The sequence below is a fragment of the Panthera tigris genome, chromosome A1, assembly GCF_018350195.1.
Source record: "Panthera tigris isolate Pti1 chromosome A1, P.tigris_Pti1_mat1.1, whole genome shotgun sequence".
NCBI classification, from domain to species: Eukaryota; Metazoa; Chordata; class Mammalia; order Carnivora; family Felidae; genus Panthera; species Panthera tigris.
Window position 1 is genome coordinate 225,098,390 of NC_056660.1, and position 144,179 is coordinate 225,242,568.

General features: G+C 42.4%; 1 protein-coding gene across 1 annotated transcript; it reads left to right on the top strand.

Annotated features, from left to right (window-relative positions):
• Positions 1–16,045: 16,045 nt before the first annotated feature.
• On the top strand, positions 16,046–118,352 carry MARCHF11 (membrane associated ring-CH-type finger 11). Its single transcript, XM_015542376.2, has 4 exons — positions 16,046–16,727; positions 17,972–18,127; positions 94,448–94,640; positions 117,865–118,352. The coding sequence occupies exons 1-4, from the start codon at positions 16,179–16,181 to the stop codon at positions 118,185–118,187; spliced, it is 1,221 nt and encodes a 406-aa protein (XP_015397862.2). The 5' UTR covers positions 16,046–16,178; the 3' UTR covers positions 118,188–118,352.
• The last annotated feature ends 25,827 nt before the right edge of the window (positions 118,353–144,179 follow it).

Sequence of the window (144,179 nt, forward strand, 5' to 3'; positions counted from 1 at the left end):
GTAGAGATTACTAAAAAAAATGAATAAAAACTAAAAAAAAATCTTAAAAAATAAAAATAAATTTAAAAATATTCACAAGATATAAATATGTTATTCACAGAAAAGGGGATAATGAACAATAAACCGATAGAAAATAATGCAACCTCACTGGGCATCAGGAATATGCAAATTAAAACCAGAAGACTACTTCTGTGCTCTTTCTCACCACATTATAATTTAAAACGTTCAAATGATGGCTCATATCCTGTTCTTTTGGACGTGAAGGGAAACATATAGGTGGAAGATAAATTGATAAACCAGTTTGCAATGTATGTGGGCAGCATCTATCAAAATTCAAACTCCGCCATCTATCTTTTATTGTAGATTTCTACTTCTAGAGACTTCCTGTTTGGAAATATTCAAACAAAATGTATTAGTAGAAACATCCTATAAGAAACAATGGACAACTTACGTTGTTACACAGAGTAAAGCACATTCAAAAATATGAACAGCCCTACAGCTTTAAAAAGAATGATATGCAAAGTATTATGGAAAGAGATATTTAACGTCATTCTATTTATTTATTTATTGTTTTATGAAAAAAAACATTTAATGCAATTTTAAATCTCTTTTTAAAGCTCCATTTGGCAATGGTATCAAAAGTCTCTAAAACTTTCATCTTCTTCCTGCTGTCATCTTGGATCTCCCAACGTGCCCTGTTAAGCCACAGACACCGTTCCTGCCACGCAGCCGCAGTTGCACAGTCCTAGGCTGGGACAGGGTCGGAACAGAACCTGATAGTTGTGAATCCATTTAGGAGCTGCAGGAACAGGATTCCACACAGGCAAGCCCCACTGGCAACAATGCCTGAAATAGATGGTCCAGTCAGTAAAAGCAAAGCAAAGGAAGTCTTGGGAGGCCATGTCCACACCAAGTCCTCAACAGGCTACAGAAGTTACTGGAGTAGCCTCCCAAATTCTTAGAGTTCTTAGAATGTGCCCTTTGTCATCACAAGGCCACATGTCTATAAAAGCCCAGCCTCAGACACCTACATAATTTTAGGGGAAGAAGCCAAGGTCAAGGGTCTGTCTCAGCAAGCATAGCTAGCAGCTGCTGAGAAATTCAAAATTCAAGTGAGGCTGTTTAGAACCTTCCAGAAAAAGAGAGACTCCAAGTGCCTAAGAGGAGAGTGAATGGAAGGAAGTTAATGAAACAGATGTGAACATTCAGGCCCTGGAACTGATCGTGTCATAAGCAAATGTGTCGAGCGCAAAGGCAGTTGGCGCCCCGCAGAACAGCAGTAATGACACTGTGAGTGTTATTATGGAATTAACAATGAGGCCATCCAAATAGAAGGGCTCTTCCTTCTTTCGGTGTTTCAAAAGAGCGACTTAGCTTGGTTTTACATCTGTGCCGTTTTCCACCATTGATACAAGTACAGTTTCTGTTCCAAACTGTTTGGCCTATTCCTTCTAATGCTGTGAATCTTCTTTAGGAAATGATCATAAAACACAAAGAAAAAAAATTCTATACTTATGCTTATACACATATTATTAAAATATAAAAAAAAAACAAAACAAACAACCAAGCAAAAACAAACAGTGACAAACACAGAAAAAAAGAAAAGCGAGCAATACTGTAACTGTCCCAGGAGAAAATAAACAGGATCTCCATAGAATGCGGTGTGACCTCGATGTGAGGTCTTCGAGTGCAATGGTCGAGAAAGAATTCTTCAGACGGTTGACAGTGCAAAGAAGTGCTTTTGTTATAGCGTGGGGACAGGACCCCTGGGCAGAAATGGCTGCACTGGGGTTGTGGGGAGTGACTGCTCATATAGGGTTTTTTATCCTGTGGAGGAGAAAGTGATGTTAGGGCTCCAGGACATTGACTGTACAGGTTCCTGGAGGTCTGTTACTCAGATTGTGCTTTTCTTGTAAAGCGTTAAGACCATGACAAACTCTGATCGAGTTTCTGTCCTGCATGACCGCAAATCTTTATCAGTTGACCATTTGTTGCTCCCCTGCCTTTGTTCCTGGGCAGACCTGAGGGACGTCACAGGTAGCCCACCTTTGGTGTGTGTGGGGGGGGGTGGTATGTGGGTGTCAGTTTGCCTTTTGCCCTTTCTTCAATCTCACCATTAAAAAGTCTATTTTAGGAGCTCCTGGGTGGCTCAGTCAGTTGAGCATTCGACTTTGGCTCAGGTCATGATCTCACGGTTTGTGAGTTTGAGCCCCGCGTCGGGCTCTGTGCTGTCAGCTCGGAGGCTGGAGCCTGCTTCAGATACTGTGTCTCCTTCTGTCTCTACCCGTCCCCTGCTTGTGCTCTGTCTCTCTCTGTCTCTCAAAAATAAAATGTCAAAAAAATTTTTTTTAAGTCCGTTTTAGAAGGATATGAGAAAATGATCAAAATATAGTGTCTGTAGAGTAGACTTCCATTAGCTGAGCCATATCTTTGGGAGGACTGCAGGGCTTAGTTAATTCACTAAATTAGGAAAACTTTCTGTTAAGTCTGCATTCCTAAAGACTAGCCTGTGGAGATTTCTTACTACGTTAAGGGTGTTCTTATTATGATAAAGGTGTTCTTAGTCCTGTGTCCCCTCCTCTAGGCTTCAGTTAATCTCTGGCTCACTCCCCAACTCTGTACTCTCACCTAAACCCCTCTTCTTTGTCTTTCTGAAGAGGATTGGGGGAAGGGCTCAGATGCTTCTGGCCCTTCAGGGAGAAGCATTTATGACAGAAAGAGAAAGCATTTATTTGTCTACCCTAACTTCTGGCTCAGTAGCAGAGACACCCCTTTGGCTCCTTGTCTGTCACATTGTTATTCCAATGGAGACTGTGGCTCTTTTCCTGCTCTTTCCAAAGATCCCTCCTAGGAAGGCATTTCTGGAGTGGAGAGAAAAGCTCCTATCCTACGTACTTATGTTTGGGTAATAGAATCGGTAGTCACTGTTTTATTTTTTTCATTTGTTTTCTGTATTTTTCAACATTTCAACAGATAACATATGTAGGGAAGGAAAGGTAATTTTTTCCTCTACTCTTCTAGGTTCTTGGTGGAGAAGGCCCCTGGATAGAAGATTAACAAGAGAAAAACAAACAGAAGTTTATTCTGGTATACATGGAGGGACCCAGGAAAACATCATCTTAAGGCTTAAGACAGAAGGATGCTGGGGGGAGGTGACCAGGAAAAGCTCAGGAAACAAGGTGAGGCTTGTTACATAGATCTAAACTGAAGCCTTCCCCATTGCCAAGATTCTCAGGATTTAGAGTTGGCCTTGTGTTACCAGAGGGAAACATCCTTACACATGCAGATTTCCCTTGTAAATGTAAATGCCCCTTAAGAAAGGGTAGCCTCTTGGTTTTCAGGGCTTTTGCTGTGGCTGAAGTTTCTTCAAAAATAAAAGTTAAGGGGCACCTGGGTGAGCATCCGGGCTCAGGTCATGATCTCACGGCTCCTGAGTTCGAGCCCTGTGTGGGGCTCTGTGCTGACAGCTCAGAGCCTGGAGCCTGCTTCGGATTCTGTGTCTCCCTCTCTCTCTGCCCCTAACCCACTCGCATTCTGTCTCTGTCTCTCTCAAAAATAAATAAACAAAAAAAAAATTTTTTTTTGAATAAGAAAAGTTAAAAAATCAGTCCCAGATCATCTTTATGCCAAAGAGGCATATTTTGGGGTGGAATGTTTGGCTCCCCTTCTTATAAAAAAATCTGCAAAAAAAAAAAATCAGTCATTACAATTTTTTCTTTTTGTCTTAAGAGTTACTAACATGATATTGGATGATAAAGGATTTCTTCTGAGTGTTTTGTATTTATGTATTTATGTATTTATTTATGTACTTATTTATTTTTGAGACACCCCAACATATCTTTGTGATATCTCTCCTGATAGGATGAGGGCCCCCAAACGTGGGGTGACCCAACTGGGTGGAAGCTGGTGGGATGGGAGGTGAAAGGATTCACCCAGGGCAGAACAAAGGAAAGAGAAGTTTATTGAATGCACCACCACAGAGCTGCAGGCGAGACAGCAAAGCAGAGACTATCTGCCTCAAGGCAGTGAGTGAGGGTTGTATTTAAAGGGAGAAGGTGAGGCTGTATGGGGACTTATGGGATACTCCTTTTTTGGGCCTGTGCCTGGTTGTAAGTAGCCCATTGGTTAATTAGGGCCTGTGGATATTTTGGGTGGGTCACCTGATGGGCCTGTCTGTATTCAGCTGGAGAGGGGCTGGTTACTGTGGGCCCTTTTGCCTTGATCGGGTTTCCACTGCGCAAGCCTCTTGCCGAAAAGTGGCTTCTACCATCTCCAGACATGGACAAGTAGTCCTAGGGTTGGAAGATACAAGTGGGCAAAGTCGCTCCCTATTGAGAACCGCAGGATTAGGGCCAATTTTAGGTGTGTGTTGCCATTTTTCCATTATGATTTATAAAGGGATTACTCTCTGAAATATGAAAGTGAATACGCCTTTTACACCTGGATTTTTTTTTTTAAGAATACACAGATAAGAGCATAGGAAGTACCATACTCACTCGACTCGATGACCCTTCATTTCTGTTATTTTCTTTCCGCTAGTGGCATCCAAACACGATTTTGAAAGAGTGTGGCCATAATACTTGAAGCTATCAATCTCAAAGGGTCAGGCACGTCTCAGCCCCACCTCCCCAGTGCCCCATCCTAACACTCCCTGCTACTCAGGAGCAGAAGTGAAAATGAAGATGAAAGTCACGTTTACCTCTATTGAAAACAAGACATCAGGCCCCAAGTGGAGTCTCTTATGCTAAACCTCACATTGCCAATCCAAAACTTAATTATGGTTCCTGTTTTCCCAGAAATGGAGTCTTAAGCCTGTCAGTTAGGAATCTCCTGGTCAGCACCAGACGGGCTAACCCTGCTAGCCCCTAACAGAAAGTGACTTTGCAATAACCAGCCCACTTTTTGTTGCCCCGTATAACTTTCTTGCTCCTTCTACCCCTTCTGCCTGTCAGTCTTTCATTCTGCATAGCTTCTCAGAGCTCCTTTCTATCTGCTGGATTGGGTGCTACCAGATTGATTTTTGCTCACACTCAATATTTTTTACACGCCTCTGTTTATTTCCCATGCTCACTGCATCATTATTAACAATAGCCAAGAAATATAAATGGACACAGAAAGTGTATTCTATATATGCAACAGAATATCATTTGGCCTTAAAAAAGAAAGAAATTCTACCATTTGCAACAACATGGATAGACCTTGAGGATATTATGCTAAGTGAAATAAGTTAGGGAAAGACAAACCCTGTATGATCTTACTTGTATATGGAATCCAAAAATGTCCAGCTCACTTGTATATGGAATCCAAAAACGTCCACTCATAGAAGAGTGGTTACAAACTGAAGACTTTTGTTTTTTAAGTGGTGAAGCTACACTGATGATCTTAGCTGTCTCAAGCCACACAGGTTTCTTTTTGGTCTGCTATGAGTTAGATGACACGGGAGGCGTGTAGCAGAGTGGGTAAGGGGATGGGCTTGGGCATCACATTTCCCGGGGTGAAGAAGGCAGCCTCTGCTGCTTACTAGCTGCCCGGATGGGCACAACTCCTTTTCTCCGGTCCTACTTTCCCATCAGTAGAATGAGCATAATTGCACCTGCTTCATGGCACTGTGGCAAAGATTAAATAAATTAACGCATGTCCAGCGCTTGGAATGGTGCCTGACCCAGGAAATGGTCAATCCATTTCAGGTATCATTGGTTAAGTACAAGAGAATTGTTCATGTAGTTAAAGGTTCATTCATTTTTAACATAAATCTTCTTTCAAAGTGTTACAATCACGTCATTTCTCTGGTTCATGGGCTAAAACATTTTTGGCTCCCCATTACATACCAATGCATTTGTACTTAGCACTGGGAGCAAACCATAAATTTTGTATGTATATAAATGATCTGGCTTCAACCCCTTGTGATCTGCTGGCAGAGAAAGAAGCAGAGAGAGGAAGAGGAGGGAGCTTGTGTGATCCCCGCCCCACTTGGAGTTGGGGGAGGGGGAACTAAGGGGGCCTCCATGCCCAGCCTGGAGCCTGATACAAGTCTCCATCCTAGGACCCTGGGATCATGAGCTGAGTGGAAATCAAGAGTCTGTGCTCTCAACCAACTGAGCCACCCAGGCACTCCTCTGAGAAAAATTTTTTAATCTGGTTACATTAAGTGGTAAAAAGTTGTAATTTACCGTATTGGAAGGGAATCTTCTGAACATGTGCCTCATCAGTCTTTACAGGTTGCCCAGGCTGTTAACTTTTCTCAGGGACTCAAGCCCTTCATGGTGAATAACAGTGATTGCGCAAGACTACAAGACAAACATCCCCCCTGCCCCTCCGTGGCTTCATAAACTGTGTGCAAAGCTGTTTGCTCTTAAATGAACCCTTCCTGCTAAGATTTTTATTTTTATTTATTATTTTTTATAATACTCTATTTTTTTAAGTCATTTATTTATTATTTTTAGTAATCTGTACATGCAACCTGGGGCTGGAACTCATGGCTCTGAAATTAAGCATAGCATGCTCTTTCTAATGAGCCAGCCAGGTGCCCTACCGCCAAGGTTTTTCAATTATTGGGTTATATTCCTAGATTGGTTATTTGTAATTTGCTGTGGATAGGGAGATCAAGCATAGTAATTAGGATTATATTTAAAATCAAATACAACTTCTAGCGGCTTCACATGATAATGTGACTCTGTGGGGTGGGCTGTGGTGCTTTTCTGGAGGCTGATTTATTTCCTGGTTCTCAGGTGGTTCCAGGTCACGTTTGATGCAAGAGTGATTTCTTAGGAATTACATGGTCCAAACCCTTCTACAGTGATGTTTTTTCCAACAGAAGGAGTGCTCCTCTTCTAGCATTTCAGGAGCTAATAAGTTATCCTGCTTATCACTGTCTTCATTTTTTATGAACTTGAATCATTTCCTCAATCACCCTCCCTCGTCTCTCTGGTCTTCGTGCTTGAGTCTGATGCCGACAGCAGGTTCTGTGTCCTCTTGATTTTGTTAGTTGCTGAGATGGGCGTGTACCTGGCACACTCCTACCTAGCCTTCAAAGCCCAGTCCAAATGACCCACCCTGAGAAACTTTTTCTCAGGATAACCATCTTTCTCCCGCAGAACTGTTGCTATCTGTACCTCCTGCATGCTTTTAATCTCCCTGCTATAACTCTTAATCTGTGTAACATGTTTATGTCTATGTGCCTATCTTTTTAGTTGGACTATGGCTGTTTTGTGGTGAGGTCCATCCATCTCTCAAAGTCCTTTACCCAAAAAGTTGTCCCTTGGCAATTGCTGATTTTACAAAAAGATGGCGTTTTATGGTCTGTCCTCAATCCCTTTCTGACAATGCCCATGATTGTGGGAATCTCCCACCCACCCACCCACTTATCCCCCCCCGTCCCGCCCCGCCCCGCCCAGTATATTGAGCTCATGCTTGTAGCATCAAAGATTATTATTTATTTTTTTAATGTTTATTTTTCAGAGAGCGTGTAAGCTGGAGGAGGGGGGGAGGGGGATGGGGATCAGCGCCGATAACAGGAGACTGACATGGGCTCAACCTCACCAACTTTGAGATCATGACCTGTGCTGAAGTTGAACTCTGATGTATAACCGACTGAGCCACCCAGGTGCCCCAAAATAACACTTTTTACCTGTATTAACTTATGCCCCGTTATTCAAATTTTCCTGCATTTAAGAAGCCTTGTGCGTAGCTGCGGTTTATAACTCTTGGTTTTGCATTTCAGTATCTTGCAGAGTACAATTTCATATTGTTGGCCTAGCTGGGAAGGGCTACGTTTGGGAGTTCCAATGGACAGGAGGAAGGGGCTGACAAGTACTGCAAATCTAATGGGCTAAAAGTCAAATTCCAAGATGCAGGGAGGGTTGTATCTGTTCATGTCTGTCAGTCATGTTCAGTCATTTCCCTGGAAACGACATTTCTCTTCCTTTGAGGAGTTGCTGTTGGACCGTCACAGCCGCGTCGTTGCGTTGAAGGTTAACTTCAGTGGTTGATCAGCAGCTCCTGGTGCAGACTGCGTCTATCATGGTCATTTCATGAAATTGTTAAAGTCTGGAGAAGGGGCGGGTTGGGGTAGAATTGGAAGTGGGATGTGGAATTTGTGATCTGGTGTAAACATGCAACTGTCTCCACCTCTTGTCTGAACGGGGACCCTCTGAAGGGAATGGGAGCAGACTAGTACCCCTCATGGAGGCGGGGGCCCTGGAGAAGAAAGAGGGAGCCTAGGATTTTATGGGAAAGCAACCAGGGTTCAGGTCAGTACCTGGTTGAAGCCAAGCTCCAGCAGGGCATCCTTGTAGGTTTCTGGCTTCATAGCTCCACTTTGCTCAAAACAGTGGGGCAACTGCCCAGCTGCCCAGGTGGTAAGAGAAATATCCTGAGGGGGGGTGGGCAGGGATAGGGAGAAGAAAAAAGAAACGTGGGTGTTTCACTGTACTTTAATTTTTAAGAAGATTTTATTTGTAAGTAATCTCTACACCCAGTGTGGGGCTTGAACGTACAACCTCGAGATAAAGAGTTGTATGCTCTACAGACAGAGCCAGCCAGCTGTCCTTCACTGTACTTATTAATCTTGGATTGTTCCTTAGGGACTCTAATAAAGGGACGTGTGAAGAGTTTGTCTGTCTAGCAAACTAATTTTCTGCTCTCCGTCTAAACATCATGGAAGCATGGCTATCTTTAAGTCATTTATGGAACTCTATCAAAAACTTTAAAAGTGTAAATAATAGTTCTTTTGAAATAAGATTTCAGTTAATATTTACTTATTTAATCCACATTTATTGAGTTCCATTAATATTAGCCATCATAGTGCATGCTTCAGAGAAAAGGTCCATTTAAACAGATCCACTTGAATTCCAAGTAGCTTACAATGTAGCACAAGGTGGGGAGGACACCCAGATAAATGCATACCTAACCACAATGCAAGACATAATGTGATAAAGGTCCTAAGAAAACCATCTAATTTAACGTGTGAGGTTATTATAAAAATAAATGATTTTCAGCTGAGGGAAATCAGTGCTGACTTTCTTCCAGGTCCTTCTAAAGCCTGGAGTCTCTATCAGGTCATGCTGATGTGATTGCATTCCAGATCTCAGTCAGGTTTAGGATATACAGTGTACACAATAAATCAACATATTTTTAAAATGTTTATTTATTTTGAGAGACTGAGAGCACGAGTAGAGGAGGGGCAGAGAGAGAGAGGGAGAGAGAGAATCCCAAGCAGGCTCTGTGCTGTCAACACAGAGCCCAACATGGGGCTCAGTCCCATCAACTGTGAGATTATGACCTGAGCCAAACTCAAGTCGGGTGCTCAACTGACTGAGCCACCCAGGAGCCTCTAATTCAACATATTTCTATATCTTCAGCTTCAGGTATAGGGGAGACAGTATTTCGCCTTCCTCCCTTCTAGGTTCTTTTGGCTGCTCTACTAATTAAAGTAACATGAGACAGATGAATAGGAGAAAAACAAATCATGGAGGTATGAGACCCAAAGGCAAGTGAGGCGGTTGTGGCTTACATGCCACCCTGAGCTTCGGAAGGGGATAGAGACCTGGGGCTTGAAGAAGGGAAGAGGGCGATTCACAGGATAAGGTGAAGAGCAGATTTCTGTAATTAGATGTTTGCTTTGCCATCTAACTTTTAGATAAAAGTTATCTCTGGTAATAGTTCTCTTTCTGGGCCATGCCCCCTATCTAATTCTTTATGTAGTTACAGGAGAGGTCAAAGTTTTTCTTGAATCTGCTGGGTCTTGAAAGCCTTCAATCTGAAATAAGGTACCTGCCAAAATGATATATTTTGGGCTCGTGTATTCTGCTGCTCATCAAAGGTCAATCAAGACTTTGATATTACTTCTCCATGGTAGCAAATGACTAGGCAGCAACTATAAATTGGTAAGAGAATAATTTTAGTTAATTTGGTTAAGCAATGGAAAAAAAAAAAAAACGTATTCACATGACACGGAGTGTGCCAAAATGCTGTAACTACATCCTTCATTGTCCTACAGATTGCGGTCTCACTTGGGAAGTATGGTTTAACCAAATGTACAATGCTTTAGAGACAGAGACTGATTGGTTATTACCTGCTTGACTGGACGGAGTTATTCATATACAGTAAAACCTTGGATTGCGAGTAACTTGTTCTGGGAGTGTTTTGCAACACAAGCAAACATTTCTTCTTTTTTCTTAATGTTTATTTATTTTTGACAGAGAGAGAGAGAGAGAGAGAGAGAGAGAGAGAGAGACAGATCCTGAGCGGGGAGGGGCAGAGAGAGGTGTAGACACAGAATCTGAAGCAGGCTCCAGGCTCTGAGCTGTCAGCACAGAGTCCCATGCAGGGCTCAAACTCCCAAGCTGTGAGATCATGAATTGAGCCCAAGTCGAACACTTAACCAAATGAGCCAATAGTTCTTGAAATTCACTTTGATATATGAGTGCTTTGGATTACAAGCTTTGATATATGAGTGCTTTGGAATGAACTTTGCTCGCAAACCAAAGTTTTACAGTATTTGTTCAATAAGTATTGGCTGAACACTACTCTGACCAGGCACAGCGGACAGAAGTCTCCAATGGAGCAAATGCTTCAATAGAAGATGTTAGATAAGAAGCAAACAGGGGTGCCTGGCTGGCTCAGTTGGCAGAGTGTGCGACTCTTGATCTTGGGGTTGTGTGTTTGAGCTCCACGTTGGGTACAGAGATTACTTAAAAATAAGATCTTAAAAAAAAAAGCCAACAGAATACACACAATATGTAAAGACAGGCATACCTCATAGATATGTGGCTTTGCTTCCAGATCACCATAATAAAGCAAATATCACAATACAGTGAGCCTACTGTGTTTTTGGTTTCCCAGTGCATATAATAGCTATGCCCACACTACACTGTGGTCTATTAAGCATACAATAGCATGATGTCTAAACAAAAAGTACATACCTTAATTAAAAAATTCTTTGCTGCTCAAAAATGGTAACCATCCTCCGAGCTTTCGGTGAATTGCAATCCCTGATCACCATAACAAATATAATGATGTAAAAAAATTCAAGGGGCGCCTGGGTGGCTCAGCCAGTTGAGAGTCCAACTTCAGCTCAGCTCACGATCTTGCGGTCTGTGAGTTTGATCGCCGCGTCGGGCTCTGTGCTGATGGCTCAGAGCCTGGAGCCTGCTTCGGATTCTGTGTGTGTGTGTGTGTGTGTGTGTGTGTGTCTGCCTCTCTTCCACTCACACTCTCTCTCTCTCTCTTTCAAAAATAAATAAACACTAAATTTTTTTTTTAATTCAAAATATCGTGAGGATTACCAAAACGTGACACAGAAATGCTAGTGCTGTTGGGCAAATGAGGCTGACGGACCTGCTCGAAGCAGAGCTACCGCAACCCTTCTATTGGTAAAAAACACAGTATCTGTGAAGCACAATGACGGGCGATGAAACGGTGTGCCTGCATGTAATACTGAGTAGTGACATGAGAAAGAATAAAACCGGGATAGGGTCAGAGTTAAAATGGGGCTGGAGGATTCTATTTCTGATAAGAAGGTTAAGGAAGGTCTTTTGGATGAGGCGCCTCAGAGCAGAGATCTGAGTGAAGTGAGGGAAAGAGTCATAAGGAGCCCAAAGAAGGTTGAAGAGGGAGTGTACTTGGCAAGGTCAATGTGGTAGGAGCGAACAACAGGGAAGAGGAATGGGGGCGGGGGGGAAAGCTATGGTCATGTCTTCAGAGAGGTAGCCAGAAGTTAGAAGGAAGACTTGAAGGGCATGCTCACATTTTTGATAGTGCACAACGTATGACGGGAAGCCATTGGTGGGTACTGAGCAGGAGCACGCGTGATTAGACTCACATTTGAATTGGATCGTCCTGGCCGCTACTGGGGATGGACTCAAGAGTAAGAAGCAGGGTGACAAGAGGCTATTTTTTTTAAATAACATTTATTTATTTTTGAGAGAGAGAGTGCAGTGGGGTAGGAGCAGAGAGAGGGAGGGGGAGAGAGAGAGAGAGAGAGAGACAGAGACAGAGACAGAGACAGAGATCCCAAGCAGGCTCCACGCTGTCAGTGCAGAGCCAGATGCGGGACTCAAACTCACTGACTGCGAGACCGTGACCTGAGCCAAAGTCAGACGCTTAACCAACTGAGCCGCTCAGGGGCCCCAACAAGAGGCTATATGATAGTCCTGGAGCACCGTGATGGTAGTTTGAATTGGGATGTCGGGGTGGTGAAAAGTAGTAGTAAATTTGGAGTATATTTTGAAAGTACACCTGAAAGAACTTTCTGATACACTGAACGTATGATGTGAAAACTCAGTCAAGGATGCCTCCAAGGATTTTGGCTTCAGTAACGGGATGAATGAACAACTAGCTTACTGGCATAACGAAGGTTGGGAAGCGAGCAGGTTTGGGATGTTGTTTGCTTTTGGACTAGGTTGGTTTGAAATGGCCCTTCGGCATCTAAGTAGGGCAGTCAAGGAGACACGGTGACACGTGAGACTGAAGTTCAGTGGACAGGTGAGAGTAGGAGATACACATTGTGGACGGGGCTGCACATAGCACTGTTCTATGATGCTGACACCGTTTTAGTTCTGACGTACAACAAAGCTATGCTCTGCATTGAATATTTACAACACGCAGATTGCACTTCACTATCCTCTCTAAACACTCACACCCCCACCCATACAACATAACCTAATTGCTCTATAGCACAGAGTTCTTTTCTCTTAGATATTTGAAGGCAACTGAGGATTCTGTGTATTGTCCTTAGCGACCACAGAGACAAATGAGTGCACCCCAGCCAAGTAAATGCTCTCCAAAACACTTTGCAAAAAGATGTAACCATTACCATGCGTCCCTGCTGGTTTATCCATCTTTTAATCACTAAATTATTCAATGTGTATAATGAATATTTGCTATGAATTCATATTTACAAATATGGTATAGGATATAGCTTAAAGAACATTTTTCATCGGTTTGGGAAAGAGAGAAAGGTCTCATTAAATAGTTTTGTGAAAATACAAGACTACCTTAAAACTAAATGTCTGGATTTGTGGTGTAAATAAGAAATACAGAAGGAATTTGAAGGAAAGAGAAGCTAAAACAGAAACAAAACAAATTAGTGCACTCCAAAGGTGCCAACTATACAATTTTGGAACATCTCTAAGAGTTTAACTCGAAAGAATCACAAAGCAATTCTGAAGAGCTCTCCAGGCTAATTTTCCTGTTGTTAACCCTCCTATTGAAGGGCATATCAAGGTCATCACACATAATCTAGCTTCAAGATCGTTTTGAAACCGTTCTGACCTAGTGTAGCCTGGATTGTTTTCTATTTAAAATCCCTAATGTGACCCCAGAGGATAGATTCAGGACAGGGCAACATGGGAAATTCAAGGAGGATTCCTAGAGATATCCACGAATATCACCAAGTAACTTTTTGGGACATACTTGCTTGGGCCCCTCCTAGCTCTCCTTCATTCTTGGATTCAGCTCAAGAAACTTCTGGTATCTTCATAGTGAAAGGACTGTTTTGGTGAAGGGTACATTTCACTCAGCCTGTGCGTGAAGGGAGGTGGGTGGGTGGGGGTTAAGATATGACAAGGGAGACTTTTCTGGCATTTGTTATATTATTTGTATCTTTCTTCTCCTTTACATAGGTTGAAGCAGATTGGATGTGCCTTTCAGCATTTTGGTAGATGCATGTTGGCTATTGGATGCCTGTCAGTGGCCTGCTGGTGCCCTGATATTCTTTATCAGATGTCTGTGTCTTAAATGAAGATCAGGAACACATGTCCCTTTTTCAGGGAAGGGTCAGCTTTGGAGGTCAGAGAAGCTGGGAAATAATGTTTTTATGTGGTTACTCACCGTATCGATGAAAGTTAATTTTCTCTTCCTAGCATCGTTTTTCAGAAACAACTAAGAGGACACATCCAGCACTGTGGCTCTTTCCTCTTTTATCCATGATACTCTGCTGTCTGAATCATTCCGCATCTTTTATACAGAAACCACGGCTTGTATGCTGTCCTTCAAATATTAATGTACTTTGTCTTGCCTGATAGAAATTTACTAGTTGTTAATTGAATTATTTAGGGGATTTTTAAGGACAATTTAGACAGCTTTTAACTCAATAACTGAGGATCAAGGCTTATGACTATCTTAAGCCTGTGGCGGTATACAAACGGTGTGCAATGTCATTTTGACAGGTGCAAACATATGAAAACAGATCTACAACCACATTTCTTCAGCGTGGTAAGTTCCGAGGGCATTCAGGGATTATTATTTTAAAAATATGCTTGCTGCCTGCCACTCTGCTACCAAAAATAAGCAAGTCTGAGGGGCGCTAAGTGTTAGAGGACATTCCCGGGAACTATTTCATTCAGGACCACGTGTGACAAAGCATTTCTGAACTTTTTTGTTCACGACCTTCTTTCCCCGCTTTGCAATCAAACCAATTTATGTCTAAAGACCTGGGACTTTTTTTTTTTTTTTTAACCACGTATACTTTTTACTTCCAAAACTTATAAGAGAAAAAATAATCTCAGCTGTTAGTTTATCTCAGTCCTTTCAGAGCATCTATTAGTAGGACGCGGTGCCACCAGACACACCATTTTAGGAGGCTTTATAAAGGTTTGGGGAAAAAAAAATCATTGGGTATTTGAGCTGGAAGATCTGGAGTCAGGGAACTCAAAAGTTTTGTCAGTAGTCCTATGACCTTGAAGAAGTTACTTAGCCTGTCTCATCCTGGGTCTTCGGCTATGAAATGCAGCCTAAAATGACTGCCCAGAGAGAGTCGACTGCGCCAAAGACGTTAAACTGTTAGAAGAGTGAACATCACCATTGACTCGGATAGGCACATTGCACTACGTAAATGCAATGCTTTATGAGTTTACACTGAACGGATTTGGAAACGACTGCATGTGCGGGCTTTTCCGTCCCGTTCCCTGCAGGTATGGTAGTTTATTTCCAGAAAAGAACTGAGGAGAAAGTTGCCCTGCCTATAGAAAAGTCCCAGAAAGGTTTCCCAGAGTGCAAGTGCAGAGAACTGGCCTTGGGCTGCTGGAAACAAGACCCGAGGACACAGCCACTTCTCAGGGAGGAGAGGTATCATTTGAGTCCTTTATAAAAGGGCGAGGATGAAAGTGACCACCCGCCACACAACGTGGCACCGGAGTTCAGCTGGGAGGAGCCGGTCCAGGAAATGACCCAAGATAGTTACAATGTCACCAAGATATTTACAAATAAACCAGGATACTCACTGCAGGAGGGAGGGGGCGAGGAGGACGCAGGGAAGATTCTGGGGCGAGACGGACAGAGGGAGGATATAGGTTCCAGAGGCTTCGGTTTTTAGGGCTCTGGTGGATCCCTGAGAGTGCCCTTGAGGGAGAAGGCTCTGAGAGGGCCCGGAGCAATCCCCGTGCAGCAGCGGTTACCGTCCCCCGGGCTCGCGCGCCCCTTCCCGGGCCCCTGCTCCGCCGGCTTCCGCGAGCCAGGACACCAGCCTCGCGCACCTCAACGCCCACGCGGGTCTCGGGTTCGACCACCCCGGCCCCACCCAGCCCAGGGCTGCCGCAGCCCACTTGCCTTCCCAGTAACGGTTTCTGGACCCGTGGCCTCCGACCCCTCCCCCTCTCCCGGCTCCCGGAGCCGCAGTGCCGCGCCGTTAGGAGAGGGGTAATCCGCCCCGGAACCGACGTGAGCGGCCCCGGGGCGGGGTCGGTGGAGGCGGCTCGGGGATCTCCCCTCCCTGAATTCCAGCCCGAGGTCTCCGCACCCCACACGGGGCTCGCACCCGCCTCCTCAGGCCCCCCTCCTCCGGAGCGCCCCCTCCGCTCCTCCACGTCGGCCCCGCGCCGGCTCCCTCCACCTCCTTCCCCCGCCCACCCCCCCCCCCCCCCGCGGGGCGGCTCCGATACCCCTCCCCCTCCCCCACCCCGGCGCGGCTCTCACGCGCAGCCGAATTCGGCGCCGCCTCCACCAGAGCCGAGCCGGCGGCTCCGCGGAGCAGCAGCCTGTGCCGCCGCCGCCGGGCCCTCCGCGTCCCCTCCCCGTCCCGCCCCCTAGCCCCTGGCGCCCGGGTCCCCCTCCCCACCCTCCTCCCTCCCTCCCTCCCTCCACTCCTCTCTCTCTCCTCCCACCCCCTCCGTTCTCCCCTCGGCTGCAGCCCGAGCCCGGCCCGCCAGCTGGGCTGGCAGGAGGGCGGCGGCGGCACCACCATGAGCTTTGAGGGTGGCCACAGCGGCAGTCGGCGCCGCGGGGCGGAAAGCGGGGACACCGAGCCGCCCCCGTCGCCTCCCCCGCCGCCGCCGCCGCCGCCGCCGGGAGAGCCGGCCTCGGTCCCCGCGCCCCCACGCTACCTGCCACCTCCGCCCGCGCCGCCCGCGTCCCCCGAGCGCGCCGCGGGACCAGACGAGCCGCCGACGGAGGTGGTCCCGCGGCGCCGGGGCGCGGACGAGCTGCCGCCGCCTCCCGCGCCCCTGCCGCCCGCCGGCCAGGAGGTGTCGGCGGCTGGCGACTCCGGGGAAGGTCCGAGGCTCCTTCCCGAGGCGGCGGTCCCCGAGGCGGCGGCGGGGAAGGGCGTCCCCGGGGAGCCTGAGGCCGGCGCGGGCGGGGAGGGCGAGCGGCGGGGCGCCAGCGACCAGCCCGAGACGCGCTCGGTGTGTAGCAGCCGCAGCAGCAGCAGCGGCGGTGGCGACCAGCGCGCCGGGCACCAGCACCAGCACCACCAGCCCATCTGCAAGATCTGCTTCCAGGGCGCCGAGCAGGTAAGGAAGGCCCTGCGGGACCCCGGAGGTGCCGGCGGTGGGCTCCGGTCCGAGCTGGACCGGCGCCTGCCCGGGACGGTCGACCTTTCAGCACCATGGACAGCGCTCGCCTCCCGGCTCTTCTCCTGCCCCGCTGGTCCAGTCCAGCCAACTCAGCGGCAGCTACCTGGGTTCCCTTTTCCCTTTCTGTCAAGGCAAATGAGAATGTCCCGGTGGCGAATGCAGGGTTTAATTGGGTCTGCACTTAATTTTTCTTACCTGGTTTTACAGTTACACATTCCTCAGGTGCTTTAATGATAAAGTCATAAGTATCTCCTTTGTGAATTGCTACATGGATTTTGGTTTATAGATAGAAACAAATCCTTTTTCCACAAATGCCTACGGAGGCAGAGAGTCTTAGAATACAAACTGGGGGTGAGTCACGTCAAAACCAAAAAGGGCAGGGGCTTTACATATTGCAAATTATGTTGACTCACTGATGTGAAAAGCATGTCACAGTGTTTACAAGAGAAATAGGAATGTACTTTGACCTTGCGAAAGAAAGAGTATTTAGCTAATAACTTATTTTTTATTTTGTTAGAAACATAATTCTAACATTATAAACTCCGTAGAGGTACATGCAAACTTCTGTGAGAGTGATCATGGAGGCAGCAGGATAATATACCTCTTACAAAATGTGTGGTCTGAGAAAACATTAGGTTTAGTATTTTTAAAAGTAAGGAAATTGCATAAGAATATGCAGGCTTTCAGGAATATAGTGCCCTAAGTCAATATTTATGATGCTACATTTAGAAAAAATAAAAGCATAACCCTACTGCAAGCTACTTTCAGGGATGCCATGCATTTCTTCTTTAGCAATGATTAAGAATAACTGCAGAGGAAATGCATCTGACCATCCACTTAAAAGTTATTAAAGAGGTTTAATAGTACAGCTTTCCCCCAAGGGTATTGGGAGCTATATCTTGCAGACATTTTGTGTGTTGGTAGAACATTTATGTCATAACATCAAGCAATATCTTTGAAATAGTTTTAAGATTGTAGTTTCATTCCCATCAGAAGTATAAAAATTTAATTTAATTTTCTCATGTAGATTGATGCTTGTATCCATCTGGGTAAATGACTTTGAAAGAAAAGAAAGCAAGTGTTAGGTTTTTTTTGTTTTTTTTTTTTTTTTGTTTTTTTTGTTTTGTTTTTTTAAGTAGAGGCACAAGTACAGATATTCACCTGAGGTGTTATCTTTACAGGGGGAGTTGTTAAATCCCTGCCGATGTGACGGATCCGTTCGGTACACACATCAGCTGTGCCTGCTGAAATGGATCAGTGAGAGGGGTTCCTGGACCTGTGAGCTCTGCTGTTACAGATACCATGTCATAGCCATTAAAATGAAACAGCCTTGCCAGGTAAACATCGGTGACATTTCTTTTTCCTGAAATGATCTTGCTAAACATGTGTGCACTTGAGTTTAGTTATTATGAAGGATGCCGACATAACGCTACTCAAAAACATTTTATGCAAATCCAAATAAAACCAAGATGAAGAATTTGTTGAGTTGTGCTTTGAAAAATCTGTGACACTTTTTAATCTGAGGAACTCAAGAGACATTTTATTCAAATGGTTTCCATTATTAATTTGTTGCTCTTCGATAAAATGATACCCATCTTTGCTTCTAAAAGGACAGGTTGGTAAACTGTGAAATACTTCAGTTAAATCGATTTTATTAATTGGACATGTTACACTATTTTTATAATATTTTGTTAATTGAAGCTTTGAAGCCATGAATGGGCTGCATTGATGGAAAACACATGCATGTAAAGTAAAACTTTACTAGTCTGGAAACTTTAGTTGAGTCTTTTAGTTTTAATCTGAAAACTAGGCTCTTCACTTAACTAGGCTCTTTTTCGTATGATGTTACATTTAGAAGCTTTGGCTACTTTGATTATTTGTTGTGTTCAAGTACATAGTGGATTCAGAGGTATTCCCAACTGTTACTCTCAATACCACTGAAATTGTGTATATTCTTAAACTTTTTGTGTATAATCACATAAAACACAATTGCCATAACCCTACAAATGCCCTTGGAAAAATAGGCTTTCATTTTTTTATGGTGGGGCTGATTCAGGTTCTTTGAATCGATTGGTGGGATGTAAAATTGAAAATATTAAAAATGATGTATTAAATTAATGCAGAATAGTGTGTGACTGATGAGATCTGGTAGTAACCTGGAGCTGAAGTTAGGCAGACATAAAAGTGGAGATTCAAAACAGGGACAAAGGAAGACAAATGGAAGGAAGAGGAAAAAGGAAAAGTTAGGAGGGGAAGAAAGTCATAAAATCTCTCTATTTCTGCTTACATCAACAAATGCAGCTTGCATTGAATAATATACAATAAGTGAGACTGTTAGTGATCGCAGGGGGACCTGGAAGCTGATACACTACTGCTTTCATAATTTAAATTTCATAGATTTTAATTTGTGCATCCTTCATATGGTTTGCAATTAATTTGCATCTCTGATAGTCACCATTTGTAGCATGATTAGCAGGCATGAAATGAAAATATGAATTTTTTCAAGTTGACCTAAGGCTTATAAATAATTTGGAAAGAAGAATAACTAATGTGGAGGAGTGATGTTATCGTGCTGAAGATAGGCACAAAGCTAACACAGTTTCCCAGGACCTCTAATTGATTGAACTACTTGGGTATCAATTTATGGATATATCGTAGCTGTCTTGAAAAACACATGGAACCGTGTCCAGATACAAGGATAAGAGTCGTATAATTGGATCTACAATAATTCTATGACTAGAAACATGGGGGAGATGGGAAAGGGGCAGCTTTGGACCTCCAGTGGAAAAGTCCCATGAGAAGTACCATGACCAGATGTTCAAGAGTTCAAACAGAATGCTAAGTATTTAAAGAACTTATGGCTACTATATCTTAATTCACGTGGGATGATTAATTTTGAAGTAAATAGAAATAGGTCCTTGATGTAATTTTAAAATGCAGAAGAGACAAAGGGCTAGGACAAAAAAATACTGCTTACTAATTCTATAGCAAAATGAAGTGATTGCTACTATGTTTTGTTTCATTCATAAAAGGAATCATTCAGTGTCATTTTAACAAAAGCAGTTCCTCAAAATGTGTATATGATATGAAATCAAAACAACAACAACCAAACCAACGAAAACCGCAAACCAAAATGAACCCAGTGTTACTAATACACTAGAACTAATTTTATTACGACACATGCAGATACTGCCCTGCTCTGCCACCTGACCTGTTTGGTAGAGTTGACGACCAAATAATATTTAGAAACAAAGTTGATATAAGTCTGATAATGATAGCACAGAACATGCCTGAGAAATAGCCCTCCAGGACTATGTCATATGCATATAAATCTCAGTGCTCTTAATGAGTGGAAATCAGTTATAAAGTTCCTAAAGTGTGGATTCTTCTACCTAGGAGCAGGTTATTCTCAGATAAAGTTTTATTAATCGTCTGACATTTCTGTTACGGATGACCTACAAACTGAGCATTTACTCTGATTTTTGGGTTTTCTCCCTTGCTGGTGTGAGGCCGATCAGATTTAGCGTTTATCACATTCATGCTTTTATGACCTGGCAGCAATCCATTTCTTCATGGTGTAGGATCAAACAGGCAGTATGCTGTGGCACTCCTCTTCTTTCCACATCCGTCTAAGTATGGAAGGTTACGTATGTCTTAAGTATAGAGCCCTCTGTAGCTGTGAGTGGGTGGTTCCTTGGATGTAGAACAGAAGAGAGGATAAATAATAATATTAATAGAGAACATTTGCTGAACACTTACTCTGTGCCAGGCACTGTTTAAGTGCTTTACATATGCTGATACTGATATTTAATCTTCCTACGAGGTAGGGAAAAGTATTATCTCTGTTTTACACAAATGGAAACTGAGACACGGAAAAGTTATATAACTTCTACTAGGTACATATCTAATCAAAGGCCAGGATTCAGATTTAGTCAGGCTGGCTCTAAGTCACCACGTGACTTATTGGCTGGCTCTTAGTCACCACGTCGCATATTGGAAAGTGTTCTCAATTCCATCATGGCCATTTCTGGGCCTATCGTGGCTTATCCTGTGTTATGCTGAGCCCATCAGGAGCTGGTTTTTAGCCTGGGTCTCTAACAGGGTGTAGAAAGGCTTTGACTACTTGTTGTTGCATAACAAAGCACCCCAAATACTTACCGGTTTAAACAACAATCACATTATCTCTTCAGAGTCTGGGTTGATCGAAGTCAGCTCGTAGGTTCTTCTCCCTATGTGGTGTCAGTGTGGAGCTGGAGTCATCCAGAGGTTTGACTAGAGTGGAACATCCAAGGTGGCTCACTTATGTGACTTGTTCTTGGTGCTGGCTGTTGGCTGGACGCTCATCAGGGGCTGTCACCTGGCACCCCGGTTCTCTTCCCACGTGACTTGGATTTTTCACAAGAGGTTGTTGAGTTCCAAGCGCATGAAAGCAGAAGTTACAGATCGCTTAAGTACAGTTGCATGCATGTTGTATTCTCTTGATTAAAGCAAGTCACAGGACCGGCCCACATTCAGAGGAGGGAAAATAGACTCCGCCTTTGGAGTCTGTCCTTCTTTTAAAGAGGGTGGCTATCTTTAATCCACAATAAAAGATAGTTTCTAAAATGGCTCTAACTATCCTGGTCTCTGTATTAAGTACTCACTAGGCCCAGATAGGTCCACAGGCACCATCATAACTCCCCTCCCAGGGCTCAGAAATAAAAAACAAGCTTGAAAAAATGTATAGGAGGTTGACTCATCAGTGGTGCTCGATGCAGACCCCCAAGCACTTCCAGAAGTGATTATTACCATGAGGTACCTCCTGGTGCTCAGAGGAATATGGGGACCGAGAAGGGAAAAGAATAGCTAACTAGAAGCAGGTGTACGTGCGAGGGAAACATGTGGCAGTGAGTCTAGAACTTTAGTTTTACTTGTTTTTCTCATTGAGATTAGAATTCTTTGAGAATTTGGGTCTAAAACTCTCCATTCCGTTGGGTTTTAGCGATTCTCAGCAACATGACCCAGTAGAAAACGGATGTATCCCCTAAACATATTTAAGCCTTAATTGCTGTATCATTAGCAGTGAGGTTAATTAAGACATTCCAAGTAATTAACATGCATTTACCCTCCTACCTACTTGCAGAATCTATTTTATTGATTAGCATATTCAAGATGACGCATTAATAATATTTTAAGAGTAAAAGCTAATTGTTTTGAATCTCATACTATGGTATAAAATTAGTGGAATCTAAGGACATAGAAGATCAATTTTATCTTGAGATGCTGGTGACATTAACTAATTAAGCTATATTCAAGGTTCTGAATTCTTTCAGTGCTTTTTGCAAGGAATATAGACGGTTGAAGAGAGAACATTTATTTGGTAACATATGGTAGGAGAATCTTAAGACTTGTTATAAAAGACCTCACTCCTTAAACATAGGAAAATACACTAGAAATGGAAGGTACCTTGGACAAATTACTTAACTCTTTGTGCCTCAGTTAACTCATTTTTTAAAAAGTCATCTCTATACCCAATGTGGGCTAGAACGCACAACCCTGAGATCAAGAGTCATAGGCTTTACGACTGAGCCAGCTAGGTGCCCTCAGTTAAGTCATCTTTAATAGATCATAATGGCATCTATTTTATCCATTATTTTGAAGACTAAATACATAAATATATGCAAAGTGCTAAGAATAGTGCCCAGTACATAATAGGTACCATTTTAATGTTAGCTTTGATTATTATTACTTGTTCATTCAGCTAACAGATGGGGACCTTCAGTCACTCACAGGTCCCTGTTGTTTCCTTCAATCTCTTGTCACCAAAGTGAAGTTAATGACTTCTCTTTCCATATCACTCTTTATCCCTGGATGTTTACACCCCACTTTTTCTTCGAGAGCACATCTCAGTGTCTGAACACATTTATTTTTGTACATAATGAATAAACAGCATTTTAAGAATCAGGTGTTATGCTATATAACAATCTCAGCACACAAGGGCGTATGTGCTCCAGAGATAATATCCCTCCCCATGGGTCCTTATTGGAGTCTACTCATAATCGGGAGTTATGAGATGCTTCCACAGGTGGCCAGGCACAGACCAGTGCGATTCATTTTCTCAGGAGTCATTTGTTTACACTTTGGAAATGCCCCTACTGAGTGGGGTGTGCCTGTGAGCAAGAGGAGGTTGGAGAAGCCCCAGAGATCCCTGGGGGGCAATCACAAAGAGGCACAGGCAGTTGGGCTGAGCCTCAGTCAGAGTGAATGGTGGTGCCCATCAGCTTTCCTTCTCCCCCCTTACTTCAAGTACCAAAGGAAAGGGCTAGGAAGGAACTTGCCTCGGACAGTGTTGAAAGTTGCATGGGGGCCATATACCTTTGTGAATATTAGGCCCCTGGACATTTTTACTAGCCTGTAACATTTTTTTATCAGCATTTCCCTTACTGCTTTGCCTTTCAACACTCAGTGTGCTGTCAGCAACAGGTCTTCTCATAGCAGTAAAAATGACTCAAAGTCTCCTAGGAGGGAGAACGACTTGAGAGCGGTTTTCATTTCTACCCATATTCTCAAAACCCCGGGGCTCATCATGACAGTTTTGAATTAGAGAGGAAGTTGGCACCAGGTGGGTCCCTCTTGGCTAATGTTCCAGACCTTATTTGTACAGCGTTTATAGAACCTTAACTTCTCGAGGACTCTGTGGTCGTTATTTTCCAGAGTGGGGCTGTGTCACGGGAGGGGTGGTCTACCTTCAGAAGTGATGCAGTCATTCTCGTGATGTAGCTGACACACAGCAGGAGAAGTTGACAAGTTATTATAGAAAATCAAGTGTGATTTTGAACATGTAGTAAGAAGACATCAGAGCATGAACTGTATCGCTTTTGCATGCTGTCATTTGAAATACTTCAAAATACTTCAAAATACTTCAAGGCATTTTCCTTTTATGGGTTAAAAATGTCTGCATACATACCACCTGGCTGACATGGTGAACCGCCCTTTCTCTGGTTTTCTCTAACCCCTGCTCTCTTACTAACATTCCCTGCGGGCTTAATAGCAAATGGCAAGCTGAGGAGAAGCTTTTCGTTGCCATGCCTGAACAACTGAGAAACAACATTAAAATGTAATATTTAAATGCATATGTTGGCATATTTTATAGGTAATTAAAAATGTCAAAATAAACAAAGAACACATCATGAGGCAATTTGCTCGCCTTTGAAATTATTTTTGTTCCATTTGCTTACTAATTCTCAAAACACATGAATCTTCATTTTACTCACTGGAACAGATTAATGATTCTCTGCTGAATAAAATATGTAAATTATACTTTGTGTACTACTTATAAGCCATCTTATTTATTGTGTAGGCCACGGGTACAGTGATGTTACAATTTGTCTCAAGGCCAGATGGTTCTGAGATGGCAGTCAAAACAGATGGAGTCCACTGAGGCATCTTGTGCTGGTGTTGACCTTTACCCTTTACCAAAAGAAGACTGGGATGATGTTGCCCGGATGGTGGTACTTTCCAGAACTGTCTTCTATACCCATTTGCTTTTCTACACTTCCTAGCTCTGGTTAAGTGTATTTCTATTTTGATACCCCTCTCTTCTTCACTTTCTTGGCCCCTCCCCAGTTGCCCTTGGAAGAGGAACCCCCCCTGCCCTCCACCGCCGCTGCCAACCTGGGGTGGAACTGGGAAGACTTTTTGGTTAAAGCAACTTACGGTGGCAAGAAAATTGGGTAGTGGTTGGGTAGAGGAACCTTGCAATGGCTCCAGAATGTCTTCACTTGATAACATTAATCTTGGTATGTAAACCAAAGGTCAGCAAATCTGTTCCGTAAAGGTCCAGACAGTAAACTTTAGGCTCTGAGGGCCTAAAATATTATGGTTACTGTCCTAGCATGAAAGCAGTCATAACCGTCGCGTAAAGGAATGGGCGTGTCTGTGTCCCAGTGAATCTTCACTTGTAGACCTTGGAAGTTGAATTTCATATACTCTTAACATGTCAGGAAATAAGATCCTTCTTTTGTCTCCCCCACCCCACCCCACACTGCAGCGATTTCAAACATAAACACTTGTGGGCACCAAAAAAAGAGGTGGATTACCAGCTGGATTGAGCCCACATGGGTTTGACAGTAGTTTGCCAACCCCCAGTTTAAACAAATTAAGTATCAACATGGACTTCGGTATTTTCTGACCTCTTAGAAAATGAGATGGGTGAAGTGTCCCCAAATTTTTATATGTTTCTTTGTAATTTTGAGTGAAATCATCATACACTTACATCGTTCAGAAAATGGTGGGACTGTATCTCCATAACAAAATGCTATCAACTTTACACTAAATATTAAAACCATTGTTTCTTCCGAACAGTTTCTTGGTTGTATTGAACTCAAAGCCTCCATTTCCAGGAGCTGCTTCAGTTAAGTTAGAAGCAGAAGGCGGAGACATCCCAGAAGAAGCCCTCAGTGTCCCTGGAGTAGGCCACCTTCTTGTCCCTTTGAGTTGTAGAATGCATTTTGGAGAGTGTTCGCAGATCCATCCCTAAAGCAGGTCCTCCCAGGCTATCTGCAGCCCAACAGGTATGCTTAGAACACCCACTTTTGAATGTTTCAAAATGTTGTTGAGTTTGGTTGGGGTTTCCAAGCCTGCCTTCTGGGAGGACAAGCTTATCAGTGAGTGGGAGGGGTTTGGGAACAAATTCTGTAACACAGCTCAACAGAGTTTGGGAAAGCTTCTCTTTCTTGGTCGCTTTGTGGTCATTCAGTGGCTATTTGTAGTACGAATGAGTGAATGAATGAATGAACGAGTGTCTTAGTAGGATGAACAGAACCAGGGGGCCATGTTCATATTTGTGCAGTGAGAATACATCTCAAGGAAAATGATCGAACGTGCGTTCGATGCTGGCACGTCAGCCATCTATTGGCTGTGAGTTTTCAGCTTGTTCTTAAGTTGCTTTTCTAATAATTCTCTTCTGAAGCTGTTCGGGCAAGTATGTTCAGTTCTTCAGACCACAGGAAAAAGCCTTAAGAGTAATACAGAGATCTATTTTTAAAAGCCTAAAATTGAAAGGAAAAAAAAAAAAAACCCACAAAAGGTTCCAGAGAGACATGTCTGCTCTTTTCACAAAACAAAATGTCATGAAAAAAGACTCTGTAAATGTGAAATTACCCATGTGTGACACACTTGCTTTCTTGAGGTTGTCACTGGTTGAAGGATTTCATCTAGTATTTGTTCAGAGAATCTGAATAATCTGCCGGAAATTTTGCTGTATGATCATGGGTATAGATGAGCTGCTAAGAACGTCTACGTGGTACAACTCTTTTGGCATGGAATCTGTCACCTGGCTAAAAACAAGGTGAATTTTTTTTTTTTTTTTTTGACAAACGGTTTGTACAGTTGTGATGTAACTCCAAAAGTGCTTTTCTACTGGTGATAACAATACTCCAACACAGAGAGACACGGAGGAAGAGAACAGACTCTTCTCCTTGCTCATTTCCTGCTTGGCACGTGGCTTTACTGCGATGTGACAAACTAGGTTCCCTTCTATTTTCGGACCCTGTAAGAGTAGAATGGTGCGACCGAGGAAGGGTGAGTGTGCTTCTGACCGTTCGTAGCAGCAGGGAGTGGACCGGCAGGAGATAATCGCCTATAATTACGAGTAAATGGATGGTAGTCCCTGGGGTCTCTCCAGGAAAGACTTCGCTATGGCTTGTGCTTTCTGTATCCTTGGATATTTGACCACATGGTCCCTGCCAGAGCGTAACTTACAATTCAACAGCTGTTCTACATGACTTAGCCCGATGAGGTCCCGTGTAAGTAGAGGTGGATGGCGCCCCAGCACGAAGCAGCGCACGTAGGAAGACGTGGCCCAAACCGGAAGCATTTCTATACAGGCAGAGCCCAGAAGAGAATTTACTGAGGATTTCTGTCCTTCCTCTTAGGCGTGGTATGCTCTGGGGACTAGCGTCTGAAAACCTGCTTTCTCTCCAGTGTTTATCTCTTATATCAGTTCTCTTGGCTAAAACTTGGGCAGTGTGTTCTTATCATAATAATAGAGTTTCATTGCCTTCATGTGCCCTTTGGTTTCCTTTCTCATTTTGGTATGCTAATTATGTGCAAGTGGCCAAAGCTTAACTTGGGCACAGGAGGCCCTCCCATAGGCATCTAGCTCTTATTACAGGAACCCTCTGGGCGCTCCTTTGTTATATATGGACTTGATCTTGTGCCATGATACTCATTTGTGTCCTGACTCTGAGTTACGATATAGTTCAAATAAACAAGGAACTATTTCTTCAAGAAATTTATACAGGCTCTCCTTGGTTGGTTCAGCCTGTTAAAAAAAAAGATTTTGTTTTTATTATTTTTTTAATATTTATTTATTTGGAGAGAGAGAGAGAGAGACAGAGTGCAAGTGGGGGAGGGGCAGAGAGAGAGGGGAGACAAAGAATCCGAAGCAGGCTCCAAGCTCTGAGCCATCAGCACAGAGCCCGACTCAAGGCTCGAATTCAGGAGTTGTGAGATCATGACCTGAGCCAAAGTCAGATGCTCAACAGACTGAACCACCCAGGCACCTCCAAAAAAGATTTTTAAGAATGATAACCTCTCTCACAAGTATCAGGGAATTTTAGTTATATTCTTGTTGAAAGAATATTCTAGAAGCCACAGGGGAGTACTTTTTCTTTTCTCTCCCCACCCCCAATCACTCCCCAGTATTAACTTCTTTTCTATGTTACATTTGCAATTTTTTTACATAAATATGTATGTAAGGAATCTCTTATTAATTTAAAGAAAAGATAAAGAACATAAAATATTTATAGTAGAATAGAAAAATAACACAGGATTTACTAGGAATACATGGAACATTCAGTAAATATTTGTTTCATGCTCATTCCATCTTTTTCTTATTTTCTTGACAACATTATCCCCTTACTTTTTTAGCAGAAGCTCCAGTCCTTTGGAGAGGAAGGGTTATCTATTCTTACCCACATTGTATCCCCTAGGATCAAGCATTCCCAAGCTCAAATCTGGAAGTTGAAAGAAAATCCTTTTTTTTAAATTTAATTTAATTTAATTTAATTTAATTTTATTTTATTTTATTTTATTTATTTTATTTTATTTTATTTAGAGAAAGAGCACATGACAGCAGGGGAGGGCAGAGGGAGAGAGAGAAAATCTTAATCAGGCTCCACGCTCAGCACGGAGCCCAACATGGGACTCAATCCCATGGCCCTGGGATCATGACCTGAGCCAAAATCAAGAGTCAGACACTCAACCGACTGAATCACACAGGCGCTTATGGAAGTTGAAAGGAAATCTTGGATGTAAAACCACCTTTTCATCCTTCTGAAACTGCTTTCTTGTACCCTTCATGAGGGCCTCTCAGTCCTGCTGCTAAGGCTTCTATTAAAGTCATTTTCAAATCTAGATAAGACTTCTCAGCAATTTAAGTAGTATAAAGAAATGAAAAAAAATGCTAAGCCAACAAGATTACAACTAATTGTGTCGAGATTTGTTGGGTACATTTGGATGACACGTGGTTCTTAGAATATGGTGGGAAAGATGCTTGGATACTGAAACTTGTTTGACTAATTTGGTGAAACACATAACAATGGGTGACTAATCTCCCTACCTCCTGCCCACCTCTTCTCTCTGACCTACACCCTACTGAGACTGAAGGTAGTATCTGTTACAGATAAGGACATTTGAGACAGAAATATGCTACTTTCATTTTGGACATGATTAAGCTCTACTATAGTAAACTTTAGGAGGAGAAAACTAACCATTTCTTGAGTTGCTTGTAGGGAAAATTTCAATGCTAAGTGATGATGAATGTGTGGAGATTATTGATATAACAGGGCATAGCAATGGATTAATATGTGTATTTTTGGTCTAGAAGATGACTTCACTTGTGTCAAGGGGTAGCCTCAAAATATTTCATCTTTGTTATTTCTTACTAAGAATTATATAATTAATACTTTTCTGTCGATTATTTTCTCATGCATTCAACATATTAACTTCTATCATATAGCAGGCACTGTTTTAGACCCAGGAGCTAGGTAAAACAGGCAAACCTCTGCTTCTTATTTTAAATCCTTGATGGTGAGGGACAGACCATAAACAAATAAGCAAATAAATTTTAAGAACTAGGTAATTATAGATTCTGTGAATACTTCTAATGGAAATAAAGTGAGTGACTAAAACAGGGCAAACTAGACTCAGCCATGTGGTGCTGGATTAGAGTTGGAGACATCAGTACAAATTCATGTTTTGCTTAAGATAGATACAACTATTTATAGCTACGTGCTTATGCATGGGTTAGTATACGCCTATCCATTGCCCAGCTCTGTCTGTCGAGAAGGCCTAACAGTAGTGACACTCCAGTAATAACAAACTCACCTAGCGCCAGATCTTAGCTTCCAGTACCATTTTCCAATAAAAGGAACGAGTCACATACAAAATGCTTATTCTTACGCAAGGTGGGTCTGGAGTGGCTTGTGCTGGAAAGTCAAGAAGTGCCCAGAAACCAAAGGGTGGAGGCACAGCAAAGGGACACAAGGGCCAACGTGAAAGAGCCCCCAGTGGCAAAATCTGGAACAATTTGAGGAATGAAATAAATGACGTAGTATAAGATTATAACTCAAACTACAATATGAACAGCCATGAATGCATACTGATATAAATAAGTGATAAATAAGTGAATGGGGGGAAAGAGCCAAATCTCCCTAACTGAAGAATGCCGAATAATTTATTTGCTTACTGTCCCCTCCGGGAGGGGAGGCGCATCTCTGTGCCCCCCCTTGAGTGTGGGCTGTATTTAGTGACTTGTTTCCCAAGAGTAGATTGGTTATAGGGTGGGAGGAGCCAATGGAGTAGCCTTCCAGTGGAGAAGCCTGGCAAATTCTGCCTTATCTAGGTTTATGTTAAACTTATGCATGATAAGTCATATTCATAACATATGCCCTTGTTATGTTGTGATGAGACTACTTGACCTCTATGGTTTTCCTCTTAAAAACCTCTAACCTCGTCTAATAATGACAAAACCATCAGCGCAAACCAAACCGGGGGATAGTCTACAAGTGCCCCTTCCACATTGCGAAGGAAAAACAAGGAAAGCCCGAGAAACTGTCACAGACCAGAGGGAGCTAAAGAGATGTAAGGACTGAATGTAATGCGGTGGTGTCCTGGATGGGATGCTGGAACAGAAAAAGGTGGACATCGGGGAAGAATTAGTGAAATCCTAGTGAAGTGTGGAGCTTAGTTAATAAGTGATGCACCACTGTTAGCATATTAATTGTGACCAATGTGTCAGGGTGATGTAAGATGTTAACAGTGAGGGAACCTGTGTGCAGGCTACAAAGGAACGCTTTACACTATCTTTGCAACTGTTCTGTAAATCGAAAACTGCTCCAAAATTCAGTTTATTAAAAAAAATTATGGGGAAGCCTAAGTCCATCTAGATAGAAGGGGGAGGGAAAGTCTTCCTGAGGAAATGACATCTGAGCTTAGACATAAAGGTTGATGATAATCCCACCTTTGAAAAACTCTAAAGAGCATGTTGAAAGGGAGAGCAGCTAAACCATAGACTGTGAGTAGGAAAGAGCTGGTATGTTCGAGGGAGTAAAAAGAGGACCATGACTGAGGAGGAGCAAATGATGTCTTCAGGGAAGCAGGGGTGCACTTCACCACTCAGGCCATTTGCATTTCATTCATGCATTTCCTCATTCATGAGGAATTTGCATTTCATTCTAAGGGCAGGCAGAAGGCTCTGGAAAGTCTCAGTCAGTGGAGTGATGTCTTTTGTTGCTTTGTGGAGACTGGGTTGGAGAGAGGCTGGGCTGAGGCAAGAATGCTGTTAGAAGGCTCCCTTGGTGAATGGGTGGAAGGACAGAACAGTAGGTCATGATGGCAGCAAACATGAAAAAAAGTGGATCCACTTGAAAAATGCTTGAAAGTAGAAGCAGCAGGTGTTTAAATTTTATTTTCATTTTTGTAATTCATTTGATGATAGAACATCTGAATTGACCTGAAGCTATTGATAGTTGTTATCGATCAGTTAAGGTCAATATCCATATGTTTTGCTGTAGAGATACTGTGATTAGAAAATAGGATGTTGACCTAGATAGACCCTGCTGAGGATGTGGAATGTTCCATTTATGTTGAAAATGTGCCGTATCCTATTTTAAAAATCTGGACAATTTAAAATTTGAAACATATATGGCCTAAGGTATTTTGGGTAAGGGATTTTGGCCTAACATATGGTTTGTCCCAGAGACTGTTGCATGCATTTCTGAGAAGCATGTGTATTCTGCTGCTGTGGAGTGGTGGGTTCTATAAATGTCTGCTTGGTGTAGTTGATTGTGTTGTTCAAGGCTTCTATTTTCTGTTGATATTCTCTCTAGTTCAAAGTGGGGTATTGAAATCTCCAACTATTATTGAACTGTCTGTTTCCCTCTTCAATTCTGTCAGTTTTTGCTTTTTGTATTTTGGGGCTCTGTTATTAGAAGCAAATATGTTTATGAGTGTTATACCTTCTTGAGAGATTGACCATTTTATCATGACAAAATGTCCTTCATCTGTAGTAGTAGTTTTCATCTTAAAGTCTGTTTTTGTTTGATATTGTGGTAACAATCACTGGCATAGCCACTCCAGCTCTCTTTTGATTACTGTTTGGATATATATATATATATATATATATATATATATATATATATATATAATTTTCATCCTTTTACTTTCAACCTATTTGGTCTTTGAATCCGAAGTGTATCGTTGCAGACAGCATAGGGTAGGATTGTTGGCTAAGGGAGCTTGAACCTGCATGTGGTTATTCCTGAAACAGAGCCTTATGAAAAATCAGTAAGAGTTGGTGAGCTAGCTTTCTTTGTGAAGTTATCAGCTTAGGACATTCTATGATTCTGCAATCATGGTGATTATGTACTGCATGAGATTAAGTGTTTCAGACCCCTAATCAAATAGTCTCTTAATCTGTGTGTTGGTGCAGTTGTCCTCTCCCATCATTCATGAAGGAACTATGTGACTTTTCATCATCTTCTTTTTCCCTGATCACCTGAGACTTGGTGTAATTGAGGAGTTTTGGGACTCTATGCTTTTCAAGTATCAAGGAGATACTTACTGCCATTCATACATATCCAACTGCTTCTTCCAGGTCTCCAGAGCGTCCTGGGTAAGAGTATGTTGACACAATTAGCCTTTGTAACTTAAACCCATCCTTTAAAATATTTGTTACACATCTTCTAGAGGGGTTGAGATTATATGAGGGTCAGTATAATACAATAGAAAAAGCATGGACTTTAGCAGTGTGCAGACCAGGGTCCAAATTTTAGCTCAACCTCTAACAAAAGCTGTGTGACCAGCAGTGACATTATATATATTAATTCCATCATATTGTTGGGGAAAGTTAAATCAAGTAGCATTCTCAAAGTTGTTGGCATTTGATTGTGCTTCGTTAATTCCTGACTTCTAACCTTATTAGAACAAGTGTTGTAACAAATACAATTCTGCCAGATTTTTGTGTTTGTTGTTTATTCATTCTTTAAATAATCCAACAAATACTTAATTACTAATTGATGGGCACTGTTCTAGGGGCAGGGGATGAACAAAAAAGTAAACGAAAGAAATAAAATCTCTGCCTTCAGAGGGCATACAACCCAGAGAGGGAGACAGTTGCTATACAGGTATAAATTGCAAATCAAATAATCAGCAAACTAATTAGGAGCAAGTGCTAAGGAAAAAAATATCGGGCAAAGAAGGAGACCTATAAAATCTTGGGAAGAGGTGGTTAAGTTTTTATGTACATTGGTCAGGGAAGGCTACCAGTCCCCGATCTTTGACTTTGATTGACAGAATTTTCAAATTTATGGCTTTCTAGAAATAGGGTATGCTAGTGAATGATTACTTTTCCTACTGAAACACATTTCATTCTGGGTTTCAGTTTTCTAGGAACCGGAAAGGTCAATACTTATAGCTTATAGTTTTATAATTTGCATCAATATGTTAAAAGCCTTTATAGTGGCCAATTCCCTCAATCCGCTGTACTATCCAGGATATTATGGTGAAGATTCAATACATTGGTTTTAGGAGCAAGGACAAAGAGTGCAATCGGATGGATGTAAAGAGAAGAAGAGTAGTAAAGAGGTATTTTAGAATCACAAATGATCAATTTGCTCTTCCTGAGTCATTCACTGTTTGATCTACAGAATTTTCAAGGGGTAGGATTTTAAATAAATGCCATGATATATGAGAAATTCAGCCTACTTTGGATTCTTATAATTTTTAAAGTAATCTCTATGCCCAACATGGGGCTCAAACTCATGACCCTGAGATCAAGAGTAGGACACTCCACCAACTGAGCCAGCCAGGTTCCCTTGGATCATCATCATAATTATTCTTTTTAATGTTTACTCATTTTTGAGAAAGAGAGCACGAATGGGGAAGGGGAAGAGAGAGAGGGGGACAGAGGATCTGAAGCAGGCTCCGCACTGACAGCAGAGAGCCGGATGTGGAGCTCGAACTCACAAACCGTGAGATCATGACCTGAGCCAAAGTTGGACGCTTAACCGACTGAGTCACCCAGGTGCCCCATGGATTATAATTATTTTTAATAATGATTTTTATAAATATAGTGATAATAAAACAAGTAAAAAACTAATATTGGGCTTATTTTATCCTGATGTTGAAAAACATACAATTTCTGAGGTGGATTGTTTTGAAGAGAAGCTCCATCATCTAACTGATTGTCATCTAGGAAACTTGGCTATTTGGAGAATGGATGTTTGAGGCTGTAATTTTCAAGATAATATAATTAAGAGATACTGAACATGACTTGGCCACTATGAAAATCATGCATTGACCAAAAGAGGGTAAATGACTTTTTATGTTGCTTTTGGAGCTACAGAAACTGACATCTGGGCTTCCAAAATCCATTTGGAATAAATGGCTTCCATTAATCAGTGAACTGGATGCTGGGCAGCCCATCTATTTGAATCTCTGCCATTGACAGAGAATATGAATATAAAGGAGTTTTGAAGGGTAAACACTCCTTCCTTCTCTTCAGAAAACTTTTAATAATATGGAGACACTCTGTTTGAGCTTATGGTACTTAGTCAACCAAAATGGAATAATCAGTTCCCTAAATTTGATGGGAAATGTCATCCATAACTCACAACCCATGGCTTTCAAAGGCCATAAGCAAAGTGGGTTATTAAGAATCTTTTATTCAGAAGAAAAGTGATGGTCATTTCATGGAGAGTAAGATTCATATTTATAAACATATGCAGGAGGGAAGACAGATCATTCTGAGAGTAAGCATTCTCCACGGAGCCCTTATCTGGGTTTTCTGTATTTGCTTGATTGCCTTTGTAATAGATAAGTTTAGGTCATCAATTAAAAGTTCAGTGCTTTTCAAAACAAGTCAGAAGTGGCAGGTCTTGAGGATTTATAGGAGCAAGCCTCTGACTATTGGTATCCGTTTCCCCAATTAGATGTCAGAAGAGCTTCACTATGCAACTACGCCCTCTAGTGTTTCCTGTTAACTCCACTTGTGTTCTTGAAACGGATCTCATAGTGCACAGACCTTAGACATGTTTCTCTACCTTTTCATCTTGTTTGAAAATAAATTTGGGCCAGTTTCCATTTACTTAAAAGGCTTTGGCACCTGGTGTTGTTCGCCCAACTTGTTTCGAAAAAGGGGCTCCTTTCTCTGTTCGATCTTGATCAAATAACCATTTCTACATTTCTGTTTTCTTTCTTTCTTTCTTTCTTTTTTTTTTTTTCCTTGACACTTTTCAATTTGGGGGAGTTAATCTTTACTCTGTTCAGAGATTTTGGAATAGCTACTTCTTGAACAGTGGAAGAGTGTGAAGTATGTGAACCCAAGCAGAATGTGAAATCCATTTAAAGTTATTTTAGGGGGTGCCTCACATTTTGATTGCCCATTGACTATCTGGGCACAACAACTTGAAATGGAAGATAATTATAGCGCCTAGTGGTCCCTGCCAGAATATTTGCACTATATCCACAATCAAGTATTTTCGATATTTTTGTCAATAAGACAAAAAAACCTCTTTTTTGGATTCATCCGTATTTGGAGCAGTTTTGTTATTTGAAACCCAGTCATTGCATTTTGGCTTGTTGTTGCTGCTGTTGTTTGGCTTTAGTTTTTGCTTGTTTGTTTGTTTGTTTGTTTGTTTCAAGGGCCTTTTACTTTTCTCTGGGCAGCATTTTAAAAGAGAATTAGACAAGAAGCAATTTTCTTGATGTAAAACTTATGAACTATATTTGAAAATGAGGTTTTTAATTACTACTGATTGTTTTACTAATGGCAAGCAATCTTGCTTGAGGGAGAAAATTTTTCCAAGCAGCTTGAGTTCTTAGTTAACAACCAGCGGAACTGTAATTAAGCAGTAACTAGGCACCAGGCATCTCCTGAGGTTCGTCATGGTGGGGAGGGGATGTGGAGGATGATTCTCTCTGGCTGGTTGTGAATCCCCAGGAAAGGCTCTGTTACCCTGGAAATAACAAAGAAATAGAGCAAGGAAAAAGGAGAGATAAGTAGAATTTTTCTCTTTCTAAATGGGAAATATAATTTCGCTTTAGAGGTACGGGCGTTTCAAGCACACTAATAGTGTGCATTAGAACAAATAGTATTTGTCTGAACTCACAGGCATACCCTTTCCAGATCAAGGAGGCCACAGTTACTCTTGTCTCGATGCAGAGAAAATATGACCTATTTGTTACTGAAAATAAACAGTATATAAATACTCAAAGAACTTGGTTTGTAACACTTCCCCTGCCTTCTGTATTGAGTAACTCATTTATCAAATAGTACATGAGAATATGGCAAGAGGTACAAAGAATGTTATGTTCTGTCAGAGAAAACCATTTAAACTGTGGTTTCCAAGAGCCGTAGGTGGGGCCGGGGCCTGTAGGAATATGAAGCTTCTGTTAGATGATGATGGGGGCCATAACAGTCATTAAATATATTTTACATAGGGTTACAGTGTGTGTGTGTGGGGGGGGGTTAAGTGAAGAAAAAAAACATAAATAAAAACAATATCTTTTACATAAAAATGTACAGGTAGTACCTCTGCCTTACCAAAACCTGAAATGTATTTCTAGGCCGAAATAAGTTTCAGAGAATATTTAAAAAGCTAAGCACGATAATAATTGCATACATTAGCATGGTTAATTCATAGCCGGATATCTTGGTAGCTAGTGTGTATTTTAGTTTGGCCACCTAGAAAAATATTCTTCATCAGATTTTGGGACAGTAAGAAAAATGATTTATATTATTTATTAAGTGCCTTTTTTTTTCTCTCAGCTGCAAGCGATAGGGTACTAAATGACAAACACAGTAAATTAAAATTGTCTTGCGTGGTCGATGACATGTTTTCAGCAGCTAAACCTTGAGCAAATGCTGAGCATATTAATTTTTATGGCAAAGGGTTGGTACAAAACTGGGACAGTTTTCAATAACATAGCATAAAGTTTCACTGCGAGTAAGGAGAGAAACATTTACACTGATAATGTATCTGCATTGCATGTTCTGTATTAAAACCACTGCCTAGCAGCTCACATAAGATTGCTATTCCCATAAAGGACTGAGAGAATACTAGCCATTGTTGAAGGCGGTTTTCGTTTGTAATTTGAAGGCAAGACCCCTACTACAGATAAGGTGCTAACTATACATGGGTAACAGTGGTATGACATGAAAAGTAATACAAAGCTCCTTGTCAAGTATGGGTCTGAATTTGTCTAGCACTTTAGATGTGAGAGAGCTCACTTCTCAGATGCTATCAGAGTCTGATAATGGAATTTCTTCTAGATGTCCGATCAGAACCGAACAGTGCCTGCAAAGTGACGATGCCATCATCAAATTATACAATTATTATCTTTTAACTGTATATATACAGCGAATCCATTCAGAGCTCAGCACAACAGAGAGATGGCTTTATTCACTTCCAGATACTTATGGATTAAAGCTAACTTGATTGCAAAGCAAACAGCTATGGAAAGTGATGTGGATTAGACAAGTGTTTACTTAAGCGGATCCCAACATGTCATTTCCAGGACTGAAAATATCTTAAGTATGGTTGTTGACAGCGATCTGGAGTAGGAGGTTAAGAGTATGTTTGGGCACCTCCCTGTGTACACACTTTCTCAGGCTGACCATGGCTGATGAGAAAACATGGTTTGGGAAACAAGCATTTGTTGTCGCACTACAATCCCTATTTCTAGAGACCCTTCCTGATAATAGCCACCATTTATGGAGCACTTGTGCAGCAAGCAGTTTGCAAAGTGCTTAAGAGGCATTGCCCCGTTTCATTCTCAAGCTGCTGTACCAACGAGTAGTCTAGAAAAATGTGTCTTACTCCGAGGTGCTTCAGTTTAAGTTGTGCCAAGATTTACAGGATTAAATTTGAATCAGTTTGGGAAAATGGAAAGAACGCTTCCTGATAGGGAGCCTGATCCTAGTTCATGAGCCACCACAAATCACTATGGGATTTGGGTTAAGTCTAATAATTTACTAAACTGTTTTGAACTACACAAGTAATTCAGGAAAATGTAATGTAGTTAAAATGTATGTTAAAATTTAAATGATTCAGGTAGTATAGAAACCAGTGGAATAAAAATGGATAATCTCTCCTTTTGTTTACCTCCCAAGCCCCACCCCCATTACCCCAATCCAAGTGTTCCCTGATAAGACTGTCACCTTCTAAGACTTTCTGAATAATGTATTATTTTCATATGTACAAATTCTGTGTATTTATAGTATTTCTCTTTCCTGCTACCTGACTTGTTCTGCAGTTTCTTTCATTTGACAGTGTTTTGACCCTGTATTATTTTTTTAACTGATGTATATATTCTTCAGAATGAATCTAACAATTTATTTAACAGTTTTCCTGTTGTAAAATGGCGGCAGTGAACTCTATACACTCATGTTGGGTGTATTACTGTAAGGTTGTGTCAGATGTAGAAATGTTGGATTATAGAGTGTCCACCATTAAATTTTTGATAGATATTTCCAAATTGCCCACAATCAGCACTGAATGAATATGATTCTCCATTAGCATTGTAGGACAGCGGTCATTTCCCCTATTCTGACCAACATAGGAAATTACCAATTATTAATTATGAATAAATTAAGTATTAATGTTGCAGGAAAGTGATACTTTGTTATTTTGATTTGCATGTCCCTGATTACTAGTGAGATGGAACATCGCTTTCTATGTTTACTGATCGTTGGTATTTCTCTGTGCTTGTGAATTATATGTTCATATCCTTTGTTTTTATTGACGTTAAGCTTATTAATTTAAAAAAATGTATTTACATCACTACATTTTTTTCCTTTTTTTTTTTTTTTTTTGGCCAGCTCAATCCGTCAGTTTCTGTAACATAGCTTACAATCTAACTGGCAGATAGACATTAACAAATCATCATGCAATTAATTTTTCAACTTTTTATGAGGATTACCTTTGTGTTTCTGATTTCTTGCTTAATTGCCTTGTGATTAGAAAACATAGTGGGGAAGAATTCATTCTTTCAGTGTTTGCTGAGACTTGAATTTTGGCCAAGTATGTGTCCCGTGTGCTGGAAAAGAATGCGTTTTGTCCATTTGTTGGATGCAGTTCCTCGGGTTTAATTGGATTGTCCAGCAGGGCTTTGCTCCACCCTGTCCAGAATTCTTGGAGTTCTTACCTAGGGCGAAACCCACAGACTTTTTGGACAAGGAGCTACAGAAAGCCCCTTGCATTACTTCCTAACCATGTCAGATAAGATCTGCTGTAGGTGCCCATTGGTGGCTGTGATGCCAGTGGTGGCTATCTAAAAAATCCGCAACTCAGAAGAGACAGGCATTTCTTTTTTCATAGAAGTATCAGGTAAGATGCTCCTGGGCTGTGAAGGTCATGCGTCAGAGTCCAGGTTCTTCCCCTCTCATTGTCCTGACATATGCGACCTCCATTTCCAAGTTCATCTTCTTGCCCAGAACGGCTGTTTCACCTCCAGACGTTGCTGGATTGTGCCAACTGGGAGCCAGGAAAAAGAAAGCTAAGCACATCCCTCTAGAAATGTCTTAAAGTGTCTAGAAGCCATCTCCCAGAAGTCGTGCACAGCACATCAGACTATGCTCCGTGCCTACGGGACAGATGGCCATATGACTAAATATGATCACATTTAACTTCAAGACGAGCTAGGAAATGTGTGGCGTTCGTTCTGGCCAGCCTGTGACCAACTGAATTTTGGGAATTCTTAAACAAGAAAGGAATGCATGGGTACTGAGCAACAGTTACCAGTCTCTGACATAACCAGTTCTTTCAACTATATATCCGTCCATTAATAGCCCATATATTGAATACAAGCGTCTTGAAGTGTAAAGAATATCACACTTAATGTTGGGTGCAGTCTTTGCTCAAACACTTAGACTTTCCCCTTTCCGCGTCCTAAAACACAACTCTGAGCGTGCTTCTTGGGAGCCCTTCCAGGAGCTCCTGGTTGCCTACAGAGTGCCGTGCATGCTCCCAGCATGGTGGTCAGGTCTTATTCAAGCTAGCGACATCTAAGCTACCAAATGTACGCCTCCTTCAGTGCTTCCGATAACCCGTGATCCTGCCAAAGAGTTATCCTTGTTTTTCTAGCACAACCCACAAGTCCTGTCTTAGTTCCTGAGCTGAAAGCACTCCTTTCCCATCTAGAAATGCCCTTTCTCTCTTTTCTACATGGAGAAGGTCCCTCTGGCTTTCCAAGTCTAATCTAAAAGCCACTTGTCGACCAAGACATCTTTGAACACTGCAGCACGTGTGTGATCTTCTCCTTGCAACTGCCATGGTACTTTATCTTTTCTGCGCTTCTGTCATTGCGCACACATTTTTATCTTGGCGCTCAAGGGCAGGACTGGTCCCTGACTTAGTATTCCACCCGCCACAGTGCCCAGCCATGTGTATAACATTGGACAATGCATCGAGAAAGGAAATTAAGTGGATGATCGACTGCTTGTAAAATGTGTGCATTTAGTGTCATAGTATTTATTTTATACGACCTGAATGATCGTGCTACGTTAACGTAACTTATGCTCTGTGTGGTCCAAATGACACGGTTGCTGCGTTATCATTGTAATAAACTGAGAGATGCATTTAGTGTGAATATAGCATAACCAGCTGCAGGTGGCGAGAGAAAACACGATACCACTTACTGGCCTATCTTAATATTTTAACAGACCCGTTCTTAGCCAAATAGAGGAAGCAGAATTTAGAAACGGTGCCAATTCCTGCAATTGGATCCATCAGGGGACACTTTATTTCATCAACTTTGGGAGGGTGTGGTGAAACTTCCTGGGCTCCGTTTGTGTCTCTGATTGAGGGGAAGAAATTGATCTCTGATTTTGCTGTGAGAGCTGTTTGTAGGCAGTCTCTTCTCTTGTGGCTTTATACCTGTCTCTTCTCGATCGGGATCTCTTTGTATTGGACTGGGTCCTGCCAGAATTTGGCTTAGTTTCTTTAAGATGAATTAACAAACGGGGCTTGATACGGTTTGTGACACGGCCCTTGATAACACTTACTGTTCTTGTGTCATAGATCTACTTGGAAGGTGCGTTTGACCTATATCTCTCCACGCTGGGCCAGAAGCTTGGAACAGATCTCATGTTTGGACAAAAACTGAAAAATTTCTTCGTGATACAGAAGGAGGGGGGCAGGTAGACACTGTGTGGTTTGCATCACAGCCATTACAAGCCTATTTATCTCCGTGTATTCATCTTAATAGATGCACAAAAAACGCACTTGGTGAAAGTCATTTATTTAGAACCGTAAGCAAAATATAAACAAAAATATAAAGCTCAACTAAAACCCTTTTCATGCTTAATGAGTGAGATACTGGAAATACAGCTGTCCCGCGTTATCTGAGGTTGTTCTGGAAGTACTTAACTAACGCAGTTACCTTTTCCTCCCACTGAACATCAGCAAAACAACTACACTTTGCCTTCACCCAAAAATGATGACACTGAAAAAATCCCCCAAAAGCCATTATTATTTTGTTTACATTCCTTTGGCTAATGGGGAGATTAGGTATCTCTTCATGTGTTTTATTGGCAATGTTCGGAGCGAGATATGAAGTGTTTACTTGTGGCAGTAACTGGAGACATGGAAGAAAGGATTCTATTGGCTTTCTCTTAGCGATATTGGCTTTCGCTAGCTCCCATCTCTCTTCCCCCCTCCCCGACGCATAGGCTCCCAAGGTGGAGATGCAAGAATGTCGGCTGCCAGGCTTTTGTCCTTCTAGGAAACAAAATAATGAGTCAGTCTCAAAGAGTGGGATATGGTGGGGGAGTGGTTCTGGGAAAAGGATTTGGGGCCTATAAACTGATACTCTGTTTCTGGAGAGTGGTCTAGACATGTTTCTCTGAATATAAAATAAAATGTGTTCAACTCTTTGCCTTGGCAATCCTACCTTAAGAGGTTTACCGTAAGGATATAATTATAGGAGTCTGAGATGATGGACGTATGAGGATATTGGTTTCAGCCTGGTTTGTGATAGAGAAGTATTGAAAAAGACCTAAATGCTGATCCACAAGGACTGATGCACGGTTATGTAAATGATGCCTCCCCAATGCAGTGGAGTGCTAGGAAGCCAACGAAATGTGTTGACTTGGAAAAATTTTCCACAACCTGTTACTGAGGACAAAGGGCCGGTTACAGAACATGCGTGTGTTCTAATTCCACTTAGTAGCTGAATAGGTAGATAGACCTCTATCTATATATCTGAACATATCTGTGAATGTATAATTATACCTAGAAAAAAATTACTAGAATATGGACACTGGTCATTAAAATCCAGCTGGGAAGACACATGTAAAAGAGAAGCTCTTGGGGACTAACTTGGGGGAGATGCTTACAATGACTGAAGGTCACAGGGTTTCAGAGAAGGGAAAGGTCAGCGGCGCAAGAGAGACCAAAGAGGGTCTTACACGGTGGGAAGCAGTTGGGTTGGTTCGTTCGCCAGAGTCAGGGGTTGATTGGGTGGAGAGGCAGGAGCAGGATTACGGGCAAGAGGGACGGCCTTCACCCTACACTATTTGCGCACAGCAGCGAGGCGGACCCTAGGAATCACATGCAAGTTATAGCTCCCAGACTAGAGGGGCGTACAGCCCACTGGGGGCTAAAAACACATAAATTACAACCCAGTGTGGATTGTCCTGTCTGCACTGTGATAGTACTAAAAAATGGTACCTGCTTAAGCCTTGAATGTGGTGAACAGGGGTCGACGATGAGGGGACTGCCTGAGGGAAGTTTCTAGAAGAGGTGAAGGTGAGTTGAAAGTCAGCAGGCATTAACTCTGGGGAGAGTAAATACTGGAGGCAAACGTGAATGCTTACCTCCAATACAAATGCTTACCTCAGACTTGACCGTTACGCTGTACAAAAGGCCATCCGCAGCTCAGTAACAGGTAATGTGTTGAACCTGTTTGGGAACAGCGCTCCTTTTTCACTCACAGAGCCCGTGTGGGTTTCTCTGGCTTGTCCACTGAGGCCATTTTGCCTGGATGCTGAGCACCGCATATGGAGCTGCTTAGGTGGACTGATTTCTGGGTCCGGGGAGGGGAGGAACATCTGTCTCCCCATTTCATCTCCACTCCAGCTCTGTGACAGGCACGGGCACAGGGCAGGGTGAAGAATTTGGGCCACATGCGGCAGGAGGCCCTGGGTCATGGGGCACGTGTCTATATAGCTTTCGTGGAGACTACCGAAAAGCTTCCGAGGACTTGTGCCAACTGATCCTCCCACCAGGAGTATAAGAGAGTGCTTCCGTATCTTCACCGGGAAGCATAAGGGCAGAGGACCGTTTCCTCTTCTCAGCTTTCCATCGCCTTTTGTCTTCATTTCATTTGGACCCTAGGTCTTTAAAACGAGAGGTACTAGTGACTTTCTGGAAAAACTCCCCTTAAATTTCAAAAGAAAGCCTTGGACATTGAGGTCAGCCGGGGCTTGGGGGAGGAGTGGAGCTGGGTGGGCAGCACAGAGCAGTGCTGGGGGGCGGGTGGGAGACTGGGAGGGTGCCGGGTGGTGGCGGCGGTGGTAAGGAGGGCTCTGGGTGAAGAGATGGGAGGGGCTGCTAGCAGGGTGCCTGGGTGATGGCTGGGGAAGAATCGGTAGGTGGAGGTGGGGAACAGGTCCTGGAAGGATGGGGTGCTTATTCCCCCTTCCCCAGACTCACCATTGCTCACATGCTTTTGGACAAGGGTCAGTACTGATTAGAGTTGGACGTTGGTGCCAGGGGTAGAGAAAGAGTGTCAAATATTAGTGAGTATGTATACCAGTGAGGAATAAAGGAAAGAGAGGGAAATCCCACGTAGACACTGAATTTGGTGAATTTCTGGGTAGCCATTCTTTTGTAAGGGGAATGGAATCATCTATCTATCTATCTATCTATCTATCTATCTATCTATGTGTGTGTGTGTGTATATATATATATATATAAATTTAACATGTATGTGTGTGTATATATATAAATTTAATACCACAACGACACAAAAACTAAATTCATGTCCTCTGTTTCCTAACAGTGCTCTTACTTCATACTCTGATTATTAGATCTGCTGTTGATTGCACTTCTCCTCCAATTTTTCCTCAATATTCCCTAAAGTGTACAATATAAACCAGGAGCAGAAGATGAAGAAAAACTCACTTTATAGACATTTCCTCATGGGCGAGGGTGTACTACGTGGCCTTGCAGGTGGTATAGACATTTCCTGGAATATACAGTTGTATAAACCATATAACCTGGGCCCTGCAGCTTATTCAGTGTATTCCTGGGTGCTCGTTGAATGCGTATCGTGTTCCAGACACAGACAACGAGCCCACATACCTGCAAACCAGTGTGCAGAGTGATCGGAATGGCTATGTGTGCCACACCATGTTTACTTAGCAAAGACGGGTCCAGTAGACTCTATGTTCTCCTCTGAGATAATTGGGGACTGATTCATGGTCGTTCAACGTACACATTAAAGACCTTCTAGATCAGCCCTCTTTTCTAAAAGGAGAGAGGGGGTAGCCAAGCTCCTCGAGACAATTAGTGACTGAGCCCTGTCTAGAACCAGGGCCCCCTCCTTCTGCCAAGAAGCTTTGTGGGCAGGAGCATGGTTTACTAAGCCCATAGGTCAGGTTTTGAGTCTCCGCATTTACTGGCCTTGTAATGTCGGGCCTGCTTTTTAACCTCTCAGTGCCCCAGTTTTCTCAACTGTCAAAAGGGGATAATAATAGTAGTAACTGTGTCACAGGGTTTCGGAGGATCAAATGAGAACATGCACGCGATACACTTGGCCGAATGACACATGGGGTAAACGCTCCATAAATATCAGCTGTCATTAGCGGTGTTTTTAAATGCAGGGTTTTATAGTTGAAGGCAGAGAAAGACTAAGTACCGATTCAAGGTGTTCTTGAAAGTCCCCATAGACTGACCAGTGAAAACCTGTTCTTTTGTGACTGCCCTACTTTAAATGCAGGCCCCCCAAACAAGGCATCTACCTTGACATCAAATGAAAGGGAGTTCTTTGAAACATTACTTGCTTTGGGAAAACCGATCAAAGGACTACTGAGATACTTCAGGATTTCCACTTAGGTACACTTGAACACAGTGAGCAGATTCTGCCTTTGTTTCAGTGTCTGTCTGCCTCTCTCTCAATGTTTTTCAGATTTTTAGCACAGAATAGCTAAGCTAGAATTTCCAGTTATCCGGTCTCCTACAGAGTACTATAATGGAAGGCGAGAGCGGTACTGCTTAGAAAATGTGGCAGCGACAGCCTGTATTTCTGCACTGGCTGGCTTGTTTTAAAATTGTTACAGCAGAGGGGCGCCTGGGTGGTTCCGTTGGTTGAGTATCTGACTTCGGCTCAGGTCATGATCTCACGGTTCTTCATGGGGTCGGGCCCCGCATCAGGCTTGCTGTTGTCAGCACAGAGCCCATTTCTGATCCTTTGTCCCCCAAATCTCTCTCCACCCCCCTTTTCAAATATAAATTTAAAAAAAAATTTTGTTATAGCAGAAAGCTACATTGAAATTATTGATGATCCTCCTGTTTAGCTCTTGTGCCATCAACTTAAAACCTTGGAAACAGCCAACCCCAAAGAATTTCTCCTGCTTCTCACAATCCTTCAAATCAGAACTTTGGATTCCTTTTAGATTTTTAGCTGTTTAAGCTGTAGGTACCCTAGTCATCACATACCTCAAACCCCCACGACCATAAAGCTGGCGGAGTGAGCCTCAAAATCCTGGTTCCTGGGGTCCAGGGGTCACTTTACCCTTCTCCAAGTGGTGGTAAACCAGAGAGAGTTCTCTAGTTCTGAGCTGACTTCTTTCTGTCTCAACAAGAATACTCTTTTTGAAACTTTCAACCATCAAAGCTAAAGAGACAAAATAGAATGCTGTTAGCAAATGAAAGGTTTTGCTTAACTATACCTTGTTTTTTTCTTATTTGTGATCTTAACTGATGAATAGCAGGCCTCAACTTCCAGGAGTTGGAATGATTTGGTAAATATGAAGAAAGCCACTGTGAGAGGTCCCCGGGAACACTGCCTAGCCCTTTGTTTTGAAAAGATAGAAATAAAGTGAGTCTTGACATTTTGACAGTGAGATTAACAACATCATCACCTGCTTATGATTAGGGAGGTTGACCTTATGTTCCAATTCTTTTGGTTATTTACAAACTGAAGAAATTTTCTGCTGTTCTTAAAAGAGAGTCCCATTTATGAAATTGGGGGGAATGTTAATTGAATTTAGATATAAGAGATTTGAAATGCTTCCACACAGAACCCTCTTAAAATCCCAGGGCAGGGGCGCCTGGGTGGCTCAGTCGGTTAAGCGTCCGGCTTCGGCTCAGGTCATGATCTCACAGTCCGTGAGTTAGAGCCCCGCGTCGGGCTCTGTGCTGACGGCTCAGAGCCTGGAGCCTGTTTCGGATTCTGTGTCTCCCTCTCTCTCTGACCCTCCCCCGTTCATGCTCTGTCTCTCTCTGTCTCAAAAATAAATAAACATTAAAAAAAAATCCCAGGGCATAATAAAGGTAAAATTGTATATATACTATTATTTCCCTTGGACAAATATGGATAAATCTTATCTAGAAACGGAAGGGCATTCATTACTAGGTCACGCATCCGGGGGTCATGTACTGCATGAATATTAAAATCTGGAGATAGTGATTTGGTGAAAAGCAGCACCAGTGACATTCATGAGGAAGAAAAAAAACATCTTTCTGCATTTATTTGGTTGACAGCTTGTTCTGGAATGGGGAAAAATGGATATGGTTATATTTTTTCCCAAATGCATTTCTCCCAGTATTGACAAACTGGTCTTTTCAACACATGAATCATTTTATATAGCATAATAGTGTTTGGTTCTGTATTCTAAAAGTACTTTTTCTTTCACAAAGACCTGTATTGGTCAGTTTGAGCTGCTGTAATCAAACACACAGATCAGGTGGCTTAAGGAACAGAAATTTGTATCTTACAGCTCTAGAGGCTGGGAAGTGCAGCTCAAGGTGCCGACTGATTCAGTTCCTGGTGGGGCTCTCTTCCTGGCTTGCAGAGGTCCGCCTTCTTTCTGTGTTCTCCACTGAAGACTGCCTTCTTATAAGGCCACGTTCCTCTCGGATTAGGGCCCTGTCCTTATGACCTTTAATCTTAATGCCTCGTAAAGATCTTATTTCCAAGTACAAGTCTCACTGGCGATTAGGGCTTGAACCGTGAATTTTGTGTGGGACACAATTCAGTCCACGGCAAGAACTTTCTGCTGGATTGAAATGGACACCTACAAAACAAAAGCATTTTAGTTGGCAATTTCGTTGAAAGCCTGGCAAGGGTACTAGGATTCAGTTTATATGTTCCATCCAGGTGTCTTGGTGAAGAGTGAGCTAACATTCCTTGGGCATGATGAAAAAAAATCCAGGAAATTTTGCTTTGCCCTTGATTTATGGGCCTTTCCCAACTGAGTTCACTTCTTTGTCCTTAAACATTATTCCAGGTAGCGTTGTAGGTTACTTCAGCACTGTTGATACATCAACATCATTGGATGGGTAGGTCAGCTCTTCCCAGAAAAGAGAGAGTGGAGGTCGAGGGTGGGAGTCAGGAAAGAGACCTCGTTTAGGGTCCTGTGAGGCAGAGCTGGCCAGATAGTGATGGAGTCCTGTCCTTGGCTGTCTGGTGGCAGCAAAAACAGATACCACCAGGGCACAAAGGAGGGCAAGAAGAAGATGAAAGTGAGGCCCGATCTGGAATTTAAGGATATAGAAACAAAAACCACACCACCACATAACTTACCAGTTATTTATTCCAGCCCTACAAAATGCTTGCAATGAAAGCAATTAGTTTTGTTTTGGGGGTGCATGCCTGGGTAGAGCATGTGACTCTCATTCTTGGGGTTGTAAGTTCGAGCTTCACGTTGGGTGTAGAGGTTGCTTAAAAATAAAATCTTCGACAAAGAGAAAGCAGTTAGTTCAGGTTTTCCAGTTCTGAGTGCTCTTTGACATTTTGATAAACTTTTAATTTTAGAACGGATTTTTTTAAGTTTATTTAGTTGTTTTGAGAGAGAGAGCACAAGTGGGAGAGGGGCAGAGAGAGAGAGAGAGAGAGAAGAGAGAATGAGAGAGAGAATCTCCAGCAAGCTCCACGCTGTCAGCACAGAGCCCGACACGAGACTCGAACTCACGCACCATGAGATCATGACCTGAGCTGAAATCGAGAGTTGGAAGCTTAACCAACTGAACCACCCAGGCGCTCCTAATTTTAGAATAGTTTTATGTTTACTGAAGAGACACAGAGTTAGTACAGAGAGTTCTTGCACACCCCACACCCAGCTTTCCTTGTTAAACATCTTATATGGCTCTGGTACACCTGTCACAACTAAGAAAGAAACGCTGGCACGTTATTATTGACGAAGCTTCACATTTTACCAAAATCCCAATAGTTTTCTCTTAACAGTCTTTTTCTGTTCCAAGGTCCTCTCTGGGACACCAAATTGTGTCTAGTTGCTGTCTCCCCTCAGGATCCTCTCGGCTGTGACCGTTTCCAGACTTTGCCTATTTCTGATGACCTTGACAAATTATGGATTCTTTATCAGGTGACTCCTCGTATGCCTCTTCACTTAAGTTTGCCTGATTTTCTTCTCTTAGGTAGACCAAGATTGTGGGTTGTTTTTGTTTTTGTTTTTTGTGGGGAAGACCCCATAGGCGAAGTGGCATGGTCATTGCCTCGTATGAGGGTGCGTGTGTCAGCACGACTTATCACGGTTGATGGTGACCTCGCTTGCTTGGCTCGAGGTCACGTTTGTCACGTTTCTCCACGGTAAAGTTACTCTCTCCTCTCTCCCCACTCCATGATAAACTGTTCGAAAACAAGTCAGTAGGTACAGCCCACACTCAAAGAGTGGAAGATCTTGAACTTTTTAAACTGAACGTATTTAACTTTCTTCTGTCGACCTGCAACTCTTAAGTGCATCTCAGTTCTAACACTTAACTCTAACGGGAAGGTTTTGTCTAGGCATTTTCTCACAAGCTCCACGGACCGTCTTTTTTTCTTTTTTCCCTCATTTCTGTCAGCTGTCACTCTTAATTGTGCAGGTTTTCTGCTGTGCGCACATGACATTTAAAATCTAGATTAAGGGCTGAAAAAGTTAGTCAGCTATCCCCACGTTCTCACTTAATGTAAATGTTTCCCTAATAGGCTAAAAATTCAAATAACGAACTAAAAAGCATTTCTTAATTACACTGCTTGGCATTGCTAAGTGATATACTTACTCTGGCACCATGAATGCCTCACTATGCTCTTAAGCAAGGATGTAATTTCACTGGCTGTGGAGCCATGTGACCCATTTGAGCATTCCTCTGTGTGCTCGATAAACAGATTGCAATATGTTGCTTTGATTAAGAATCAAAACTCGCGCTTTAACTAAAAGCTAAAACCCCCAAGTCAATCAAGCAGGCCGATGGAAAAACAAGAGGTAGGATTATGGGATAAAGAGGAGAGAGGGTCAGTGAGCATACATTTAACAGTCAGTAGAGGAGAACGAAGGCAGAAGACAAGGAGTGTGTGGGTGATGCTGTTGGAAAGCATCCTGTGATGGGGAGACGGTAAGCACCCACTGGTGGTTGTCCATTGAGGTGGATGGGACGCTGGGAGAGGTTATATGATCTGGGCGTCATGCAGCAAGTTGATAAAATTCCATTTTAAAGAGCACGGATGGTCACTTTAACGAATATCCAGAGAGAATTCGAGAACATATTCTCAACTTCTGCATTTACCAACCTCATTGGTTGAAAAATAATAACGAGAAATAATAATGAACATCTGCGTCTCGCTTTTCCATGTATAAAGTGCTTTCGCACGCATTAGTTCATTAATCCCTTATGAAGAATCCGAGGTGTTAATTTTGTCATCATCCCATTTTGCACATGGGTCCGTTGAGACTTGAGGAGGTCTCACTTGTTCAGGGATAAAGAACCAGGAATTCCACTTTCTTCCAGTTCAAGTTTCAGTTACAAGAGAGGGAGCCCCCTTCCCTGCTGAGCCTGGGGGAGTCATGCAAATGTGAATCAACCACCGTCCATTTAAATAAAGCTGCCTCTGGAAGCCTGTCAGTATTTTGAAGAGATTTTGCTATCAGGATGTCTAAGGAGTGTCTCTTATTTTGGCGGAGGGGGTGCTAACTTAAACCAAGGCCTGAGGATTATGACCGCACCTTGAACTCATTGCCCTGGGTCTGGACAAAACTCCCAAATGCTTGCCTCTCTCTTTGGCCTTGCTCTATTTTGTAATCAACCTCTCTGGTTTAGGTAAAAAGACTACATTATAGTTGAGGAGAAATGCCGCGTTCCTTGGAACGCTAACCGGGGCCTGGCTCTTGGGTGGGACAGTTTTCTTCCACGGGCACATTCTTTTAGATTAGCTGCTTGAGAGGTCAACCGAACCTTCAAAGGAATAGGGCAGAGCAAGTTCATTTCAGAGGGGCGATCGTCAACATTCAGTGGCACGGTGAGCCAGCTCCTGGAAGGTGACGAGGTGGCCCAGAGCAGCCGAATTGCCATAATCTAGGGTGTTGTTGGAGAGACGGGGAATGCCTGGGAAATAGAAGCAGAGGGCAGGGCAAGACGTGTCTTCCCATCAGCTGTCCTCTGCCACCCAGGTCCCGCCTCCTTGCCTGATTCCATGTCCATGGTGTCCTGTCACCCTTCTCTTCCCTCTACTGTCTTAGGAGTCCGAAACAGAGAAAGAACAAAGGGGCAAGCTAGATGAGCTTTGAATAGGATGAAGGTCCAAGGACAGAGAGGGCAACTACGCAACACAGAAAGGAGAAAGGAGGACAGAGGGGCATAGGGTGTTTAGCCCCTGTTAAGGTCTGACGCTATTTGCCTGTACACGTTAGCAGGTAACCTGCACAAAGTGCTTCCTTTTGAATGGCGTTACCAGTGGAGAGGAAGTCAGGGTCATGGGAGCAGTGATGGCTGTAGGCAGTGTGAATCCTCAGGGCCCGACCAGGCTGCACTCTTGGACGCTACAGTGTATTTTGTCATGTGGTCACCTTTTGAGCCATCTACTTGGCTTAACGCACCGTTGAGGCCAGAAGAGGGATTTTTGAAATCTGTCCCGAAGGTCCTAGAGTGGAATTACTTTTAATGTCCTTAAAAGTGACAAGTCAAGTGAGCTCGAGAGGAGGAGATGACGACGTAGATACGAACTTAGGTTGAGCAGGAAACCATGCTAGGATTTGTATGTTCTTGGATGCCTTTGACTCTTAAAATCTCACCTTAGAAATGGCTTGTCTTTGTAAAATACAGTCCAATTTAATAATTTCCCCCCAATTTTAGCCACTTGTTGATAACTATTTTGGTTTTGGAAATAGTGATGCCAACTCCTTCCAGCGAGGTTTTTGGTCATTTTGGCCTGAGTTGATACTGTGTGACTAAGATAGAATCTGCTGTTTTTCCTCTTAAAAAAGATCATAAGGCTGTCTTCTAACTTTTTGGCAGGGACTCGTGTGGAAAACGCAGGGTGGCTCTGTTTTGCCTTTTAAAATCTTTGTATTAAAGTGATTTTCCAGGAAGACGGAAAAGAAAATCTCCCTAAAAATTAGGCAACATCCTGGTTGCTGAACGCCTTGTAGGGGTCCTTGTGCCGCGAGGTAAGGAATGTGCGGTATTTGGACCCTAGAAAGTACTTCATGCAATATAGACTTTTAAGAGGCAAATGCTGCTTTTTGTTGCTCAAGGTCAGAGTATATTGTTCTCATGTGTTTCTTGGCTCTTGAGTTTCAGTTCACAGTTTCAAGATGAATGGAAAATAGATGTCACGGTTTTCAAAAACATGTCATTTTTTTTCCAAAATATTAAAGTGAACGTGCTGTGTAGACAAGTGTAGCTCAAGCTCCTTGGCCTTGAAAGGATGTGACTCGCTTACATTTTTATTGGATGACTTTCCAAGGACGTCCTTCTTTCATTTTGCCAATAGAACGCGGTGGAGGGTATTTGCAGTTCATTGGCCTCCAGACAGCCTTCACGTCTTTGGGGACACTCTAGGCTCCTTAGGAAAGGGCCGTGTTTCGTTTTTATTTTCTTCAGCGCCTGAGATCTGGGGAGTGTTTACTACTAATAAAGAAGGTTTACGCTGCCACGCTCTTTCTGCCTTTAGATTTAGGACCAGAGAGTGAGCTGGGTGAGGATCATTTATCAGTACCGGTATATGTTTAACATCTAGAACAGCATCTGGTACCCGGCAGGCACTCAATAAGTGCACGCCGAATGACTGTGTCTGCCATCTGATGTGTTACACAGCAGTTAGTAGATAAGAGCAGAGTGTTTTATATAGAGTCTCCAAGAGGTACTCTCAACAGCGTTGAAAGAATTCTGGGAGGTGGAGCTTAGATGTTACTTCTTCTGTTGGTTTGGCAACCAGATGATTCCTTCAGCTTTCAGAATAAATCCAGAGTCCTACAGTGTTGGCTCTGTCTGCTGTCCCCTTCATCCCCCCTACCATTGCCTTATTTAGCCATTACTTTAGAAAAAGGGAGAAAAGAACAATTTTGACTAGGTGCACATCCACTCATAGCAGCACCAGGCATATAACATGCACTTTATAAATGCTCATTATATTACTCATTATTATGATCTTGGTGATGTGTCCATATTTTTCTATGTTATTAAGTCTAAAAAATAAAAAAAAATGGAGAAATTTTAAATTTTATGAAATTTTGTCCCATTCTTCCTTAGCATTAATGGAGAACTTCTCTCTTTTTACTTACTGATATGAAGAATTATATTGACACATTTTCTAATGCTAAACATTCTTTGCACGCCTGTTAGAAGCCCCATTGTATTGCATAATTCAGCTTGTGTCTATTTACTTTGAGATTTTTGCGTTGAGAACATAAGTGAAATTTGTCTGTAGTTTCTCTTTGTGTGGATGTGTTGTCTCAGGTATTGATGTGGATGTTATGCTGGTGTTTTTAGAATCAAAACCTTCCCTTCGTCTTCTACGTGTATTGTAAATGGATTTGAAATTATCCGTCCCTTTAAGGTTTGGTAGAAGTCTCAGTTGTGAAATTGATTAAATCTGGTGCATTTTGGGAGGGGTTATTCTTTGAAACACTACAGTTTCATTTGTGGTAATTGGCTATGTATGACATCATCCATTCATTTGGGGCTTTACATTTATTATAATATTTAGGAGGCCAGTAGTTTTTATGATTCACATATTCCATGAAAAATTTATGGTCCTTTCTGCATTCTCAATTTTTTTCTTCTTTATTTTGGTGAGTTAATGGCTTAATCTCATATATTGGCCTTAGATTTCTTGACTTGAAAAAAAAAGGCTCGGTTTCTTATTGATGCATATAAGTAGTTTAGTCTGTGAATTTTTCTCTGAGCACATCACAGCTGTATGCGAGTTTCTGATATAGAGCATCCCATTGTTACTATTTTCTGTATATTCCATATTCTTGGTTTTAATTTTATTTTTGACACCAAGTTTATTTTGGAGGCTTAAATGTTTTGCAGATGGTAGGGTTCCTTGATTTTCTGGTTTTGTTACAGATTTTAATTTTTATTGCATTATTGGGCAGAATTTTTATTTCACTGCTTTTTTTTTAATGTTTATTTATTTATTTTGAGAGAGAGAGAGAGAGAGAGAGAGAGAGAGAGTGCATGGGAAGGGCAGAGAGAGTATGAGGGAGAGAGAATCCTAAGTAGGCTCTATGCAGTCAGCACAGAGCCTGATGCAGGGCTCGAACTCACAAACCATGAAATCATGACCTGAGCAGAAATCAAGAGTCAGGATGCTTAGCCAACTGAGCCACCCAGGCGCCCCTATTTTATTTCTGTTTTGATAATTGATTGAAACTTTTATTTTTGGTCTAATTAAGTGTCAAGATATTCCATGGAGATTTATAAAGAAGTCACATTCTCTGTTTTAAGACACGGAATTCTATTTATATATCAGAACAGCCTTGTGATTTTATTCTTATTTTTGTTCGTGTGATCATTCATCTGCAGAAAGAGATAAATTTCAATACATCTGTATTTCTTACACTTGTACCTCATATGGGTTTTGCTGTATAAACGAAGATGCCATATTTATAACTGTTGGATGCTCATTGGGGCTTGCAATCTCTACAATTTTAAATATATTTTTTTAAGATTTTATTTTTAAGTAATTTCTCCACCCGGTGTGGGGCTTGAACCCACAACCCTGAGATCAAGAGTCACCTGCTTCACCGACACAGCCAAGCAGGCGCCCCAGCAGCCTCTGCAATTTCAAAGTAGCTATTTCTTATTGCAAGTAGCTACTTGCTTTGAAGTCAATGTGTCTGAAATTTCCATCAGAATTCCCAAGTTTGTGTTGGTATTCACCTGGCATGTCTTTGCCCAGCCGTTTATTTTCAACTTTTCTTCGTCACTTTCATTTTACGTGTTTCTTCAATAGAGCCTATCATCTATTTTTTTCCCCCCTTGGGAAGCAGTCTGGAGGTTTTTTGTTTTGATTTCTTAATACAGTGCCAATACGTTTATTTATAAAATAGATGTGTTTGGTCTTAATTGTGTAATCATTTTATGTTTTTCTTTCTTTTATTAACTTTTATTATATGGTCTTAGTTTAATTGTATGTTTTTTCCTCTTATTTGGTAAGTTCCTATCTGTTACGGCGTAACTCTTTTAGGAACAACCGTTATAACTGTACCTTCATAGATATATTTAGTTAATTATATTTCTTTAGACAGTATCTATTTATGCTCCCTCCCAGGGCTCGTGAAGAAATAAGTATAATTCCACTTATTTCTACTTTCTATTCCTTCCTTCTACCGCATAATTTTAGTTGATTATACTATATATTTTTAGCTATTCTCTATTTACCTTTATATTTTTAATGTACTTAAATTTCTTCTCCTCCTCCTTCACCAGATTTAAGTCTGGCATTTTTACCCTGGCTGTAAGAGTCGAGGCCGTTGGTACACTTTGCCTCCTCTATTTCTACGTGGTCACGGTACATGCCATTTCCATTGTGTTCTAGAGCTGATGCTCACGGTGGCTTTAACTTCCGTTCCTTGCTTACATGCAGCCAGGGATCACTACTAGTCATTTTGCTAAGGGTTTTTATTTGTCTCTTGACTTTGTTTGCCTGAGGACTTTGGAGACCTTCTGCCATGTCTCAATATTGAATGTTGCTGGGGAGAAGCCCAAGGTTAGCTGATGTTTTTCCCTTCGAGATAAATTTATCTCTTTCTCCTAGCTGGTTGCCCAGAGGATCGTTCTTTATCACTGAAGTCTACGAACTTCATGTCTGTTGTTATATATCAAATTTATTTCTGGCATCCAATGTATACTTTCAATCTGTTTCTTTATTTCTCAAAACATTTCCTTGAATTACATCTTCCTCCTTCCCTCCCTCTCTCTCGCCCTACTTTCTTTCTTTCTTTGTCCTATTAGCCCTCACTTTTGTTTTTTGAGCCACCGTTTGTACAAATATACTATCTGCTACCACTTTCCCCTTGAATTTTTTAAGAGCATATTACTTAATTTATAGATGAGAAACTGAGGCACGGTAAGAGACATGGCTGGCTAGGATTGACAACCATGTCTGCTTTCCCTGTGTCTTTTCAGATGAGCACCTTTCTTCCTATTTCGGATCTTTCCAAGTTTCTCCTTCCTCCCTCCCTGCCCCCTGCCTCCTTCCTTCCCCCCTTTCCTTTCCTTATCCCTCCTTTCCCCCTTCTTTCCTTCTTCCCTCCCTTCCTTCCTTCCATCCTTCCTTCTCTTCCTCCTTCCCTCTCTTTCTTTTTTTCACTCCCCCAACCTCTCTCTCTTACTCCCTCTCTGCTTTCACTCTCCCTCCATTCCTTCATTCTTATTGCCTTTGATATCTTCCCCCACATCTTTGCACTGGGGAACCTATTCGATATAATGTGATTACCTGGGGTTTGGAGGATGGTGCTGGTTTGAGGGAGGGAGATGACGTGATCATTACATAATTTAATCACACTTTCTAAGGAACATTTTATGCTCCATATGTAGACGTGGAGACCACTGGCCATTGCCAGTGTAATAATTACACTGGCCATTGCTGTGTAATGATTACTTTTCATCTGTCCCAAGATTTAAATCTTTCCAACAGTATTTTTGGGGGTGGGGGGGTGGGAGGGGTGCTACATGATCTCATTTCTGAAGAAATACTGTTATTTATAATGTTTTCCTTTGAATCTTTCTTCTTAAATTGTGAATCCAAAAATTGTAGATGATATTCATAAAACACTATATGTGACCAGTGGGGTGGGGAGGAATTAATCTCATGTTTTACTTGTCATTTTAGGTTTCAATAATGTACTTGATTCTATACACAGGTTTCTAATTCATGTTCAGTTTCTGGTCTGCTGACTCCTAGATCTGTTTCAGACACACCTACACTTGTTATCTATTACATTGTGTAATTAACTTATCCTTGTTAATGACCCAACAGAGGTCCCTCTTACATCTCATCTTTTTATTTCTGGTTACCTCAGCATTTAACAATGTCATTCTGAATTCATAAAGTCTCCTGGTTTGGTAAAGGACCCAAAGCTGTTAAATTTATATACTGTCCAATGTCTAGTCACTGATGAAAAGATTATAAAATGCACCAGGTCGAGAACTGACCTCTAAATTCACCCAAAGCTGTAACCAATCATTAAAAAAGTGAATTTATTGGTTGTACTTATTTTTTTCAAAAAATTTTTAATGTTTGTTTATTTTTGAGAGAGACAGAGGGACGGAATACAAGTGGGGGAGGGGCAGAGAGGGAGGAAGACACAGAATCTGAAGCAGGATCCAGGCTCTGAGCTGTCAGCACAGAGCCCCATGGGGCTCGAAATCATGAACACCGAGATCATGACCTGAGTCAAAGTCACACATTTAACCCACTGAGCCACCCAGGCGCCCCCGCTTTTTTTTCAAAAAAATTTTTTAAATGTTTTATTCGTTGTACTGATAAAATGAATGTATGCTTACTATAAGGAATTTGAAAATTCTGTGTGTGTGTGATAGATCACCCAAAATCCTAATCCTGGAGGTACAAAGATTACTTAGCATGGCTTTTAGTCTTAAATATACATACACACACATATAATTTTATTAAATTGCAGTCATGCTGTAAACACCTAAAAGTTGGTATTGAGTTTTTCTCTTTATGTTGCTATGTTATCTCATTCTCTTAAATATTCTTCACATGTGTTTTTTGTAATGATCCACAAATTTTAAATTATAAGGCTATTTTAAGGCTATACCCAACTTTACTTAGTCACTCTCTCATGGTTGAAATTCTTGTGTTATTAAATTTTGTACATATGCATAAATATTTCATTGAGATAAAGTCCAAGAAGTAGAGTTAATAGATAGATGAGCATGAAGACTTTTTTGGTGCCAGGTTTTTGGTTTGTTTAAGTGTTTTTTTTTTTTTTTAATTTTTATTTTTTTAATATTTATTTATTTTTGAGAGAGAGAGAGAGAGAGAGAGAGAGAGAGAGAGTTAAAGGGAGAGGGGCAGAGAGAGAGGGAGACACAGAATCTGAAGCAGGCTCCAGGCTCCGAGCTGTCAGCACAGAGCCCGACACGGGGCTCGAACTCCCAAACCGTGAGATCATGACCTGAGCTGAATTCGACGCTTAACCAACTGAGCCACCCAGTTGCCCTGTTTTTTAAGTGTTTTGTTTTGAAAAACTGGGGGTACAAAAATATAACACGAGTGTGAGCATTTTGAGGCTCAAGACTTGATGTGAGCTTGATGAGGATGGCTGGGCCGTAGTCCCTTTTCACAAGGAGTGTGTTTGAGTGTTCGCCTGCCTGTGCCAGCCTTAACATTTATATGAGTCTTAAATTGTGTTGTCAATTTAACGTAGTAAAAACATTTCTTTGCCTTCATTTGTTTATCGCGTATCAGTAGAGTTGAGTAGATTGTGGAGGTTTGTTAGCCGTATGAATTTTTTTTCTGTGAATTGTCTAAGGAGATCTTTGCCAAATTATCTGTTGGAGTATTAGAATTTTGCTTATTTCCTTTAAGCATTTTAAATATTTCAACATTCTTCTATCTCGCAGATGCGTGTGTGTGCATGTGCACGTTACAATTTTTTGTTCCAATTTAGGTAGATTAGTTAGCTCGCGCTGTGTAACAAAACCCACCAAAACTCAGTGGCTTACAACGATAATCCTTTCTTATTGTTTGTTAGCCTTTGGCTAGTCTATGTGTTCTTCTGGCCTTGGCTGGATTCTCTCATGCCTCTGTGGTCCACTGTGGGGTAGAGAGACTCTTCTGCTGATTTTCGCCGAGATCTCTTACATTTAAGGCACCGGCAGGCTGGCTGAGCTCTGGTGACCTGGACGAGGATAGCTGGGCTCTCTCTCCGTCTCTAGGCTAGCTTGATTTGTTCAAACGGCAGGGTTCCAAGAAAGGCTTGGAACTGGTACACAGCTATTTCTGACATTCTTAGTGGCAAAAGTAAGTCACAGAAGCAGACCCGATTCAAGGGATGGTGAAATGGACTCTTACCTCTTGATGGAGAGAACCGCAAAAATACGTTGCAAAAGGCAATGGCAGGAGTGCTTAACCTGTGGCTATTCTTCTGGTTGTCCACAGTAGGTGCATAGTTTCTTGGTGGTGGTGGGTTTTGTTTTTATTTTTTTACTGGATATTTTTAGGATATTTCTTCATCCTTTTGTTTCAAAATGATGTATTCAAGAGACAGTCAACAAATAATTTTGCTTTTTTCAAGCACAGGGAAGCTTTTTTTTTTTTTTTCCAGGAGGCTTTTGATGATTGCATCAATTCCTGTTGTTCCTCATAATGCCAACTGTTTCCTGCACTGTGGGTTTTGATCGGCCTGTTATGTCTTCTAATTTCCTTGCAATTATTTATCTTTATCCCTGTCCTAGCTGGTTGTTTCTGTCTGTTCCTACTGACTTTTCATCTGAGGACTGCCTCTCGTTATTTTCGAATTCCAGTTTTTGCAGGGCATACCTTCTTTCATATTTCTGAAGCTTCTAAGAAGTCTCCTAAAATGTTCTTTGGGTTCCCTTCATAAGACATCAGCTGTCCTACTCTCAATCTCCAGGCTAGCACACCACACTGTATTATCCTCTGACACTTTGAATTTTAATCAACCACATCCAAAGGCAGCCCCTTATTTGCCCGTTACTCAATATTTTTCCATATCCTAGCACTTCGCTCGTAAGAAAGCATTCCTAATACAACCAGGTTTCCATGTTCAAGCTTTCCAACACTGACTCATCTTTTTCTGGCAACCCAGACACTGGAGGAAGGTTATGAGCGTCACTTTAAGGAGGAAGAAGTCAAAGATAGATGCAAAATGGAATCTCCTAGACCAGCAAGAAACGGAGCCCCCAAAGAGGTACTAAGTTGGACCAGTAAGACACACATAACTGGCCTGAAGATTGATAATATCAGCCATCCAGATGACTGCTCATCACACTTCGTCCCTTCTCCTTCTCAGCTCATTATTTCCTCTCATTCTCTTTGCTCTTGGGCCATGTAAACACCTTGAGAATAACTGTTTTCTACTTGGTTCTGAACATGGCGGCTAATCTGCTCTGTAGGTGAGGGGAGGAGCTGCCCCTGCTGTATTCTCCCATATCCCCTGGGTAGCGTCCCCAGCCACAGTTGGGGTGCTCTGAGCTCCTGCCGTGGGGCTCTGGATCAGGGGTGAAAGGAATCCTCTGTAGCTGGCTTGGACTGTACTCGAGGAAGCAGTCAGTGGCTTCACATCTGCTTTTCTTATCGGATCTTTCGATGTCAGTGAATTTTACCCTACCTTCCGCCATCCCTGGCTTAATTACTGTAGCTCTCTTTTAACTGGTGCCGCATCACCGCTATTTAATACCTCACATCAGAAGTTGGCAGAAATTAGAACTGAGTAGGAATTTTAGGGGAGAAAAAAAGGACGTGTATTCCGATTCTTAAGCGCAAAGTAAAATGAGCTTTCTCTTTAGGTTGTCCTTTGTGAAATGGCAACATTCCCAGAATATTTGAACTGACAAGGATCTGATAGATCATCAAGTTGAACCGGAGGAACCTGGGCCCCAAGAAGGTTGGGACTGATTCATTCACGATTCCAGAGTGGGGAACTGAAAAACAGGATTTACACCAAGATCCCCTTAATCTGTTGCCTTTTATTGTTTACCTACCCTCCCAGGTCTTCACGTTGCTCTGCTGATAATATTACGTTTTGTTTTAGATTATATTTTTCCTTCCTTTGCTACTCCCACAGTACAATTTTTTTTCACTGTTTTCCTGGTATAATTATACATTTGTCTATTTATTATATTTCAAAGTTTAAAATATTTCCAGGATCTCTTTCTTGTTGTCTAGAAATCCATCCATAACAAACTGTCATTTGCTATTTTCTGCTTCCCTTTCTCCGTACAAGGTAATTCTGATGGAGATTATGTTACTACTTACTGAACCAAATACTATGTGTTCCATGATGGTTGTTCGCTTTCTTCCTTACAAATTAATTAGGAATTATCTCCATTAGGATTAGAATTTTGAACTTTTTTTAAAAGATTTTATCTTTAAGTAATCTCTATACCCAACATGGGGCTTGAACTCACAACCTTGAGATCAGGAGTCACACGGTTTACCGGTTGAACCAGCTTGGTGCCCTAGAATTTTGAACATTTTATTTTATTTTATTTTATTTTATTAAGTTTATTTATTTTGAGAGACAGAAGAGCATAAGCAGGGGAGGGACAGAGAGAAGAACAGAGAGAGAATCCCAAGCAGGCTCCCCACTGTCATTGCAGAGCCTGATGTGGGGCTTGAACTCACAAACCGTGAGATCATGACTTGAGCCCTAATCAGGATGCTTAACTGACTGAGCCATCCAGATGCCCCTTGAACTTTTTAAAAAGAATTACTTCTGACCGTTGAGGCACTTGCCTTAATATTACATGTGGATTCATGTTAATTTGCCCCTCCCTTCTATTTACCTCTTCATGCTATCCTTGTTAAGTGGAATAATGAAAGTACTGCTGGCTCTAAAATGCATTTTTAAAGGCATGTGTAAATATTCATCGTTATTTCATCTATTTAAAATGAAGGATCCAGCAGATCATATTTGCATGGTAAATTAACATGAGCCTTCAGGCATATGGATTAAAATAAATTTTGCCAGATAGGAAAGGATTCAGGAAGTGAATTTCAATGAGCAGGGAAAATGTGGTGTCTCTTAAACATATCTGGAGATAGGCTGTCGTCAGCTTCTGGTTCCAACTCTGGAAGTGATACTGGGTTGATCTGTGAGTGGTGACAATTGTCTTCTACCCTAATAACTACAAGTTAGGAGCATATGGTCAGCATCTCTGATGTCCTTTAATAGTGCTTTCTTGATTGTTTTCATCTATGATAATGTTACTGCCTTTTGCCCTTTTATGTCTGTTTCTTTCATGAATATCATCATCAGGAAATATATATATATATATATTTATCTATATCTATATCTGTATCTATATCTATCTAACCAGAACCAAGGAGGTTTTCTTTTCCAAAGAGTGATTTGTCCTCTGTCTAGTAGTATCCCTGCATTGACTGTATTCCCTAACAGCCCACGGGTCTGTATAAACCTGCAAAACAACAAAACCACTTCTCATGCCTAAGTATCACAGGCATGACATTTTGTACCACAATATTCTAATTTGTGAGCATATTTAGCATAGCAGAAGTATTCAAGTTCAAGGTCTGTGCACATTCAATCTCACTGAAGAGCTTATGATCTTCCTTGGCTAGAAACAGGGGCTAATGGTTAATAGATATTTAATAAAAATATGAACACACTATTATATGTGTGTGTTGATCCCCTAGAATTTATGGTATTTTCATCTGTACCACAGTTAATATGAATTGTTAGCTGAAAGATAGATCACATTTCTGAAACTGAAGCTACATATAATTATTGAATTTATTAACATGTGATTTTACCTGTATTTACATAATGCAGTTAGACAAAGTCTTGGGAACAATAGTTACCTCTCATTTGCTCTGTAGCTGATGAAATATTACGTCTATTATTTGCAAAGGAAATGTATCTTAAAATGCTAAAAATGAGGAGGCATGGAAATTTTAGCCATTAGCCATATTGGATTTCATAGCACAAATTTGACTGCATGCTCTTTTTTTATTTTGACTTATTTTTCTTTTGGTCCTTATCTCACTGATAGGCATTCCTCATTCTGTAACATATCCACAGTGCCATGTAAAGATAAAAGTAGGTGGGGACAGGTGTCATAAAATCACCTTAAGATGAATTATGTAGCTCAGTGGAATGAATGTCCATTGGAAATCACTCATTCTCTATTGAAATACCTGGAATAAAAAAAAACCCTCAAGCAGAGCAATGCACATATCTTATTCAATTCTACATTTAACTTTCATAAAACCTTTTTTGGAATTGCTGAGACTTAATGTAAAAATAAAATATTGCTGAACCAGCGAGTTGTTTGAAAAATAATTTACTGAAGACATAATGTGAATGTAAAATAACCCTAAGATAAATATTTTAAATATCTTTATTGGGCCATCTTTATATTAAGTAAAATTAAATTTGACGTAGCTATTTCAATATAAAACACTTGACTTAAAAACTAAATTTTCCCCTTGTAAACGGTGACTTTAAAAATTGTTTATTCTAATACATTGCTTTATAGAAAAAAAAAATGAAGGGCCCAAAGTATGCTAGAAAAAGCTTTCCTGAGCCATATCATGAAAATATAACCAAAGAAACATTGGTAGTAGTGTGAAAATAATAGAAAACATTCCTAGCTATTCCACAACTTTAAATACCTATACATGTCTTTGGACAGTGTGACATATATTATTATATTAGCAAGACATCTGACTCCAGAAATGAGAAAAAGTAGTGTGCCAAGATAAGCAGTGGAGAACCAGCTCATGTCAATCACATGCCAAGTGCATGAACTGTGGCGAACAGTTTATAAGTTCTGCATTGCCACATAAAGGACTGCATGATGGTATTAAAGTTCGTCCTCTCAGGGCACCTGGGTGGCTCAGTTGGTTGAGTGCCTGACTCTTGATTTCGGCTCCGGTCATGATCCCAGGGTCATAGGATCTAGCCCCCAGTTGGACTGCATACTGAGGGTGGGGCCTGCTTGGGATTCTCTCTCTCTCACTTTCTATCTCTCTCTCTCCCTCTGCCCCTCTCCCACTCATGCTGTCTCTCTCTATAAAATAATTTTTAAAAGAGCTTATTTTCTAATCAATGCTTGCCAGTCAAGGGTTAATGGGACTTCTTTGTGTAAAGACATAAACGTGGAGAGGGGAGGGGTTTTACATACAAAATAAAAGAGACTATTTTGTAAATGAAAACAACAAGGCACAAAAATGAATATCTGAGGCTTAGATATCCATCTGGAAATGATGTTTTATGAATCACTTGTATGAACAGATGGCCAAGCTTGCTCACATTTTTTTCAAAATGTTTGAATATTGGATCAGTTTTTTTATGAGCTCTGAAATACGCATTGGAAAGTGGTGTTTTTACACACACACACACACACACACACACGCACGCACACACACACAGTTTGGCATATAACCAGTGAACTCTAGTTCATTCCAAGGAGGTTATTTCTTTTGTTAGGGCACATTCTTTGTTCAGAGACTTTCCCTACACCACCTTCTCTAGGAAAGATTATCTTCTCAGGCCACATCAGCTTAGAATTACATAGGTGGTGACTGAAATCAAGAGCATTTGATTCTGTTTTTCTGGCTCTCATCCCTCCTTCCTATAATGGGACCCCAAGTGGCTTCCTACTCTTTCCTGTATATTTCTGGGTATCCCCAGGGACTGTCACTGGGCCTGAGTGTGCCTTGGCAGTTAACAGCTGTTCAGCAGTTTGAAAAGCTGTGCAGAAGTACCCAGATACAGCCTCTTGTGCCCACATTTGGACTGCCTGCAGATAGGTGCTGTTTCTGGCGTCCCTTCACCCCCCCCCCCCAGAGGTATGAGTACTGCCCATTCATCCACTAGAGATCAGATGCACCCGGCAGGCTGTTTCTGTTGGCCTGCACATTAGTCAAGCTGCGTTGTGCCTTGAGTCTAAGAGAAAATCCTTACTTTCTCTGCTTGCCAAGCATTGCCCGATAGTACTGCCTTGTGTCTGGGGTCTTATTGAAATTTCAATAAAGATATTAGCCTTTGAAATTACATGTAGCCTGCATCAGCCCTGGTAGGAAACAGGTGGATAACTCAGTGGGTTTTGTGGGTGGGATGGACAGGGTCAGGAGAACCAACAAGAGGTAGGAGGTGGAGAGTTCCCAGAGTGCTTTCGGAGCTGTAGCTGTTGCAGAGGAGATGAGCTCAGGATAGCAGAATGGAGCCACTGCCATGTTCCTGATCAGATGGGGAGGGAGCAGCGGGGAGCAGATACTCTGACTTCTCCGCTTCTGCCCTCTGACTTCTTCCAGGTCCCTCCCATTGACCCCATCCATCCAGGAGCCAGACGGCGGGGGAGCTAATACGGTTTCATAAAGAACAGGGAAGGAAAGGACAGAAATGAGATCTGGAGGGGCGAATGATGAGAGTTTGGCACACAGCCTCTCCTCCCCTACCCGCCCCCCCCCACCCCATCCCATGCCACACTAGCTTATGGGTCTTAGGAGCTGGGTTTGAGCATACGTTTGCAAAGAAAGGGAAGGAAAAGAGAAAGATAAACACATAAGATGACTTTATGGCTAGGCCCGGTGTGGCTGGCATCTGGTCACTCATATCCTATTGGCCACTTAGTCGCATGGCTCTAACCTGAATGCAAAGAAAGGCAGGATGTTCGAGGAGTATGTGCCTGAATCCCAACAATGAACATAACCTAGAGTGAGTTGGGACTCCTTACCCAACTGTTAACTGAATACTCAGCCCCCACTCAGCCTCCATTAATTCCTGTTGTCCTACAAATTTTCACCATGTCCTGTGAAATGTTTAACCAGTTTACTCTAGATATAATACTTTAATGATCTAATTTTAAATATTATGCACTTTAATTATTTACATTATTCATTATTTGGAAGAACCAGGGGAGATTTTTTTTTTTACTGAGTTGAGATAATTTAAGTATATAGGTTTATGTTGTTTTTCTTTTTTAATGTTTATTTATTTTTGAGAGAGAGAGAGAGAGTGTGAGCATGGGTGGGGCAGAAAGAGAGAGGGAGATACAGAATCTGAAGCAGGCTCCAGGCTCTGAGCTGTGAGCACAGAGCCTGATGCGGGGCTCGAACTCACAGAACTGTTAGATCATGACCTGAGCCAAAATTGGACGCTTAACCGACTGAGCCACCCAGGCACCCCGATAGGTTTATGTTATTAAAGATTTATGGTCCTTTAAAAATATCCCTCCCAAATATTAATTAAAGGAAATATTAATGTTTTAATCAATTTTTTAATTTGACTCGTTGTAAAATGTTCATGCCTATTACAAGCAGATGCTAACCAAAGCAGGACCTTTGCAAGATGCCATTTCTTACGGTTGGAACAAACAATGAAGGGTATTATGGGGAACAGGTAATATGACAAATTGATTTAATGTCAGTACTTTCAGAATCTCAGCTCTGTAACTAGAATCTCAACTCCACATTTCTCCTACAAGAGAAATTCTGAATATTTGAAACCAAATATTTAGGACCAAAGAGAAGTCCAGAGGGAGAATATATAATTTCGCTTTCCTTGCCGTAGGAAATATACCATATAATGCTATTTTTTCCCATTCTTTTTTTTTAATTTTTAGTGTTTTATTTATTTTTGAAAGAGAGAGAAACAGAGTGTGAGTCGGGGGAGGGGCAGAGAAAGAAGGAGACACAGAATCTGAAGCAGCCTCCAGATTCTGAGCTGTCCGCACAGAGCCTGACAGGGGGCTCAAACTTGTGAAGCACGAGATGATGGCCTGAACCAGAGTCAGATGCTTAACCGACTGAGCCACCCAGGCGCCTCTATTTTCCCCCATTCTTATAAGTAACAAGTTCTTATTTGTAAAATGTCTACGCAAGGCACTGAAAAAAGTAGCTGTTTTAGCAATGAGAATGCTCTCAAATCGGGGCTTTGCAACTAAAAACTTAAATCCAAATGCAAAGTATTATAATTTGAAATAAATTACAAAATAATTCATGTGTTAAAAATTAGTCTATCTGCCAACGTTTTCTTGTAAATGATTTAGTTGTTAATTAGCGGTGTTTATATGGTACATTCTTGGCATGTGAATTCATGGAATTGGTGAGCACAGTACAAATGAGAAAATAATTTGTCTTAATTTCTGATTCTCCTTTTATTAGATGTCAAAGATCTCTGCGTGTCCCTTCCATCCAACACCCCCCAACTTAAAACCATGCATGGTTTCACGTTACATTATTCCCTCATTAGCAATTTCTCCTTGAAGCACCAGGTTACGATCAATACCTAACGTGCATAGTAACTATTAGTTGAGGTGATGTGTATTTAAGAAACCCAAAGTAACAACTGTAAAGTTAAAGGGTTTCTCTGAATCTTTCACCGTGAACACTCATAATGCTTATTTTCTCAAGATTTGCAAGCAAGGCATTATGTTCACAAATCAGAGCGAGGAAATTCTCATCACGTTGACTTGGTATCTACGGATTTCAGGGGCATCAGGTCTCTGCTGTGACTTTCTTCCCATGGAGAAAAGTAAAAATGTGGATTACCTCAGGCCTACTGGTGTTTATCAATTGAACCTGAAAGCGATTTGTATTAAACTTCTGCTGGCTTACTTGTGTGGCTTTTCTCTCTCTCATCGAGCAGGTGTAGTTAGAGTTCTTCATAGTCAGGCCACATATGCTGGGTCTCTTGACACGGGTCCCTTTGGTGTTGTAATGAAGCCGTGGTCAGCGTGAACTATGGACAGCCAGGGTTCACAGCTGAGAGGTGGCCATGGGTATCCAGTCCCTATAAACTCCAAATCCATCCCTGGATGCCAGACTCGGGACGAGAGTCTTCATGGCAGCCCAAGCATTGCCAGAGAGTGATTCCATGCTTTAAAAATTACGTGGCAGAGGGCCATTCTGGGGACTCTTTACAGCCCTGAGGGCTCCAAGAAAATGCTAATCTCTTAGGGTTTATTGAACTTGAACCGCATGCCGTCCCCGTTCTAAAGAGCTGCATAGATGATCCCCAGTGCACAACAGCAGCTTTACCAGTGTTTGATACACAGTTGGTGTCTGTGCCAGTGCCCAATTCCAACATGAGATGATCAGGAAGGTACCCTCAGCAGTGTTCCAGAAAACGAGTTCTCCGCACGCCCTCACACCACACACGTATTGGTTTCAGGGTCATGTGACATATCGCTGCTATCAGGGCCCTGAGGAGCTGATATTGCAGATTACAATACATGCTTTCAACTGCACTTCACCCATCACAGAACTGGCAAGAGACTGAAAAATATTCCTGCCAAGAAACTTTGGATTGAAGGAAATTATAATAATGGAGACCTAATCAGACAATAAGAACATGGCCAAGCTGGCATTCCTAGTACCAGTTCAGTCATAGTTCCAGAAAAAAAAAAAAGAACGAATCTAATCATATCTGACAAAAAGCCGAGAACCTAGCGAGTGAGTGAGAGAGTTTTAGAAACGTGGATTTGTATCTTCCATCGTTAATTAAGAATCTTGCCCCTAAATGCATTGTTGTGGACTAGATAAAAACTAATGATTCTATAAATTCCTGGCTCGGAAACTTACTTCCTGTGATTTCCCAGGGGCACCACCAGGTACTGTTAAAATGTCAAGGAAAATACAACGCCACCTGTCGGGCACTGGGCGAATTACTACTCGAAGTAGCTTCCGGTTTCAGGTTTCAACATTAGATCTCGCACATTCCGTTTGATGATGTCATGCATTGTGAAGCTAGATTTTCCGCATTTGCTGTGATAAAATGTAAGTGCTTCTCGACAGCCCAGGTGGAACAGGGAATGGAAGTGACAGCGTCTTATTCCAGTCTAAAGTTTGAGACGTACAGTACTGAGCGGCAGGGTCACGTGTCTGTAACAAGTATTTATAGTCATTTAATAATGACACTTACCTGTATTATTTTTTTTTTCAAATGGCTACTAAGTTAGGGAATAAATACTTATTAGTTGTCTGGATCCAGCTATTTAATAAGCGGGACTATAAGCAATTTCTTTTCGACTAGGAGCTTCGTGAGAAAGTTTACTGTCTTACTAAGGGCTCCTTGAGCCTAGAAAATATGGCAACCTCGGTTGTAAACCCATGATAATTACCAAGACCTTTTCAAAGGGTAATATACATAATACGGAGACAAGTCTCTTACACTGTTTCTACAAAGATAGTTTCAAATCACGTTTGAATAGGGCAGACCGGTTTCATTCATGCGCTCGGAATCTGTCTGAAGGTCTTATAAACCTTATAGTTCTCACCATGCCTACAAATTTGCATTAGGCCATCTAGGTTCTCTTGAGACTTCGGTTGCCCTGAATTGGTGACCGCATTTCCAAGAATCATGGCTGCCTTATATTTTAATTTGACTATGCAACTAAGACCAAACAGGCTGGGGACAAGCCCCGCACACCAAAGTGCCTGTTCTTACTTACCCTAAAGTGCCTAGCTGTGAGGTTCCTCGGGGCAGCGTCTTTCATCATTCCCTGTGGGAGGTAGAAATCTTTACTAATAGAGCACATAGGGTAGCAGGCTGTGCCTCTGGTTTTGGCTTCACTTCTAGAAAACATACTCTTATATTCCTTGCATGTCTCCCATCATCCATTATGCTCAGCTCCAGATTCAACTCTCTGTCTCATGTCAAACGTCATTGACAGTTGTTGGCCCCCAGACTCACGGTTCTGCCCTCTCCTGGATTCATAAGGAAGAGGGGTAATTTAAAAAAAATGTTGATTTATTTTTGAGACAGAGAGCACAGGTGGAGGAAGGGAAGAGAGAGAGAGAGAGAGAGGGAGAAAGAGAATCCCAAGCAGGCTCCGTGCTGTCAGCACAAAGCCTGGGTGGGGAGGGGGGGTGGGGGGTTGGTCTCACGGACCATGAGCTTATGACCTGAGCTGAAACCAGGAGTCGGCCACTCAGACTGAGCCATTCAGGCACCCTGAGAAGTGATTTTTGTTCAGACTACTGAGACACCTTGGGGTGAGCTTTGTGCGAACTAGCCTTCCTTTTCTGTAGCCGAAATAAGTTCCAGAAGTGTCTGCATCAACGGTGGCCATCCAACGCCCTAGCCTTTCTTTTCCTCCCTGCCTTTGCTGGCTTCTCTCATGCTGAGGCCCCAGTCTCTACGTACCAGGTCCTCATTTTCTTTTTCTACTTCGTTCACCTCACAACTTATCATCGATTCTTTTCACCATTCCCAGACCCCTCATCCTGAGTCATTCCGTGCTCAGAGGCACACAAAGTTAGCTGCTAACTTGTTGGCGGTTTGGCTGAGCTCAGCTAGGCAGTTCTAATGTTGGTCTTGACTAGGCTCACTTATGTGTCTCTGGCAGCTGCCAGGAAGCTGGTACTGACCGGAAACCTCAGGTGAGATGGCTTGTGTCCGATCCACATCTGGATGCTTGCTCACATGGCCAAGTCATTTCGGCCACATTCTATTGGTTGAAACAGGTCTCACAGCCAATCCCAAAGGCAAAGAGTGGGGAATTGGCTCCACCCCTTGATGGGAAGAATTGCAAAGCATCATAGCCGTTTCTGCAATCTACACACAAGGCCAGAGAGTGGTGCAGCCTTGTCCGTTGTAAATGTGAGTTTAGACTTCATTCGTAATGTAAGTTGGAGAGCCATCTGAGAGCCTGAAGCAGAGCTTTAACATGATCTGACTCAGTAATTGCAAAGTCTCTCTCGGGGCTCCTGGATAGGAGTTCAGGTCATGATTCTAGGGTCGCGGGATCGAGCCCTGCCTCGGCCGCGTGCTAAGCATGGAGACTGCTTAAGATTCTCTTTCTCCCTCTCTCTCTGCCCCTCTCCCCACTTGCACATGCACTTTCTTTCTCCATCTCCCTCTGTTTCTCTTCCTCTCTCTTAAAAATTAAAAAAAGAAAAGGAAAGCCCCTCTGTAGCTGCTCTGAGGAGAAGAGACCATAGAGGGACCAGGAAGCTGAATGACCAGCTAAGAGGCCATTGTAATAATCTTAAGTCAGATTTGGTGGCAGCTTGAACTGGGGAGAGGATAGCAGTGAAGATGGTGAGAAACAACCACATTCTATGTATACATTGAGTGGCTTCCCCTGCTTATTCTTTCTTTTTGTCACCTCATGAAAGCTCTTTGTGGGTAAGGAATGCTTTATTTTCCACAGTGTTCCCAGCACCTAGGACCATGCGTGGCACATAGCAGACGTTCAATACATATTTGTTGAATGAATGAACGAGTAAATGACTCGATTGGACTTTCTATTTCCGAGGTGAACTTACAGAAGCTAATAGACATTCTCAGAAACTCTTTGGGACCCCAGTGGCTCTGGGTGGATCATGGCATGCAGTGCTGATACAGGCCTCTGCTTGCTGTCCTTGGACCAGGCTGCTGGGATGGGAGCGTCCTTGAGTTGAGCACTTAGCGGCATATGCACGGACATAAAGCCGAGGGGAATCCATTTGTGGAGGGTTATTTAGTAATGCATTTTAAGCTAGTTCATTTCGCTTCATTGCATTCTGTGTGTTTATTTGAATCTGTGGGTTGAGTTTTTATTACTATAAATAGAAGTAATAAAACACAGAGCCTTGGGTTTTTTGCCTTAGAGGAATAATTGGTGGGATAAACTCAGAATCTGAGCGTTCTTAAATGGTATTGTCAGCAAGTCAGGAAACATAATTGCTTTGTTGGCTGATAGGACTTTAGTATCTCAAAACATAATCATGTTCATGGCTAGGCATCCTTTAACATTTTTAAACGGCTTCCAATATTCATGGCTCTAGGAATTCGGAAAAATTAAAATCAATTTTTTTTTCCAAGTCTTGTGGAGAAAGAGCGTCAGGGTGATGCTTTCCGCATGCTCTCTGCACCTGATGCCAGAGGAAATATCTGCCTCTTCAGGACCCATCCTTCTATTCCTGCTCCAGAGCTCAGTCCCTCAACAACTCAGGGCTTTTGCTCCTCAGTTGTTTTTCACCTCTTCCCTGACTCTTCAGCTGTGTCCTCTCGAGATTATTCCAAGGGCAGTTATACAGAGTTCTGTAGTCCCCTAGCCTCATTCTAAGAAACGGAACAGAAAAACCAAGATGACAAATACACCTTCCTTTGACCCACTCAGCCACGGCTCTCCTTTTCTTCCCTGGCCCCGGCACTCAGCGGCACCGCCCCCTTCCCTGCTTCTGCCTCTTCCCTTCCCTGTCCTTCTTCAACCCCCTCGGAGCTGGCTTCTGCCTCCGTTACTTTCCTGAAACTGTTCTTGCGGAAGCCAGTCAGGACCTGAAAGGGGAGTCTTCAGACATTTCAGAGCGAGACGCAGTGGGTGATGCCCTCCTTTCCTCGCTTGCCCGGATTCCTCTTTCCTCCTTCCCCTCATCTCACCCACTGCTCAGTTTTGTTTTGGTTTTTGTCTTGGTTCTCCTTCCTCTGTCAAATATGGTCATTCTTTCGTGCTCGTAAATCCAACTACCTACTCCCTGTCGTCGCTTGAATACTTAATGGGGATTTCAAACTAAATGTCTCTAACAGAACTCACGGTCTTCCCCCTCCAAGTTTGTCCCCGCCCGTCTCAATGTGCTGTACCTCCATGCATCTGCCTTCTGAAGCCACCGTCTGGCCCCAATCACGGCCGCTTCTTCTTTGGACCAGTCGAATGGCCTTCTGAATGCATTTTCTGTTTCTCCCCTGCTCAGATCTATTCTCTACAAGGCAATGAAGGAAACATCATCTTCTGCCTTAAAACACTTCGGTGGTTGTTTCCCCAGTGACCTTGGGAGAAAGCCTCAGCCCTTGGAAGGGCCCCCAGGCTCTGTCTGGCCCATACGATGGCTGAGTCTGTGAGCTCCTCTCACATCACGGTGTCTGCAGGTGGGCGTGTGCCTCCAGATCGCCACAGGTGCTTCAGGGCCCTTCCCTCTGCCAGGCACACCTTTCCCTCTGCTCTTCTCGTAATGAATTCCTCTTACCTGTCTCTCAGCAGGATAAAGTGCCTTTTGATCAAACAGGCTTCCCTGAACACCCAAATCCAAAAGAATTCCGTTCGCCTTCCTCCTTCCGAGCAGCCCGTGTCTCTTCTCATGGCCCTTGTCACAATGCGTAGTTACACGCTGACTTTCTTTGTGCCACTTTGGTCTAGTGCCTGCAATCTTCTGCTCTGCTGTAGTTATCACATGAGCAGGAACTTGCCTGACTTGTCACCAACATATGCCCAGCATCAGGCACATAGTAAGCACTAAGGTAGGATGAACGAGTGAATTTTACTTCCTAGGTTGTTTTGGAAGACAAACGAGTCTAAAGAAGGCAGTCGTCAGTGTCATCACAGAAGGCCTACGTGGCCTTCCGGTGGGACCAGTCCAAATGGGGACATGACTGTGCTCTGCTGCTCTGTGTAGGGCACTTCCTAAACGTATGATCCCCTTTGTGGATGCAGACACAAAAATCTTTCAGGAGAGCAAAGAAGCTAGTCGTGAGGCATGCCTACCCAAATAAATCAGTTTCAGAAAAGTTTGCACCATTTTATGAGATGGCTTTAAAAGGTTAGTGAATAAACATGCCGAGTGGGTACAGTCAGGAATAAATAATTCACAGCATCCCAAATGAGCCATATTATAGCAGAGCCGATCTAGTCATATTTTATTTATCTCTGTATTGAAGAAAATCAATTTGAGAAAATTTCCAGAGCGGTCCTGGTGCTTCGCCGATCCCCCTCCTCCATGTGTGAAGTTAGGTGATTCTTTTCAGCCAGAACAGCTGCAAATCCCATCCTTTCTCTCGCTCTTCCTATCTCTGGTAAGATCCCCACTGCAGTTACCACTGGAGTATTTAACACATTTGTCCTTTTCAGCGTGTTTCTGACTCGTCTTTGATAATTGCTCTGCGGTGCTAATCGCCAGCTTGACATTGTGTTAGAGTTTAGATCTTCTCCACCGTTGCTGTCCTCCTCAAAAGTCCTAGCTGGGCAACCTCGACACGCTCTCACCCCTGCACGAGGTGATGGGACTACTTCTAGAAAACCACTTCTTGCTGTGAAGGTGTTCTTCGGGTCTCTCACCCAAATCCAATTTCTGAAGCATTTGTCCACAGGTTTAGATATCTTTGTGCAGTTGTTCATCGTTGAATGAGGGTATACCTTTGAATTATTTCCAAGTATTCCAAAAATGTTTTTCATCATACGCAATAGGATAGCAGGTTTTACTAATGATTCCAGGAGCCTTAAGATTAATTTTGCTAACCTTGTTTATAGGATCTATTTACTCTATCAAAGTAAGCAGAGTGTAATCAATAGCTCAGCATGGCTTTTTTTTTCTTTTTTTCTTTTTCCCGAAGTTCGTATGGTAGCAGAGACTGCTTCCTGTATCACCTGTACTAACAGTTCTCTGCAATTTGGGGGAAGAATGAAGCCATTTGAGATAGTTAGAGTTATTTGAGGAAATCATAAGCATGGAAAATCAGGCAATCTTAGTTGCCTGTTAGATGGGGAACCTGTCGTGAAGGTAGTATATCTTGTGCAGTATATTTCCTGGTGAGAGAGAATCCCAGGACCTGGGCACTGAAGTACAGTCAATTGGATTTCACAGAGCCAGATTCGGTTTGGTGGTTGCAAAGAGTCAGAAGGCATCGCGTGGTCAAAATGCTTCATTTCAGGACACTAACTTCAAGAAGACCATTCACTGACTTGATATGCTCAAACACAAAGAGGATGATTTTCCTTCGTTGCCTGCACGGTCTCTTCTGACAGTCATTAGTAAGTACATGCATGTTCCAGAGGCTAGAATCATGCCACACTCAACTTTCCCCCTCTTTCCCCCGATGATGTGCAACCTCACAAGACGCATTTCAACCTGTGCTTACAAGAGCATTTAGTTCTCAGAGACGCACATGCAAAACCAGTGTCAGCAAAATTGCTCATATTGAAATTGTCCTAGGAAAAAAAAATTCCCGAAGTCAGTAAGTCCCAGGTTTCAATTTCAACATTCTCAAATTGTTATTTAAATCTTTTCGTTCCTTCCTGCTTACCCAACGTACGAAACTCCTAGACCACGGGTAATGTACATGCCTCCTGAAAATACCTGTTTAGCAAAAAGTATTCTCCTTTCATGCTATTGCTTCTGTCCTGTCTTCTACGTTGCAGGGCTCTTGATTCAGATTTACTGATGAGTTCATTCTTTTCTCGTAAACCGATGAGGCCGTGACATCAAGCTGCACTTGACGGCGCTCCCCTGCTGAGGAGAGAGCCAGGCGCGCACAAAATGCCACTCAGGGACGCGAAGGAAGAGAATCTAAGTGCCTACCGGGTGCCAGTGTTATGACAGAAATGGACGCGTTAGGGAAGGAGAGGGCACTCGTTACAAAATAATGGTTTAAATTAGACTCCCAAATTTCATCTTAATAAGGAGATTGGCTAAATATTTCATTTTAAGTTATTCTTACTGCAAAATGCCCTTTGCAAAGTTCCACCCCGGCCTTCGTTAAAAATGTTACTGCAAAGTCAAGACTCATAATCCTATTCACGAACCTCACTGGTGACAGGAATGTATTCAGCGCAAAAGGCTGAATGTCGCAACAGCGTGAGCCATGGTGTGCAGTTAAACGCTACCGATGAATAGTAGCAACTAGAAAAGCTTGGTTGCTGGGTTTGGATTCCACAGCACAGGGATTCGTTTTGTTGTTGTTGTTGTTTTTATTGTTGTCTTATGCTTAAAACAACAATCCAAATAACCCAAGTAAATAGAATCTCAGGGAAGATATGGGAAATCGTATTGTTATTTCATGTTCATATTAATAATTCAGGCAGGCATTTCTTCTTGTTTATAAAAGAAAGAATTGCAGGAGAGCCAGCCCCAGTATACCTGCCGGTAGGTTCTCTGCGTCTACCGGTTGGGCAAAGCGGCAATTCTGGACGAAAAGGGGAGATTACAACTCCATCAAGAGCGAGGATGCTTTCCTGGGTGGTAAACAAGCTGGAAGTAAGAAAAAAAGGACGTGTTGAAAATAATGCACAAACATGATCAGTGCAAAAATGAAACCCAAAAAAACCTTTTTCAGATTTTAGACTCTTTCTATGCCTTTTTCTTTAGTTGTATAATCTCGGTTTTCATCTTAAAACCGAGGTTTCTGTTACTCTGTGAAAGAGTAAGACAGTGACCTTTCTTTGAAAATAAAAAAATACTCCCTTGATGTAAGATGTTGGAATTAGGAAAATGGATTGTATTGCTAACCATTTCTCAGAGACAGCGTGGTGTTGAGATTCTAATAAGGTCATTCCTTAATTATGCCCCTTTTCATCCTCACTCAAATACCTGTATATTTTTTTAGTTGGAGAAGGTAGACTATGACCTAAAAAATGATTTTTATTTTATTTTATTTTATTTTATTTTATTTTATTTTATTTTATTTTAGAGAGAAAGAGAGAGAGCTGGGCCTGCACACTCAAGTGGGGACAGGCAGAGAGAGAGAGGGAGGGAGAGAATCGTAAGCAGGCCCCACACTGAGTGGAGCTGACATGGGCTCAGTCTCATGACCATGAGATCATGACCTGAACTGAAATCAAGAGTCAGATGCTTAACTGAATGAGCCACCTAGGTGCCCCCATTTTTCTAAAATTCTATCTTTTGGGGGAGACTGGCTGGTTCAGCGGGTAGAGCATGCGACTCTTGATCTCAAGTTTGTAAGTTTGAGCCCTGTGTTGGATGTAGAGATTACTTAAAGATCAAATCTTTAAAAAAAATAAAATAAATAAAACTATATTTTTAAAAATGGAGCGCTAACAGCAGTGTATTTCTTTAGTATGCCTGGAAATATTCCAAATTTTAGTCATGCTTTTCATTTGAATGCTGGTTAACATTAAACACAGTTGTTTCGTTGAAATGGTAAACTGGGGGCGCCTTGGTGGCTCAGTCCATTAAGTGTCCAACTCTTGGTTTGGGCTCAGGTCACGATCTCACAGCTTCATGGGTTCAAGCCCCATGTCGGGCTGTGCCGTGGCAGTGAGGAACCTGCTTGGGATTCTCTCTCTCTGTACCCTTCACTGACTTTCTCTGTCTCTTTCTCTCTCAAAATAAATACACTTAAAAAAAAAAGAAAAAAGAAAAAAAGAAATGGTAAACTGTACGTTAGATATAACTTACTTCTTTTGGAATGGAGGTCTCAACTCCCCATCACCAAAAGAATAAGAAAGCATAGGATACCTTGAATATTGCCAATCCAATATACAAAGAGCTTTCTATAAATTATGTTAGGCTACTAATAATTTTAAGGAAAAAGAATATGTCTGCCAAAGATTTATTTTAAATATATCACATATTGCCAAGACTTTAGTTTACTAAGGGTGTCGGCCATGTCTGAGCAATTGCCTATCATGGATACCCTACCCGTCGTGCTTTCTGGTAATATCACTCTTTAATTCCTCAGCTTTTGATATGGAACGCATTATCTTCTTGTCAGACCTCAAGGAATACAGTAACTATTACTGCCTGGGCTGGAAATTAGAAATATAAAATCACACCATTTTCTGAGTCTGCTTTTATTAATTATGATAATAAATAAGGTCTGTACTAATAACAAAACAGATCTATAACTTTTGTTATGTTGGCCATTAACTAGCTGTGTGATCTTGGGTAGGTCACTTTACCTTTGGTCCCAGTTTATGTAAAATGGGAATTTGGACTAGATGGTTTCTATGTACTTTTTTCAAAACTCTAATATTCTCTAGTCCAAATACATATCCACTTTATATTATGTGGTTCTATTAAATTGTATTATAGTTGTGCACTTCATATACGAAGACGCGGTTCTTCACCTACGACTACAAGCCTGTATGTCAGTGAATTTTGAAAAATTCAAAAGTAGATGGGATGGATGGTCTTCTTCATTACGTCTGGTCCCCTTTGAGACCAGGGACACGATTGAATGATTCGTTTGTGCAAAACGATCTTACATATACTGATACTGAACTATGTGATCTTGGGCTCAGTGTCCCAACCCAAAATTATCATTTTTGTCTTTTAAAGGAGGCCTTTAAAATTACGAACATTCTAAATTTTTCTAAACTAGTAACAAAATATATAAATAGAATATGCTCAGGTTTTCTAGAGAACCAGAAGGAAAATATATTCCCCAAATGGGACTTCACTGATAAGTCACTCTAGTGATCCTGGAAAAAGAGTAGTAGTTGCTGTGTTTAATCATTTGAGAAACCATCTCTGGGCTTGCTTTCTCTCAGAGCTCAGCTGGTGAGTTTCTGGGAGGTCCGCCCTCTTAACAGTTAATAGCTAGATGTCGTTCATTGAGTGCTTATGTTCCAAGGACACTGCTAAGTGTTCGTGTAAAACTTATCTCTTGTGCTGCTCACAGCATTCCCACAGGTTGCTGTTTTGCGTTTGAGGAAACTGAGGCTCTGAAACAGCAAGCAGATTTCCCAGGTGCTGCAGAAAATGCAGTTAGGACTCTTTTTTTTAAAAAACTGTTTATTGATTTTTGAGAGAGCACAGGCCGGGGAGGCTTAAAGACAGGGGCACAGAGGGTCTGGAGCGGGCTTCTCCCTGACAACAGTGAGCCCCCCATGCGGGGCTTGAACTCACGAACCATGAGATCATCGTGACCTGAGCCGAAGTCAGAAGACACTCAACGGACTGAGCCACTCAGGTGCCCCAGCGGTTAGGACTCTGACTGAGGTCCATCGAGCTACACTGAGGCTGCACTGAGGCTTCTGACGTTGACCGTCGGCAACAGCAGTCTGTGGACACAGACGCACCGCCATGAACGCACACGTGTACTCACGCACACACATGACACAGAGGCTGTCTCCGGCAAGCTGTTCACCCAGAGCCCCGCTTCTGCGGCTGCCGGACAGACACAGCCCAGAGCACGCTTTTCTCACGTGCCTCAGCTCCCTGGAAGCACAGGGGCCTTGTTTTGTGTTGCCCGTTGTCCTGGCTTTTCCATGTCGGCGAGAGCTTTTTAATGTCAGACGTCACCGCCACCACGACGGCCACCTTGGTTGTGGACGTCTGTGCCGTGCTCGCTCGGGATCTCTTGCTTCGCGGCTCCTTCCTCCCCTTCCTTCTTTCCCCTCCTTCCTGTCCCAGGCTGCTGGGGCTTCTGCGAGGGGACAGGTCTGACCTTGCGTGCTCCTTTTCTCCACCTGGAGCCTGTCCTTTCCTGGGAACAGTTCGGCCACCAGTAGGTCCCCTTCCTCTACCCTGGCCAATGTTAAGAAAGGACCTTCCCGGTTCTGTACCCATCACTACAACCCTGTGCCTGCCCGCCCTCTCCTATTCTGTGCCCTAAAATGCCCAGATATAGGTTTTATTTCTTTTAGTGTGTGTTGGTGGGGGAGGGGGGGCCCTTTTAATGTCGCTGCAGCTATTTCATAATGTATTAATTATTTGGGGGTGCGAGTTGCCTTATTTTGCTGTTTGCAAAGCGGGCTCATCTCTGGGTGTGCACTCCTACTTTCACTTGCAAAACTTGTCAAAGAAGTTTCTTGAAGAATAAATTATCCTTCACTAGGGACATAACCTCGGAAAAAGCAACAACATGGTAATATGATTTCCAAAAATATCAATAGTGCTTCCCTCAAGCCCTCTTATCTTCAAACCACTTATTTCTTTTTTTTTTTTTTCCCCCACTCTAAATCTCTTTCTGGGGAGGGAAAACTCTAGAAAATTTGCTTTCGCATCTTCTGTCAGATCAATCTTGTTCATCAGCAAAGCTGCTTAAAAGCCAGTTGAGCTGTCGTGAGGATAATTTCATCGTCATTCCGTCGGTGACACTCCTCATTCAGGAATGTTTTCCAGATGGACTACAGGTGCGGTTCTGTATCACACCTCACCTGCGGCCAGGGCCGTGGCCGTGGTCGAGGGTCCTGGGGCAGGAGGCTTCTGCCGCCATCATAAGGAACGGGCTGACCGTCCTGCAGCGGCAGGACCAGACTAAGAGTGACTGAGACTAAGAGCCAACGTGGAAGGAGCAGATGGCCCATCTGGAAAGGGTGAGGTTGCAGGGTAAATCCCGGGTCCCCACAGCTGAGCTCCAGGAGCCCTGGACCGATTCTGGGGCCCATGTCCCATCAGCCAGCTCGGCAGCCTTGCCCCAGAGCCTTCTCGGCTTGTACCACTCTTGGCTCGTCCTTAAAATGAAGGGCCTCTGAGGAGCTGTCTGCCTCCTTCCAAATGTGCTTTTATGAGGACAGGTTCTAAATTGTGTATGTTCGGATCCGGCACAGGCTGAATTTGGCCCTCAATGGATGCATTTTTCTTCTGTGCTGACCATTCCTCTCAGAACTAGAGCTTTCCCCTCTACAACACAGTAATTTATTGTGTCAGGCAGTTTCCTCTACCTAAAGGTGACCTGATCCAGAATATTGGTGCCACCCTAATCTTTGTGGATGGCTTTCTTCCACTTCTCTTTAACTTTTTTTTAATCCTTATTTATTTTTGAGAGACAGAGAGAGGGCGAATGGGGGAGGGCTGGAGAGAGAGGGAGACAAGGAATCTAAAGCAGGCTCCAGGCTCTGAGCTGTCAGCACAGAGCCTGATGTGGGGCTCAAACTCACGAACCGTGAGATCATGACCTGAGCCAAAGTCGGAAGCTTAGCTGACTGAGCCACCCAGGCGCCCCTTCCAATTCTTAATCAAAACCAGAAAAGGCCAACTGTTGCCACTAACCTGGGGGGTTACAGTGTATGGAGACACAATGCGGGATGGCTCTACAGCATTATGGATGTTATAGTGACCTTGGCAGTGGCCTTGGGTGAGGGTAGTTCAGTCTGTTTCTTTGTCTACCAATGCATCGACCACTGACTCATCCAACCTCCCTCCCTCCCCTCTCTCCCCTTCTTCCTTCCTTCCTTCCTTCCTTCCCTATCCATCTCTCCCATGCTATAAAGAAATCTTTCCTTAAGCAGCATGCCTTGCCCTCCTTCATCAGTGCTTTATTGAATCATCTCTCATTCACTTTAAAAGTAGCATGTAATGCTAATATATACATGTAGCTTCTTTCATACAGAATCACAAAGACTTTGAACTTGTTTTTAACTAAGGCACCTCGGACACATGAGCACATTAGTCACCATCTGACAACATCCTCTCTGCACCGTTCCTCACACATTTTCTGGACGCAGCAACCATGTAATGGAGTTTGCTGGCTGATGAGATGACCCGTGGCATACCTTGGATGTCTCTGCTGTTAAGTTTCCCAGGAAACTAAGTGCAATTATCTTGAAAAGAATCCGGCTCCTCCCCCCTCATTTCTTTTCACATGCTTTCTGTTCAGAAGAGAATACAACGAGAACCCCAACAATCCAAACACGGCATCTATTTTCATCTTTTTTTTTTTTAAAGTTGATTTATTTTTGAGAGAGAGAGAGAGAGTGCACACGCACGGGGCAGAGAGAGAGAGAGAGACAGAGAACCCCAAGCAAGCCCCACGCTGTCAGCACAGAGGCTGATGCCAGGCTTGAACTCACGAACTGTGAGATCAGATCGTGACCTGAGCCAAGATCAAGAGCTGAACGCTCACTCAGGTGCCCCAACATCTATTTTGGTCTTAAGTGTGATAGACTAGAATAGGGTTTCACGAACTTGGCACTGTCAACATTTTGGGCCAGACACGTTTTTTGTTGGGGCGGCTGGCTTGCAGCCCGTAGGATGTTGAGCAGCGTCTCTGATCTCTGTCCCCTAGACACGAGTAGGGCCAGTAATGACCAGCAGAAATGTCTCCGGACATTGTCAGATGACCCGTGCGGAGTGAGTGGGGGCAAAAATCAGACCTCATTGAGAACCACCAGGCTGGAATCAGAAAGCTAAAATGGCTTTTGGGTCCTTTCATGCTGTCCAAACAAGTCAGTCACGTGAAGAGACAAAGCAAAAGCAAACCTCAGTTCTTGCCCCAATTTCCTTGAGTTCTGCCAACAGGCCACCACGCGGCCAAGTGGCAAAGACTCAGACATCAGTAAGGTCCATCCTTGCCTGCAGAGAGCTCACAGAGAGGTTGGTTGGGGAAGAGACGTGTAAACAGGTCGTCATATACAACAGGACCACATGGGGAGAACACTGGTCGTGTCGCTGGATGTTATGTAGCCAAATCTCACTGACTGCACTTTTCACTTTTCAGATAGCTTCTCTGGCATCCTAGACTCCCGGTCCCTTGATTTATTTATTTATTTATTTAAAGTTTTATTTCTTTATTTGAGACAGAGAGAGCAAGCATGAGTGGGGGAGGGGCAGAAAAGATGCAGAGAGAGGATCCCAAGTAGGTTCTGCACTCTCAGCATAGAGCCCAACACGAGGCTGGACCGCCGAGCGGAAATCAAGAGTCGGACGCCTAATGGACTGAGCCACCCAAGCTATCCTCCGGGCCCTTTTTTTTAAAACGGCACCACAAGAGCGTCTCTTGCTCATTCTCCCTCCTTGGAGCCTTGCTGGAGTGGCTCCTTCTGGAAGGTTTTAGCTTAAACTTTCACATCTCTGAATTCCCCCTGCCGTTCACAGGCCAGCCTGTCTCTTCCGGGAAGCTGTTCTAGATTGTGTTGCTGTCTGTCTGTCTGTCAAGACTCCTCCTATGAAACCCAGAGTCTCTTCTGCACAACTTGTGGGCTCAATTACATGCTGTCTTTGTACAGTATGTCCTCCCCGCCCCCTGCTTGCCAGGCATCGGTCTAATCACTCAAGAGGTTGTGGGCTACGTGAAGGTGGAGATCAGATGTCATACTGGATTATTCACATTAATGGCAAAGGAAGTCACCATTGGACTGCCGTTGGCTCGCAAAACTCGGTGTGGGGGGAGAACTCAAAACCATGAGGAAAGGCCAGTGAAGGAGAAGATGAAATTAACGCAGACCTAAAGCCAGAGAATGACAGGCATTTGGTCTTCTGTCTGGTGCCTTCTTTTCCACCTAGTGACTTCGGCTGATGCTTTAAAACCCCAGAGCGCACACTACCTTCTCCTCTATGCTTGCTGTGGCTTCTGATTATGAAGTGTATCTCTGCTATGCATTTTGATAGCGTCGTTGCAAAGATGCGATTGCTGGGGTGTCCCCTGCAGTCGCTGGTGGGGAGTCCGAATTCCTCACCCGGCAGTCAAGTGTTCAGGGCAGGGGCGAGCGCATCTCGTGGCAGTGTCCTGTCCAGCACTCTGCCTGGCCCACCACACGGTGGCTTCTCAATCGCAATGTAAATGAATGGCCTAAAGTTTACGCAGAGGGAAGATATCTCTTGAGTGAGGAAAAGCTTCTTCTTTATTATTCCTATAAAACTCTTATTCGTGAGAAAACTATGGGTCAGTGAGGAATTCCTGGAGCTGGTGGGAAGGCCTTTGCTTTATTAAAGTATTGCTGAAAGTAAAGAATAAATATGAGAAGATATCATAGCTCTTCCTTCCCCCCTTTCCCCCCTTAATGAGTTGCCAGATCTCACTTAAGAGAGTTCTTGTTTGCGGAAAGGATTTCTTTGTGCTCAAGCAGAGTGACCTGCTCACCGTGGCAGGATGTCGGGAAATGGGACATGGTTTAGGGTGAAACTGGGAGCGGGGCAGGGCAGCCTTGTTCAGACACACTGCTGACCATTCTTCCGTCAGACTTCTTCTAGAAGCATCTAGAAGCAGATGGCTCAGGGATTTCCCTTTCTCAGAGAAGTTGTCAATTAGGGCTCTTTTGTCTTTGGAATGATAATTATAGCTGAAGGAGGACTGGTTATGTGCCCCGTGTATACAGTGTGTGTGTGTATATGTTATGTAGTGCATGTACGTGTGTGTATGTTGTGTGTGTATGTGTGCATTATCATTTAATCCTCACCACAACCTTTGAGATAGTTACCAGGATCTCAATTTAAATGAGGAAAAAAAGGTTCTTGTCCAAAGTCCCACAGCAAAGAAGTGGAAATGTCGGAGCCGGTGTTCGAATCTGACCTCAGAGTCCAAACTCTTTATCTGGTGTGCACCTTTCTAGGAATTGAAAAGCTGAGAAGAGTGAATTCAGGTAAATGGCCTTCTTAGGGGTCCCCTCTCTGTTGGGTTGCACTAGAAATTATATTTAATTAAAGAATTAAACACATTTCAAGGATAAAACATTTGTAAACGATAGCACACACCAACCAAGCAAGTAATTGCTGAAAAGATTTCACTCGGTTTGCTATTTTAAGGATTTCTTGAGGGCTTAAAAAATAGTTTTCTTGAGAGGCATAGCTTACATACCATAAAAATCATCCATTTTTTTTGGTGCACAATTCAATAATTTTTAGTAAGTATATTGGCTTGTGCAACCATCACCACATGCCAATTTTAGATCATTTCCATTACCCCCCAAATATTTCTCACGTTTTTAAGGACAAGAACCCTAAGTGCATATGGAGAGAAGATGGAGGGGTAAGAAAAATGGTGCGAACGCAAGTTATATAATCAAAAGGCATATTTGAGGGAATTGTAGAGTAGAAGTAAGACTTACTTCTAATTGATCTAATTGAAATTTCATTTTAAAAATGAGGATGAGAAGGGTCGAGAGTTGGGGAGCCGGAGTGAGGGGGCGAAACACCAAGAGTCTGGTTTTCTAATTCTCATCCCGCAATTACCGCAATGCAAAGAATGATCCGTGAATGGATGGGTTCCGCTTTGTCTCTTGCTATTGAAAAAAGCTATCCCAGTACTTCGTGGTTCTTTTGCTCATGATTTTGTAGTTGGAAAGGGTTCAGCTGGGTGATTCGTCTGTGATCCCTGTGGTATCCGCTGAGGTTCTGGGGCTGGAGAAGCCACATCCCAGATCACCTGTCATTCACGTGCCTAATGCCCCTGTACTCCTTGGGCTTTTCCTCACGGCTTGAGATTCTTACGGCATGGCGGTCTTGAGGGAGCCACGCTTCTTCAGAAAAAAGCTGCGAAGGCAGTTAAAATCTGTGCGTGGAATTGACATAGGGTCACTTCTGCCATATTCTGTTGGCTAAAGCGTCCGTTACTCGAAGGAGTGGAGAAATTGATGCTCCTTCTTGATAAGGGTTGGCAAGGCCGCATGGCAGGAGAGCGTGTGGGATGGGATGTATCGTGTCCCTCTTTGGGAAACACCAGAAGCAAGAGCAGAAGTAGGCAGGTAAACCTCTCTGAGTCATCTTGTCATAAGACGTGGCTCTTTCTTGTCATTACCTAATAGCCATTGCCTTATAGGATAAAGTTCAAACTGCATCGCCAATTCTGGAAGCCCCTTCCAAGCTGGCTCCCACACCACTTGCCCACATGGGTTCTACTCTTCAGCAACAATGAAACCCCCACTATTTGCCAGCTCCTCTGCGCATGCTTCTTCTTGTCTGCCTGTCCCGTCTCTCCCCACGTCTTCACCGTACTCTCCGCTGAGCAGACTCTTCTTACTCGCGTGTTCACACTCAGCTCACCTTTTGCCCTTCGTGCTTCTTTTTAATGCTTAGATGGTGTTTCTCATAGCAAGAGGATTTTTCCTCAGTCCACTAACTCCTGTAAGGTCTGCCATCTTATCAGCTGCCATCTTACCTGCCATCTTACCAGCTGCCAGGCAGCTGGTAAGTGTATGTTGAAGGGTTCCATTTATACACATCAGAAATTTAAAGAGGGTGCAGTTCGGTGCACACCTTTATGTCTGACCACCAGAATATACAGTGTTCGGGTGACATGAGCTCAATTATTTAAAATGGAAAGATGGCTGCTTTCCGTGAAAATTCTGCTTCAGAATCAAGGTTGAACACAGCAACAATGCACTGAAAGTTTAAATAAGCTTTAGCAAAGGTAGCTCTCAACTCTTTGTGGAGATGACACGTAAATATGGTCATGACCACCTACTAATTACTTAGATAGAAATATCCTCGGGAACCTGTATTTAAACATAATCAATATCAAATATTGAGAAGAGTAATGAACTGAAAATGCATTATATACAGACACGCTGTTAATTCATGTGGGAGCAAAATCTAGTTACTAAGACTGACTCTTTTAGAAAGTTGGCACTTGGAACAGATTTCCCTGATTTGAAATAATGGATAGCACCAGCTTTTGTCACAGAAAGAATTAATACAGAGAGGGGGAAGGCAGTATAATTTCTCGAACCCTGAAGAGCTAGAGTGTATTTTTATCTTAACTTTCGGACTGTTTAAGTGTGGATTCACAAGACTTTTGGCAATTATGAAAATCTATAGCTGACGAAACAACTGAACAAGAGGTAACACTGAGAGATGAGATAGGGAATAGTTCTGGAAGAATTAAGGGGGGGGAGGGAGAATCAATATGCTTTTTCTTAAGTGAGATCTAGAATCTGGCATTTCTCGTGTGGACTCTGTGCCCTATAGTTGCTCAATTAATGCTTGTTAGTTCAAAGATTGTTCCTTCTGTTAACAGTCATTTGAGAGATTTTCTCAGACTACACCTTCCAAATAAGGATACTCAGCTCCTATAAGAAAACTTTTTACACCTTCTACTCCTTTGATCTACCATCGTCCTGTGACTCTAGAGACAGCCAGGTAGGCTATTCTTTGGGACTTCGTGTCCTATCCCAAGATTTGGCATCGAGATAAAGGACAGCTTTTATTACCAAGGTTTTTCTGGACACACATTTCTTTAGAAGGACCACCTCACTCATGTAGTTAGTATCCTGGTCCCTGGACATTCACAGATGCCCCTCCCATGTAGTGTCCCTCCCCACTCCACATCTTTGGGCTCTGCTAATTCTGCTTCTCACTTAGTAACCAAACTTTTACTTTAGATTAATTTCCTTCCCCCCTAGAACTAAGTTTTCAAACTTGGCAGGCTCTCTGGTCACTTTGGCCTACCTCTGGATCTGTGGTCCCTTTTAATTCATATGGGAGCAAAATCTAGTTACTAAGACCAACTCTTTTAGACAGTTGGTACTTGGCCTTGGACCAGGTTCACCTCATCCCAATTCATCCAGGACTTGATTCTCCTGGCCCTGAAGTCAAAGCTCAGCCTCGCCTATTCATATGTCTAGCACAACTGAGCCCAATTGCTGTGAGGAAAGCTGAGAAGAATCTCCTTACCAGAGTCAAGTCTTAAAGGCCACCTTCTCCCAGGGGCTTTCTTCTGGGGGACGAAAATTTCTCTCCTTCTTCATTTCATCTTAGGACACAGACAGAGTCCTTGACAGTCCATTCCGGGAACCCCCAAGGTGGCCCTCACCTTGAGGTTCTCAGTTTCTTCTCCCTGAGCCTCAAACCATATCGAGTACATCTCTGTAGTCCTGGTACACGGCTTGTCAAACCTCTTGGGATTTCCAGGTTTCTGGAAGAAAAAACTTTCATTGGTGGTCTGAGCCCTATACCATAGCACGAAGCCCTCACAACATGCCCTGGTACACATGGGGACCTGCCCACCCACTTCTCGGCTTTCCTGTTGGTCACATGATCTACTTCGAAGCATTTGAATTAAACCAAATGATGCTCTGTGGTCAAGACACAGCACCCTGCAGAATATGCATTACCGCCAGCTCTGGGAGTGGCACTAAAGACTATTCCCTACAAGAAAGTGAGTCCAGAGAGTTTTCTGCCAAATTCTTGTGGAAACTGCAACCCATGATTTGGAGATTTGTTTTTCTTTTTTAATCACTGTGAGTTAAAAGTAGATTGATAATATCAACGGATTGGTGTTCATTTTAAATTCTAGAGCAGCGGCCTCTTTTTTTGAAAATGTAAACAATAACAAGAAACCTTTGTGCTTTGGATACTATTTTTCTTCCCCTTTAACTGTAGAACCTAAATTTAGGGAGAATAATTATCTGAACAATAGTGAGTCTTCATGAAAGCCATTTCTTTAAGTCCTCTTTATTTCAGCAGTGACTTGTAGATTATCTTTTAAACATTTTAGTCTTAAGTAATTTATGATTTATGGTATTTTTAATGTAGCGCTGTTTTTTGTAATTTTATTTTCCAACTTTTTGCTGGGGTATTTGACACAATTGATCTTTGTTTATTGACCTTGTATTTTCAGGCTTCGCGAAATTAACTTCCTAATTCTGTTAGGTTTTCTTGTGGATTTTCTAGGATTTTCTACATAGATCATCATAACATCTACAAATAGAAACCTTTTTTTTCTCTTAACTTATTCCATTGACGAAGATGTCTATCTAGTTCACTAGTGCATAGGAGTAATAAGGGTGGACATCTCTGCCCAGTTCCTGATCTTAGGGGGGGAAAGCATTCTTTCTTTTCCTCCACCATTAAGTATGATCCTAGCTTTAAGTCTTGTACATGCCCTTTACAGGTTAAGTTTTCTTTCTTTACTAGTTTTCATCATGAATGGGTGTTTGTCATGTAACTTTATGCATTTTTGGTAAGATCTGTTTCTTTTTTCTTTGCTTTTTTGTTTATTTGTTAGTATTGTTAATTACATTGATTGACATTTTGTTATATCAATCTTTCATCCCTAGGATAAACCCCGCTCACTCATGATGCATTATTCTTTTTATATACTACTGGATTTGCTAGTATTTTGTAGAGGATTATGTTTTCATTTATGCTCATAGGGAATATTAGTCTAGAATTTTTTTATATACATATTTTTCTTTTTGGGGTTTTGGTATCAGGGTCTTGCATGACCTCATAAAATATCTTGGGAAATGTTCTGTCTTCTTTTGTCGTCTGATAGAGTATATGTAACTTTGATATTACTTTTTTCGAAATGTCTGATAAAACTTCCCAGTAAAACCATCTGGTCCATGAGGTGTTTGTTCATTTGTGGAAGTCTTTTAATTATAAGTACACTTATTTTGTAAAGGGTTATTCGTACATTCTATTTCTTCTTGAGTCAATTTTGATAAGTTATGTTTTGCAAATAACTTATCTATTTCATCTCTATTATTGAATTAATTGGCATAAGACGGTTTATGATATGTTCTTATGACTCTTTTTATCTGTAGGATCAGTCATGTTATATTCCCAATTTTATTTCTTAATTAGCCTTGCTAGAGTTCTGTCCGTTTTTGTTAACGATTTTAAAGAAGCAGCTCCATGTTTTCCTATTTATTTTCTCTAAGTTGTTTAGATTTCGCTTTTCTCAAAGAACAATCTTTCACCTTTCTCAGGCAAAGCAAATTCTCTTCTGCCTGATTATCATTTCAGCTCTGGTAAGTTTATGAGGATGCTTTTCTAGCAGAGAAGACCCACACCGAAGCATGAAATCACGTTTAATATGCAGCTTATAAATACAACCCTACAAAGAAGGGGCATATAACTAACTGAATGTTGTATCCGCATGTCAGGTTGATTACACATAGAGATGTTTTCTACCAGCATTTCAAATCCGAACTTATAGTGGCTCAATTTAAATACCATCTAAAGATGATTGAAAATAGGTTTTAGCTAAATTCACTTTTCTGAAGAGGACATTTCTTAAGAACAGGTTCTCCCTCCTGTGACACTGGTAAGTGATCCCACCTGTCATACTGCATGCTATAAATCATCATACTACAAATCTATTAGCTTATGATTCATATCTGGCCTGCCTTTTAAAAACAAAGGTGAAACAGTTTTAGAATGAAGGATTTAATGCACACTCAATGAACCTACTTTCCTTGAGTTCAATTTCATTCCCTCTGAGCATGTGTTATTTTCGGGGAGGAAATTGGGTTCTAAATTGAGAAGGTGCATTAACTATTTCAGACAACGGAATGACAGGTACATCTTTCTAAATAGCTTCCTGGAGGCCTGATGGAGCGTATGCCTTTCTCCAGTTCTTATCTTACTGGCTGGAAGTGACTGATACCAGGAGACGACTTGCTCTTACCTTGGCTTGGGCTCCTGTCACTTCTTTAAAGAAAATTCCCAGCTTTTTCTTTCATCCTTTTTTCTCTGAAGGAAGTCATAAATCTGTGCTAATCAGTTAGACTTCATTGGGAAAGGCAACCACTTTGCCATGGTTTCACAGCAGTCTGTGGTAATTATTGGGGTAGTTATTTAATTTTCCGGGAAGAATGCCACACAGACATGGACCCTCACACACAACGATACCCAGTTCCGGGCCATGTACGTTTTGTCTGTGTCTTTTTAGGACTGGTGGGCCTTTCTTGGTGCATCTCTGAACAGCCGTGTATAATGAGAATATTAAATAATTTCCAATGTGTATTTATTTATTTCCTTTCAAACTTCATTAAAATAAAAGCGATACATCTCCTTGAGGTTGTCTTCTTTATGTTAGCATTCAGTTAACAAACTGCAAATTTCAGACTCAAGAAGTATTGAATGCCATTTAGAAAGTGATCGGTGATATTTCGTTGGGACTCTGCTGTGCTGAACTGCTTTTCGCATATGTTGACTTTTCCCTAACTGTAGAGGTATAATTTTTATAGAGGTATAGTTATGCCCAGTTTGTTTTCACTTTGAAATATAGGATGTGTCAGTTGATGCAGGTGGAGAGAAGGGCATTTTAGAAAGAACTTGGGCTTTGGAAACAGATCACAGTTTAAATTCTCACTTCTCTACTCATTGGTGGCTTGGCCAGAGCTGGAACTTTATCTTGGAGCAAGACTAGAATGGAGGTGCAGAGAATATCATTGTGACAGTCAGATAGACGATGGAAACTGAAGCCAGGACACCATGTAGTGAAGCATTTCCTGGGTCTGTAGAGCTGTTTGGTGAGTATCGGGGGGATGAGACTGAGCCTCTGCCTTCATGAAACTTGCAGTCTGTGGACAACAGGGAGATAATCACCTGGGATCCAAGAGAGAAATTCACACCACACAGAAGTAGAAACAGTGGATTATGGGGTCCAGACGGGGGAATCTGCACGAGAGGCGGGGACGGCTTTTTAGAAGAGGTGGCATTAAAGCCAGTTAAGGATGGGTGAGAGATTTCAGCCCGTGAGGAAGGGGAGAAGGACATGGCATGCTGAAAAAGGAACATGCTCAAAGGCAGAGAGAGACCAAAATAAAAAGTAAGTACATGCATTTGGGACAATACAGGCAGGCAGATTAAGCAGAATTGAGGAACGTACACATCCCTCCCTCTTTCTTCTTTCCTTCCTTCTTTCTTCCATTTTTCCCTTCCCCCTTCCCTCCTTCCCTTCCTTCCTCCTCATTTCCTTCTTTCCCCCTTCCTTCCCTCTCTTCCTCATCATATCCCTCTATCCCTTCCTTTCATCCTTCCTGCAACGGTTATATGCCAAGGACTCGGAATATGTGCTGAGCCATATGCGTAGCCTTCCTTCCTGGGACTCCTTTCATTAGGAATGTAGACTTGGGGCTGCCATGGGGGACCAAGGCATGACTCACGGCTAGCAGTCCAGCTGGAGAGCTATTTCAGGAGACCATAGAAGACAGACTTGAAGCTGTTACCAGGAAAATTGTGCTGTCACTGCAAAAACAGGGTGTGAGCCGTTAACTGTCATCAGAGCGTAGTAGAATTATCGTATGGTACAGGTGACCCTTGGACAACACAGCTTGGAACGGCGTGAGTCCACTTATACACGGATTTTTTTTTTTTTGGATAAATGCAGTACCCTACTGCAAATCTGTTATTTTCTCTTCCTTATGATTTTCTTAACATTTTTTTCCCTCTAGCTCACTTTGTTACAAGAACACAGCATGTAACTCACAAAGTATGAGTCAGTCGACTGTTTATGTCATTGCTAAGGTTTCCTATCAACAGTGGGCCATTAGTAGTTAAGTTTGGGGGGATTCAGAAGTTATACATGGGTTTCCTGCTGGAGAGGGGGTTGGTTCCCCTAACGCCCGTGTTGTTCATGGGTCAGGTCTATAAGAGAGTGAACCTAGGAGCCAGACTGCCTGGGTTTATATGGCAGCCTTAGCCCTTAGTAGGTGTATCACCTTGGGCGAATTGTTTGACTTCTCTCTGCCTCAGGTTCCTCATCTTTAAAATGGAGATCGTAATAGTACGTTCCTCACAGAGTTGTTGTGGGAATTAAATGAGTCAATATGCATAACCTCCTAGAAAAGTGCCTGGGACATACTGGCCCTATATAACCATAGACTATGTTTATTAAATTACTTCTAGTATGCTGCATGAGGATGAACTTTCAAAAGAGGAACCGCTCGGTCCCACTTTTGCTAGAAACAATACATCCAATAGTTTGTGTAGAAGTGAGCATCTTTTCAGGAAGATAAAAGTCAAACATATTCCAATATTATGGAAAGAAATAAATCATAGCAATTCTGTAGAGTCAATCTGCTCATTGTTATAGTACTTACCTTTCCAAACTTGGGAAGAAATGTAAATAAACACGCATATTACATATGCTTACATATTAAGTTTTAGAGGTGAAAAGTATGTTCAGCAGTTGACAAATACTGTTCAAATATCAGAAATGTCTTACAGTCTGAAATCCAGGCCTGGGATACCATTGGGATAGCCTCGAGAGACTCATCCTCTATTTTTATTGTCTAAGCTAATGGTCCATTAACACAGCTTCTTGAGGCTAAGCCTGTTAGATAATGTGTGCCTTCTAGGGCAAAGACGCCAGGTGGGTGTTTCCTAGTGGTGGAAAGCAACATTATTTTTCCTGGGGGAAGAATGTGAACAATCCCACTTTTTTGCATAATGGTAACAATAATAAGAACATTATATAATGGGCAAAGAAATTGCCAAGATGACATCAGCGTTCAAAGGGAAAATCCCCATGTTCATAATCAGTTTAATGATTTTGGTTTCAATACTGGCTTGCCCTCATTAGCTATTCAGATAAATGGTGCTAATTTTAAGGATCATCAGTATATGAAGAACATCGACGCCCTTTCAGACTCATTGGCATAGTTGCATCAGCGGACTGATATAAAACCAAAAATTTCAGGAAGCTTTTTATAGCGTTTGAGCAGTGTTTCCTTCTTTAGAAATAAACTTCCAAAGTCTCAACATTATTTCTGACCTTATTTCTTATCTCCACAACACAAAATAATTTCTATGATAATAATAAATAAGCATCTCAGGGTATGAGAACTGAGAGTTATGCTCTTTTTTTTTCCCCCTGGCTTTCTGGACATAATTTTAAACACATTCATATCAAACTGCCAGGTATTTGAATTTTAAGCCATTTTCAATTTGGTGTCACCAAACAAGTAGGCAACATCAATGGTTCTTATTCCTGGTAAGTCTGTCCATTCACTCATTCTCCTTCCCTGCTAGGAAGTAGTTAAGCTTCATGTGTCAGAAGATTCCCAACACAGGGCTCCTGGGTGGCTCATTCAGTTAGGTGTCGGACTATTGATCTCAGCTCAGGTCTTGTTCTTGGGGTCATGGGTTCAAGCTCTGCATTGGGCTCTGGGCTGGGTGTGAAGTCTACTTAAAAAAAAAAAAAGCTGCCCAACCCGGAGTGGCCTCTCAGCCCTCTCAGTCGTGCTGACTCTCAGATGTGAACCACCACAACTTCTTGTGTCCCAGGAAACACTTCAGCTTCATCCGTCCCTCCTGATCAGTTCACCCAAATCTAAGTGGTTAGTAGGACCTCACCACATCTGCCTATGACCACCATGTTTCGCTAAATTGCCACGCGGGCAGTCTTGGACCAATTAACTACTAAGCCTAATTGAAGCTCAATATAATGAATTGTACAATATTGACCTGTCTAAATTTAATTCCGCTAAAATTACGGAATGAATCTGGAACATAAAGGATTCCTGAAAAAGGAAAATAGGTATCAGTAAAGACCACTTTTGATAAATCCTTCTTACCGCTCGCTGCTTACCCAAGACTCCGGTGAATCTGGCTTATGTATTTTGGAACATATTGTTCACCATATGAAAATCATACACACGCGCACACACGCACACACACACACACACACACCACTTGTGTTCCTTTGCCTCGTGGATTTAAAAGCATGCTTTGTTCTCATCTATCTGACATGATTAATAAATTGATAGAACACCATAATGCATAGAGATGTGATAGCAGCCATCTGGGATGGATGTTGGTTGGAAGTTATTTTCTACTTAGCTTCCCGTGTTGTGGTATTTAAGGCAAAACTTTAACGAGCACCAAAACTAAACTAAGACAACAACTAATACTTCACACCTGTTTGGTGACGCCAAATTAAAAAAAAAAATCCAGTGTTTTTTGTATTTATTTTTGAAAGAGAGAGAGCACGAGATGGAGAGAGGCAAAGAGAGAAGGAGAGAGAATCCCAAGTAGCCTCTGCATTGTTAGCACAGAGCCCGATGTGAGGCTCTAATCCATGAACTGTGAGATCATGACCTGAGCTGAAACTAAGAGTCGGACGTTCAATGGACTAGGCCACCCAGGTGCTGCTAAAATGGCTTTAAATTCAATTGCCTGGCAGTTTAAAATTACGTCAGGAAGCCAGAAAAAAACAAAACAAAACAATAGCTTCAAATACATGCTTGAAGTAAATTGATTCATTTGTAATGATAAAATCATATTGACTAATTTAATTATTATTCATCCAGAATTGTAAAGCAAAAGCCAGTTTTCGATAATCGAATCTGCATCTTAAAATCATTAGAAATACGTTTCTTATGGAATTCCACAGAATGGTCATTTGGTTATAAAATTTTTAAAGGAAGGGGCGCCTGGGTGGCCCAGTCGGTTAAGCGTCCGACTTCGGCTCAGGTCATGATCTCATGGCTCGTGAGTTCAAGCCCCACGTCAGGCTCTGTGCTGACAGCTCAGAGCCTGGAGCCTGCTTCGGATTCTGTGTCTCCCTCTCTCTCTGCTCTTCCCCTGCTCACATGCTGTCTCCATCTTAAAAATAAATAAAGATTAAAATAAAATAAATAAAAGAAAATAAAATATTTAAAAGAAAAATAAATGACCCTAGAGAATTAAATGTTTCATATGCATTTTTGTATTTAATCTTTAATAAATGTAGAGTTTAATAATATCTATGAATATGCAAGGTAAAAATGCATATTTGAATATAATATATAAATTATTTATGACGAGAGACAGAAGCAATGAGGGAGAAGAGGGAGTCATGGGTAGTGACAAACTTACCATTTGGGATCCACATATTCAGACTTAAGGTAAGTAAAGAGTTTAAGGAAATATCGGATTCACCCAGTGGATGCTGGTTGTTCAAGCTCATTTGTTTTTAAAGCTTATTTAAACTGTTTAGGAATTCTTCTGACAAGCCATATGTTGCAACAGCCAGAGCCCTTTCACACAGAATAAAATTGTGCAGGTTGTTTTGAGTTTCATTGTTTACTGACAAACCATAATAGCAATCCTAGTCTTGTTTCTGTCTCAATTATGCAAAAGGGAGAACATGACTAATTAATCCTTTCAAGTTGATAACACTCTTGAAAGACTTTTGATCATTTGGACTGTAAAATCCTCACAAATACTGATACTTAGGATACCAAATTATTCTCCCCATTGACTAGTGTGGTACTTACACGGTTTGTGAATTTCAAAGATATTCCATTTGTTTACCAATTCGAAATCTTGACAAAAAATGGCTTCACAGATCACTCACTAGATAATTAAAATTCAGTAATATCTGAGTATATGAAATGTACCAGTAACAGATAATGTACAATTTTATAGTTCTTTTAGAATTCTAGTGTATTACTTTAATGACTTTTGCATTGATGTTCTTATGTAACTTATGTATTTGTTTCTTACATTTTTTTTTTTTTTGCAAAAGCAAGAGACAGTTCCCCTTTTTTTGCAGTAGCCAAATGTGCTAAAAAGCAAAATAAGTTTCCAAATAGAGGAGACTTCAACGCATATCTTCGGAGTATATTTAATTTTGTGCATGCATGAAAGATAATAATGTGATCCCAGGTACTAAATATTCCTCAGCCATTCACTCGCAGTACTGTTATCTGGAATAAAACTAGATTAAATGTGCAGAGCGGTGAATTACTGAAAATAATGAAGCTAAGGCAATTCATTAATCTTTATCTGCTTGTCTATTTTTTATAGCCGGGATGAAATGGAAAAATTCATTTGGGGGCTGATCAGATCGAAAAGCGTCTAACATTATGAAGAGAAACATGGGGCTGAAAATGTTTTTTTTCCTTTTTGAATTGAACACAGCACCTTTTTCTTACATGCCTCTGTTTTTCTTTTAGTGGCAAAGCATTTCTATAACACTGGTTGAGAAAGTTCAGATGATTGCTGTAATCCTAGGATCCCTGTTCTTAATAGCAAGTATGACCTGGCTCCTCTGGTCTGCCTTCAGCCCCTATGCAGTGTGGCAGAGGAAGGACATCCTTTTTCAAATCTGCTATGGAATGTATGGTTTTATGGATCTAGTGTGCATAGGTAAGACCATGCCGTTGAACATTAACAAACTGTCAGTAATCCATTTCTTACAGCTGTTTTACTTTCACCAGTGGGATCTGGGGTAGAACGTTGTGGTTCACGGGATCTCGGGTCTCCAGGTACTTAACTGTCTGGGGTGTCACGATCGGGCCGCTTTCCTCAAAAAGCATAGCGTCTATATACCCAAGGTGCAAAAAATTTAACAGAGTAATGCCCGTTTGAAGTGGTTGTTTTGCAAGGTAAAGGAAGGAAGAGTGGAAGGAATTATTGGGGGGGGGGGCAAAATAAGGTCATTTATTTCTATGGCATGAGAGCAAATCAGCCCCCTTTCACCAAGCTGGGAAGGCATTGACTGGTGACGGTGGTGGTCTGTGCATTTGGGGAGAGGAGGGACAGACCCCTGGTGGTCCTACTCATGGTCAAGTGACTCAGGTGCCTCGAGGGCACAAAGTACTCCTTGGCGGGATGGGGGCTGGGGGTCAGTTTCTCCTATCACCTGTGCCTCTTTGTTTTGCTTAATACATTCAGTGGCTTAGAAGAGAAAAAGGAGCAAACATTTTGGCTTAAACAGATCCCTACGGAAAAAAAAAAGGTTATTTGCACGTTCCTCTTGACTGATCTGCTGTTTCCCCAATACCAAGAGAAAGTGGAAGGCAATTCATGCAGCAGTTATGTGGCGTGTAATTATGCAGTTATCACACTGGCGCTGTGATGGTGTCTGGTTGGCAGTGGGGGGCGGGCACATGGAGGGGCCACGCGGTCTCGAGGGGACTGTCCCTGCTCTGATGTGGTTGCAGCTCGGTGGGGCGTAAAAAGAGCTGAGAGAGGCAGCCGTGGTTTAGAGCAATGGTCCTACCGTGGCTTCTTAAGAAGTGCACATTCTCAGGCTCCACCTCACCTGCCAAATCAGAGATTTCAGGATTGGGGCCCCCCCCCCGGCCGCCTGTGCATCACAAGTCCCCTGGGATTCTGAGGCACGCCGAAGCTTGGGGGACGCCGGTTGCAGGGAATGGTGCAATTTGGGGTCCAGTGACTCGGTTTCCAATCGTGGCCTCCGCGGGGACGAATCAACTCTCTCTCTCCGTGTCCTGGATGGAAATAATAATCCCTAGCACACAGGCCCAAATCAAGGAAATCATGATTAGAACCAATTAGGTTATTAATTGGAAGTTACAGATTAAAGGTATTTGAATAAGTCACAAACGTTAAAGCAACTCAAATCATGCACGTTAATGCCTGTGCTCACCAGAGCCTTAATTTCACTAGCAGTTTAAATATCTTCAGTCACTTTTTCTAAAAGAACCCTATACATTTTAAAATAGGATTAGCCAGAATTTCCTCTCTTCCTCCTTCCTCCCTTGTCACTAGCACAAGACTAATAGGAAAGAAAATGATCAAATTGCAGGCCAGGAAGGGAAAAAGGAGGTGTGGGGGGGGAAATGTCATGAATAATATGTAAACTGAGCAGATGTTGCCTGAATAATGGAGCTAATGACGTGTATGAACAATTTGCATTAAATGTGATAATGCACTTGTAAGCATTTGGAAATGCTAAATCTCTATACAGATATAATCTCTAGGGTATTGCTCTAAATAAAAAAGAGTCACAAAACTGTTCTACAAATTCCTTAATAAATTCAGAGATAGATAGTATTTATTTTTTTTCACCATAAATGTTATAAAATGTGGTATTCCGTTGATACGAAAAGGAGAGATGAAAAACAAAGAAACCATTAGGCTTCCAGTCGAACGCGGAGGGAAAAAGTCCCATTGGCTTTGATATCATTACAGCACTAAAAAACGAACGTATATTTATACATCCTGGTTAGGAAATCATTATCCTGGCTTTCCTTTCTTCTTTTTTTTAATGTTTATTTACTATTGCGAGACAGAGAAAGAGAGGGCATAAGCTGGGGAGAGGCAAGAGAGACAGACAGACAGACAGACAGAATCTGAAACAGGCTTCAAGCTCTGAGCTGTCAGCACAGAGCCCAGTGCGGGGCTGGACCCCACAAACCATATGAGATCATGTTCTGAACCAACGTAGGATGCTTAACTGACAGAATCATGCACCCCCATTATCCTGGTTTTCAAAGCTTGCATTTAGTACCAAGTTACCTTATCTTAAATTTTGATTGCTAATGCCAGTTTCTTAATCAAAATTATTAAATTTTGGTTTTAAACGCATAGGCCTATGGACTAATGATTTTTGGCAGAATATGGACATATGTGGGCTTTCCTTTTGAAATCTGGGTATTTGCCCATTTAATGAAGTCAAGTTTCTTAGGCACACAAACCAATCAACATTTTCCTGGCTTACACTTTGGAGAGTGCATTTTTATTGAAGTTTTAAATAATGACAATAACCTATCATTGCATTCTAACTCATTAAATCCAAATATCACCCTTGCGGGATTTATTTGTATATTTAAAAAAATTTTTTTTTAACGTTTATTTATTTTTGAGACAGAGAGAGACAGAGCATGAACGGGGGAGGGTCAGAGAGAGGGCGACACAGAATCTGAAGCAGGCTCCAGGCTCCGAGCTGTCAACACAGAGCCCGACGCAGGGCTCGAACTCACGGACCGCGAGATCATGGCCTGAGCCGAAGTTGGCCGCTTAACCGACTGAGCCACCCAGGCGCCCCAGGATTTATTTGTATTTTTTGAAAAATGTCAAAGAATTCAGGTTGAACAACCTTGTTCGTTTTCAGAGAGTATCTTATTTTTTTTCCTCAAGAAATTGGGAAACGACTATAGCCAAGTTAGCAAATACACACGCAGGTTGTCAATAGCCAACTGGATCATAGCCAATAATAGCTCGGCAAATTAATTCAAGGGTCTGTTAATTGCATGTAGATGGTAACAAAGTAGGTTACATTGATTACGCCTCCAATCCCCCTGACTGCAGGAGTCTAAGGGTGAAAGCAGGTTACCCTCTGAGCCCAGTTTGCTCAGGTCAATAAATATTTATTGAGAACCTTCTTTGTGTCAGACACAGTGCTCGGTGCTGGGAATACAAATCCGAGTGGGTCATTTTCCCACCCCCTGGAGCTCCCAGCCACACAAGAGGACAGGCATGTCAGTAGGTAATTAGAATCTGGTGGAATGTGCACAGTTCTGGAAGCAGGCACAGGAGGTGGGCAAAGCAGGGAGACATGACTGCTGGGATGTTGTATGCAAGGAGGGGGTGGTTCCAGGCAGATTTCACGGGGAGGTGACAGCCAAGCAGGCTGATGGATGAGTACATGCATGGCAAGTGGGGAGATGGCCCCTTGTCACTGGTGGAGGAGGTAAGATTGGCTCCCCTTTCGGAGGGCGTTAAAGTACTTGGGAACATTCCCACATTCCTGTTTGCCCAAGCTTTTCAAACTTGTTTATACCTCAGTGAGAAGGAACAGGCTGGCAGCTTCATAAATCTTCTGTTTAAAAAAAAAAATAATTCGGAAAATCCGTAGATTATTCTTGAATCAACAAATGTTATAATCCAGCCAGTGTTTGTGATGCTTAGGAAGAGGTTGTTGTTGGATTGTTCAATAGAAATGTAAAGATGTGTAGAAAATGTATTTACTCAGGGAAATTCGTTAACTTCTTTCTACACATAGTGGGTTTGGTTTTTGCTTTTATTCATGATTAATTGATACATTTCCTGCTTTCCCGAGATTCAGTTTTTTCTTGCTATTAAAGTTTTGAATTCTCCCTGGGTTCTAGGTGCCATTGTCATTTCAATGCCTGGATTAGGGCTGTCCAGTAGAACTCACTGCAGTGTATCTGTTGTCCAGGACCACCAACCCTAGCTACGTTTGGCTCTTGAACACTTGAAATGTGGTTCGTGAGAAAGAGAAACAGAATTTTAAAGTCAATTTTATTTAAATGGACTTAAATTTAAATAAATAGCCACATGTGGCTGGTGGCTATTATATTGGAAAGTACCGATCCTAGATGATGATTCAACTTGAATGTGTAAGGGTTCGATGAACACAGTCCCCATCCCCTATATAACCAGGTTGTATTTACTAAATCACAAAGTGGCCGTGTGCCAAGAGAGATGGAGAAAGTAAGAATGAGTTGAAGATCGTTAAGAGAAGATATTAAAGGTCAGAGGGCAGTGGTCGAGAGGTCGACGGAGAACCATAAAAGGGAAATGTGTCTTAAGGAAATCGAAGTACAAAAAGGTAACTTTATATCATACAGGGGGAGCTCTTTTAAGTATTTAAATATTTGACATTCCAACTATAATTGTGTACCAGGAAAACTAATATAAAGGATTTAAATCACTGAGATGTTTTAGCCTGGGACAGTAAGTTAGGGACAATAGTCAAAGCAAGCTCATTTGTGTTGGCTCCCCCCTAAGAAGATTTGCACGGTGGGCAAAGGAAGGTTATGAAACCCAGAAATGAAAAGCAAATGCATGGTGGAAGGCTTTGGGCTCAGGATTTGGTTCTTAAGTCCATACTCTGCACATTGAGAAATTAAAAGGCTATCGCTTCCATTGACTGATTCAGAGGAAGCTTGTTCCGTAAGAGGAATGCATTTAGTAGTGACCCAGAGTCAGCCATGAGGAAAGGGAGTCATTTGAGGAACTTGCATCCAAAAAGTGAGGGCAGTAGTTACCAAGTCATTTGAGTGTCTGGTAGAACCTGATGAGGTGAGTTCAATTTTCTGTCAAAGCAATAAAATGAAGCTAGAACCCAGTTAGTGGGATTCCTGAACTCGGGATAGCAGTGCTTATGCTTAATTTCATTAACACTCTAAATTAGGACCGAATCCATGTCTGGAATATGTTTTGAGCTTCCTTGAGATACCCATGGAAGGGGCTGGTTATGGCCACAAAATTTAAGCGGCGCCTGGGTGGCTCAGTCGGTCAAGCATCCGACTCTGGCTCAGGTCATGACCTCGCGGTTCTTGGGTTCGAGCCCTGTGTCAGACTCTGTGCTGACAGCTTGGAGCCTGCTTCAAATTCTGTGTCTCCCTCTCTCTCCCTGCCCCTCCCCTGCTCGCACCCTGTCTCCCTCTCTCTCATCTATGGATAATAAAACATTTAAAAAAATTTAAGAACGTGGATCACTTTGTTCTTTTAAAAAAATCTCTTAATTGTCCACATAGTATAAACATGTACATATTCAAATAAACCCATTTTATGAATATATAAAGTTTAAAAAAAAGACTTCACTCCCACTGCCCTGTTATGTCATTCCCTTTGCAGAAAGGTCCCCCTCCCCCAACATTTTGGTGTACATCCACCAGATCTTTTTCATTAGGTTAACATGTGTATAACACATGTTATACATGTTATACATGTTATACATGTTATACATGTGTATAACACATGTATAACATGTTAACATAGACACATAGGTGTTTTAATATAAGTGGGATCATACTATTCGTATTATTCAAAACATAGTCATTTTCATGCAGCACCATGACCTAGAGATCTTTCCCCATTAGAATGGATGTACAGCCGTTTACTTAACTTCTGACGGATATTCAAGATGTTACCAATTTTTGTCATTAGACACAGTGCTGCCTAGCGGTATTTCTGTAGGCAGGATTCCAAGAAGTGCAAAGTCTGGGTTGAGTAGTAAGCACATGCCCCGTTTCGGCTCTCTAATTTTGGCTCTCTAAATTTGACTTATATTGCACTCACCCCAGATATATGAGAATTCCCATCTTCCCACGCCTTGCCAAAAATGGATATCCATTTTTTGACATTTTCATTGGTAGTTTGAGCTATATTTAATACCATTAGAGTGCTTTCCTTAAAGTCTCTTGTAACTATTTAGGTTTGTGGGGTGGTTTTACCTAAGAAAATAAGAATGGCCACACGGAGCCGTGCTCTTAATGCAGCTTGTCCTGCGTGGCGTCTTTTGGGATGCGGTGGGCAGGAACATAGACTAGCTCTGCCCTGTGATTACTCCCACCTCGTCTTTCTGAAAATGAAATCAGAAGATGGGATCGAGGTCAAAGATCGCTGCCTCTTGAGAACAGTTCTATCGATGACACCATTAACACTCAAGGAGTTTCACTTCTCAGTCTCTTTTTTTCATGCAGAAAGTGCTCCCAGAAATTGCTTTAAGGAAAATTGCCTCCCTCTATCACTTGGGTCTGTGGCTAAAGTACTGACTCTGTTATTGCTTGTTTTCCGTATTATTCTATTAAATAAACAAATTAAAGCACAGACATCCAGAGTGGAGGAAACACACATGTACCCACCAGGAACTAAAAATCCCTCTCAGAGCTCTTTGAAATAATGATATAAAGTATAGTATGGTAGTTTTTCTTGTCCTGCTTTTGAAAACTGCAGAGATTAGGGCATTTTTAAAAATAACCTGCTATATACTTGAACGAGGATCAGATCAAAATATCTTCTCTTTAATCTACCAATTATATAGTCAGTGCTGAAAAATGCTCCTTCTGCAGAAATTTCATATCCTCCAAAGTGAGGTTTTATTTCACTCTGTTTGAAACCTAATTATTTTTTTTTAAAAAAATACATATGAATTCTTGTAGTTATTATTATAGCCCTTTTAAAAAATCTGTTTTTCACAGTTGATGATCTGTCTAGTTAAAGGTTCTTGGGCACACACAAGAAAACGATATAGAGTTACCAGTTGGTAATGTATTCACATTTCATTATAGAACTTCAAATAAGTAAATACCACATATTCTTACGGTCCTTGATTATATCGGAGACACGTGTTTACATTTTTAAAAGCTAAGGTAACATTTCTCTCTTACTTTCCATACTGCTTCATTGTGCTATTTTTTTCCCCCAGGCAGAGCAGCTAAAAGTAACACATCATTGAACCTTTCATTGACATGAAACTTAAAACGTACATTTTCTAATTCTGTGATATTGTATGAGGAAAAGTGAAGACTTTTAACCAAGAATTTCAGGATAATCAAACTCTTGGTTACCACAAATGAGTTCTCCCCATTGAGGATGGCCAGTTGTCTATTTCAAAAAAATTTTTAATGTTTATTTCTGAGAGAGAGAGACAGAGCACCATTGGGGGGTGGGGCAGAGAGAGAGAGAGAGAGAGAGAGAGAGAGGTAGGCAAAGAATCCAAAGCAGTCTCCAGGCTCCCAGCTATCAGCACAGAGCCCGACTCAGGGCACAAACTCCCGGACAGCGAGATCATGACCTAAGCTGAAGTCGGACACTTAACTGAGCCACCCAGGTGCCCTGCCAGTTGTGTATTTCATGCCAGGGTTGTTTCTTTCTAAAATGAGGCTTTTAGATTCTCTTTCTTCCTGTGGCTTGTTTTCAACAAATATAAACCAATTAGCATAAGCAAAGCGTGATTAAGAAAGTAAATCAACTAAGGAAGAAAAATTCTAATGCATTCCAAGCAAAATATAAATGACTGTTGGACTATCTCTTGTTTAAAATTTTCCATGCTCTCTGGCACTTCACAGCATGATTCAGAAGTTCCTAAAGCATTTTAGGTGAAAAACAGATATTTACTTAAAGAGTTTGAAAGAAATTAGCATTGGAAGTTGGAATATGCCATGATGTGAAGCAGAAAAAAAAAATGAGTTTGCAGGAGACAACAGGGGAGCCTTCAATTCTTAGATTGTCACACAGGGTCATCAACCGTATAGATGAGTGAGTTTGAAAAAGAAATTTGGGCAAAGTTTGTAAAATGTGCAGCCCTTGGCTCACTGCAGAGAGACAAAATATTTATGGATAAATATAAAATCTATCAAATAGCTTCGAGTGAGAAACGTAAAATTACCAAGAGGACAGTCTCGTTCACCAGCATTCTTCAGGGCCTGTGTAGGTTCTGTCCTGCGCAGAGGGGTGAAGGATGCCCGATAGAGTAGGAGAGCCAGGATCACAGAATCCAGTGTGGTTCTGGGGGCCTCCTCTATGAGAAATGGGGGAGAGTAGCTGTCAGCCACCCACAGGCTCCACACCTCTTCTCAGGGTCACACCAGCAGGGCAGCTCCACCCCATTCAAAATTGTCAGTAAGTTTGATCCTAAGACTCCAAATATATGTTGATTTTTTTTTTTTTTAAATCACAAAACACCGGGAGCCCACATCCAGCCTTTCATGACACTACACCCCTGTCACCACCACCACCACCACGGAGTCTGAGATCTGAGCCACCAGAATCATTCCAGAGAACAGAGCTTTGAACGTCAGTAGGTCCTCAGCACGAAGTGGGCCCGCAGAGGCTGTTTCAGAGCTGCGGGCAGAGCTTTGGGCTGCAGAAGGCAGAGTGTAGGAGGGCGGCACCGCTCTCCTCTCCCAGAGTTTCCTAGGAAGCACCAATGTGGAAGCATCTGCGTGAATCATAAGGCATGTGAAAAAAAGCAGCTCAACTTAAACACTGTTTGGCAGAATAACTAGGAAAGTTGACTAGCCCGGTACTTCCTTTTTTAATCTTCCTATCACAATTTTCAATTTTCCCTCCAAGACAGGAAAAGACTATCAGCCACCTCCGCTCTCAAGACATGCTTCCATTCCCTGATCTGTGATTTGACTGGGGATCGGTACCCCTGCAGGGAGGACAAAAGCCTCCTTCTGCTCTTGCCCGGAGCCCCTCTGGGTTTCCCTTCAAACTTCCTCCCAGGCAGAGCGCTGGGTTCTGAGGTCGGCTGCTGCAGCCAGGACCACTACCAGATTTGCACGTGCTGCTAGCTTGATGGGAATCATTCCTTAAACAGAGTAGAGTCTTTTACAAGTATCGATGTCATTTCCCGAACACAGAATGTCTTAGCAGGCATCATGCGCTAGGAAATGCCGCAACTTTGTCGCGAAAGAGTCTCGAACAGGAGTGCATCCTCCCACACCAGTCCCAGCCTCCTATCTGAGCCTTCGCTTTCTGACCTCTGAGGCCAGGCCCCTCAGAGAGGCAGAGTGGTGCTTTGCAATTCAAAATTGTTAGAAGAAAACCAAATCTTTATCGTCTATATGCTTTGAAAAGTATGCCATTATTAGCATTTTACTCTGGAGGTACAAATTAAAGGCTTTTCTATGCCTTAATCATACTAATGTTTACCAATTTCTCTAAAGACTATTATCATAGTTGGTTATCAGAGATATTGCTGCCTTTAAAACCCCAGGAAATAAAATAGAAGGGAACTTGTTTTTTGGCACTTGACCTTCAGTGCTGTGCTTGCAATAGACTCTCAAAGCGAATTAACTCTTTAGGCTTCCTCGGGGAGAGAAGACACAACCCCTTGCCTTCCTGTCCTTTGACCTTGTAAAGTTCAAGCTCTCTGGGGCAAACATTGACATAGTTAGCAAAGCAACAGACCAAATATGCTGATCTTGTTGACTTCTGTTTCCTCCAGAGAAAATGTGACGCTCTTAGCCATCTCTCTCATCTGGAGGCCATTTAGCCAAATGGGTCCCCGTCATCTATTGAGCCAACATTTGCTAAGTGTTGACTGTGTCGTTATAAGCCTGGAGTGCAGGAGAGCGATATTAATAGCATGGGTCTGTTGCCTGTTTTTGAACAGCCCATGATCTAACAATGTTTTTTACCTTTTGAAATAATTTAAAAAATATTTAGAGGAGGTTATTATTTTGTGGCATATGAAAATTACATCAAATGTAAATTTCAGTGCCCATAAGTAAAGCTTTATTGGAATACAGACGTATCCATTCATTTATGTGCCATCGATGAGTAGTTACAACTTCGTCATTGAGAGACCATAATGTTCACATAGCCTAAAGTATTCACTGTCTGGCCCTTTCCAGAAGAGCTTTATGCAGCCTGACACGCTCCCTGCTCTCCAGCTGCTGGAGAGGGCCAGGGAGCTAAGCAATTAAAATGCAACATGAAAAGTGTCAGGAGACAAATGCATGTGAGAGTAGGTGGGAGAATGTTGGTTGACCATACTTAGAGGCAGCAAAGTCTGTGGGGAGGAAGAAATCTTGAGTTAAAGTCTAAAGAAGAGCACGAAGGGGGCCAGAGAGAGGCAGCTGCCTGAACCTGTCAATACATGAAAACATGTATTTTGGAGGACTCCTGTGGAATTTGGTGTGACAAGAGCAAAAGACGCCTGCTGGGGAGTGGCAATGAGGAAATAAGGTGTGATCATCTAGCAGGACCCTGTGGCTGGAGCATGGATTTGGGACGGGACCGTGAAAGCTCAGGGAGCCCCTGGAGGGTGGTCTGCCGCCTGTGACTGGTCAGCTTGACAGTGAAGAAAGAGCCTTGGTAGCAGGGGACGTTCAAGGGGTCAGGGGAGTGTGGTGGGCATGCTGGGAAGGCAAGAAGGTAATAATCCAGGCGAAGGATTAGGCCAACATCAGGGCTGATAGGCAGCTGCTGGAACTCAAAGAGGTTCATCTCCAGATAACGGGGATCAGATCAGTGGAGGTAGGGGTGGAGGTCAGGGGTAAGGGAGAGGGACCATCAGGTGTGATTCACAGAGGCTGAATGGTAGATGGGAGAGAAAGATGATAGGTGCTGTTTGAACATTTTCTTTTTGCAGAATTTCTGAGGAATCGAGTGGATAGGGCCAGGCAGTGGCTGCGTATAGCGGTCTGGAGCTCAGGATAGAAATTTGAGCTGGAGATTTGTATCTGGTACTTGAAGCCACTGGCTGCAGGGGAAGGTGATCTGGGCGAGAAGAGCAGCAGTTTGAGGAAGACAGAGACATGCAAATCAGGCAGAGGGCTATGAGACAATCTGCTGAGATGGAGAAGAGGCAGCATGGGGAAGAGTCTGAGGGGAGCTTTAGAAATGAAGTTCGGTGGTGGAGGGCTTTGGAGCATTAAGGACCACTGGGTATGATGGAGCGCCTCCCCCCCCCCCACCAGAGGCTGGAGCCCCCAGTCTGCACAGCCATGTGGCTCTGTATTTTTACCCGGTAGGGATGAGGAGCAGGTGCAGAGAGGTGAACTATGAGGCTGGGCTCAGAGGGGGTTTGTAATGCAGAGTTGCAGAGAGAGGAAGCAGCAATGTCGACCTTACCTTTTCACTGCCCTCCCTCCTCCCCCCCACCCCCAGGCCCCGTGCTGGGAGAGTGATTATGGGGTGGGGTGTGCTTTCTCAGTACTGGGGGAGGAAACAAAGCCAGAAAGAAGTAGCAGATGGAGGGGGGGGGGTCTTCAGGAGGTAGAAGAGGATGCATTGAGATGAAGAACATGGGTAAGAAGCCCTGGAGGGTGGTTGGCCGCACTGGGTGGGAGAGTTTCAAAGCTAGCAGTTGGAACGGTTTCTGGAAGGGAAGGGCTCCAGGCTGGAGTGAAGGAGGGGCAGCAGAGGGCAAGGGGCATGTACGTTAGGTCAGGTCGTCCACATGGGCCTGGAGTCCTGTGTGTTGAGGGGGCTTAGGGGAGCCAGGAGCCAGGGGACAGATCCCCTGTGATTGTTGACAGCGGCTGAGGGGCCAGGAGAGGAAATCTCCTGTGGCCGCACCATAGGCTCACGTGGCCATACGTGTGTTTTGTGCAACTTGACTCTTTCTTTTGTGTGACTTTACTGTTCTCCCGAAGAGTAGTTGTGGGACTTTAAATACAACGAGGCTCACGCGTGGCTGCAGCAACCGTAGAGAAATCTGAGTGTGTCCCTAGGCCAGTGTGAGATAGGGTCACCTCGGCGTGGGAACAGGAAGTTTTCCTGGGAGGACAGATCAGACTAGACTGCGTGGCAGTGGGACCCAGGACACTAAGAGGCAGGCCCTCTAACCTAAAAACCTGGAGATTGGTCTTCAGAACTGACACCCGCCTCTTTAGGGATCTCTTGACTTAGGACTGTTTTGCAGCAAAGAACCTTATTTACTGAAGAGAAATGTGAACATGAAGATTCTTCTAGACGATCTGCACATCACGGCAGGTTGGGGACTATGGGTTTGCTGACAGGGAGCAGGCGACAAACTTGGGTCATGAGGAACCACAGAGATGGGCATAGAGACGAAGCCCATATGTGTTTTCAGGGGCCTCCAAATAGGTAGAAATAAGGTTTTAAAAACCATGATCTCCAATAATAGGTAAGATTATGTTTCCTAATCCAGGTACTTTTCCTCAAATGTCACTCTTAATCCCCACATTGCTCCACTAAGTGTAGGTACTGCCACTATATCATCTCAGAGATGAGAAAACTGAAGGCGCCATTAAGTAGTTCTGCCAAGGTCACCCGGATTGGAAGAGGGACCTGACATTGGAATCCAGACCTTGCCGCTCCCAGAGCCTGTGTACGAATATTTATGTGATTCGGTCAATTCTATTTATTATTTAGTCAGGACCCCTTCTTATATGCTGAGCTTGAATAGCTAATTTACAAAGTGTTGTTGTTTATTCATGAAGTGAAACCACATTGAGTTGCTGTCTCAAACACCTAAGGCATAACAACAGGAATAAATATTTATTTGAGGTATGGGGGATCTGATTTTAGATCAGACATGGAGAAAAATTTTCCCTAAAAGCCCAAAGTAATGTAGCTATTTTGCGAAGTCTTTACTCATTTATTCTAAATTAATGGACCCATACAGAACATACAGAAACAGTGGAGAATGGGAGATATTTAATACAGCATACCAAAAGCGATCTCTTTCTTTTGACTGATCTGAGTGAAACAATTGCCTGATAAGAATTATGTATGTAAAGAATCCCCTCTAACCCTTGGATTTTGTTGCTAGATCACAGAATAGAATATTAAGGAAAGCTAAGGTCTGAGCATCTTTATATTCAGGTTAAAAATCCCATTAATATTTTCAATTACAAAAATCTTACTGATGTGTGAATGACATCAAAGAGTTAGAAAGTTTATTCATGTTTATTTAGGTGGTAGCTTCTGTTTGGAATTTTTACCCACTGCCTGTATGATTTAAGAGAAATGAAAAACAAAGCAACAAAGATGAGATAGCCTATTACAAGTCACAACAATAAATAGAGTTGTAACTAGATATTTCGATTTGGATCTTTCTAAGTATTATTCTCACCCTGAGAAATAGAACAACCAATACATATATGATCTACTCTAGAGATTAATAAAATTGTGTTCTGTGAGTTTGCAGTAGACAGTTTGTCCATTGGCGAAGAAGGAAAATTAGCTGTGTTTGTTTCTACTTGCCACGAGGAAAACAGTCTCCACTAATAGTCTCCTTCTAGAACTGTGTTTTTAAATTTTTCTTAATTTTTAAAATTTTGAGAGAGAGATAGAGACAGAGACAGAGACAGAGACAGAGAGAATCTCAAGCAGTCTCCTTGCTTAGTGCGGAGCCTGACTCAGGGACTCCATCCCACAACCATGGGATCATGACCTGAGCTGGAATCAAGAGTTGGATGCTCAGGGCGCCTGGGTGGCTCAGTCGGTTAAGCGTCTGACTTCGGCTCAGGTCATGATCTCGGCGTCCGTGAGTTTGGTCCCAGCGTCGGGCTCTGTGCTGACAGCTCAGAGCCTGGAGCCCAGAATTGTTTTTAGTCCATATCTTAGAGTGTGGGAAACAAATGGAAATCTGCCAACGTAGATTTCTAACTCTAAAAGCTTTAACACAGCAAATGGACATTGGTAGGACTTTTTAACACAATACTATTACACTGGGGTTTGTGGAGTTACTTTCATAAATTGTGAAGGTCACTGTAATCCTTCCCAATGCTGTCGTGTGCCCTTTAAGATACAGACCAGAGGAGAACTTAACCATCCTAGGCTCTGGTGTTATTGAAGAGATTTTGATTCTATCTACTTCATAGTATCATATCCCTTGGGCCAAAGAGGCACCAGTGTGGACTAGCTCTGGCCAAGGATGGTTCCTGGGGTCTGAGTTCTTACGAGCAAGCACACTGGACCAGCCATCAAAGGTCTGGCTCTGGTTCTGGGCTCCAGCACTAACTAACTGTGGACACTTGGGCAAACCATGTCACTTCTGTGAGACTCAGAGCCCTCATCCCCCAAAGCAAAAGGGCTAGATTAAATCATACCCAGTATTTTCTAATTTTGAAATTCAGTGACTACGTTTGTCCACTGCTGATCCCATGACACATGATGTTACCCCTTTGCTACAAGGTGTTTCATCGGTTCATGATTTGAAGGCAGACTTGAAGTTGTGTTCAGCTGAAATTAAACGAGTTCTAATCCATGCTTCCAGTTATAGGAAGGCTCTAGGATACCTTTGTCATCTATAAGGACATTGGACTAATTCTTTTATTGAAATAACCATATTCATTAGGTGACTTTTTTCTCAAGCACTTTTGGGTAGAAGCTTAGATGATATAACAATTCTTCTCTCCAGTGAATTCTTTTAATCCTTTAAAAAAATTAACTTATCGAGGTGCGTGGGTGGCTCAGTCAATTAAGCATCTGACTTGGGCTCAGGTCATGATCTCATGGTTCATGAATTCAATGCAGGCGGTGGGCTCTGTGCTAATGGCTCAGAGTCTGGAGCCTTCCTCAGATTCTTTGTCTCCCTCTCTCTCTGCCCTTCCCCTGCTCACACTCTGTCTCTCTCTCTCTCAAAAGTTAATAATCTACGTTAAACATTAAAAAAAATAACATATCATGTATTTTATAACATGTAAGAAAGTCTGCAGCTTTTGAGGAATGTTCTGTGACTATGCCAAAGGTGGATTCGAGAGGCAGGACTAGTAAAGATTGAAAGATCAGGAGTTTCTTATTTACTAGGAAATAAGAGAAATCATTAAAATCATTCGTTGATGGATTGGCTTCTTAGAACAGCAAGCGGTCAGATGAATGGGGAGCATCTCTTTTAGTCTCCCTGTTTTGCCTGGAAATAGCAGAGACAAATGCATATAAGTCACTTAGGCTTTCAGCCTGAGCGTGGTCATTTTATGACCAGCTGGGTTCATGATTGTTTGATTCAGGCAGATGTTTGATGACCAGGTCAACAAGACCTCGGGGGAGTTGGCTACAATTTACTTGGACTGAAAATGCATCCCAGTGAAGGATTTTAGCTCTTCTACCCCCTGCCAGGCCATGTGTGTGTGTGTGTGTGTGTGTACCCATACATATGCTCAAGTATGTATGGAACGTGGGCCCCGATTCCTAAATTTTTTTCATCTCTAGTCTTAGAGTGCATGTCTCAGTGTGATATCTTAAGATATTACTCTGCTATTTTATTTTATTTAAAAAATTTTTTTTTATTTTGAGAGAGACGGAGACAGCTCGCAAGAGTGGGAGAGGGGCAGAGAGAATGGGAGAGATAGGGAATCCCAAGCAGGCTCCATGCTGTCAGCTCAGAGCCCTACTCAGGGTTTGAACTCATGAAACCCTGAGATCATGACCTGAGCCCTAACCAAGAGTCGGACGCTTAACCGACTGAGCCACCCAGGTGCCCCATTACTCTACCAGTTTAAAGAACACTGTTTTAGTGGCACTTTCATGACTAGACTTAAATTGACCCTTGTTCCCCTTTACATCCAGGGATTCCTGCTCACCTCTTTCTCATCCCCTCCCATTTCGCAAAGATTTATTGAGTTTCTACTATGTTTCAAGCATTGAAGTAAGAATAAGGTCTCTGTTCTCAGAGATCACACAGCTGATTGAAGTCACACGCATAGAAACAAAGTATTCCAGTACCAGTAGTAGGTAAAAGAGGGGAGGTATTTCCTGTGTGGAATGGCAGAAGGTAGGAGGGAAGGATTAATTCCGAGTGGGCCAGAGAAGAAATTATGAGAGACTATGGATGAGGAAGCATATTTAATAATAGTTCATTGTGAAAATGTAGGAGCATGATCCTTCTGGAGAATTCTCTGTCTTATGGGTTTATCTCGGATTTGCTAAGAAGATAGAATTAGCAGAATTTAGTGCATAGAGGAGTCTAGGTGATTCCAAGGTTTTAGCTTAATTGACTCAGGGGATGGTCATTAACTGAAATAGAGGTGGTAGGTCAGGAAGCAAATTCAACCTATGTCAAGACCTTTCAGAAAACAGTGTGCTTCACTCCCCACTAGTTAGTAAACTATTATACTCCTTAATGAAATTTGGATTTGCCATCTTGTTCTACCACCAGGCAGTGATGTCATCGACATCAGTGATGATCCAGGACCCCCTGAGGATCCAGCCCCACTGTGTTCTTTGCGTGAAGGCTGAGGACTGCAGATTTCATTGAGCAGACGGGAGGACATAGAGAGTAGTGAGCGGGTCAGAGGACAGACACTGTGAATTTTCTTTTGTGTGCTCTCAGAGAAGCAATCACGTAGGGTTTTCGCTATTCTAGTAATCATTTCTTTATGTGTACTGTTACATACTCTGCTTTGGGGTGGGTCAGATCATCAGTTGGGGTGGGTCAGATCATCAGTTGGGGTGGGTCAGATCATCAGTTGGGGTGGGTCAGATCATCAGTATTTGGGAATTAGCCAGCGCCTAGTTGCAAGGGTTTTCATGCTGTGGGAACTTTGTGAGTAATTTTTATTCTTATTACATTTCTTACACAGAAGATTTTATTACCAACAGTTTGAGTGTTTGGGCTCCTGAACTTTATGCTTTCGTGATGAGCCTGCCATCCTCAACTTGGTTCTGTGAATTTATGTATATATGTATAAGATATACATATTATACATAGATACAATGTACCTACATATATATGTAATATATATAATTTACAATAGGAAAATTAACTCATTTTTTATAGATGTAAGTGCATTTTATGTGTAAAACACATTATTTGTTCTGATCTGGGCAACACTGGAAATAGACTTGCACAAAAACCCCTATGTATAATCAAGACATTGTAGTCCCCAGTTGGCTTTTAAGATACCAATTTCTGATGGCTTTGTTGTGTGAGTCTAGTGACTTCAGTGAGGGCATATGTATTGTCTTTCAATTTTCATCTCTAAGTTTCATATTTTTGCATTTTTTTCTTTAAGCTCCACATATAGTTTAGTTCAACAAAAAGCATTCGTTATGCACAGAAGTAATCACTCATGCTTATTTCTTCAAGATTCATATTAACAAGATTCAGCAATGGGGGAATGATTTATGTGTCCAAGCGTTGACCTCTATACTCATATCTAACTTTCCATTAAATGTTCAGCATTTAAATTTGGGGTAGATTGGGAAAAATAAGCCAGGAAGATTAATGCATTTTATGACACCCCAGCAAAGATTATGCATCAAAGGGTATCTTGGACCACAGTCTCATTTAGTTGATCTTTCTTATACAACCATGCTCTGGTCCTCAAGTAGTGGCAATTAAGGAGTCAAAAATGGGTCCATGTTGGGGTATCTGGGTGGCTCAGTTGGTTAAGCATCCGACTTCGGCTCATGTCATAATCTCAGTCTATGAGTTTGAGCCCCATGCCAGTCTCTGTGCTGACAGCTCAGAGCCTGGAGCTGCTTCGGATTCTGTGTTTCCCTCTCCTTCTGCCCCTCCCCCCTCAAAAATAAACATTAAAGAAATGTTTTTAAATGTGTCCATTTTTTGAAACTTGTTCTAAACTGTTCTTAAATGGGATTAAATGGGACCCAAAGTTCCCACCCAAAGTTTCCATTCTTCTTCTCTGGCCCACTGACTTCTCAGAATGACATAGGTTATATTTTATAGAGTATGTGTAACTTTCACTGAGAGAGATGGGCAGAGAGAAAAAGAGGGAGACAGAGTGAAAGAGATCTTGGCAATGGACACTGGTGAAAATAGTCTAAAAATCTTGGACATTTTCACAGTCAGGAGCGTTTTCTGGCCAAATGTGTGCTGTGCATTGCAAGTTCTTTAGCTTCTCCCAAAGGTTGTTTTGATTGGACGGCACACAGGGCTTTCACCTGTGCTCCTTTGTGGTTTCATCAGAACCTCTCACTTCTTGGGAAACCTCAAGGTGGAGGCAGCTTCCCAGATGAAGCTGTCACCACTTACAGTGTTGTCTTTAACAACTTTCTTCCTGTGGGTGGGAAGAGGAGGAAGGGGCTGTTTCACTGGCGCTTTTAGAGATATAACAGTGTCAGTGACCTACAAGATATTAAAAATGGCAGTTAATGGTATAACTTTGTCCAATCACAATCTCTAGGACTTAATTTACTCATATTTTCCATGAGGATGGTGTAGGTCTGTAAGGTCTGGCTTTGTCTGTTCAAGCCTCTATAGCAAAATACCACAGGACATTTATTCTTAGTTTTGGAGGCCAGGAAGTCCAAGGTCAAGGTGCTAGCATATTCAGTGTCTGGTTAGGTGTCTCACTGTGGTTTGCAGATGGCTGTCTTTCTCATGTGTTCTCACATGGCCTTTCCTTGCTGTCTCTTCCAGATTATATAAGGACATTAATCCAATCATGAGAGTCTCACCCTCATGACTCAAAATAGCCCTTATTACCTTCCCACAGGTCCCACCTCCACATAGGGATTAGGGATTAGGGCTTCAAGGTATGAATTTTGGAAGGATACATTGAGTCTGTAGCGAGGGTTCTTTTAGTTGATCTTTATTCTGAGAGACCGCCTTGCATTGGAAATTTAGCATGGATAGGACTATTGTACACAAGGTTTATATGTAGACAAATTTGAGCCCCAGTCTCTGCTCTTATTCTTATGTCTTGATGTTGGACAGTTATTAAATTTAAGTCTCAATTTCCTCAACCATCAAGTTGTTCAATCGTGGTGTCTATTTGTAGAGTTACTGCCAAGATAAAATGAAAACCGTGCGCATAAAGCACTTAGCACAGTGCTTGGCACAAAATAGATCCTTGATGATAATTTAAGTTCTGAAAATCAACCAAACCTCTTTGAACAAGAGCTGAGACTGGTAACACAAAAAAATGAAATGATTTGATCAGTAGTTTGATTGTTAATATCAAAATTTGTTTGTATTTGATTATAATTTTTGCAAGTCTCTGTTAATTGCAACATATCATTTGTGTTGCAATAAATATGGACAAGTGGTGTGTGTGTGTGTGTGTGTGTGCATGTGTGTGTGTGCGTGTGCGTGTGTACATGCTTGTGCATGTGAGCATGTGAACATGGGACCTTGATGGTCTTCCCCATCATGTATTTGGGTAATTAATTCATTTTCTGCTACCATAGAAAAAAATTCAACCAACACACCACTTACAAATTTGGGATATATTTTACCCACACATCACCCCTCTGCTTTTATTTTAGTGAAACCGGAAACATTTGAACTTTCTCTTTTTGAAGCATATTATTCCCTAACAAAAATGTTCCTCTGCACATCAATAAGGGGATGCTCGAATTAAATGTTACTGGGAGGAAAATGATAAAAAAGAAATAAAAAAGAAATAAATAAACAAAAAGAAACCACCACCACCACCAACAACAAAAACAACCAACACTTAATACACACACACTTTCTGAACTCTCAAACTCCCAAATTCTCAGGAATCACCCCTTGACATCCATGCTATTAATAATGTAGCAAGTGTCGGGGCGCCTGGGTGGCTCAGTCGGTTGAGCATCCGACTTCGGCTCAGGTCATGATCTCAGTCTGTGAGTTTGAGCCCCGCGTCGGGCTCTGTGCTGACAGCTCAGAGCCTGGAGCCTGCTTCGGATTCTGTGTCTCCCTCTCTCTCTGTACCTCCCCTGCTCATGTCTCAAAAATAAATTAAAACATTTAAAAAAAAATTAAAAACTAGTGTAGCAAGTGTCCTAAAATATTTAATATTTACATTTTATAGAAATTATCATTGCTTTTCCGTTCAGGTCTAGTGACTCTTGAAAAAAATAAATCTAAGCCTGTTGTTACATGACCTGAAATGTCAAGATGACACGTTCATTTTAAGGCTTAACTTAAGGTATCACTCAGAGAGTGAAGGTCCTGGAGGAAGTGGATTTCTCAGTTGTGAAACAAGAGGAGACAAGCTCATCAGTAAGAAAGTATGGCAGCGTGAATTTCACTAGTTGGATTTTCAACATATGGACTAGAGTTGAATGAATCTTTACTCTTGGATTTTGACGATCTTAGTACCATTATGTTCTCATTACCTTGAGTACAAAAGGCATTTGCTACAAGTCTAGAAGACTTAAGGAAGAAAGGGAAAGATGCATATTAGAGAGGACCTCAAGGGTAGGATCGCCCTCCTCCTATTTCAAGAAAACTTAAGCTTCTAAAGGGCAAGGAGTGATTCCCAACACTTATAGGAAATAAAACAAAATGTAAGCATCGTTCATAACTTGAAGTGCAATGAAGAAGCAGAACATGGAACTGAAAATTCAAGAGGACCGTGTTTTCCTGAAAACTTCAAGTAGCTCCCTCTAAATTCAGAATGTACTAGAAAGGTCTGTGGGATTTATTTCTGCACACTGGGTAGATTTATGTATTTAGAAAAGGGCTACCAGGAGTGCGTTCCCAGAAAGTGACGTTAAGCTCTAGTAAATGATCTGATTTCTGGCCTTTCAAAGGAAATCGATAAAAAAAAAAAAAAGAACAAGATCCTGTGAAATGAGTGATTTGCTGGGGTGAAGCTGTCCCCCATCACTGTACTTCTCCAGAATGAACCTGTTGCAAGCTGCGCTGGTTTTGTGATTAGTGTGAATGAGTGTTTCTCGTCACGTAGATTCACTATGGACTTTTTAATTAATAATAATGTCTTGTGTCTTTAGAGCCACCATCGCGAGGAAATTTGAGTGCATTATAATTGATGAATTTCCATTTGTCTTCATACTATCCTGCTGAATGTATAGATTAGGTATTGCAATTGTGTTTTGATGAAGAAAAATAGAACCAGAAAAATTAAATCATTGCCCACAGAGATTTCAGAAGGCCAATAATCGAATCATCAATTACTATCTGGTAGTCTTTACTTCTAATTCTGGCTGTTTCCCCAGAATATCTGATCAGTTGTGACAGTTTGTCCTTAGAAAAATAGAGTTGATCAAAACAGTTATTTGCAGTTGCTATGATTAACAGAAGTTTACATTCCTTCTCATTATTTTGGTGGTGTTACACAATTATTATTTGTTTATTTTTATTGATTAAACCACATGCATGTTTTAAGTGGCCTATGCCAACATCCTTGGAATTCTCTTAAGTCATGCATGTCAGAAGTTTTTGTCCTGGTAAGGGAGTGGTGTAAAACTTAAATTCGGATATTAGGTAGTTGTGATATTTAAAAAATTGGGCATCTCCATCATATACCTGCCATTGTTTTAGCTGCCAAAAGAAAATAAGGTAATCTCCCCAACAAAACCATGTTCAAAACCCTTACTCGTTGTACCTTTGGAAAGATTACTATCATCCTTTCAATCACCCATTCCTCTAGGTTGAAAACATGAGACTGATTTTTCCCCTTCTTGCATTACTAGTTCTATCATTGTTTTCCTTTGACAAGTGTATCACTCTGTCTCTTATTGTGCCCACTCTGCTCCTCGCCTGCAATGTGGTAATCTCCCTACTTGTCTCCTGACTTCAGTTCTCTGTGCCTCAATACGTCTTAGATAAATTTTCCTAATAAATTCTTTGTAATTTTAGAAAGTATGACTTAGGCATAAAAAAGTATACAGAATATGTTGAACATCACCACCACCCAGCTTAAAAAATGGGACCTTAGAGGGACACCTGAGTGGCTCAGTTGGTTAAGCGTCCGACTCTTGACTTCGGCTCAGGTCATGATCTCATGGTCATGAGATCGAGCCCTGCGTTGGGCTCCATGCTAACAGAACAGAGCCTGCTTGGGATTCGCTCTCTCCCTCTCTCTCTGCCTCTCCCCCACTTACGCTCTCTTTCTCCCTGCTCTCACAGAATAAATAAATAAACGTGAAAAAAAAAAGTGACCTTAGAGATACAGCCAAAAAGCCTATTTGAAATCTCTCCGGGATCTCATTTCTTTTCTTTCCTTTCCACTGTCACAAATTTCATGATTATTTTTTATGCATCTTTTTATACTTTTTACCTATATATCTGAATCTGTAAAAATGGGTAGTATTTCTTTACCCCAGTAATTTCTTTCGGAAACTTTCATGTTGTTTTTTTTTCACATGGCTTTAAGAGTTCCTCTCTTTTAAGATTTATACATGTTCGTGTATGCGACTTTGTTCCCTTCAGTTTCGTTGCCGTGGTCCACTGGATCCATACGACACGATTTATCCATTCTTCTCCGCATGTACTCTGAGACTGTTTGCTATTTCCCCCCCAAACACAAACAGTTACACGACAAACATGTTTGAACATGCTTCCTTGTTCACATTTCTGAGAGTTTCTCTAGACTCAAGGTCTAAATCCTGGGAGGTAGGATCTGCTCACTTTCCAATTTTTCATTCAACAGTGCTTGTGGCCAACTGACATGCTGTGATTATGTGCCCTATTCCACCTAAAAAAAAGACTCTGCATTCATCCCTCCACCGACGTTCAATGGAATTTCATCCTCCTGAAGGAGAAGAGCTCCTTCTCATTTCCCAATCTGACCGGACCTCCCCCAAGGAATTTCTTTTAGTGAGGGGTCACCAGTTCAAAAGCTTTGGGCCACATGCTGAAATGCCGATGTATGAAAAATGCAGGGTGTGGTGGGATCTGGGTAGAGTGGGAGCCATGTATCAGGGCACCATATCCGATCTACAGACTACGAGTTTATGGTCCCTGAGATTCTTGTATTACCTTGTTTATTTTCCTGAGAGTGTCTCCGAAATGCGTAATCATCCCATTTACTGCATAGCAGCATAGACCTAGGTCTCTGGAGCCAGGCTGCCTGGGTCTGAATCCCTGTGCCACTGCTACTAGTTCTCTGCGTCTGAGCTGGTTCCTTGTGTGCAAAATGCGGGACATGCTCATACTCGTTTATTAAGGCTTTGGCAAACACTGGACGAGGTAATATACATGAAACTCTCACGTAGGTGCCCAATGCATTTTTGTCGAGTTGTTGAAGAGAGTGAAAAGAAGGAAAAGTCGTCTCATACCTCCTTGGTGTGAGACAGTGCTTTAGGCACTGGGAAGATGATGTTGACTTTAACATCTGTCTCTTTCCCAAATTAAGGTGTCCGTTGAAACCAAGCCCTCCACACGTTACTTGGCCCCGCAATGAGTCCGCAAATATATGATGAATGAATCAATAAGCCTAATGATTCTCTTAAGGCAACATGAGTGCCCAAGGTGTGTTCTGAGCCACGATGGAGCAGGTTAATTATACCCGTGATAACTTTACTCTGTGCACGTTAGTGTATTCTTATTCTTTGGCTATTGGTTATTCCTGTGTAATATGGACAGTAGCTTGCCATTAGCCGTGACAGTTGAGTGGTCAGGATACCGTCTTTTTTTGTGACAATGAGTAACAGAGAACTATTTCTTTAATGCCTTACTTGTATACAAAACCACCAACTTTTGATTATGACAAACCTTTGTTCCCCCCCCCCCCACCTCCATTTTTAGGTCTCATTGTCCACGAAGGAGCTGCAGTTTACAGAGTGTTTAAGCGCTGGCGGGCTGTTAACTTACACTGGGATGTATTGAATTACGATAAAGCCACAGACATCGAAGAAAGTAGCCGGGGAGAGTCTTCCACAAGCAGGACTTTATGGTTGCCACTGACGGCCCTGCGGAACAGGAACTTGGTCCACCCGACGCAGTTAACTTCCCCCAGGTTTCAGTGTGGCTACGTGTTACTGCACCTGTTCAATCGGATGAGGCCCCATGAAGATCTGTCCGAAGATAACAGCTCAGGGGAGGTTGTGATGAGAGTGACTTCTGTGTGACAAAAGCGTAAGGCGGCGTGGCGTAGACCACCCTGCGCATCTTGGAATGTAATTGCAATGAATGGCGAAACCACAGCACTTCTAAAAACACACATCTATGAACTTTTTAAAATTTATGCTTTTTATATGAACATTTGAATTGCAAATACATTTTTCTGAAAAAAAAATAGCTCTCTGGTTCTTTGTTTTCTGATTTCCCACATCTTTTATAAGTTGGTACTTGAAATCATTATACATATAATTTAACCCTACTTGGTTCAAAGAATGATGGAAGCTGTCCTGAAGGCCGAGACTATTTTTTCTTGCTTGTTTTAAATATATTTTTTATCAAACGTTTTGCTCCATGTGTAGTTTTTCAGGCATGCTACGAACGGGGAAGAGCTTAGAACTCCGTGGGCAGATGCCAAGGTGCCTGTGGGTTCGCAGATCCCAGGTGCTTGGGCGATGCTGTGGACTGGTCCTCTTCGTGCCTCACATCTACTGGCAGATGTAAGCGGGACTTTTTTGCTGGGATGGAATAATCTGTCACCAGGAATGCAAGCTCTAGGAATGTTGGCTTGCTTTCTAGCTTGTGAAACAGTACAGAGAGCTTATAAACAGTTAAAGATGAGTGGGGAAAAAATAGTTCTCCTCCAGTACGTATAACTTATTGCTATTACATACAAGTGGGCAGGGCCTTCTGTATACTTATAACCGTAAGAGCTCACCAAAACATCACATCATTGCTTGTGAAGTAATAATCCCACCGCCTCACATTTGCATAACCCTCTTACAGACCTACGGCAGTCATTTGGGTTAATTATTAGTGTCTTGAAGTCTGTGAGCGCTATCTTAATTAGATTTTCTTTCTGTAAAAGCTTATATACCTACTGAATCATTTAAACACGGACGCTATCGCTCGCTTTAATGAAGTCCTGGGAAATATATTCACCTGCAGCGAGAAATGTTTTCTTTCAGTAGATACGTATTTTTTAAGTGAAAAGAGGAAAAGAAAAATGAGGCTATTGACTCCCTAGGAACGGTTTGCTAACTAGTGGCACCTGGAGATTTTCCACCTTTTAATCCTCCTAATGGAGGGAAATGGCACATTTTAATGAGCAGTGACAGAATAAATGAAGAGGCAGGCGGTCATGCTTTCTTTTGGAACATGAGTTGAACACGTAAGTCATTGGAAGTAACTGATGAGTAGATTTTAAAGCATATGAAATAAGAACGCTTTACATTCTATTTTCTAAAAATGACCTTTGGATGATTCATACTAGAATAGTTAACGTTTACAGGTAGCACTGTGATTCCTACGTAGCAAATCCCACCAATACGCGAAAGAATATTTTCCCAGTTTAAAAACTGTCGCAAATGAGTTAAGGCTGTGCTCATTTGCATAAATGGGAAAAAGGAATCAGGAAATCATGAAAGAAGGAACACGCAACCACTGTTAAGGGGGCAGTTGTAGGAAGCGAGACTGTTAAATATTCCCATCCTGTATGTCACTTTTTTAATTCTGATATTACACAAGCACAGTCCTGGGGAAGACACTGGGAGGTAGTAGTCAGTCCTATGAATCTGGTTCCGGACGCTCAGAATCTTGCCCCCTGGGACCGAAAAGCAGATTAATTAATAGAGACACCAGGAATGCCAATCTGCTGTCAAAGGAACAACCCATTTTTTGTGCCCCGCAGGTGTTAATGTTTGTCCTGGACAGTTTAATCACGGAGAGGAGTCGTCGTCAGTCAACAACACGTTTAATGGAGAATAATTGTGGGAACAATTCAGAGCATCGCATTAAAAATACCGGATAAAGAGACAGACACAGATTAGATTATCACTGCTCCGTATTTAGCAAGTCTGCCCTTCTAATTGGCATACGCCTTCGTATTCCATCAACTCACTAGAAACAAAAAGGCGTAATGGGTGGGACACCCCTCCCAGTGTGGGGTGCACGAGGTAGAGATGTCGCCAAGAGAGTTCAGAGTGAGCCTGTCAACCTGGAAAGGAATATGCGTCCCTAGGCTGCCCTGCTTTCCAGCACCCTGACCTTCGGATGCACATTTTGCCCACACCCACTGTTTCCCCCCGTCACCTTCACACCTCCTAACACGCCCACACACACACACACCCACATGTGACCCGAGTCAAGGTTGGAATAAGGATCTGGCAGAACCTCCGCTCAATGAAACGTACCCTCTCTGAAATGATTACATAAAAACTCAGAAGAAATACTCCAGGTGGGGAGGAGACGTGCCTTGAAAGAATTGAATTCACTGTTTAAAAATAATTAAAATGTTAATATGTACCACGAGTTACGATATAAATAATTAACTTCCAGTTGCCAAGTCTGTAATTCAAACGTGGGCTCCCTTAAATATCAAAATCCCCGACGTAAGGAAATAAGTTCGAAATGCCTTATTTTTAGGATCTTTTCCAATATTAGAAACACTGAGACCTGTATGCACTTTGTCTCTTTCCAACCACTCATTTGAAGGACAGGCATCCACAGAGCACCTCCTGCGTGCCACATACTTTCGCAGTGGGCCACAGAACGACCCAGGTTTGCAGGGAGACTTTGGGGACATGTGCCACAGCATATGTGGCAGGATACAGGCAAGCAAATGAAAGCAGCAGATCAGGAGCAGATTTCCCTGGGGTGGCCGGGGAAGGAATCCCCGAGGAGCCGGCATCACTTGGGTGCTGAAGCATGAGCAGTTTGCCAGACAAATGGAGAAGAAATTCTGGGAACGGCTCCTTGGGGGTAAAAGAGAGGCATGTTTCAGTCATGGTGAGAGGCTTCTCACTGGGGGGGCAGAAGATGCCTGGGAAGACATGATCCATCTCTATGGGGTTCACTAGGTAGCAGGGTCCGAACTCCACAGGGAACCCTGAGAAGACGGTGTTCAAGCTGCAGGTGGCCAGACGTGGCAAGGTCATCTCGGGGGGATGTTCATCCCCCTCTAACCCGATTCCTATGGGTGACATTCTCTGTTCTCAAGGTACGGCTAAAATGAATGGACAGTGGTCATACCCTCAAAAGAGTTCGGAGAAATCCTACAAAACGAAATAGTAGGCAGCAATCACACACAGGTGCCACCACTATAAATTAGATAATGCGGTAGAAATACTGGGGGCATTGAGTGGGCTCTCTTCCCCTCTCCCAGAAGACAGCAAAACCCACAATTCCGAAGAGGAAAGCACATTGGAGATTTTGTGAAGTAGAAGATAGTGTCTCTATTATTGAAAATACTCCCAAACACTTCCCAGAATAAAGACTATCATCTGATTTTTCTTAAACATGATTAATTTTTTTTTTTTATTCCATATGTCTCATTAACTAAACAAATGCCAGAATAAAGCAAGCTCTCTCTACTGCTTCTGTTTCAACCTGGGACTGCTATCCTTTTCCTTTTTGTTTTTCTTTTTTTTCCCACACTACTAGCATAGTCTATTGTTTTTGATGATGTGCTAATCAATCCTCCTTTATCTATGGAGTGAAATAGCAAAATTAATTTGTCTTTGCCAATCCAGAATTAGATCAGCGATCATCTAATAATGGAAGTGTCATTTTACACAAAGGTCATAATTTGTCCATATTTTCCTGCGTAGCTTGCTTCTTTTTTTTTCTTTTTGATTTGCAAATTTTAATGACAGTAGCTTACGAATATCTGATACTTAAAATTTTTCTTGCCAGGCTCATCATTTATCAGACTTCAGTGGCAAAATTTGGCTTTTTATTTTCAAGACGTGTTTGCATAAATGATATCATATAAAAATAATTTGATGTCCAACATATTAAGAAATAATTGGTTTAAAACCTTAAGAAGATACTGGAGGCAGTTAGTTCAATCCCATTTTATCAGTTCAGAAAAAAAATGCTCCCATAACGTGTGTGTGATTCAGAATTGCAGGAGGTGCCATAATTTATAGCAAAGCTCAAAGTTCCGAGCCCCGGTGGAACCTAGAGATTAATTAATTACCTCATAAAGATGCCATTTTATACACAGTGGATTTATCTAATAAATTAGTCAAAGACTTCAAAGTTATTTTAAGGGATTTTCCCTCTAGGAAGTATAGACACTGGGAGCCAGTGGGAGAATGAAAACTATGCATGATTTCCTGCAAAATTTTGGTGATGCATAAACTTTACCCCAAAGCGTTTGATACTGATTTTCCAAAATAAGTTAGAGGTCACTTAATTTTCTTGTAACTTCTTCATATTTCTGAGAAGTTTTTCTGCATGCAACGTGGCCTTTCGGAAGAAAAGTATCTTTTTCTAGGGCTGCCAGTAGAAAAAAGAGATTTGCTCCAAGACACATAGGGCGTGGAGCCTAGTGAGCGTAGGGTGGAAATGGTGACCTAGGTGATTAAAAACCCTGCTCTCTGGGGCTGTCAAGCACGAATGTCCATCTTAGGTGCTGGGCCACAGAAGGAGCCTCAGCTGTGAGTGGAAACATGGAGACAAATGTCTCATGTAGTCATACCTCTAGCTCCCTAGCATAGCTGTCCTGGGGCTTTGGGAACACAGGAGATCTGCCCAGAAGCTGTTATGACAACAAGGACAATGTGGCCAGAAGCTGGAAATGCTCCGTGGGACACGCTTCCCATGAGACTCTTGGCAAAGTCAAGATTTAGTAATAAGAAAGAGCCAAAGCATAGACTCAGAGACCAGGAGAAGAAAAAGTAACACAATTCGACACATTTAATGACACGATGTGATTAGTTTTGTTAGCTGCAGCTCTGGGGATACTTACTTTTCTACCTCGCCTTCCTTATTCATCATCCCTGGCTTAGACAACAAGGTGGCACCGTCCCCATTGTGCCATTGTTCAAAGTATTATGGCCCAGGCACACAGTGAGGCTCCGAGGTGTTCCTGTTGGTATATCACTAAGGACCAGCTCCCCACATGGGCTGGAGAGACTGCCCCCCAGAAAGAGATAAGGAAGAAATCAGAAGAGGCAGCCATGATGGAGGGACAATAAAAAGTGGGCCACAGTGGCACAAGCCCAAGGGGTTGCTCATGAGGTGACAAGTGAGGGAAGGCTGCCTGGGAACAGAAGATAAAAGATAAGCTGATTTTATGAAATTTGTGATCTTAGGGAGGAGGAAGCCCATTAATTTGGCAGTTGAATGAAGTGGTTTAAGTACTTTGATGCCAGAAAAGAAAATTTCAGAAAAGACACATGACTCAAACCTAGTGTTCAGAGAAAGTTTCCTGAAGAAGGTAACCTCCAGACCAAGATGGCGACAGAGGTTGTTCCTGACTTGACTCTCCCTCACAAGAACAAATAACAACTCTTCAAGAACAAGACACCACTGAGAGAATTCTAGAATATGGGGTGAGGCTGAAGCCCCCCTCCCCCCCCCCCCCCTCCACAGACCAGGACAGATTGCATCGGCCAGCCTGCTGGGCTTTTGTTCGACATTCCACTGAAGTCATAGACGAACTTAGGGGCACGTAGGCAACACTGTGGAGTCTTTCAATACACTAACATTTGTGTAGGATTTCATTGTTTTATCTCAACCACATTTTATATTTTAAGCGTGGAGTTCCTTTACCTCTTTTGTTAAAATTATTCCAAGTATTTCATGTTTCTGTTTTTGTAGATCATGTTTTCTTTTATCTAATTATTTATTGCTAGTATGTAGAAATATATTGGTTTTGCTATGTGGACCTTGTATCCTGAGACCTTATAAATTCCCTCATTGTCTCCAAAGCTTTCGTTGTTGTTATTGTCCTGGTGTTCTCTATATACACAGTCAAATCTGTATCTGTAAGTAATAACTGTATCTTTCTTTCAGTTTTATAAATTTGAGTTTAATTTTTTCTTCTTTGGCTTCTTCTTTTTAATTTATTTGAATTTGTATTTTATTTTTTGAGAGAGAGAGAGAGAGAAAGTGAGTGGGAGCAGAGGGGCAGAGGGAGGGAGAGAGAGAATTTTAAGCAGGCTCCACACGCAGCATGGAGCTAGATGCAGGGCTCAATCCCACGACCACTCATGGCCTGAGCCAAAATAGAGTCAGACACTCAACCAACTGAGCCACCCAGGCACCTCAGCTGGGCTGTCTAGCTTCTTAAGGTGGAGGTTTAGATGATGGAATTAAAGGATTTCTTCTTTTCTAATGTAAGCACTTAAACCTACAAATTTCCCTCTAAATGCCATTTTAACGGCATTGCATATCTCTTAACATACTGCTTTCCCTACCATCCTATTTAAAATATCTTATAATTTCCCTTGTGGTTTCTTCTTTGATCCACAGATTATTTAGAACTATGTGGTTAATTTCAAAATATTTGTAGACTTCCTAAATCTCTTCTTGTTATCAATTTATAAAATTTATAATTTAATTCATTGTGGTTAAGAACACACTTTGTATAATCTAAATCCACTGAACTTTACTGAGATGATTTTATGGTCAAGTATATGGTCTTTCTTAAGTGTATCACAGATCTACTGCTGTATAACAAACTACCTGAAAAAATAAGCCACCTCAAAGCTTCGTGGTTTAAAAATCATAATTTATTATTTTTCATGATTCTGCTGGTTGTCTGGGTGATTCGTCTGCTAATTTCCTCTGATCTCACCCTGAGACTGCATTCAGATGGAGGGTTGGCTGGGGGCTGGGCTTAACAGGGACACTGGCTGGGCTGGGCTTCTCTCTCTGTCTCTCTGTCTCTGTCTCTCTCTTTTTTTAATTGTATTCATTTTAGAGAAAAAGAGCATGAGCAGGGAAGAGGAGCAGAGGGAAAGAGAGAAAGAATCCTAAGCAGGTTCAACATTCAGTGCAGAGCCCAACTTGCAGCTTGACCCCACCACCCTGGGATCATGACCCAAGCCGAAATCAAGAGTTGGACACTCAACCAACTGAGCCACCCAGGGTCCCCTGGGTTTCTCTTTCAATATCAGAGGTTAGCCTAGGCTTCTTTACCGCCGCAGTGCAAAAGTGGGTGAACAAAGTCTAAGAGGCCTTGACTCCAAAGTGGTATAACATCAGTTCTGCCATACTTCATTGGCTAAGGCGGATCACAAGACCAGCTCAGATTTTTAAAAATGGGAAAATGGATTCTACCTCCCGACGAGAGGAAGGACGATTAATTTGTAGTCACGTTCAATGTACTACATTTTGTGAAGGTTCCATGGACACTTGAAAAAAATTTATGTTCTTGCAATTGTTGGGTGTGATATTCTATACATTTCTGTTATGACACACCGATCAATATTGCTCAAACTATATCCTTAAATATTTTTTAAGTTTACATTTAAATCAATTACTTCCTTATATAGTTTTGTTTATTTCTCTGTTCAGCTTATTTTTGTTTCATGTGTTTTGAAGCCCTGCTTTTAGCAATGGATGCATATACATAGGGTCGTTGTGTCTCATCCTTTCTTGCATTAGGGAGTGTTCTTTATCGCTGATATGGGCGTTTACTTGGTTGACATTAATTCTGCCCTACCAGTCTTCTTAAACGGTCTTATTTACACATTTTCTCATCCTTTAACTTTTAAACTGTTTGTGTTTTCATACTTAAATTTCATCTCTTGAAAACAGGATGTAGCTGAATCCTGCTTTTCTTTAAAAAAAAAAAAAAGTTTATTTATTTTGCGAGAGAGAGAAAGAGCACAAGCAGGGGAGGGGCAGAGAGAGAGAATCCCAAGCCATCTCCGAACTGCCAGCACGGAGCCCAATGCGGGGCTCGAGCTCACCAACCATGAGATGCTTAACCAACTGAGCCGCCCAGGTGCCCCATGAATCCTGTTTTTATATTCACCCTGAAAATGTTTGTCTTTTGTCTCCTTTGCCGTGTAAAGTAACATAATCTGCTGTTTCGAGATTTAGAACTTGGACATATTTGGGGGGGGCATTCTATCCTTTCTTATGTCTCTTCCCTGTATCTCTCAGCTCCCACCCTTTCCAGGACCCAGTATAATTTCCTCAGGAAAAGTAATAGTAACAATAATAAATAACAATTGAAGAAAAAAATCAAAGCAAAACAAAAACAGAAAACAGTTCACAACAGGAAAAAGATGTAAACATAACCATAGGGATGAGGGAAGGAAAATTATTCTCTTACATTTTAGTTTCCTATGGACATAGAGGGAAAAAAGTATTAATTACTAGTTAATAGTTAGTGAATTACTTCTCTGCAGTTTACTTTATATCCCCAAATTCATGGGGGCGCCTGGGTGGCTCAGTCGGTTCAGTGACCGACTTTGGCTCAGGTCATGATCTCGAGGTTTGTGAGTTCAGGTCCCGCGTTGGGCTCTGTGCTGACAGTTCAGACCCTGGAGCCTGTTTCGGATTCTGTGTCTCCCTCTCTCTCTGCTCCTCCCTCGCTCATGCTCTGTCTCTCTCTCTCTCTCTCTGCCAAAAATAAATATTAAAAAAAAAAAAATATATATATATATATATATATCCCCAAATTCATGAAACTCTCCCAAAATCTCTATAGATGAAAGCACCATTTAAGACACCAATTTATGTAATTCTTTGTCAACGTCTGTGCCCGGAACACCAATCATGAGTCTAGGCTGAGATGGATTTCCTGAGGCTGATGGAGGTTTGAAATGTCAGAAGGATGTTCAGGAAGAGGGTGTGACATTTATCTCTCACAGATTTAATCTTTCCTGTCTGCCCTAGATCGGATAGCCTTACAGGAAACAGAATTCGGAGGGCACGTGTGAATTACACCCTAGGGGAATCAGGCCCCAGCAATCTCTGTTCCATTAGAAATCTTCACCTAGCCATGTTTATGAAGATTTTGCATTAACGCCCTTCCAAATAAAAGGGTGTATAGATAAAAGGGTCAATAGATTCGGATTCTGAATTTGACAGAATTTGAGGCTGAAAATGTTCTTCCACTTCTTCCCTCCACTTTTATTTAAAATACCTGGGCTTTACCTTATTTTGGTCTTTTTTTTTTTTTTTTTTTTCCTGAGGCCTGGAGCACCAAGTTTAATCAAAAAGGCAGACAAGCTTTTTTTTTTTTTTTTTAAATAAGACTGTAGGACTCAAGTCTTTTCTATTTGGACTAAAATAATATTAAAACACCTAGGTCCAATTAACTAAAACAACTACTTCCATGGGTAATGAATTTTCTGGATGTAGCAGAGAACGTGCTTTGAAACAGCAGTAAAACAAAGTAAGGGGGTTTGGGTCTATGACATATTCACAGGTCTGTGACTTACAGGTCTGGTAAATAACAGTGTTCTCCAACCATTACCGGTGTCAGACTTGGAAGGTTCTGTAGTTCTTCAGAGGCTTCTCTGAAGAAATAGTCAGGATGAGTAGCCCTTTTTCCATAAATCTCCTAACTGCATGATTGCAGTGTTTTACAGCCCTCAGCTCCAATCATTTCCATTTTACTCGGTTGTCATTACCAGAAGGGTGTGTGTCCTTGGGTAGGGAGGTGGGTGTGGGTGTCGAGGAGAGATTAGAGCAGACTGTCAGTGTCAGTGGAAAATTCATCGGCAGGACTAAAGGTTGGGACCGTCAGTGCTCAGGGGTCACTGTCAAGCGTCTGGTGCTTGTCTGCACCACCGTTCATGGAGCCGAATCTAATTCTCATCCATCCCGCTGGCTCTTCAGAGTCACTTAGAATCAATTTGAGCTGGGCTCAGAGATGTGTGGGAGTCTGGCTCCTGTCCCGGCTTTATGATCTCACTCCGGGCTGACAGTCTGAAACCCCAGCAGCACCCAAGATTCAAAATGTAAAGCTTGCCTCTGGGGACAAGGTTACTTTATCTGGTAAATATTTATCGGTCCTCAATTATGGGCCAGACATCGTGAAAGAGGGTGGGGTAGAGGGTTTGGAGGTGGAGTTGACTAACCATCCTTAGACCTGAAGAAAGGAGCTCCTGTCACGTGGCCCTCACTGGCAACCTCTTCTAGCCACACTCCTCCACATGGCACAAGAAGACCTGGCCAAGGGACCCAGAGTCCATCCAGAGCCCAAATGTCAATATAGAACGTGCACCAAGCACTGAATTCCCAGAAGTTTCTACCCAAATTGGTCGTGTCTACTTCATGAGCTCACACGGACCTCTTTCCTGGGTTCGTTCTTCTAGGACTGACTGTCCCTCCAGCGTGACCATCCCTAGGACTTGGGGCTGGCCAAGCAGAGCTGATGAGGCATGTGTGAATGAAGCCGGGTAGTACAAGCTGGAGGTCACACACGTGTGACCACACGTGTAAGTAAGGAAAGAATCCAGGGGTAGAAGGAGAAGCGGTATAGCCATGGGGTCCAAGAACTCAACTGACCATTGAGATTTCACGAAGGTGTATGTAAAGGGGATGAAACTGATTTGACAGTTTTTGCCTTCATTTTTAACTTCTAAATATTAGACATCTGGGATCTGTCCTCCTGCCTTGAACCTTGGAAATATTAAGAGCTTGTCTGTAAGCATGGAGTTAGGATAATACATACTACACATTATTATGTATCACCAACTGTTACGTACGGTTTAGTAGGGGCTTCTAAAAGTCCTTTGTAGGACCATAGTAATATAATTCTGAAGTCAGACGGCTGGGTTCAAAACTAAGCTCTAGCTTTTAATAGTTACCCAATCATTGAAGAGTTACAGAGGATGTTGGCTTAGCAGACCCTCTAGCTGATGCGTGTTCTGCGTTCCTCCTGTGAAACATACTAATGAGACCCGAAACATTCATTAGCTGGTCTAATGTTGCACAGCAAACCACTTAAACTGAATGGGTTCAAACAGCGGTCTTTTATTTTGTTCACTAATTTGTAGTTGGGAAGGGCTCAGCAGAGAGGTCCTCTCCTTACCCACTCGGTGTAAGGTATAGGAGGGGCTCAGCTGGGGCGCCGGGGTGGCTCAGTTAAGCGTCCGACTTCGGCTCAGGTCATGAACTCACAGCTCGTGAACTTGAGCCCGGCGTCGGGCTCCGTGCCGACCGCTCAGAGCCTGGAGCCTGCTTCCGATTCTGTGTCTCGCCCTCTCTCTGCCCCTCCCCTGCTCCTGTGCTCTCTCTAAAAAACAAATAAAAACATTTTTAAAAATAATTAAAAAAAAAAAAAAGAGGGGCTCCGCTGGGAATGCAGGATCTGCTGGCAAGACGGCTCAAGACAGGGCTGGAGAGGTGGTGTTGGTATCGGCTGGGAGTTCACTCAGGGCCACGGGCAAAGGGCCTTGGTTCCTCTCCATGTGGCATCACTACAGTGTGCTGGGGCTTCTTGGCAGCATGCAGCTGTCCAAGAGGCAGGGCTGTAAAAGAACAAGGCAGAAGTACGTGGCATTTTTGTGACTTAAGGTTGGAAGTCGCATAGCATCATTTTTGCCATACTCTGTCAAGGTAGTTACCAACGCTCCTCCAGGTTCAAGGGGAGGGGACGTGGATTCTGCACGAGCATCTGAGATGGTACACCATCTTGGAGTAGAACCTTCTGTAACAGACACATACATTCTTGCTTCTACCAGACGAGTTTCTGACAATTAGTTGTCAAATCACTTGATACCAATGTCATTACATAATTTCATTTAATATAACTGATGATGGAATTGAGCAGGAAAAGAGGTGACCACTAGGCTGAGAGTTTTGGAAGGACTGGAGAGGCGTGAGCCCTGCCAGTTGGATGTTGGGAAAATATCTGTGGAAGATTGTAGAAAGCAAAAAAGAAATCTAGAAAGCCTCTGCATCAGATTGTTTCACCGGGGTCTCCAGGTTTATTTCACATCAGAGAAACTGAAAGTGGAAAATGTGAAGCATATGTTATATGCGTGCTTTATGCAGGAAAACAGCCCTGAATCCCATCAGCAACTTCTACCAAAAGAAAAGCCTTTATCGAATAGATGTATATTATGCATTTGAAAAAACAGAATGTCTAAGGTACGCGTGAATCAGTTTCTAACAATTCCTTGTTTCTTTTTTTAAGTTTATTTATTTATTTTGAGACAGCGAGTGAGCAGGGGAGGGGCAGAGAGAGAGAGAATCCCAAGCAGGCTCCATAATATCCGAGTGGAGCCTGAGGCGGGCCTCAAACTCACGAACCAAGAGATCACGTCCTGACCTGAAATCAAGAGGCAGACACTTAACCGACTGAGCTTCCCAGGTTCCCCAACAGTTCCTTGTTTCAGTTGGGTTTTTCAATCAACGGATTAATTCTTGGCACTTACTGTATTCAATAAGAAGACTTTTTGTTGTACTTGACCCCCTTCACCTTACTTTACTCATCTATAAAATGATAGTATCATTAGGATACTTACTTCATAGTGTTTTTGAAATGATTAACTAAAACAACCTACTCACACATTTAACATACAGCAATCAGGTGTTTCTTATACTTATTACCATTATAAGTACTTTAGGTCACAAGGAGGAGAGATAGGCTTGAGCTACCTCAGGTGATGGGGATCTAGCAGGGAATATTTGGGGAAGTGAGGAGGGTCAGGAAACCACCTTTGCTCTCCCACAGTAGATGCCACAAAGAATCAAAGCATCATTCCAGATCTTCAGGAGCTCTGGTGCCCTATTGTCCTTTCTGTCAACAGCACTGGCACCTAATCCAGTGAGCCTGCCATTCTCAACCCGTGCTACTTTCTATCTGCTTCTCTCTCTACTTTTGGGTTTCCTCCATGGCTGCCCTGCCTCTTTTTCTTCCTTCTATGTCTTATGTCACCTGTCAGTTCCTCCAGAAAGAAGCTCTTACTGGGCTCACCGATCTTCATCCAAAAAGGAGCACATCGATGTGGCACTTGACCACCTTGTGAGCCACTGGCCTGCCACATATGTCTTGTAGTTTTTAGTCAAGGAGCCGATCTCTGGTTCAGTCTGTTGTGGGTCAAGACACCTGTATCTGATGGCCCAGAGCAAGACAACACAGGTAATTCCACTCTGTCCATGGGTATAGCAGGGATGGAGGGTTTCAGGAACTTTAGCTGACAGTTGGTATTCATGCCTGTGCAGTTAAGTATGCCATCCTGGAAGCTTATAATTGGCATTCATTCTATTTGAGGGGTGCTGGGGCTGTCCCATTTGTCTTGACGCCCATGGTGTCATTTGGTGATAACCATTCTGCATGGTGATTATTTAATGATTACCATTAAAAAGAAAGGGGCATTGTGCAGAAGAACATGAGTGGGAATCAGATCCTGGTTTTTAATCTTGGCTTCTCCACTAGGCTCTCTCTCTCTGCCCCCACTCCTGTGGGGTCTCTCTGGGTGTCTCTATCTCTCTTGATCTCTCTGTTTCTTTCTTCCCCCCCCCCCCACCCCGCTACACTTCTCATTGAAAGTAAAATTGCTCCTGAAACTAATTTGAAATAAAAATCATTTATTATTATGGCAAGTACCCGTAGGTACTTGGGCAGAGATGTGGATAACTCATCCTGTAGATTGATCCTGTAATCCCTGCCCTACGAGGATTACCATCTCAGACGTGTTGTAGATGCACCAAGAAAAACAAAACAAAACAAAAATGGAAAATGAGACCATTTACCCAAAGTGACACCTGGGTACCACAACATTTGCCATCCAAGTTGCTTAATATTTCACATTCTTCAGTCTGCGGTGAATACGTACATTCTATCTTTAGAATTCATTTAGAAAAAACAATTCCATAAATGATACAAAGAGAATCCATCTGGAATCAATTGTTTAAAATACTCAGCAAAACTCTCTCCTTCTCTTTGGAACACTCCAATCCCCTAAATAGAGTTAAGATTAAAATAACTCTCCCATATCACTGCTGGCCAGAGAGCGGGGGAAAGGGATGTGCCAACATAATGGAGTAAGAATTCCCACAAAAGATTCCTTTATGTTATTAACCAGCACTCCATGTAGCTGCTTTCTTCTGGCCTCACACCTCCTGACAGTCACTCCTAGCTTGCGTGAGCCTGGCCGTTCATTTCCTTTCCAAATACAGTGAAGGGATGGTGAAATCACCCTAAGAAAGAGAACTTACCACCAGGAGGTACAAATAAAATGATCGATAATCAAGTGGGCCATCTGGCCATCATACCAGCCTCAACTGACGGTATCCAGCGTTGCTCATTGGCATGCATTTTATCACTTGGGGCGGAAGGAAAATGTCTTTCCGTACAGGCCAGGGACAGAAGATCCATTCTTTAACGGGGAGCCAAACCCACTTACTCTTCCCTGCTTGGGTCTTTAAGATCCCTTCGGATGGGACTTCCTGGGGTGTAGTTTTATCAGAATATGCTTGGTCCTTCCTACGTGCAATTTTCAGGACATAAATAACGGACCAGACTCCGTATGAAGTGATTTTCCAAAACACCAGGAAAAATTGGTTTCCTCCCATCAAGTGGCTTTCACTACCCATAATCCCAAGCTTCACATCTCCTAGTGTCTCTTTTTATTCATCCTAATTAGCAGTAAGTGAATCCAGTCGTGTTCTGTGGTCAGCCAACTTACAATTGGATTTTATGTGCACTTTAGACTCAGCAACCTGCCGCTATCTGGCTCCAGACACGGTCTCATCTGTGGTCAAGAGAAGTGTCTGCTTTTGATTTATTTCCACTAGAAATCAAACGGCTGATTCCGTGCGCACATCTGACACACGGTGACCACGCTCATTTTCTGTATATCCCGTTTTTAAGAAGCTTAAAGTTTCAATAGGCAATGACTAATCTGTGCGGCTCTACTGAATGCATGGGGTGGGCACCAGGCTTCATTTTGTCAAGAAAGGCTCTCCAAGGGTCACAAGCAGTGGCGTAAAGGCGAGTGGGATGTCAGATAACAGAGGACAAGCATGTCGTCAGCTCAGAATGGGCTTTCTGGGCAAGGATTCAAGCCCAGTAGTCCACTCTGATATAAGTCCGCCGTAATGGGACACTACTTGGGCACATTCTCTGTATCCCTTTCTCTGTATTGGATTGGCACTCTGGGGATATTAATATTAATTAGGATACTAATATTAATATTATAAAGAGCAATAAATGAAGTCTGCACATATAATCCAAGTCCAGACCAAAAAATCTCAACATCAGTGATTTGCTGTCCAGTTTTCGTGGATCATTTTCAATGATATAACACAGAATGTGCTCTCCTTTGAGAATGCTTTTTTATCCCATCCTAGACTCAGACTGGGCCCTCTGGGTTTTCTTGGCTGTTTCTTAGAGTGACAGGGGCTACTTAAATGCCCCAGACATCCCCTCAGGGGACATACCCAAGAGGAGCGAACACAGAGTTGAACTGGCCTCTCGAGCTAAACCCCAGGTTCCTGTGACCCCACAATGTCCGGTTTCACATCCATAATGCTGAACTTGAAATCTCCCCGTGTTACTCATTGTAATTACCAATGAGTGAACCCCACCTAGTGTTATGCCCTTGGAAGAGGACTGGGAGGGAAAGGTTCCCCGTGGGTCGGCCAGAATTTGACCTGAAGGTGCAAACCTCTGTTCCACAGCCAGTCAGGGTCAGAGGCCCTGGCAGCTTGACCGCACCTCAAGTCCTCCTTTTGGCAGCCAATGTGGTTCTCGCTGCTTGGCGAAGGGGCTTCCCACTCTGCCCTATGTTCCACGTGAACCTCAAGACGTGCAGCACCCTCAGACCGGGACAGGCCAAAGAGCTTGCCATCTTCCCTGAAGGTATCTGTTGACACTCACCCTTTATTGATCATGATGTCCGTTACCATCTTCAAATAGGCGGAAAAGGGCTCCAGGAACCCACCTCGCGCCATGCTTTTTATACTGGTCCCTCTCGGGGGCACTCCTGTACAGCCCTACCTCTCTTGAAAGACCTGGTATGATCATTGATTACACCTTCTAAGCTGGTTGTTTCCAAATCATCTGTACTTGCAAATAGCCTTGATAGGAGAAGGGAGGACCTAGATACCGAACTATGCACTCATTCACTCCAAAAATATTTACTGAGCACCTATAATGGGCAAGAAGTGACGCGTGCATAAATTACAATTACAAAGAATACACCGTCCCGACCCCAAGGACACAACCGATAGATAGCCAAGGTCCAAGAGAGTATGATAAGGTTTGGAACAGCGAGCCCTGGGGCCATGTAGGCACGGGGATGGTCTGACCATGTGTTGCCACGGCAAAGACTGCCATCATAGGAAGTAATACACACCCCCGTGCTGTTTCAAGTGTTGTTTATGGATCTGATACATAATACCTCCAGTGTATTATTTTTTTCAGCTCTATGAGATTAATTTAAAAGCATCGCTGGATGTGTATGGAATCCTTCTATTCTTATGTGACTTGTTTTGCAATGAAAGCTCACCTACAATCAAGTGAGAGGGTAGCGTCGCTGTTAAGAGCAGGGACTGTGGAATGGTGTCATAACTCAGCTCCCCCTTACCTGTCCTGTGACTTCCCCTTACCTTGGCTTTCTCCTTTGTGAGATGACAGGCTATTTTCCTAACAAAGATGGAATGAACATGAACAGAATCAACACACAGAAAGCACCTAAGCAAGGCTGGCACATGATAAAATGTTAGCTACAGTTATAATCATGGACCCCCGGGGGGCATGAAGTATTTTGTGCTTAAAAATGGATTCCTGATAACTGGAAAAGTTTGGGAATGAAACTTTTCTTCCAAGGGTCTGGCTGGGAAGAACTGAGCCAGTGGCCGTCAAAGGACATAATCCCTGTAAACTGCTGTCATCAGTCCCAAGTCACAACATGCATGGGGGCCACTCGGTTCAAACTTGTCATGTCCATTTCTCATACGTGCCTTCTGTGAATTGGTTATGGTCAGTGAGGACACTGCCATTGCCTGAGACCTTTCCCTGCTCCAGGTATAGGAGGTGTGTGCCATTATTTCAGGCACCCAGTCTCGATGGGCTCGGCTTCACTGGGCTCCTTCTTCCAAGAACCTATTCCTACCAGCCTCTATCCCGATTCACCCAGTGTGAACTCACCCTGCTCTTAACACCCCTGGATTCCACATAAACACTAACTTTAGTTACCTCCCAGCTACACATAAAATCTGAGGTCATGGGAACGCTCGGCAGGGGAGAGGAGGTGTCGGGGAGAGGGGAAGAAGGTTGAAAATGTACAATTAGATTGGGGGAAGTTATATACCTTTAGCTCTCCAGTTTTCATTTGGGCCCATTTTTTTTTTTTTTTTTTTTTAAATTTTTGGGACAGAGAGGGACAGAGCATGAACGGGGGAGGGGCAGAGAGAGAGGGAGACACAGAATCGGAAACAGGCTCCAGGCTCCGAGCCATCAGCCCAGAGCCCGACGCGGGGCTCGAACTCACGGACCGCGAGATCGCGACCTGGCTGAAGTCGGACGCTCAACCGACTGCGCCACCCAGGCGCCCCTGGGCCCATTTTTATCTGAGTAGGTCTGCAAGTTTTTCTTCCTTACTTCATAGCTCCACTTTCCTGTGATATCATTACTCAGTGACAAGAAAGAAATACATATAACCAGGGCCTGCGGTGAAACCTTCCGGGTCCAAATGCCATTTGCGATTACTCAGCCTTTGGATTCAGAGAGATTAAACGGTAATGTCTCATGGAGGTGGGAGTGAGTCAAGAACAATACTTCAATTCCCTATCAATTTCCATCTATCTTCCCATCTCTTCCCCTTTTTCTCCCCGTCTCTGACTTGATTTTCTCCACCGGTATCTCTCTCCATCTGTGTATGTACCACGTGTTTCTCTCAATTTCTGTCTCCTTCTCTCTGCCCATCTGCCCATTTGTTACTTACTATCTACCCATCTATCTATCTAGCCTCTAGACTGAAGAAATGACTGTCAGTGTTTCCAGGAGATCTGGACTTTGGGAATCGAGACAGTTGTTGCCAAGGGTATGTTTAGTATAAAGGACAGATGAGCATGTAAACCCACCTAGAAAATAAATAACTGAGCAACTACTCTGTGCCAAGCATTGTCCTGGAGGCCTCACTTAGATCATCTCATTTGATTCTCACAACAATGCTGTGCAGCAGGTTACAGGCTTTCTATTTCCCAAAAGTGGAAATATGAGACTTAGAGAAATTAAAACTTTTCCTCAGTGTCCATAGCTAAGAACTGGCAAATTTGTCTCCGTTTAACACGCAGGTAAATGGATCCAAGAAAAAAACAATTTTAAAACAGTTACAAAACTAACTTAAATAGAAACAAGGCCTAAATACAAATTTTGGGCATCCCAGGGGTCCCACAAGTGCACATAGCAAGCTAGTGCCCTCCTGGACCCAGTAATTCTGCACTCTCAGTCAGGTATCTGTCACATCTGTCCTCTGTCTTCTGCTAAACCCCCTTTCACCACCACTCCAGCCAAAGCAAATTTCCCTCTCTCTCAAAACAGATCATCTGGCCCATCAGCCGCTCACCTGTGCCCCAGCCACGCTGGCTGTAAGACTGTTCTCTGGCCATATTCGGCAATGGACCCTTCAATGGGACAAAGACCTCTGGGAGCTCCCATGATACTTACTTTTTATGCTACTTCCAAACCCCCAAGTCCTCACAAATGAATGGATGTGAGTGTCCATCCCTGATGAGATTTCAGTAAGATGGGAGTTTTTAAAATATTCGATATTTCCGGTAAATTTTTTTTTTCAAAGCTAGGTTTCACTTTTAGAGGCTACAGTCAAGTTTATAACATTTACTGTGCTAGACTCAAACAAAGGCACGGGTGTTAGGTCTTTGCCCTAAGAATGGAAACAAGGTCAGCCAACGATCAAAGAAGAGATGGGTGGTAGTGAAAAGAAAGTGGGACATGTGTCTGCCACTTGATGGCTTAACTGTGTGACTTTGGTAAAGTCACCTTTACTTCCTGGAAGATAAGACTTGTGAGGTATGTCCTGGTGGTCTCAGAAGGTGCTGTGTCAAATGAGATCATGGCTGTGGGAGAGTTTTAAAAATGTGTGTGTGTGTGTGTGTGTGTGTGTGATTATAAATATGAATATAGAGAGTTCAAATATATAAACTTAATTTACCTATAAAATTATTTTGTATATATATAAATAAATTATTGGTATAGATACAGATACGGAGAATTCTATGCTGTATAGTCACCACTTCCATTAAGACAAAAGCTGAGTCACTCGGACTGGCAATGAGCAAATGATAAAGAAGAAAAGGTCATGGGACTTCAAGATGCAACATTGAGCTGAGTCATTCTCATTAGGCCCTCATTACACTGTGGCAAGTCGGTAGAGGGTGACACGGTGGAGGGCACATCTGGTGAGCAGAGGAGAGGGAAGGAGGTTGCATTTTTGCCTATGAAGTGGCTCAGGAGGTAGAAGGTGAGTGAAAAGGGAGAAACGGGTTGGCACATGAGGACACTCCACCAGTGAGCTATGATCCACCCATTAAGTCATTCAGGTAGTCAGTCGTTCTTCTCACAAGTATTGAGCACCTACTATGTGCAAAGCACAGGACTAGGTACTGGAGGGATAGGGGAGTCAGGCTGCAGGACATAGTTCTTGCCCTCGATCGAGTAAGTAACAGAAGCCTAGTGACATGCAAGATAAAATCGACGTCATAAATGAGGTATGATAATCTCTCCCTAGTCGTGTCTCATTCTCTGTGTACATTTCAGGCAAGCTCAAAACACCACCCCCAGAAAGTGTGTAGGACTAGCCCTTCCTACGTATGGGGGAGTTAGGCATTCCCATTTGGAACCTGGGCATGTGGAGGTAAATCAAATGGCAATGCTAGAGTAGAGGTTTGGATGTCTCGGAAGAAGATCTTCAAAGAATTAGGATTCTGAGGGATAGGGCTTGGCCGGGAAGTATAGCGTAGAGCAGCCTTCAGGTTGGGCTGGTGGAAAGGAGTCAAGGGACAGTCTAGTCCTGCTTCCAGAGCACTGAACTGCTTCAACCCGCCGATGCCCTCAGTATCTCTGTCTCTATCTGCAGATTATATCTACCCTTTTGGGGTGTCGTGGCAATGAATATGGTAATCAATGTAAATCTCCAAACAGGGCGCTGGGTAGGTAAGTGCTCACGAGAACTCATGACTCCTCATGCCTTTTCCTCGGGAGTAAATACTACCCCAGTTATTGCCTTCTGGAGGTTAATGTGGTTGGAAGGAAGTGGACCGCCTTTTTCCTTTTTTTTTTTTTTGGTTAATGTTTATTGATTTTTAAGACAGGGAGAGCAGGGGTGAGGCAGAGAGAGAAAGAGAGAGAGAATCTCAAGCAGTCTTCACACTGCTAATGCAGAGCTTGATGTGGGGCTCAAACTCACAGAGTGGGGGAGGGGCAGAGAGAGAGGGAGACACAGAATCTGAAGCGAGCTCCAGGCTCTGAGCCGTCAGCACAGAGCCTGACCTAGGGCTTGAACTCACAGACCGCGAGACCATGACCTGAGCCGAAGTCGGACCCTTAACCGACTGAGCCACCCAGGCGCCCTGGAAGCAGATCTTAATAAAACTTTCCCGCTGACTACAGAACTCCATTAAAATGTTGTCGATAATCACATCCTCTTCCAGCTGTTTGGATGGTCTCAATATACAGAAAGGACTCATTCCCATGAGATCGAATGGTATTCCTTATCTGGCCGTATACGTGATATGTTGGGGAAACAAACACAGGGTCTTGTTGCCTTTGCATTTGTCGAAACAAGGGCCACTCTCTTCGGAAGCATAATTTTCAAGGATATCATGTGCCACTTCTCTGAGTCTGCAGTAGGCCGCAATGGATGGAAATAATTTCACCTGCAATATTTAGAGCTGGGACTAATGAATCTTCATATCTTTTCAAACTCATCTATTCTTATTTAAAAGTGATGACTAGTGGCAGTTTGGAAAGATGTACTTGTTCATTGGCGCAATAAAAAATAGATGGCATTACGGTGCAAAAGTTCTTAATGTCCTTTCCCAAGGGGAAAAAATAATTGCTACAAAGAATTAGAATTTAACTCCTTGCTCTTATTCCTTAAGAAGGTTCACTAGATTTTTACCCTTTTTTAAAACTTCTTTCCCCCCCGTGGTTCACTCAACTCATGTGCAGAACATTTTGTGTTTACATATATAAGGTTTATATTTTCTTACCTGTATTTGGCATATTGAGAACAAAAGAAATTTTTGTAAATGTTTCTTTTATTTTCATTTTTTAACGTTCATTCATTTTGAGAGACAGAGAGAGACAGAGTGTGAGCGGGGGAGGGACAGAGAGAGAGAGGGAGACACAGAATCCGAAGCAGGCTCCAGGCTCTGAGCTGTCAGCACAGAACCTGACCCAGGGCTCAAACCCATGAACTGCGAGATCATGACCTGAGCCAAAGTCGGAGGCTTAACCAACTGAACCACCCAGGCTCCCCGATAACCAAAGAGATTTTCAGGTTTGAATTCTTTTTGTAAAGAACTCAAAGGGCTTTAATAATGGAAATTCACGCAGAATTCAGACTTTGTGTATTACTCTCCCGTTTACAGATGAGTAAATAGAACCTGGAGACAAACTTTATCTCCTATTTCTAACATGAAAAGGGTCTCAGGAGAAAAATACCTCTAAGTCAATGCAGAGGAAACCTATCCTTCAGGGAAGAAGGGTGATATGTGTGTTGGGGACGGGAGGCTTTTTTTGGATTACAGTCTCATCAGAGATGAAGACCGGTTTTATCACCTGGAGGGCAGAATTAAGCTATACTCATGCATTGGTCTTCAGTGATGTGGTAGAAAGGGAGTCAGGATATTGGCCTTTTTTGCTAACTAATTGTGTGATCTTCAGAATATCATTTAATGTCTTTGGAGCTCAGTTTCCTCCTACATAAGAAGAAAGGGTAAGACTTTCGTATCTCTAAGTCTGCCACTCCCCAATCTTGTGCCCACAGCGGACATCAGTATCAACCTTGGCATTATTTTCTGTTGAGTCTACACTTGGCTTTGGCACAGTTTCAACATCATGCTCTGGGTGAAGCCACAATCAATTGATAAGAGTTAACAATGGAAATAAAATCTATTTGCCACCCCTGGACTGGAAGATTTCAAAGGTGCCATCGAAAATCCTAGGCTTCTCCTTCTTACTCGGCCTGCCTACATTTAATAACAATGATGTAAAACAAATGAACATTTGGAAAGCGTCCATAATACCCTTTGTTCTATGGAAGCCCCAGGGAACATGGCCCCAGACTAATGAAGTACTTAAAACATCATGTGCCCGGCCCACAGCAGTCAGGGGCTAACTGATGGCTATTGGGGTCTGACCTCAGGGTACAGAGATATCATCTGGTTTCTCCTAAATAATATAAGCTGCACTACATGATTTTAAAACTATGCTGCAAGCAAAGGAAAAGGAACACTTAGCAATAAAAAGATCCAGATATTGGCAGCAATACACTATTAGATCCTTGTTGAATTTGTGTTGTTGTTGAGATAACACTGAGATATTGAGATGCCACAGAATTCTAAGCCTGACTTCCCTCAGCCTCCTGGACTTGACTGCAGAAAGACATATATCAGCAGGCTGGGTCTGTAGTAAGGAATTACATATTCGCATGCATTACCCAACTGACTGGCTGAGAACATATCGTTTAATGATTGCACCAATTAGGTCCCTGTGAATAGACTCTGATACATATTGTCCTGGCTTATTTTATTTTGCACTCTGGATTCTAAGATACTTTGGCCTGGAGAAATCAAGACGTTCATAAAAGAAGCCAAGCATTTTGAAAATGCACTCTTGATTTATACATGCAAATCGTCAAGCGTCTCGGGGAGAACAAGGGGTCCTTGTGTTTTGTGTTACTTCGGTATGACTTGAAGCCCAGTCTTCTTCCAAATGAATGTATAAAGTGATATCGATGAGATGCTCTGCTCTTCCTTTGTCTGCGAGTACCTGCAATTCTTTCCAGAATTTCCTTGCCGACTGGAGAAGACAATCCAATGATACTGCTCTGGTGCCGGAGAGAGAGAGCTCCTTGAGGTCATCCAGGGAGGTCAACCCAAGGGGAAGTGGTGACCACATCTCCTTGTAGTGTTCCATGTACATATTCATTTTCCTCGCTCTGCCCTTACCCTCTCTGTAGAGCAAACATCTACTGAGCAGTTGTATTCGTCTGCTCAGGCTGCCGTAACCAAATACTGCAGACTGGGCAGCTTATTCGCCAGAAATGAATTTTCTTTAAGTTCTAGAGGCTAAGAGTTTAAGACCAAGGTGCCAAACAGGATTGTTTCCTCTGACGGTCATGAGAGAGGGATCTGTTCCAAGTCCCCTCCTTGGCTGACAGATGGCTGTCTCTCGGTGCACATGCACCCCTCGTGTCTCTGTGTCCTAATCTCTTCTTATAAGGACACCAGTCATATTAAATCATTACTAATGTAAATAATGGCCTCATTTTAACGTAATTACCTCTTTAAAAGTCCCTATTCCCAAATACAGCCACGTTCTGGAGTACTGGGGCTTTAGCGCAGGTGAGCCCATAATAGCACTCATGATTTAGGCTCTCCTAAATTCTTTATGCATGCTGCCTCATCCAGTTCTCACATAGCAAACCTACGAATTAGGTATTATTATTGCCCCATTTTACAGGTAAGGAAATGGAGGTTCAGGGAAGGGAAGAACTTATCCCAGATTCCAAATATACACACAGGCAGTTATTTCATTTGAGAAAGTTTCATTTCTTCATTCTTTGAACGGTGCCATAAATCGGCTTTATTATATTTGCTAATGTGGAAACAGTATCTTGTACTTGCATGGAAACTAACAATGATCCTGTTTTCACCTATGCCTAGATCAGATTCCTTATTGTATACAGTGCCTTGCATCTATGATATGCTCAGCAGTTCATAACTTGACTTCAAAGGGTTTGAAGGCAGAAATAGAATAGAACAGACTAGAATAGAACAGAAACTTCTAGACGAGGCCAGAGTGACAGGATTAACTACACGGCAGTTTCGTCTGTGATGAGAGGGGCCGCATGAACAGCAGGACATAGAAACTGCGATCAATATATACTTGCGAAAGTTCGGCAAATATAAGGAGCTGTTTCCTTTTCCTTTTTGCTCTAGAATGTATTGATTGGTAGTACCAATGACTCCCCAAAAGCTTGAAGAAACCGACATGATTTTATAACTCTTTCTAGTAATTATTTTTATGTAACTGGCAGAGAGATGGAGAACAGGCTGGGAAGTTACTACTGCCCTAAAGTCACAGAGTGGACGTGAGGTGGAATTTGGGCTGACGCCCAGCACAGCAAAATATGTAGAGACATATTCAGTATTTATCACCATGAGGGATTTAAGCTGTGCTATCTCAATTTGTTATGCAGCCACCTTCCTCCACCTGAGACACCTGTCAGAGCAGACAATGTTTCTTGCCTCTTGCACATACATCGTGCAAGTCAAGTCAAGTCATCGGACTCAGTCCAAGTCCGGCTCAGGTCACGATCTCACAGTTTGTGGGTTCGAGCCCTGCATCAGGCTCTGTGCTGACAGCTCAGAGCTTGGAGCCTGCTTCGGATTCTGTATCTCCCTCTATCTCTGCCCTCCCCTGCTCTCTCCCTCCCTCTCAAAAATGAACAAACATTAAAAATAAGTACTCAAAGACAGAAGTTGCTTAGCTATAACTGAAGGCTTCCCTTTGTTCCAAATCCACAGTCTAGGGCAGGGATCTCATCATATTATCCCCTGGATGTTCTTTGGTCTGATCTTGTTTCCCTCTTAGTCCCCCCCAAGTTGCAGTGGGGAATACCACCATCATGTTTCATTCAGATTTTTCATTCTCCAAGTTCTTACTCATTAGAATGGCAACTCCTTCAAAGATGAAGACTTAGAAAGTGTGGTGGCTCATAGACGTCGTGCTTACTGCGAGGGATGAGAAAATGAAAACTAAGTGGAATTTTTAACCTCAGTCTCTGCTTTCCAGATCTTCTGCTTGGAGGCATTCAAACCGACTGGGGATCAAACAGCCCAATATAAAGAACCAGATGAGTGGAGGGGCCTTGGCATGACACAGGGGTGTTCTGTGGCTGGGAGACTTGGCATAACCTTGACATTACCCAAAATTTGATAGATGTAAGCCAGGCTCTTAACTTTATTTTAATGTGGTTTTTGAGCCTGAGATCGATACTTACATATTGTATACAGCTGTGGCTGCTTGCAGAAGCAAACCTCTGTGATAATGATTTTGTTTTGTTTTAGAAAGAAATACTATACGAGTATTCCTCAATAAACCTCTAAACTTTTTCTGTCTATGAAACCAGCAGTTTTATCCAGTCTTTGTGTTCTGATTTACTTCTCTAATTGGGCTTTAATAGGAAGTGGATGTCTTCTTCAGACGTTATTTCCCCTAAAGCCATCATTTGTCTGATGCCACTGTGAAGAGATAGCTCTATCTGTGCCTACCTTATGCTCTCAAATCTATTTGTGGGCCAAAGACGTAAGTCTATTTGTCTTAAGAACACAGGGAATTATGGGGCGCCTCTGTGGCTCCGTTGGTTAAGTGACCGACTCTTGATTTCAGCTCAGGTCATGATCTCACGGTTCATGGGTTTGAGCCCCATGTTGGGCTCTGCACTATAAACTTGGGACTGTCTCTCTCTCCCTCTCTCTGCCCCTTCCCAACTTGTGTGCTCTCTCTCTCTCTCTCTCTCGCTCTCTCTCAGAATAGACAAAATAAACTTCTAAAAAAAATTTTAAAAAGATCACTATCCCCCAATACCCTTTTATGGCTATGGATGCCCAGAGTTGAACGACAATATTTCTCAGGGTAGTGGGTAAAAAGTGTGGCTTGACTTTACATCTATGTTACTTTAAGAAGTCTCACTGACAGGCAGTCACGGCTTTCTTCTAAATGTGGAACCCATCACTGTTAGGTTATAGCTATGTCTCTGTTGTATTTCAAAATCCAAGAGAAGCCAGCAAACAAACAGAACTATTATATTAAAAACTGGAGGTTAGGAAGATAATGCTTTGCGGTATTACTGTATTTCCCCTTTGGATGACGCAGCCTTTCCTCAAGGCCAGGAGCCTGCAGCTTATTGCTCAGGAGAGGAGGATGACCATCACTTAAAATAGTAATGATGGTAATAAATAGTGGTAAGTGCTTAGTAAAAGTATATTATTTGCCTGGTATCGCCCGATGCAGTTTGCATTAGCTCCTTGAGTCTAGTCGTATC

Bases quoted from the DNA above. Each gene is read 5' to 3' on its own strand.
- MARCHF11 (XM_015542376.2), top strand. From the start codon at position 16,179: ATGAGCTTTGAGGGTGGCCACAGCGGCAGTCGGCGCCGCGGGGCGGAA. The intron at 16,728-17,971 runs GTAAGGAAGGCC...TTATCTTTACAG, and splicing joins GCTTCCAGGGCGCCGAGCAG to GGGGAGTTGTTAAATCCCTG. The intron at 18,128-94,447 runs GTAAACATCGGT...TTTTTCTTTTAG, and splicing joins AAATGAAACAGCCTTGCCAG to TGGCAAAGCATTTCTATAAC.